This window comes from Conger conger, chromosome 2, assembly GCF_963514075.1.
Source record: "Conger conger chromosome 2, fConCon1.1, whole genome shotgun sequence".
Taxonomy (NCBI): Eukaryota; Metazoa; Chordata; class Actinopteri; order Anguilliformes; family Congridae; genus Conger; species Conger conger.
In genome coordinates this window covers 68,217,433-68,361,611 of record NC_083761.1, presented here as the reverse complement: position 1 = coordinate 68,361,611, position 144,179 = coordinate 68,217,433, and the positions used below count along the sequence as shown (strand labels likewise).

General features: G+C 46.4%; 3 protein-coding genes and 1 long non-coding RNA gene across 7 annotated transcripts in view; 3 read left to right on the top strand and 1 right to left on the bottom strand.

Moving 5' to 3' along the window:
- Positions 1-37,350: 37,350 nt before the first annotated feature.
- On the top strand, positions 37,351-39,910 carry LOC133122673 (uncharacterized). Of its 3 annotated transcripts, none has more exons than XR_009708127.1 (4): positions 37,351-37,569; positions 38,407-38,544; positions 39,133-39,269; positions 39,667-39,910. It is a non-coding gene; the product is annotated as an uncharacterized LOC133122673 (long non-coding RNA). The 3 variants fall into 3 exon arrangements; XR_009708128.1 differs by having other exon boundaries at positions 39,647-39,910; XR_009708126.1 differs by lacking the exon at positions 39,667-39,910 and having other exon boundaries at positions 39,133-39,490.
- Positions 39,911-40,919: 1,009 nt separating this feature from the next.
- On the top strand, positions 40,920-73,260 carry LOC133118119 (SEC14-like protein 1). 2 transcript variants are annotated; one of them, XM_061227881.1, is made up of 17 exons: positions 40,920-41,278; positions 43,182-43,274; positions 56,026-56,175; positions 56,842-56,973; positions 58,252-58,380; positions 58,695-58,941; positions 59,055-59,164; positions 59,452-59,641; positions 61,093-61,181; positions 61,272-61,342; positions 61,914-62,085; positions 63,478-63,612; positions 64,222-64,356; positions 65,665-65,916; positions 68,140-68,318; positions 69,452-69,478; positions 70,626-73,260. In XM_061227881.1, the coding sequence occupies exons 2-17, from the start codon at positions 43,212-43,214 to the stop codon at positions 70,729-70,731; spliced, it is 2,187 nt and encodes a 728-aa protein (XP_061083865.1). In that variant the 5' UTR covers positions 40,920-41,278; positions 43,182-43,211; the 3' UTR covers positions 70,732-73,260. The 2 variants fall into 2 exon arrangements, with proteins under 2 accessions (XP_061083865.1, XP_061083874.1); XM_061227890.1 differs by lacking the exon at positions 69,452-69,478 and having other exon boundaries at positions 40,921-41,278.
- A 2,173-nt stretch (positions 73,261-75,433) lies between these two features.
- Positions 75,434-127,344, top strand: LOC133122655 (endonuclease V-like). The gene is made up of 9 exons (XM_061232736.1): positions 75,434-75,595; positions 78,946-79,111; positions 81,125-81,259; positions 82,535-82,574; positions 83,131-83,243; positions 89,424-89,492; positions 89,591-89,719; positions 97,541-97,612; positions 127,187-127,344. Exons 1-8 carry the CDS (start codon positions 75,552-75,554, stop codon positions 97,601-97,603), a joined length of 759 nt encoding a protein of 252 aa, XP_061088720.1. The 5' UTR covers positions 75,434-75,551; the 3' UTR covers positions 97,604-97,612; positions 127,187-127,344.
- Positions 127,345-141,578: 14,234 nt separating this feature from the next.
- The window catches only part of nptx1l (neuronal pentraxin 1 like), a 4,961-nt gene continuing 2,360 nt past the window's right edge, over positions 141,579-144,179 (bottom strand). Inside the window, exons 3-5 of the mRNA XM_061232001.1 lie at positions 144,025-144,179; positions 143,428-143,607; positions 141,579-142,856 (exon numbers count right to left, since the gene is read on the bottom strand). The exon at positions 144,025-144,179 is cut by the window's right edge and continues 90 nt beyond it. Coding sequence (XP_061087985.1) covers positions 142,635-142,856; positions 143,428-143,607; positions 144,025-144,179 — 557 coding nt within the window. The 3' untranslated portion in view covers positions 141,579-142,634. The remainder of the gene's footprint in view (positions 142,857-143,427; positions 143,608-144,024) is intronic.

Sequence of the window (144,179 nt, the reverse complement as noted above, 5' to 3'; positions counted from 1 at the left end):
TTTAACATACAGTATCTCTTGTAATCATGCCTCACTTCTAGTTATGACATGCCGTAACTTTACTGACCTAGCATATGCTTACCATATGAGCTAGAATAGATGTTTATGGCTATGGATAACTGATACTTTATGGGAATTGTACGTTATTATTATAAAAAAGTATTGTAATGTATTTGATCTGTAGTAAAATGGCCTTCAGTATACACTTCTTGGACATTGCTTTGGATAAAGGCGTCCGCCACATAAATCTAATGCAATGTGTTTTAATGTGGTGGGACTAAGCTGCTGTTTTTGCTCCTGAACTTTGGGATATAATAGATGGCTGAGGAAAGAAGGGCAAGTTTCCTTGGTGCCGCTCTGTGTCTGTTCCGGGTCTCCGTGTCACCCGGCAGACCAGGTGCTGCACTAATGAGTGTGTGTGTGTGTGTGTGTGTGTGTGTGTGTGCGCGGGTGTGCCTGCCTTCCCCAGCTGAAGGTTGAGCTGGGCTTACTGTTAGAGTATTACTACTGCTGTACACTATGTAGTAATACATGAATGATATAATTACCAGTTGCTACAGATTGTTTAGTACATGTCAAAGATGAACTGTTAAACATCATGTTGTAGAACAATATTATGTTATAATTATGGAGTCTATGTACAATGGGTGCAGATATACAGAGACCACTAGTGAAAATGCTTCTATTTTGCATTATTTTCTAATTTCATACAAAAGTTTTCATTGCTAATTATATTATCAGCGTAACAACTTCAGTAACAAGATGAATCTTTAATTAATTATATAAATTTCAGAATTCCTTAGTATTTCTCAGATGTTTGGACCCCACTGTACACTGTACAAGGGGCGACAAGGCAGTAAGAGCAGTCGTCTGGCAGTCGGAGGGTTGCTGGGTCGATCCCCCGCCCGGGCTGTGTCAAAGTGTCCCTGAGCAAGACACCTAACCCCTAAATGCTCCTGACGAGCTGGTCGGTGCCTTGCATGGCAGCCAATCGCCGTTGGTATGTGAGTGTGTGTATCAATGGGTGAATGAGAAGCATCAATTGTACAGCGCTTTGGATAAAGGCGCTATATAAATTCCAACCATTTACCATTTTACCATTTACAATATCAAGTGCTAGAGATGCAGAGTTTTCTCTCTTCAATCCGCAGACATAATGCTGACTGACAAGGTCTACAAGGACAGGCTGTGATGTGTGCTAATGTCTCATCTCTACTGTCACTAATCTTAAAAGCACTATCTGAAGGAGAGAACCAGAGGAATCAGTAAGCTAGCATCCATGTTCCTGGATTGATTTGGGTTCCTTTGAAACATGGTGCAACTTTACAAGTCATTCTAACCTCTTCCAAGATACCGGAGATGATAGATTTGAACTACAGCTGATGTGAAGCATGCCAACTGTAATGTTGTTGTGAATTAGTCCAGCCCATGTTATGGTATACCCTATCAGGGCCGGATCTAGGGGGTGTCATGGTGATTTTTGCTCTGGCCCCCCAAAGTCATGCGCAATACCCTGCCCCTTTTCCCCCAAATGACAGAAAGGGCAAACTGTAATCTCTTTTACTTCCCGAACACAAGCTAGTATACAGTACTGTGCAGAAGTCTTAGGCACCCTAGACTTTATTATATATATGTTTATTTTTGTGTGTGTGTTAGTATAAAAGAACCCATTTGAGATTCCCAAATATTTATTTTCCAAAAGATTTAAGTAACATTACTGTAAGCAATTGACTACTTTTTACATAAAAACTTGATCAAGGCTGTCTGAGATCAGAAGCAAGGAGCCAACCAAAGTCTGCAGAAGAACTGTGGCAAGTTCTCCAACATGCTTGGAACAACCTCCCTGCTGATTGTCTTATAGAACTGCTGGACAGCTTTGGCTATCTCAGAGAAGTGATACAGCTTTGACACCAAAGGGTGGTCACAAAAAATATTGATTTGATTCAGTTTTTAACTATTCTGCCAAATTATTAATATGTAATATAAAATGTATAGTACGTTTATTTAGGACCTTTCATTGTATTATTTTTGAAAGAATCTTATCTGTATAGAATGTTATGCCGCTGCTTAAGACTTTTGCACAGTACTGTATATCGTCGATATGACAAACCTTTCAGCTTCACCTTTCAGCTACTTTCTTTGAAATCAGTATTGCCAGTAATGTCAAGTGTCTATTTTTAGTAATGATGCAGAATGCTGTAATTAGCTTGTTTTGGATGTGAAATTTGAACATCAGCTAGTTAGGATAACTACATTACATTACATTACATTACATTACATTATTGGCATTTGGCAGCCGGTCTTATCCAGAGCGACGTACAACAAAGTGCATACCCATAACCAGGGATAAGTTTGCTGAAAGATCCTAGAGGGAAGTACAATTTCAACTGCTACCTGTACAACAAAGATAAGGACGAGGGCCAAACAGAGCAAAAGTGACCAAAGTTCACTATCCAAACACTGCTTACCTAGCTAACTAAAAATACCGATACACAAAGCAAGTCACAGAGACAACAATTAAGGTTCACAGGGAGGTAGGGAGGGAAGGGGAGAGGTGCTGCTTGAAGAGGTGTGTCTTCAGCTTGCGCTTGAAGGTGGGGAGAGATTCTTCAATTCTGACCTCAACGGGGAGTTCGTTCCACCACCGTGGAGCCAGAACAGACAGTAGTCGTGAGAGTGAGGTGGAGGTTCGGAGACGGGGAGGTGCCAAGCGGCCTGTGGAGGCTGAACGAAGAGGTCTGGCAGGGGTGTAGGGTCTGATGATTGTTCGTAGATAAGCTGGGGAAGACCCCTTAACTGCTTAACTACAGTAGAGGAATGAGCTACAGCAAAGCAAACCCAGAAGCGGAACTCTGAAAACGCTTCTGCAGAAAAGGTTGAGTTATCGAACCCAACTTGACCATGACAAAGCAGACTGTGACCACTCTCACACGTTACAGCAGGCCCAGCTGTAAGCTTTGGTGATGTCATCAATAACATTCCCTGCTCAACTGCAATTATTCCGGACATGTTTTAAATGCACCTCAGTCTGCAAACTTGCAGTGCTTATAATAGAACACAACCCAGTAACGTTAGCTAGCTAACGTGTACCTTCGCTAGTGAGGTACTACTTCACTGCTATAACTGGACCCTGCCTGTCTCATTCGTACATTGAGAGCATCAAAGCAGCATGAGTGAGTGTAAGGATGTGCTTTTCAGGGGGGTAGTTCGATGGGGCATCATGTTGGTGTCTTGGAATTGGGCATATTAACCATGCATTTTACCCTGTAACTTTTCAGTGTCTGAGGGAAGCATGAATTCGCTGGCCTGTCCATATTTTTATTTCTTGCTATTCTTTAAGTAAATCTAAGTCTACTTAATAATATTGGGTGCAACCACTATCCAACTTGTGTGTGTTGTATTGTTCTAGCTATAACCTATACCATTGGGCAGACCTATTAGCTACTGTAGTTTAGGCTACGGCAAAAATTGTTATTTCCATGAAGCAGAAATCACATAGAATTGCACTTGTATTGGCATAGGTAAAATCGTTAAAAACAATGTGTGTAATTCCTGCAGAGATCAAACAATATGGTTGTATATACCCAGAAATCGGAGCTAACAGTTTGTCTGTAACCTCATATTCATCCTTTGGTTTCCAACGTGCTGGAGTACAGAGTGTGCCCTGAATACAAAGTTCTCTCCTAAAATCTGTGACCTCCCGCCCAATCAGAGCGATCTCAAACTGTTATTAAGTAGTATCCAGTTCCCGGTAATGAGCAGAACAAAAGCACAACATAGCTACAGTAAGCTTGCAGAACTGTACTGTGTCCAGAAGCGTTTGTTGATTAAGGTGATAAAACAACATTATCTGATAAAACTGTCCCAGTTATCACACCAATACTGTACACAATTTGTCCCTTTAGAATTCTGGTTCAGTATCCAGAGCATATTCCACAGATTTTAAAACACATTTTTCTTCTAAGTTTTTTCTTCACACAGACTTAAAGTCTGATTGTTTTTTAACTGTTAATTAAAGTGAGCAGGCAATAAAACCTTTTCCCATTGTTTTATGGGGGAAAAAACGTGATTTCCAGCTTTCTGTTTTGTTTCCAAGCAACAAAGTAATCATTGATGTTAAATTATGTAAAACATTCCTAACATCATCGCATCCACTACTTTGCATAGTTAATTTTATCTAAATTATTTGGGCGCATGCATTTTCTCCTTTGTGTAAATACAAAATCAAATAAACACATTAGCTCACTGATCCATTAATAAATTAAACGGTAAAGAAGTGTAAGTGGTACATTTTTCTGAAACAACCTTCATTAAAAAGGAAAATGCCACCTTTGCCTTGAGACAGCTTGGAGCTGAGCATTACAACATTTGAAAAAAGACACAGCAGATTGCTGTCATCTACTAATCCGCCAATCAATTAGTGTTTATTGATTGGTGATGTATACTGGGAGTTTTTTTTAGTTGTTAAAGTTTGTTTAATCAAATTGTTAAACCATGGCAAAAGTAGCAAATTACGTTATTAAATGGAGGAATAGTAAAAAAAAATCTTTTGAGTTTTCATGTGCCTTTTTTGTGGTTTCAACATGGAAATGTGAGGCACGACAACTGGTAAAAAATATTCTCTGGGTTATTCTGGATTTCATGAAAGGAACAATTGGCATATTACTGCAACAGACATTAGGTTTAATCAATTTACTGAGCCTCATTACCAAAGACGTGACCACAGAAAATGCCACGAGTGTTGTTAGAGGTAGAGGGCATGCTGAGACCAAAAATGTCGGTGTCTAGGGTCACCAGACAATTTGGCATGCACTGCTCAACAGTATGGCATTTGCAGTCATGATTCAGACGGGTTCAAATCCCAATGCCCTGAGCAGGGATGTTTGACAAAGTTCTGCTAAGACCTCCAGCTGTCACAGTGGCCTGGTCTGCATTACGATTATACTGCCCACTGGTACACCATACATTGTTGATGCTTTGTATGAACCAATATGTGCTGACACAATAGAAGGCTACGTGGCCTGACGGAGTGGGAAGAAGCAGCATCTTCTTGGCATGGTGAAGGTAGACTGATTTGTAGGTAGGAGACTGGATTGCTATACATAATGGATGGAGATGGCTCGATGGATTGTGCAAAACAATAAATACTGTATACGCTGGACCTTTCTTCCTCCGTATTTTCAAAATGTTCCCATAGTATTCCAATGATATTTATCAGCTAATACTCTAATCTGCACCGATTTTGAAATGCATATGCACAGCAGATTTTTTTAATGTACATTTTTTATGATTAAGTGGGTTTGTCACGTACAGTAGTTTTCACCTACTAACTCGTGTAATTATTCACAAGTCTCTCCGCAGTGTGTTTAAATTAAAATCATGCGTGAGTGAGTTTATCATGGTTGAATTTATGGGAGTCTGCTTGTTATTGTTCCCATGCAGATGGATAACTAGTCAGCCAAGAACTGAAATATTTGCTTGTCTATTTCATTAACAACATGAATTTGAGCAGCAAGGGAACTAAGGGGTGCATCGTTTGTGCAAGTCTGCATTTTAAAGTGCTGCTACTGGCTTCTTTAGTTATACTTTGTTAATGACTCCTTGAAAATGAAAATTAAATGTGTGGAAAAGATCTAATTTGTGTATTTGGTAGGCACTCTTCACTTAAACTTGTGAAAAGACTTACTGCCGTGGGACCACAGCAATCCAGCACATATTGTCCTAAAAGCAGGAACCCAGTCAGCATATCTCCAGCCAGGGGTGCCTTCTGGAACATTCTGTGAACAATGCAAGAAATATTTCCGGGAATAGATAAGAGAAGATTATTATACTGCTCTCCAAAATACCGCAACTCTCTTAATCATCATCACTATATCTTCCAATGTTTTAATTCTAGTGTCATGCTCAAGTCCCAGTATTTTTTAACGAATCCCCACAATGCCCCCCCACGATATTATGACATGCAATATATACAGCTTTGCGGAACAGGCTTAAATGAATTGCTGTATCCTAAGTCTTCACAGTGTTCCTCTGTATGCATGAAAGTGTACAGTATGTACAAATGTGTCCCCCAATGTGTTTCTAGTCTTTATTAAGGACTTGGCACTGGGTCTCTTTGCATGATGAAGCAGTCACTCACTGAAAGGAAAAGGGAGGGAAGTGTGCCTGTTGCTGGAGAGCTGCAGGTTCATTACCGGACCCCGAGAGAAGAAGTTAGACCAAACACACTAATGCACACATTTGATTATGAGAGGCAGCGTCTTCCATGCCTCAGAACTTTGTAAAGTCCTATGCGAGTACCTGATTGAATATTTGATATTCCCGCAAGATATGGATTTTTCCAGTTCTATCCGCCGATTGGGCAGGAGTTTTTGTTAATTGCTTTGGACTTGCTCAGGCTGTATCAAAAACTTTTAGAGCCTGCTGCTCCCCCGGTTTGTTTAAATCCAATTAAATGTGCTTTCTGCGAGCGTACTTGTCAGGGTGGGGAGCGGCGAGGGCTCGGAGCTACGGAGAGCAGACAGGGATTCATCAAGCAGCAGATGAAAAGGATGTTAGTTCCCACCAATGATCTTTTTCCGCTAAATCCAGGAGCTAGCGCTGAAATATGCATGCGCCCAAGAAACCGTTACACTTGCCCCTAATCGCCTCCTGGGATTGCGTTTACATTCTGAAAGGGGCAGTCCACGTGAAATTCGCTGATTAGATCCATTTACGATCCTGGAGCCTCTCAGTAAAGGTGAGAAATTTGTTCCGGGGACAGCTCTGTGTGAGGTCTTTTTAATGCAGTTTTGTGCCTCTTTATTCAGGCTGCCTCCATGTCTGAGTCAAGTGAGACTGTTCCTCTAGCGGCACCAGTGGCAGTTCACCCTTCAAAATCACATTCTTTAACATTTCTCGAAGTTCTCTGGTACTAAATAAAGTATTGAATCTGAACGGGGAGCAGATCAAGAAATCATGAAGGATTTGGATTAAAATTGGCCAGTGTCACCGTAACCTAGTAGTTGTACAAGAATACGGCTTTTACGTTCACAGGAAATCATGTTTATACCCGAATTGGAAAACTCTGATATTGCTTTCATGTGTCCAATGTTTTCTTAATTTTAATTCATTACAGTCTATTAATGGCTCAGTTCACAATTCAATAATCAATTACATGTCAAATACAATTCTACAATCAGAATAAAAGGAAAGGGCACTATTTTTTTTTTTTTTTACGTTTACGCAGACGTGCCTTACTGTACATTGTTTACACAGCGCTTCATGAGTAGAGCAATCGCCCCCATATCTCCACTCTGTGTAAGTTTCTCTCCCGCGCCCACATTTCAAAGTCTAATTTACCCCCTCCCCAGCCATCTCCCCTGCGACTCGCACTTGAACCGAGAGAGAAAGATTAGGACAGATTTGCTACAGAGGGGAAAGGATGCGGAGTCTCTCGTTGTCAGCACGGATTTCAGGGCACATTACTTTCGCTGGCGGTCCCTCTGTGGCCCCAAATGAAACGCAGAGGCTGGAGGAATGACAGGAGCGATTCAGCGGAGGATACGTCATTTGCATGCAGGAGATGTGCAGCGTTAATGTGCTGCATATTCCTGCATTGCTCCACTGTGTGATTATTGACTGCAGCCTCCCTATTGTGCCATCCTCCCCTCCTGTTTCAATTATTCATAAAAGGGAAATTAATACCATCCACCCAGTCTCTCAGCCATCCCCCAGGGAGACCTTCTGATTAGGTATAGCCGTCCTCATGCTGTTTGAAAGAACCTGTTCCTGCATTTGTTTAATCAATCCTCCTTTTTCTTTTTTTTAACCACCCTTTTATCAGCCGCACAATAATATGTATAATTCACCATTCCCTACAAACGCTTCTAAATAAGAAGTGATGAAGATGTGAGAGATTTAAAAGCCGCTCCTTGCATTCAGTGAGATTCATTTAGCATTTTAGCTTGTCTGGATGTTCCCATTCTCATTTACGTTTGCATTAGTAGAATGCTTCAAAGGGGTTTCGCAAAGGCATTATCTCGCCACGGTCTAAGATAATATTGTCATGTTGTGTATGGTCATTACCATTTGATTTGTCATTTTTACGGGAAGCATAATAGCTCATAATAAAAATGCATAACAATAGCTTTGTACCAAATTACATTTTTTTATTTTTCCCCTCTGTGGGGCTGAAAGAGAAAATGAAATACTGGATTTATGAAGACATTTTGGTTTATTCCTGTCTCGGCTGGTACCACAAACCAATTCTTTGGGATTTAATTCAGGAAACATAATGTCTCTCCCTATTTCTCCAAGGAAATTAATAGATGGTGCAATAATATCAGTGTCTACGACATAAATATTATTTTATGAACACCTCGTTTATGCAAAAGTCAGTGGTCAACTGCATTGGGTCACACTTACAAAGTAATTTCTCCTTTTCTGGACGAAATTAAAATCGATAGGCGGTGCGACTGTACTTTTCCGTGCCAAGGTGTACCTCCCCCCATCAGCAGGCTGGTGTGGGCTCCTGGAAGCCATCTTGGAGGGGAACGGGAGCAGCCACCTTCATTACTTCCACAGTTTACGCATTAAGCTGTGCTCAGGCAGCCGTGCCGAGGAAGACAAATACAGCGCGCCGGGGCGGCGTGTCTGCGGTCAGCCCTCGGAGGACAGAAACAGACTAAACCGCTGTGTTTTCCTCCGTCCTGATGCCTCGAACGGAAAGGGGCCCGCGCCGTCGAAAAAGAAAGCGCTTAATTTAGGCCGTCCGCGGCAATAAATAGCCCCCGGCGTTGCCATTGGTTTGCTGTTTACTTTAATAACCACAAAGCAATCTGTATGATAACTCAGCCATGGAGCCGGCCCCGTCCGCCGTTTGCGACAGGCCAATTACTTATTGGAAATTAAATTCACTGCTGTAACGGCGCGGTGATTTTTCCTCACAGCGGGAACGAGCGGCGGAACCCAGAACGCATTTCTCCTGCGTGGCGTCAGCGCAGGCCGACGAGAGCTCACCTGACACCGTGGGTGCCGGGCGGTGACGGAACGAGGGCCCTCTCCCAGAGCCTGCTCCTCTCTGAAGTCGGCAGCACCTTCGGGAGGCGCGGGCTGTTTTATTAAATGCCGGGTGTTCGCCTCTCCTGCGCCCTGAGGCGTTGCCGTGCCTGATTCCCTCGCTCCGAATGAGCCTGACCGGATGGGCTGCGAGCGCGTGTGTTTGTTTAATTTAACCGCAGGGTGCGCTCACCTGTTCCCCCCTGAGCGCCCGGGCGATCACGCGTCACTCCGGCCGCTCAGCGGAGTGACCTGTGTAATGCCGGCAAGGTCGCCCGGCTGACATGATTGAAAGGCGGCAGAAAACATTTAACCGGCTTCATTACTTTCCCTCGCCCCAATTCCTTTGTGCAGGGGAGGCCCCCTTCATCATATGATTAACAGGATCTTTCTTCTCCGGCTATCAGACCAGGACAGCAGGGGAGGGGACAAAGCCCACGCGCTGCCAAGAAAATAATGACTTCGCCTGAGGGATCCAGCCCGGCTCCCGGGCCCTGCTTTCCAAACTTGTGGAGGTGTTTGATGTCTCGCCGGTGTGTCGGAGACAGGGCCTTCTGGCTACGAGTGACGCTGTCACTTTCCTCAGAACCAAAGAGGGAGACAAAACACCTCGGAAGCTCGAAGCTCACATCAGGTGTCTGCGCGGCATCAACCTTCCAAATGTTTTCGGCAGCAGAAGCTTTTGAGTTAGGGTGGTGGTAACGGACGCCGTTCCTTCCGTCCCTCAGCTGAAAACCGAAAAAGAAGCATGAGATGGTTTCTGCAATGTGGATGAAAATACCCGCAGATAACAGCCTTTTGGGAGGCCCGGCCCATTGAAACAGCTGCTCTTTGTGCAGCGATGTCTCCCGTGCCTCAGATGCAGGCAGTGTCAGTGATGACCGTGGTCAGATTCCCGTATAGCTACACACGTTTACAGGATGAAGGAATAGGAATGATTGTATCGGTCTCGGTTTCATCACTAGATCTTCAACTGCCAGCCAGTTTCACAGCGTCACCCAGGGAGGGAAGGCTACTCTCCGCCTCGTTTTCCGATAAGACCTCCCGGCTGTGTCGCGTGTTTGCTTCTCTGGCACAGAGGCGAAGGGAGCTCAGCTGGAAGACTGCGGTCCAAATTATGGAGAACAAACAGCTTAAACGGATTATGATCAGAAACATTAGAATGTCATTAACAGATGTTCACTGAGATTATGGAGAATGGCCTTGAGTCCCCTGCATTCGTCTCTTCTTCCCCTTATTCAGGCAACCGTTGTGTGGAGGGGTGAGCGGGGGTCAACTGAGCTATTTCTGTGCTATTCCTGTGTGTTGTAAAAGAAGAAAGTATGATCATCCTTAATTGCGCGCGTCTAAGTGCGATGAGTTTCCTGAATGGCCTTGGTATAATATCCTGTCATATAAGTGGACCTGGAAATAAGAGATGTAAGCCAGGTCTCATGTTCTTATGTCAATATCTTTGTCGGATCAGCAGCTCCTGAAAGTGGTAGTACACTGAAATGTGTTTACCTAAACCTATTCAGAGGTCTGAAGGTTCCAATAACACACATACTGTACAATTATACAGTATGTGGGTCTTCTGTATGCAGGATGGGAATGGATACAACATAGGTCAATGTAAATTTACGTATAAAATATGAAAGAAAATGGTAAGTAGTTCAATTGCTAATATTTTACTCTGGGAATATGCAGCACTTCATGTATGGAATAAGGGCTCATAACCCTGCATGAGTGGTACTGACACACATACTTTACGAGTGCACACATTAGGACATTCAATTGTTTTGAGCAAATCCAGGGGTCTGAATATCTATTGAAAATATTCATGAGTCAAATCTTTGATATTCATGAAAACTCTTCAACGCTGAACCGAATTATTATGTTAAATTGTTTTTGCAAAGCTGCAGAAGTTTGCGCTCACATAAGCCCTTTGTCTTAGATACTTGATTTTACAAAAACATTTTGACTAAAGGACCACTAATTAATTAGAAAATGAATACATGTGAAGATGAAAGAATGTATCTATTCATTAAAAAATGGCTTCAGCGCAGAATACAAAAGCCCGATAATAAAAGATAAAAGAGGGATGATGTCATCGATGCAGCTGATAAAGGAAGGACTTGAGATCTTGTATTTGTGTGTCTGTGTGCATACGTGTCCTACCACATATGAAAGGGAAACGCCAGTGTTCCAGCATTGAAGGGTCGTGACGGTTCTGTGATGGCGTGGGTCACGTTTTCCTGCCAGGGCTTTGGTCCACTCATACCAGTAGAAAGGAAGGTTGATTTCGGCCATTACTTAATGGCCCTTTAATGGCAGTGAATGTGCTCATGTTCACTCCCATGTTAAAAGCTCTCCCCTGCGGAGAGGAGGGCCTGTGAAGGTGAAGATGTGCCCATCCACAGAGCATGAGTAATGCTCTAATGACCAGAGGAGCTCCGTGCTGAAATGACTCATAGCTCAACCCCATGCCAGCTTTTGACTTCACCTAAAAAATATTAATACTCGTTCTGAAATGCTCGTAATGCTTTATTCTGAAATGGCTATGTGCATATTAGTTACGGAATTGAATGACCCTCGCAGTTGTATTAAACATGACAGGAAAACAAGTGCTGTTATTTATTATTCATAGAAGGCTAAACAAATCAATCATTAGCGACTCATAAAACCTGAAAAAGTGGGAAGCCTCACTTTAATTAGCGTGTCTTCATCATCCTTGTAAAGGAATTCACTAAATGTCCACAATTCTTTAAATATGTATACATGTTATCCTTTATTTAACCAGGGAAGTCACATTGAGATTAACATGTCTTTTTTAAGTGAGCCCTGGCCAAGAAGGCAGCATACATATAGTTTCGCACAATAATACATAAAACAGTACAACATCAGTGCACAAATTCACAGATAAAAGCAGCACAAAGTGATTGGACCAGTTTTTTCAGTGCTCCCTTTTAGTCCATTCCTGAAAAGGTGAAAACCATCAAGTACCTGTCAAAAAAGTGACCTTCAAAATGTATTTTTTTCAGTTAGTTACCATGGATCTCACAGTTGGTAATACATCTTGATGCATAATCCCTAGGGGACGAAGTCTGATATCAGACATATGCATATCATTTATTTTCCTTTCCCAAGTAAGGTGTTCATTAATGAAGCCAATTTATCAAAGCTGCTTTCTGGATGGCGTTACCCCAGGATATTGAGTCAGAGAAACTTGGTTCAGTGGTTAGTACGTGTTAAGTGTTGAGTGGCTACTGCACACGGTTGCATTAATGAAGTGGTATTCAGTCTCGCTGGAATAGGCATAGCATATCGCATTAATCCAACCAATTTACATGTGCACTATGTGGATGCATTTATATCCACTGAGCATACTGAACGTGTTGAGTGACTGCTTTAAGCCTGACTGTTTTTTTATTACTTTATGCCATGCACTGCCATGGAATCTTAATGCTGAACATTAATGACTTGCACACAGTGCCAATGGAGATCTGCACAGTGAAAGTCAGCTAGAGAGAGACAGTGAGAGAAAGAGTGAGAGAGAGAGAGAGAGAAAGAAAGAGCGGGAAAGAGAGAGTGAGAAAAAGAGCGGGAGAGAGAGAGAAAGAGTGGGAGAAAGAGCAAGCGAGAGGGAGAGAGAGAAAGAGCGGGAGAGAGAGAGAGAGATCCTGAAGGCACATCAGTGACTCAGGGAGGCCCCCCCCTCCCCCTCTATATGCAACATGAATCATAATGCCAAAATAAGGACACACAGCCAGAAATGCATTCATTTTCAGTTCAAATTCATTGCATTGTCACAAAGCGGCTTCACAGATCCGGGCCTGAATCCCTCAAGAGAACGCCGAGGGTGACAGTGGCAGGGAAGGTGATGGGAAGAAACCTTGAGCAGAACCTCACTCAGGTGGTGGAGCCCAACTGCCACTGGCTGGCACCAGTTCATTTTGTAAAAGGCTGATTACATAATACATGAATAGTAAACAGAAAACTGACTGGACATAAAGGTCAATGACACTATATTATGTAACTGAAGCCAGGAAAAGATGGCCCTCTTCACGATGAGAGACGGGGTGGAAGGCCAGCGGAGAGGCAGGGTACAGGCATGGAGCTGGGGCAGAACCTGCTGCTTCTGGAGGAGGCTCACCAGTGGGTCTAATGGCTTCCACTCTGGGCAGTTGCCCGAAGAGCAGAATAGAGACGAAAAAAGATATAATTATTAGGCAGCTCAGATATGTCGGTGAGGCAAGCAGGAGAGATGGAGGTGCCTGTATGCAATAAGGGAAAAACCAGGGCAAAATAAGTCTATGGCAGCATAGCTCGGGGAACAAAGGTAAAGGGCCAACACATCTATGAGGCCAGCTCTGAGACCATGGCTCATCTTAACACACACCATGCATGATCTTGTGACATCCCTGACAGATCTGTCTACCAGACAGACTCCACTGCTTATTAAAAGCCATAGGGACTCTGGAGCCCTGTCTCCCAAATCTCAACCTTATTTAATTAGACCTCAGGATTCAAATGAGCTGCAACTAATTTTGTGAATGTCATCTTAGAGAAATGAATACTGTAGGCCTTCTCCATTTCCCCATGCCATCCATTTCTCTTTAGGAGTCATTGATTGGAGGTATCAATATCAGTTCTCGAACATTATCCTACTGTACATGATGTACGTGGAGATACATGGATCTGATTTCAACTCTGGACCAGGAGACTCAACTTCATCTCCACATATTAGACTGAAGTATCTCCTTCAGGAACGTTATTATTAACCTTTACCGTTAACATTATTATTAACCTTTATACCGGGTAGGGTGACTGAGCACGCATGCGCTTTTGCAGCTGCGCCCTGGTAATGCCCCCCCAAGTAGCCTAATCTGCATACCCTCTACTTTCGTTTGCTCTCGCTCTCTTGCTCTCCCCCCTCCCTCCCTCCCTCCCTCCCTCACCTCTGCGCCCCAAGTTTACCCAGCAGAGAGCACAGTGCAAACACAGGATCATTTTGTCACATCAAACGGCAGTAATCACAGGCTTTGATCAGGTGTAATTATCCCTATTTCAGGCTGTTGCAGAAGCCCTGGAACTGAGCCCGCTGCTGCTTCCACGACATTTGTCAGCTCTTCTTAATTAGGCGACGAGGCTCGCTGGTGCCTTCTGTATCATTAACCAAGATCTGGGGTTTGCATCCGTTTGATCAATGCCCCCTTCCAGGATTCCTGCGAGCCGGCCCCCCGTGCTGACCCCGTCAATGGGCTGAATCGGTGTCTTACTCTGCCGAGAATTACCAACTTTAAGAGCAAATGTGCGGGGGGAAGAGAAATTTAGCTCGATAGAGTAAGACAAATGGATGCACATATACACAAAGGCCCACGTGCAAACCTTCTGAGAACATGCAGGTTGCTGTCTGTACAGTGTGTAATTGCAGTTAAAGTAAGAAAATCAGGCATCGCATTAAGGGAAGGAAACCGTGTATGCGCAAATTAAACGTTTTGATTTTTTCAACACATAATCGATTCCTAATCAATACCATAATTTGTCATATTTACATAAAATCTTTGACATTAATCCATCCATCCATCCATTATCTGAACCCGCTTATCCTAATCAGGGTCGCAGGGGGGCTGGAGCTTATCCCAGCATACATTGGGCGAAAGGCAGGAATACACCCTGGACAGGTCGCCAGTCCATCGCAGGGCACACACACCATTCACTCACACACTCATACCTACGGGCAATTTAGACTCTCCAATCAGCCTAACCTGCATGTCTTTGGACTGTGGGAGGAAACCGGAGTACCCGGAGGAAACCCACGCAGACACGGGGAGAATAGGCAAACTCCACACAGAGAGGCGCCGGCCGACGGGGATTCGAACCCAGGACCTCCTTGCTGTGAAGCGGCAGTGCTACCCACTGCACCATGACATTAATTGACTGTACATTTACTAGATGTAGAATAAATGACCTCTAATTTGTAATTCATTTGCCTTCGCAGTAGCACCAATATATGATGATGAGGGTAAAACAGGGTGAAATTTGATGCAGCCAGTGAAATCGCTTGGGGGAAATATGGCAAATCGCTTTCTTTAAATTCTGTCAAAACATTTTTCCCAAAAGTTGTCTGAGACTGTGAGACGCTAATTAACATTCGTCTCCATTAGCTGGCCCTCCGATTGTGTGACGTGTCCCGGAATCAAGGCTCCGGCCCCAGGGTCGCTTTACTCTTCTTGGCGGCTTTTGTTCTTGAAGGTTAAGTAATATCGCTCGGTCCCACAGTGGCCTGCTCCTTATCTCCAGGCCCTAAATTATTCAGGAGGCCCGGAGCTCAGGCCTGCGTGTGCTCCTGCACGACACGGCGTGCCGTCACCGGCTCATTCCCCCACTGCTGATCAGCCCTGTTCTCGTGCACATCAGGCCACGGGGAAGCCAAGCAGCAAAAATAAATACAGCTTTATGTCGTCCGTTAATTGTGTACCGTAGAATAAGCGTTATTAATCCGCAGGGAAACATGGCAGTTATGTGATTCCAGCTAGATCAGCATTATTGTCCCATGCAGAAAAGTAATACATTTAACTAGATTTTGAATTTCCCACCATATATTTAAATATATTGTGTAATATATGAATGAAATAGGCAACATAAATAAACTACACGTATTTTCAATAAATCTTTTTCAATACTCTCTGTGTACACATCAAAAGATATACAGTGTCATGAAATCCCACTTCCTGATTTCCTCTATTACTGCATATTTGTCACACTGAATGGAATCTTTAGACAAAATGTTATATTAAACAAGTAAACACAATACACATTTAATTAGCATTTCATTTATTCAATGAAAAAAGTTATCAAACATCAAACACCCGTAGCTCTCCTTCGCAGAACTTTAGACAAATTTGTATATTTCCGAGCATTAACTGCCACAGAATCTCTACCACCACATACGGGCAAGACCTAGAAATCCACTCTCCACCCCCTCTCCTTAACAACTGGACTCCACTAGTCAGAATGTTCAGACAGAATCCCTCTTTAAGCCAGCAACTGAGAGGTATCCCAATTTGATTTATAGTGAAGCACGGAAACCTGAGTGAACGGGCCTCGGAAAGAAACAGATCTCATCCCCATGCTTCCTGACGGATTGAGTGAGAGCGCAGGTTAACCAGAGCTACGTGGGCAAAATCTCATTCATTTCATGTAAAGCAATCCTCTGGTTAACAAGGCAGGAGCAGAGACGCAGCCTGGAAATGAGAACATCCTGGTGCCTCTCCCAAGTCCAGCTCGGCACGGTGACTGGCAAAGGGCGCGTTTGGAGGGAGGGGGGGCGTTGTTCATTTGATAATGAAGGCAATGCATTCTCTGCCCCAGTGCTCCAGGCAACGTTGTGACAAAATCACTTCTGCAATGAGCCATCTCCTAGCTCCAAAGCACACTAATACAGCCAGAATAGGGACATGCTGCCCATTTAATATACACAAATTGCTGTCTTTGTTTTCTTTTCTTCCGGCAAACATACATTTCGCCTGCCTGTCCAACAAATATTGAAGGGCTCAATCACCTTTTTCATTTGCAAGTGTAATGAAATTGGAAACACATTTTTTACTGTGGTTTGACAGGATTTTAAAAGGTCTGGTTTTAGCATTTGTGCGCCAAAACACATGTTCATTAATCTTGAGTCATGACATCCGCATCAGTAGATCAATTTCATAATTTAGTAATTCTGGGAAAAGCATGCCTATCAATACATTAAATCATGCTATTTATATCTCATCTTCTTATCAAATCTTCTTGATCTATCATCTTATCAACTGACACTGGAGTGGTTTTGATGTGGAATCTATATTTCATCTCACATAAATGCATACCTTACAGGCCCCACTTGTCTGCCTGTCGCCGGAGGTGTGAGAGCTGGATCACTCTATCTGCCTGGGACAGAGTACCCTAGAGACAAAGGGGGAGTTTGCCAAGAATTTACAGAATAATGGTCACATAAGCATTCCCCAGTGCATCAGCCCAACACCTGCCATCAATCAGACATGTCACTGCATCCCAGAGTTAAGAGAGACACAGGATGAGCGGAACTGCTTTTTCGCTGAGGTTTTAACGAGGGATGGGCATGGTTAATCAATTAAAGGTCAGCTTCTTAACCAGTTGTTTTAGGGGGTTTGTTAACATTTATAAAAAAAGTTTTTAAGACTGTTCTGTATTTTGTTTGGAGTAGCTGTTATGTACGACCCTGAGAACCCAGACACAGACCAAGGAATATTCCAAAAAAGTAGTTTATTACAGTCCAAGTCCAAAGGCAAGAGATCACAAGACAACCAAGCCAAAATGAGACGCAAAAGGAAAGTCGAAGAAACAAGTCAAAAATCCAGAAAATCAGTAGGCAAAGGTACATTCGAGGTAGGCAAACATCAAAGTTGAAAAGGCAGAATCAAAAGTCAAAACCAAATAAACAGAGGTGCAAACAAATCAAAATGGGCAAGGCAAACTCGGAATCAGGCAAAGGGTTGTCGAAGAGAATCTCAATAAACAGGCATACTGGTAACTCAGCTCTGAATAATGATCAACGTTCTGACAATGAACACTGTGGAGACAGGTTTAAATACATGAGGGAAGGTGACAATCTAGGCAGGGCTAGGGAGAAAGGTGGGCTAAACAAATATACAACAGGTGGAAAAGATAATAGGGCAATGATACAATAACGGGGACACGGAAACGCGGACTGGATGCACATAGACCAACGTGTAAGACATACGGATCCGGATTAGGGAGTATACATTTGCACAGAGTGATAGTAAGTAACAGGTGCAAACACTTCACTGAAACTAGGCAAGAAATCAGGGATAGCATAGGAAGGCGGAGTTATAGAACAGCATGGAAACGTTTGTGAGTTAACTACCCAATTTAAGTGACTGTTAGTTTGTTAGTTAGACAGACAGTAAGTGTATTAATACGATTAGTACTGTACAATATCTAAATTAGTAGTAGTTAGTAAGAATTGTGCTTTACAACATTAACTAGCGAGAGAAGCTGGAAGTAAGGAATGCTAGGCTGGAAGAAATGTTGAAATCCTGGAAACTGCCGAAACCACCCGAATAGTGAAGCACACAGACAGGGGAGTGACTCGGGCTCAGAACATTCAGACACAGACATCACAGGGGATAGCGAATGCAATAAATGTAATTGAAACAATAACCAGATATGAATGCTAATAATGAACAACAAGAGTAACACAAACAGACAGTGGGGTCATAGAATTTTAGAGTGGCCAAATTAATATTAATGTGGCAGCGTGAGCTAGCTAGCTAAATGATATAAGCAGAAGTGGCACTATAATTTAAGTGAACCTAACGTTAGTCAAATATTTACATTGTCTTGCCTGGAAGCCAGCGGCACAAACTATGGGTCACAAGTTATAGGGGAGGGATAAGGGGAGTGGTTAACCTTGTGTCAAACACTTACTTCTCCAAACCTAAAGTATGGACATATTTAATACTTTCATTGTGTTTTAATACTTTCATCTTCAATGGCCTTATAAATTGCTTATAAAAACCTAGAAAGTGTGACCAACCACCATGTTACTCCTTTAACCCTTTTTGCTGAATGCACAAATATACAATATTCAAACCCATCTACGCATTATTGTCTATCTCCATGTACGACGTGTGTTTTCTTCTTAAATAATTTGTACTAGTAGCCAAGTACTCTCAATTGACATGCTGTCTAAATTAGCATTTGTTAATCTATTTCCTATTTCCTCGCCAAAGCTATACCCACCATTACATGTCATTTGGTTGACGCTTTTATATAAAGCAGCGTACAGTTGATTAGACTAAGCGGGCGACAATGCAGGGCCGTGCTCATGGGCCCAACAGGTATATAGATCTTGTTGCGGCGACACCGGGGATCGAACCACCGACCTTGAGGGTCCCGGTCATATACCTTAACCACTACACTGCAGGCCGCACTACCATACTCTATACTACTTGTGATGTACAATATGAGACTGTTCTGTGGAGTGACGAACAGGGGTTATTTGAGTATTTTTTCAAGATAAACCTCATAATAATGTTTTTCTTTTACATATGAATGTCTGTGTGGCACTGGTATAGTTTTAAACCATGAGCAGGGCTGTGAAGAGTGTTTGTGCATTCCCAAAATGTTTGCAAGAAGGTCACGCATGTACCTAATGGTCAATTTTGTGCTTTCTGAAATATGAAACATTTGAAACATTTATTAATCATGTCTTCTTTCTGGTGAAAACAGTGGGATTCATATTTGAACATAATAGAACATAATAGAACATTTTATGAATAGCCGGAATGAAGAATGACACATTTTAACCTTTTTTGAAGGGCCGTTGCCAAGCAGTGGTGAGTAAGACTTCAGAGGGAGGGTTCCACATTTAGGCAGAATAGCTGGAAAGTAATTGGAGAAAGAGGATTTAGTCCGAGAAATGACTCTCCGAAAAGGCTGCTGGGCTCTATTTTGCCTCTAGGCTGAGGGTTTCCATAAGCGGAGCTATTCATGTATCCTTTGGAAGATGGCATTCAATCAGTTTTCAAATGTATTCCCATATTATCTTGAGAAATTACTTCATATGATTATTGTTTTAATTTAATTACCTGCAAACCTAAAAGGAAATTTTATATTTGTAAACCATACTTAAAATAACCATGTCTAATGCTCCTGGACTGTACACTGTTTGATGTCATATAAAACAGCCATGATATTACAGTGGTTTCCTGTTTCATTTGGCACTGCTGCCTGGACAGATCACCAGGGGGATCTTATTTTTCTTTTTTTCACAGTAACGACTTCTTGTTGGCACAACTACCACCAGGTGGCAAAGGTGAGCACTCTAATGCATATCTGAATGTTAAGAATTGGACTGTACATTGTACTATACTACTTTATATACTGTGTATTGAAGGTTATTACACATATGGTAAATGGTTGGCATTTATATAGCGCCTTTATCCAACGTGCTGTACAATTGATGCTTCTCATTCACCCATTCATACACACACTCACACTCACACTCACACTCCCACTCCCACTCCCACTCCCACTCACACTCACACTCACACTCACACTCACACACCAACAGCGATTGGCTGCCTTGCAAGGCGCCGACCAGCTCTTCAGGAGCATTTGGGGGTTAGGTGTCTTGCTCAGGGACACTTTGATACAGCCCAGGCGGGGGATCGAACCCGCAACCCTCCGACTGCCAGACGACTGCTCTTACTGCCTGAGCCATGTCGGACATGAACAGTCATACTTAGCACAACATACAAAACATAATTACAAAATTGGCACATTTTTCCATATGTTAAAAGTTCCCAACTGAACCATTTCCACTAAAAACAATTTGGAAAGGAAAAAAAGGAATCTCTTTAGACTGTTTATACTGGTATTCTACCTTTTTAAAGATCAGTGATGCCCATACATGCTCTCTTTGCTCAAAAATATTCAAAAAAACATGTGGCAGGGTGTCTCGGTGGCGCAGCCTGTAGAGCACTGACCGCAAGCTCATTGCGAGCCGCGACGTCGGCGGTTCGATTCCGACCGTCTGACATTTGTCGCATGTCTTCCCCTCTCTCTCGCCCCCATTCTTCCTGTCTCTCTATACTATATACTGTCCAATAAAGCTGAAAAAGGCCAAAAAAATATCTTCAAAAAAACAAAAAAACATGTGGCATGGAGGCTAGAGAGCTGAGATAGCCAAAGGTATGCACGTCCAAAGGTCTAGGTGTATTTTTTTTTTTATGAGATAAAGAGTGGCATGTCTTGATTAATGTGTTTTCAGTGTGATGACACACCATATATAGTCAAATCCTGACTGCACCAGGGATATAATATTTGGCCCTAGATAGAAAGGAGGAGTATAGTGTAGTATAGTGAAGTTTAGTTTAGCAGGTGCTGACAACTTGTACTTCACAGGTGAATGTGCACTTGTCTATGCCCTCTGAAGCACATTGCAGTGATGGGGTAGGCCAGCCAATAGGATATATATTTAGCATAACATTTGTCTAAAATTTTGTACATAAATGTTTAAACTGTTTTGGTCTCTGTGACTTTCAATCATGTTTTGTGTAAATACAAGTGCTTGTTTTAACATTTAACATATCTGTTGAGATTGCAGCCTATTTCTGTTGAGCATTTCAAGAATAAAAGAATCTCAGCTATGTTTTGTTTAATTTAGTATACATGCTGACAGAAATGAACCAAAAATGAAAAATGTATGAATTATTAACTGAATTCTAGATTAGAAACATATCTAGATGGCTTTGGGACATCAAGCCAGAATCATTTACATGCAAGCTACTCTGGCAAAGCTACAGTTAACTGTATCCTCTCTACCTTCAGAACATTAAGAAAATTATTATTATTTGCAAATTATGAGATTAAAAGGGGAATGAAACAAACCGCGAAATATTAGCAGGTCCAGTGCTAGTCAAGGCATCAAAGAACATTTTCCAGAAACTTCACTGGCAGGAAAGCCCATGGGAACATAATCAGACCTCTGATGTCTGTTTCTGTTTATGCTATGTATAGCATTCTGACTAACTGCCAATATCCAGTATGTCTGGAGCTGTGGATACTCAAACCTCTGTAAAAGTGAGGAGCCTAGTTAAACATACCTTGCTTTTTATTATTAGTCTTGATCCTCACAACCGTGTTGAATCTTAATCTAATGAAATAAGATAACTGTGTTATATACATTCACTCAAAGTATTTGCTTTCAGTCCTTTTTGGTTTGGTCTTGTCTGTCCTCCTTGTGACCAGTGGCCACCGACCATCACAATGTATTTCTGATTTGACTTTTTGGCACCAAACATTATCCCACGTGTACAGTAAGGGGGCAGTGAAAGCCGGTGTGTTGGGTAATGGGGGTGCCAAATGTTTGAATTCACACCCGTCCCGTTACATGACTGCCCATCTGAAGGCAGTACAGGAGGGTTGCAAAATGCATTTTCAGAAATGTCATTCTGTATGTTTTTCATTTCTGCTATAGGTTTAGCTAGCCTCTGGGAAAAGGTGAACTGTTACAGTGAACTGGGCGGGGGAGGGGGGTGGGTCTGTCCCTGAGAGGGTGAATAGTCACCCTCCCTGGGATGTGGTGTTGGAGGCTGTTGAAAGGCCACTTGATCCACTGATGCCGTTTCCTGCTCACACGCCTGGGTCCCGTTTTAAATCCTGGTTATGTTCGTGGTTTAGCCACGGATCCAGGACTGAAGCCAGATTCACAGAGAGCAAGACAAAGGAAGGATTAGCTGTGTTTTTCAAGAAGTTAAAGTCTTGTGGCTGCTGTACTTGAAACGACAATTTCAGGACAAAGCAACTGTCAAGGAGAAAGACAAAACACTCCATTCTGAACACACACTTGTACAGATTATATTATATGACAATATTTAATTATCTGTGATTCATTAAAAACATGACTTTAAAAGAAGTCTGTTCAGAACAGACAGGTTGACCTTCATTGGCACTTGCACTCCTGTTCTGATGAAGGCCAAAGTATCCTGCTGTACACATAGAGTGTATTATTTGAGTAGTTTTGTCCTGACCATACTGAAGGGATTTCATATTCACAGGGAAAAGCCTGAAATGCTGCTATTAACCCTCCTCACACAGGGAATTAAGATGGAATTAAGATGGCAGATTGAAATGGAATAGATCATGATAGAATCTGTGTTTCCTGCTTTATGTTTCCTGCAGTGAAGAAATGTGGGAGTGAGAGAGAGTGAGAAAGAGGTGGGGAGAGAGAGAGAGAGGAGGAGAGAGAATGAGAGAAAGGGGAAGAGAGATGGGAAGAGAGAGAGAGGAGGAGAGAGTAAGAGAGAGAGGGAGAGAGAGTGGTAAGAGAGTGAAAGAGAAAGGGGAAGAGAGAGATGGGGAGAGAGAGGGGGGAAAGAGAGTGAGAGAGAGAGGGAGAGTAAGCAAGAGAGAGAGATGGGGAGAGAGAGGGGGGATAGTGTGAGAGAAAGTGTGAGAGAGAGGGGGAGAGTGAGAGAAAGTGTGAGAGAGAGGGGGAAGAGAGAAAGAGAGAGAGAGAGGGAGAACATGCGGTTTGGAGGCAATCATCTCCCTCGCCGTGCAGATGCCAGCTCTGTGTGTGAGCAAGCGCCTGACAGCTGATTACACTCGCTAAGTGAATCCATCAGCTCCCATCACACTTGATTGCAAGTGTCAAAGCTACCTCTGAAATATGATTATGTGCATTCAGAGAGCGTTTTGTCCAATGAATTTTAATGGTCTGCAGAAATCTTCATCACGATCTGGGAAGCTCTTTCTTGAGGATTGGGATGGAGCGTGTACAATAAAGGAGGCGATGACTGGAAGGATGTCCATTACGATGGCCATATTAGCGCGTTCACGGAGCCTAATGAAAAGCTGATTCATATCCAATCCCAGGAAAACATTTATCAATGAATACTATCTTTCATGTTATAATTATCTGATTACCCTGTCTGTGTGTTCTACTGTCCTTGTCTTCTCTTGGCTGCTTACGGAAATAACAGGGGCAATGGCTTGTGTAGGATCCGACACAGATGACTGTACCACACAGATTGCCTTTGCTTCCAGTGACTTATGAATTCTCCATGGGCTGAAACCTACAGGATTCAGTATTGTGTTGGACAATGCTTTTGCAAGGGTGGCTTCTGGAATGTGAGGATGGCATTTACCTGACGGGAGAATGGAGGCTCATGGGAAAGCGGCCATGTTCTGTGACCGGAGATCATTTATTTATATGTTGGAAGGACCCTGTGGGCATGAATCCAAATCAATGAGAGAAGAGGGGAGGCTATGTGCCTTCATTACGGAGAGAGGTGGAGAGGGGTTTTTTTTTAACGGCTTCCCCTCGCTTGGTGTAGATGCATGCTTCGACAGCTGTTCCACAGATGTTTTGTAAGTGCTTTCTGAAAGTACACGGATAAGTGGAATCGCAGCAAAGCTGGTTTATGCAGGGAGCTCCCCGGGTCTCTTTGGCACCAGTAAGCATCATCAGTGTCAATTAATTGCTCCTTCAAATTATATGAAGCCAAACTTTTTATATTTTCCCAAAGGTGCATATGGCAATTTATTGAAATATACCTAGCATGGAAGCTAAATTTGTCCTTTCTGCGCTTGTAATTCACACCAGCCTCCATATGTTTGGCTTAACCTGACAGTTGCTGTTCCTGCTCGATATCATGGCAGGCATTGGTGCATTTCCTCGCTTGGTTGGGGAGCACCCAAAACAGTTCTGTCAAAGGCCAAGACTAAATGTTTAACCGCTTTTTCCAAAGGCATTGACTCTCCTGTCTAGACAAGCAATTCATTTAATGTGACCAGTGTGATAATTTCAGCAAGTATTTCCGAGGATAACGAGAAAGCCTGGAATAGGATAGGTTGCTAATAGGAATGTTTTTTTTCTCCTCGTGTTGAGAATAAACATGTTCACGTGCTTGTCTAATGTAAAAGCACCAAGCATCATTTCATAGCTAATCAAGCAAAGGGCCACGCCCCTGTAACCCACTCTCTAGTAATTACACGAGGAGAGAGTGTTAGAGAGGTGCCGCTGCGTAAAAGCTATTAACGCTGAAGCAGCAGTCGACGGAGTAATTGAGTCTTCTGGGGGGTGGCTCATGATGGAACTGCAGTATTAGTTCTTAATAATATTAGTGAGGTAACAAGCCATTAACTGCACGAGGCACCATATTGTGCTGGAGATTAAGAGACATCTCTCCTCCATAGTTTTATCTGAATAGCTTTCTGAAAAAAGTCAGACCACATACCGTCTAATAGCCATAGCTAAGCGCCTCTCATGCAAAAGGATTTTTCTATTTCAACGCAGACATTACGTAATGTAATTAGTTGTTGCCATGGAGATATGATAGGTGTAGGGTTTTGGTGGTGTGGCCTGTTAATGAATCAATCCTCGGCAATCAGGGTAATTACGGCACATACACCTGCTTTCCACTTTGTACTGACATGATGAGACCACCCCAATACAGTGCCTGTGAGTATAGGTACCCTGCACTGGCTTAAGCCTTGTATTTCTCACTTGTTACATTGAAATGGAAATAAAATAATAGCATTCCTTCAGATGTACCCTTCTCAAAAGTGAGTGACACTTCTATTATTTCATGCATACCCATGTATGCATATGGACAGTATTTACTTTGATGATTGATATATTATTTGCCCATTGAGTTTTTTTGCATGACATCAGGAAATCAGCAATTTTAGCATGCAGATTAGCATAGCGCACAGTTTAGCATGTCGCAAGGAGACCAGAATTATTGCTGTTTTTGGGCTTTCTCATCTTTGCCCCGCGCCCACCTGATAGAGCTTGGTGACAGGGAGGAACAAACATGTCACACATCAACGTGACGACGGCAATGAATCGAGGCATTTGTTTGTTTTTTAAATGACATGTCTGATCGGGGCTGAAGGCCAGGCTCCCGCTGCTCCTGAGAGGGGAAAGGCATTTGTCAGAAGGGGTTAAAGGCCTGATAAATCTTCATGTCTGTGTTTGCACACTCCCCGAGCCCCTCTTACTCTTCAAAGCTCCTTGGCGACAACCAATTTCACAAGCTCCATAAATGATTGAGTGGGAGGGGGTCATATGTCACTTTTCTATTTTTGCTCATAAACGAGGCTAGCTATAGAGGTTCCTATTGACTCATTCCACAGAGAGAGGGCTGTCATTAAGGCTCTCAGAAGAGATTTCTCATAGCAGATTATATTACAAGCACATGGAAAAGCAACTTATTAAATCTGCTCCTCAAAAGTAACAAAATGATACAATAACATCTGTTGAAAGTAATACCAAGAGGTAAGTGTCTGTGTTTGTTTGTGTGTGTGTGTGTGTGTGTGTGTGTGTGTGTGCGTGCGTGCATGTGTGTGTGTCAGTCAGCAATTTTTCATAACACTAGACTCTTGTTCCAGTGCCACTTATCCCTGTGGTCATTGGAATATTTATATTTATATTTAACAAGTCTTTTTTGCAAGTGTGTGAATGACCTTATGGGCATGATTGGCTTGTTATTTACTGCGGAAAACAGTCAGCATACTAAAGCATGAAATTCACAAAGAGTGAGCAAAACCATGAAGAGAATCTGCACTGAAACATACCATTTGCTGATTACATACACACAGAGCCATCCACAATTTTACACACATTCATATGGCTAAACACAGCTATACACACACTCAGCTTTCATGCAAATAACCGGTCCCTGGCTTTAATCAACTGCAAGCATTATCATTACCATGGACATATTCGGACTGCCATTTATTTCTCATCATGGTCACATGAAATACTGCTCACCCGTGGTGTTTGGTGAGGCAGTGAAAGGGCAGGGGTGATTGTTCCATTTTGTTCTTTTCTCCTCAAAGCCTGTTCTCAGTGCACTGTGGAAGGAATTATCCCAGTTAAGAAGCAAGAGATGGCAGTGGCTCTTGGCTGTAATAAAACTCCCTGGTGACTTTGTCCAGCAAACTTGCCTACCTCATCCACTCTTTTAGCTTTCTGTCTCCTGGAAGCTGCTGACTCATACAAGGGCTGTGGTGTGGTCTGTGCCTGCCCTGAACCTCAAAGAAAGCACTAAGGATGGTATCAGCTGCCTACTCTGTGTCTTCCACAACAAGGGACTTTCATATAAATTCAACTTAGTTTCACTTTCCACAAAACTAATAATTACCATAACAACAACAACAACAACAACAACAATAATAATAATGGTTAGTGGAGGATTTAGGAATGCAGACTCATGAGACCCAGAACTTTTACATACAGGTGGCCAGGCCTCTCCTAACAATATTCTATATTTATGTTGCTCTGTTCATTTCTTAGGTGAGAGTTGCTGGGCTGAAAAATGATTCAGACCATCCAGTGGAATACAGGCCAGCAGGGAGCTGAAAAAGAGCAGTGTATGCAGAGGGCTTTAATGAAGAAGTAGCCTGTGTTTGTTATCCCTCAGCTGGGACCTCAAACCTCAGTAGACCGAGCCCTAATTATCTCTCAAAACAAAATTATCCCTGTATCCCCCCTAACACACATACACGCCATTTTCTTCTGTCTTTACTTTTTACCTTTACCTTTTACCTTTAGTTCAGTTTACTTTTAAAACTAGCAGCAGGGTGAATTATGATGTGTGCAGAAGCATCTTATCTGCTCTGATCCAACCAAATACCTCAATGGATGGTGCTTCACCCTACAACAGGGCAGTAATTCTGTCACAGATCACAAAGTGTGGATATAAATGCCTTTAAATTAAAGCTGCCCTTTACTCTTCATTGTTTTATTTCAGATCCAATGAGCTGGAGTACAGAGACAGAAAGACAAAAATCTTGTCGGTCTCAATGCTTTTTGATTGAACTGCGTTTGTGTCGTCAAACATGGTGGTGGTAGTCTGAAGGTGTGGGGATGTTTTGCTCCCTGGGACCTGAATAACTTGCCATTATTTAAGGAACCGTGAATTCTGCTCTGTCCCAGAAAATTTCTTCCGATAACGTACGGTCATCTGTCCGTGAGCTGAAGCGTAATTGCGTTATTTAGCAAGACAAAGATCCAAAACACAAAAGCAAGTCCACATCAGAATGGCTGTAAAGAAACTAAATTGAAGTTTCGGCATGACCTAACCCAAACAAGATGCTGTGGCAGTTCCTGCAGCAAACAGTTTACAAAAAAGCATTTCTGCAAAGGACTGGCTAAAACTCCTCCACAGCGATGTGAAAAACTGGTATCAAAGTATAGGCTACCTGTAGGAAGCTAAAGCTGGCACAAACAGTTTTTATGTTTAATGGGGCATATAGTATGTGCACATATAGGAGTAAACCCCTTTGTTTACCATTTCACTGTGCCAACATGTCATAGATTACATTTAACAAGTAGTATAATGTATTAAAGAAGTGTGATTTTTGTACTCTATGCGATGTGTAATCCAGTATTTTCAGAAAGAGCAGCCTGGTAGAAAGAGGCCAGGTAGTTTGTGATATACAGTCGAAATGATATGTCCTTGATCCTGTATCTTTATTTTCTTTTTAGCAGGAAAAGCAGAAACTCGTGCACTTTTATACACTTTCTTAAAGGAAATGACTCAATTCGGAATCCCCAATGGTGAGCAATAAAAGCCTACAATGGAGGAAGTATTGACTATGCTGCAAACAATGCTTTTGGTGTTATTGAGCTATGGTGCTGAGTTTTTGCCAATTTAGTCATCTTTGGGGTTCCCAAAGGAACTGCATATGCCTCAGCAACCACCACCATGAAGTGTTTCTCCCTTTGTTAATAACTGCTAGCATTTATTTATTTATTTATTTCAATTGAATGAACCACAAAATCACACAGGCCAGCCTTCAACTGGTTTTTGAAAAAATATTCCAACCATGAGTCTGAAATTATCGGCCTTGGGTTCAGGTTTCAGACACTGAGCTTTGTTTGCAGGTAGACATTCCAGATTCAGCCAAGGCTGTTGGTAACAAGGATTGTTTTTAATCACCTCGGCCGTTTTAAGAAATGGGGTAACTTGTACGGCAAGTTGTAAGTTAAAAATTGAGCTTAAAATAACAAGACTAAGAAAGTAGGATAAAAACAATGCAGATGGTACCCGATGAAGAAAAAGGCAAGTCGCTGATCCGTAAATTGAATTGCAAAATGACAAGGGGCCAAAAGGCTAAATGTAATATATGAACAAATACTGGTGGTAACCAAGGTAACCCAACATAGAAGCTGAATAAGTCGCTGTCATAAATAACCCTTACCAGGCAAACACTGGATCACTACCAACTTTACTGAAAAGCAAAAACAAAAGCCTGTGCAATTGCTGCAAGATGACCTGTCAGTGTGGAAGAGTGCATAACACCACCCGCATCCTCAAAAATGTGTACAGCCAGCTTCCTCCACTTTTCACTCTGTAGACCACCAGCTGCGCTGTGCAGTCACTGCACCACGGGGCTATACTGCTAGCACAGCAGGTAGGGGCAGGCCGCAGACACCTAACTGATCAGGGGAGGCAGTATGAAACGGTGAGGGGGGATACCCTACTGACTGTAACTCCAGCCAGGGGTGACGCTATGGCCAATTATACATTGCCCTACAAGACTCTGTGATTCAGTTTGTGATTGCACCGTGGTGGGTCACTGTACTGAGGACTAGTGCTTCAACAGCATACTCTCCCATATTACTTAAGTAATATGGACCTGTAATAAATTTCATATCACATTTATTAGAGGCCTGTTTTACTTATCATATTTATTATTAGCCCCCTAAGCAAAAAACAAATATTTAAATGCTGAAATCCATACTCTGTTTTGCAATCTGCGCATTTGGTTTGCCAATGGGTACCTTCAGTTTTGTAAAATGTGTGCTCGGTTAACCAATCTGTACCCTCAGTTTTGCAAACCGATGATTGGCAAACTGAACCATGGATTGCAAAAGCGAGAGTATGGATTTCCACATTTAAATATCTTTATTTTTCACCGTGAGTGTCTCGGGGGGCTCCGTAGCATTCTATTTACTGAGGGAATAAAATAGCAGAGCTAGGTCATCAATGTCACTGTGTTATAGTATCAGCCAATTAAAAACAATCAGCAGGGCTGGAATGAATGACATCTGAAATAAGAACTGACAGTGTCAGCATGTTCAGTCTGCACTGTTCATTATATTTACTCTTGCCAATACTACCACACAGCTAACGGTGGTAACCAAGGTAACCTGATCAACATAACAGGGAAAAGAGAACTATACAGAGCAAAAACACAAAATTATGACAATCCACGTTTGTTCAGAAAAGTGTAAAGCTGAAGGTAATTTAAACTATAGAAAAAATCTAATTCTGGAAGAATTATCAAGGCAATTAACGAATCGGGTAATGATAAAAAATCTGCAAAATCTGAAGATGAGGTCGGATTAAAAGTGTTAATTACTGAGGCGTTTCTACAGTAAATCTGTGGCATGCAGGGCTATTCTTCCTTTCATGCTGCTGGTCTGGCTGTGCCATCATCACCTTTGGGAAAGCTACCGAAAAACATGAACGCAACCAGATATGATATGAGAAATGAATTTGAACGTGTCATCATGACATATTTTTTAATGCTTTAAATTAAAAAAGATGCATCACTTGTATTATATGTGGTGTTCCTACAGCACTGGGCAAGGATGAAACCTGTCGGTAAAACCTTTGCAGGGGACTAATTACCAATGTGTGGTTGTCTGGAGAGTTCTGGTGACCAGAAGAGGGCTTAAAAAAATAAACAAACACAGGTACAGGACAGACCTGGCGCCCAGTCACATTCAGAAGGCCCTTTTGTTATATTTCAATACTGTCGAGAAAACCATGTTTTTGGGAAAAGAGTGAAAGAATGAATGGGTTAAACAGTGGAGGACTCAAAGGTTACATTCCATGGCTTTTCAGAGTGGCATGCCTGAATGTTTTAGTCCTTCAGTAAGCAGCCAGAGACACAGGGTAGGAGTCTTTCATCCAGACAGCGGCTCTGAACAAAACCACAGCCTGACCAAAGACCATGATGATGACGATGATGATGATCTGAAGATGTGGACATGTGTTTTAATTGCACCATTCCAATTGTTATCAAAAAACTATCTGAATGTTGAAGCAGGAACAGAAGCTGAGCCCCAGCCGCATCCAAATATACCTGGCAGGAGCTGCACTGGCATTTTGGTGATTTGGCTGTTAAGAGCAGACACATTGATTACTTTTAAACAAAGCTGTCCTTTGTCCACTGCGCTTGGTGCTGTGATGGTCATGTGGTTGTCTGTTTACAAAAGCATCTGTTTTTGTTTTCTTTTTTGGTTGCGTTTCAAGGGAAGGGCCGAGGGAATAACACTACGTGTGGCCTGGGATTTTTTATCTATTTTATTTTCTCAGATAACTGCTTGTTGCAAAAAGGTGAACAATATGTTTCTATTACTATGTTACTGAGGGGTCTGTCAAGCTGGGTTGCCGCGAATAGGATCCAATGAGCTAAAGTGACCAGAGGAGAAAACAGAACTGTGGCATGCCACTCCAGTCACCTGAGCCCAGCACCTCAAATCTGTTTCCATAATGCATCATTATCTCTGCAGCATTGGCTTTGATATGACTGCTCTGATGCTGTTTTCCAAATGATTGCTGGGGGCCATTTTGGCTCATTCCAGAGAGCCCTGCTGGTAGTTTAGTGTTGCTCGCCTGGCTCTATAGCTTCTATGCACCCTCCTGCCTTAACATCAAGCTGTTATTTCCTTTAAAGCAGGGTATAACAAGAGCCAAACCCGACGCATCTTGCTCTGCTTAACTACCCTGCCGGGGATCATATAAGCGCATTCCCAACACGTAATTATGCATAATCGTGTGGCAAAGAACTCCCGTCTGGAACACAATGAAGAGGAGTCGGCGGAGAGAAAGAAGAGTTCTTCTTCATTCAAAGGGAGGAAGCAGGAGCTCAGCAGAATGCCCATAGATGTGTTCCTCGGGGTTTGCTCCTTCAGCTGAAAAAGGCTTCGACATGCCTTCACAACCCAGCCCCCAGGCTTCAATGATTGAAGGGGAGAGCCGGATCACAGCAAACCTCCATTTGTCTCTCACTTCCTGGGGGGGGATGAGAGAAGGTTATCTATATGGTCTCTCTCCTTTCTGCTGACCTTCAGAAAGTTAGGTCTCCCAGTAACAATGCTCTTACCTCCAGCACTGTGACCCCACGTGAGAGACAATTTATCTTCCTGAAGCTTCCGGACCCTACCTCCTCCAAGTCGGATTCCGTGGTCCCACACATTTGTAATAAACCAGTATAGAGCAGGCAGTGACTGAAATATATTGTCTAATTACCAGACCCAGTCAGCTCAATATCAAGCTTGCTTTCTCTGCAAGTGAAATGTACTGCTTTCCTCTGAGAGCCCTTTGTCTTCATTTGAAGATGTAATAAAAACATAGGCCTGCATTCTGAACGTACTTCACGCCTTCAAAGGCTCTGTACATTATTCAGGCATAATTCTTCTAATCGCCGACGTGCCTTCCCATAAGACTGTTTTGAGGCAGAAATCCATGTTGGAACAGGTTTCCGTAGGGGAGCATTTGTAAATATTCCTCACTCTATACCTTGATCCTGTAGAATCAGAGGCTTTGCATTCCTTTGGACAGTATACTTTGCACTCGGTAAGCTAATGAGATGAAAATGTAGTTATTGATTTTTAATGCATGAAGATTTTTTTTCTTCTTCGATTTTTCAAAAAAAAGACAAAGAATGAGAGCCAATAATGGTTGTGTTTTCCCCCTTGCGCTTATATCAGGGCAGAATCTGTGCAGTTACATAAATATGTGCTTAAAATAGTTTCCGGGGAATGTGTGTCGCGGTGAGCAGCAGATTGGCGCGGCAGTGAAACAACAGCAAGGATAAAAGGAAGAGAACATTTGTCTTCATGAGTTTCCAATGCCATGGGAGCAGGGTGGAGTAAAGGGGGAAATGCAGGTTATCTGTAAATTAGTTTGACTGAGATTGCGGTTGGGGTCTGGTGCACTTAAAGCCGAGCCTGGAGTCATGTCGCTTGTGAAGATTACTGTATTAAATTTTTCAAACAGCGAGGGAGATAGAGGTGCAGGGAGGGGGTTGTATTATCACTCACCCGGCTCTCTCCTCAGCATCCTCTCCAAACCAGAGCACAGAAAGCCATTTATCACAATGTCATCACCCTGGACCAGACACCAGCACCCTCCCTCTACCTCCTATGGCCCTTGCACAACAAGGGGGCAAATGGGGACATGCAGCCAGTAATTAAACACCCTCTGTCGCCCCCCCCGGTCCGCAGCGGGCCAGGGGCTCCACTGTTCAAGTCATTTTGGAGCGGACATTGGGGAGGGGGCGGGGGTGAGTAATTGGAGCCCCAACATGCTTGGCAACAGGAGGAGAGGAAGAAGTGCACTGTCACACACACAAAACAAAATGTGTCTCTCTTCAGACAATGCAGCCCAGACTTGGGAACCCGTTCAAAAAACCTGAGGATTACATCCTTATTTAGGTTTTAGAGCAGGAGAGGAATTTGGCTCTGGACCTAATGGTATAGGTCCCTTTTGGCAGGTGGGGCATGTAGGTGTTGCACAGTAACTCTGGTCCTCTGTTCTGTCTCCGCTCCATGCAGGCATGTGTCACAGAGAAAGGGTCTCTTTTAAAACGCCCCCGTAGGAAAGGTTGATTTCCCGTACAGTATGATTTGGAAGTGTGTGTGTCCTCAAAGGGTGAAAGGAGGAATGTCATGCTCATTATCGGGACTTGATGCTGGCGACTTCATTGTCCTGCCGGTCAATCGTTATTAAACTGTTCCATCTATTTATTAACAATTTGACAAAAAATATTTGTGGCAATGTTGCCGTTTTTAGAATATTCAAAAACACAAACGCATTGACATCATTACCATAAATACCTATGACAGCAAATGCTATTTTATAAGCGTAACATTTGCAGTTTTCTCAGGGTGATATTATGGCATGTTTATTTTGAAGGCGGGCAAACATGCCCATTTTAGAAGAGGCAAAATCCATGAGCAGTTGAAAAGCTAATTGATGACTGAAGGGTACGTCTGCCTTTACCCTGTCATTAAAATCTAAATTAATTTGGCTTGGATTACCCTGGGCTGTTTCAGTCAACTGTGAGGATGGCTTCTCTGTGTGCAGTCTGCAGACAGTCCCTGGCCATGTCACTACAGACGGTACCTGGCCATGTCACTACAGACGGTACCTGGCCATGTCACTACAGACGGTACCTGGCCATGTCACTACAGACGGTACCTGGCCATGTCACTACAGACGGTACCTGGCCATGTCACTACAGACGGTACCTGGCCATGTCACTACAGACGGTACCTGGCCATGTCACTACAGACGGTACCTGGCCATGTCACTGGAGATGATCCCTGGCCATGTCCAACAAGCCTGCAGGGTGGCACATGACTAGCCATAGAGTCAGGAAGGGAGGGAGCCATTTCTTTCAGATTCCCCCATCCCTCAGGAGGAGCCAGACTCCCCCAGATAAGCATGTGCTTATGGCCATCTTGCTCCAGCAGGGTAAGTAGTGCTGTCCTCTGGCAGTCTGGGCTTGTGGGCCACAGTGAAAACCAACGGCGGCTAGCTAGCTGCATGCATTTTTCCACAGAGTGCTCCTGCTCATCACTGTTTTGTCTTTCAATCCATATACATTTATCAATATACCACAATAGGCCAGGGTAGGTAGAGTGACAGCTCATTCAGTAAAGCACACTGAATATAAACTGCTTTAACGTTTTATGCCCTGAAGGTTTCATGCTGGATTTTCTGAGATATTTCAATATTTTCTGTGTTTTCTGCGCACTTGCTCTGGTCCTTATTTTCCTTTTCTCCTTGCTGCGTGTCTCCGCCCCCCCACACCATATATGTGTTTATTCTCTTTTAATCATCTCACCTGCTCCTCGTTGTCTCTTCGTTTGTGTGGCTTATAAGCCTGCCTGTTTCAGTCCTCTGTGCTAGTTTGTTTTGTTTGTTATCTGCTTGTATGCATCTTCCCCATAGGTCTACCCTCTGCTTCCCAAACACCTGCCCAGTTTCTTTTGCCCAGCTTGTTTGTTTGTTTCCCGTCCGGCCAGCTGCCTGTTCCTCTGCTGTACCCCAGATCCAACCCTTGCTCACCCTGGACCTCCTTCTCTGCCCCGCACCATCCTCTGCACACTTCCTCACCCTTCTCCAGCCTTGTCTTCTGACTCCCCGGCTTCGACCTCCGCCTGCCCTTCTACGCCCGCCCGCCTGATCCTCAGTACCCTGTTCGGTTGTCCCATGACTCGCTGCATGGACTGGATTACTCACTGCATATTCCTATATCACCCTGTTTTGCTGTGACCTGACCCTTGTTCTGTCGACCTGCATTAAAGCCTGCTCTTTTCATTTCACCCTTGAGTCTGCTTCTGGTTCCTCTGTCCGCCGCCCTGACTCCGACTCCCTATTTTGTCTTCTAAAATGTTATTTGTTTTTATAAGTTTATTGATTTTATGCTTATTTGATCTTAAGTATTGTTATCTTTTGTGGCATTGTCTATTTTTATGGTATTCGTTTTCACTGCTATATAGCATACCGCACGATATGCTAAACAAAGCTCTCATTATATTCTCTTCAACAGTTTTGACATAAAGAAGCATGGCCATCAATTATGTGCTCTAAACCTTAACCTATTTCTCTTATTGCCCTTCCGGTTTTTTGTCTTGTTTTATTCTCATAAAGAGTAGGATAGAGAAGGATACAGACAGTGTGCTTTGTACAAAAGTCATTTTTCCGAAAATATAGCTGGCGACCTAATGTGTCAGCCATTTTGCAGGATGTTTTGAGACTCTGGACGTACTCATCATTTCTGAAAACTGTGATGTCTGATATGTATGATCTTTCATTGAACTATTCATTAACAAGCATATTTGATATAAAACAACATTATTGAGCAATTTAATTCCTGCAAGTGTAAGTACTGCTTAATAAACATATATATACATTTTTCCGGTGTAAATTATTTGAATCATTTCCCATTCAAGCTTAAATTCTTCATTTTCATTTGAAGCCTTCGCTAATGTTAGCATCCACTACTCCTACTCTTGCTGGATTTGTCGCTGATGTCATCTGCATGTTTTGATAAATATTTGTGCTCATTTTGCCAATGGTGGAAATATCACTTTTCATTTCATCATCACTATTCTTAGCAGTATACAGAACAGCTTACACCTCTTGAGAAATTGTGCCTCAAAAATACATATTCTTTGTAAAGATAAAGATGACTGGCAAGCTTAACGTTTTTGTTTAAGACTGTGCTTTTATAGTTGTAGAGGAAATTATGTTTATCCCCCAGGACACAGTCATTGGCTGTCCAGCGGCAGTACCGGGGATGAATTAATCCTCAAAAATAAAGCCTCTACCGCCATCTACTGGCTCATGTATAAAATATCATCTTTATCTGCGCAGTTGGTTTGTTCCGTTTGAAATTGATTTTCTATGCCAAATACATTTTTATATAAGATAGCCTCATCTTTGTGCTTTAAAAGGGCATGCCTTTGCTTGTTATTCAAAGTTCAGGTTTCCACATCATTCAATGTTTATTCATCTTTCAATGTGTAAAACAAATTGGTTATGTATACCTATTATGGATACAAAATAAATCCAGTAAATAGCATCACATTAATACCTATTTAATTCTATTGAATAATTAACTTGACACTGAGGAAATGAAGGAAAGCTCATGACGATAGTCTGCTCCTCCTACATCTTATTAAAAATAATACCAGCTGCAGTGGGCTCCAGAATTATTGGCACCCTTAATAAAAATGGAGAAAAAGGTTGCACGTAATAAACTACATGGATAATCTATATGTTATGTTAATAAATGACACACTTTTATTTCAGTCCATATACTCTCATGTTTCAGTGTTTTTTATTTAGTAATCTATTTTTTTTCTGAAAACAAATGTATTGGCACCCCTAACAATTACTGTAAATAAAATGAAACAGTGAAATTGGCAATGCAATTTTACTTAATTTAGTTATTTTCAGTCTAAAGGAACTATATTGTGTCATTACATCACTTCCTGTTTCACCAGAGTATAGAAATTAGGTAAAAACCATGCACAATCCCTTTGTCCACCATCACCATGATAAAAGCCTAGAAACTATCCTTCACAAGTCTGGTAATGGGTCAAAAAACAAAAAACGAAAGCTTAAACATACCGTCGATTGTAAGGGCAATAATAAAAAGGCGTAAAACACAGAATGGTTGCAAAATATTGAAAAAGAGCATCTCTGAACATGCAACGCGTCAAACCCATAAGTGGATAGGCTATAGCAGCAGAACACCAATAAGCCAAAATAATAAGTCTAAGAAATACGTAATGAAGTGCTCAGTGAGTGTATATTCTTCATTAAATAATTTAATTGTGAACTTAATTTTTTTTTTTTTATTCATTAATTAATTAATCACCTGTCACCTTTCTATCATCAGCTTGAAGGCTATTACACCTGAACGTTAGAACGTTATAGACATAAGATATAGCGAGTTTACTCTTTAATTAGTTGTTCGTAAATAAGCACAAAGGATGCTAGCAAACAGACCGCTAGTTGGGCTACATTAGACTAGAAATCTTCTGAACGCTAAGTGAGAAAACATCTGGATTCACTTGACTATTATGGTAAACCCTGCGTTCATCATCGGATATTTTCTTGAAATGTTTTTGATGAGTGCTCGTCAGTTACACCCACTGAACTGTTAAATTACAGAATGGTTACATCTGTGATCCCCTTCACTCATAGGTCGGAACATCAGTTAAATTGCATCTCAGACTACCCGGAAGAAGAGGACCGAACACGTTCGGATGAGCAAGCATGCTAGCGTCTACGGTTCGATTTTCGGAGGTGTTATTTGTGATTACCACGAAGCCAATTTGATAAGATAGGGTAATATTAATGGCACTATGTGCAGTTGGTCATTAAACAACGTTTGAAAAAAAAAAAAAAAAACATCGGGTATTGTAGGGGATGGACGACTCGGAAGTAACGGCAGGTACGTGGAAGAAGTCTGTTAACCACGAAGCCATCTTTTGTGTTCTGCCGGCTAGTTTTCTTGGCCTGGCACGCAATCTGGCAACGTCAAGCCATCGAACTGATTTTGCAAGTTGAATTATACCCATCTAGTCGCTGCTTTACGGACAATTTAATTGTGTCTTGATGACTGTGCGGCTGACCTTTATACACGGCAAAAACTACGCCAAGAGGCTCCCGCCTGCTAGCTACTTGTACTTTACAATAACCTTTAATCTTCGCTAAGCAATTCCTGTCCATTAGATCGCTAAGTACGTAGCATGTTCTCAACACGTTAACGAATATTAGGGAAACCTATCAAGTTGTGCAATATTTAATTATTTTTAAATATGCGGAAGTTGGTATGTCTTTTCTGGTTACCTCACCAAATGTTCTGAACTAATTTGCTATGACTTTTTTTTATTTTTTTTTTTTTATTTTTTTATGCCAAGTTAAATTAATGCAAGATTTAGTTTCCCCTAAATTTCCTGAAGTACTGCAATTTGATGTTAAATCGTATAATCGGCAACCCACCAAGAAGGTTGCATGCTTTATGGACCTCCAGAAACGTCTCCGGAAGGGGGCGCTTACCTCAAATGGGAGCATCCATTTAAATCTGAAATTGCGCTGGTTTCTTAAATTTAGTTTCAAACTTCCCATTGAACTTTCAGGTTGTGCTCATGCCACGCTTCTGTCGGTATCAATTTTAGACCACTGACGTGACTTCTACTGCCAAAATATCATTCCTCTGCCTGTAACTACTGTAAGTGTTCTACAAGGCATTGAACAGGAACACTAACCCCCGCCCCCCTTTTTTCAGTGGTCCTATCTCGGCGCTTTGGCTATCCGGACGGAATTGGCTGAATTGGATGTGTCGATTTGAGGTCTTGTGACTTATGCCTAAAGTGTAGGTGAGGTGGTATTGGACACCAGTTGCGTCTTGTAACGGGCATGTCTGGTAAGTAGCTTGTGTTTAAAATTGATTTTGTGTGTGGGGGGGCTCTGTGGGAGGATTATTGCATGCAAGTGTCCCTCATCGCCTTGGAACGAGAGACCCGGAAAGAGACCACAGTTTGAGCAAGGCTCCTGCTGAGGAGCAGGGTTGTGAGTTTCCTCAATAGCACATGGGAATTGATGATAAACTGGGTGCTACTGGAAACCAAATTGTGGGGGAGCTTTTTAAAAAATAAAATAAATAAATAAAAATAAATAAATTTTAATGTGCATGTTATGTTTTTCTGGTCCTGGGCAAGAGCTACTGTGTAGCCAGTCTGGCAGTTTGCTGGCGCTCTACCCATCTGACCGAGATTATATCAGAGTGGGTACTGGAGTCCCCCTCGGCAGTAGCAGGTGTGAGCATTGATTCAGCTGTGTTATGTTCATGTATAATACTGCACACAAATCCCATAATGCTTTGTAATTATATTTTGACTGTCTTTAGGGTGTATGCTGAAGATGCTCTACTTCAGTTTAACTGAAATTACTGTACTGACCTTTTTCACATTCTCAATTTGACTAAAGTTTGTACTTTCCCTTTCTGCCTTAGGGTAACGGTCATCTTGCTCCCTTGAGGTCTGCCCCAGCCAGATGGAGGGTCTCTGGCGTGGCTTCTCTGCCATTCAGTCAACTGGCTTTACAAGTTAATCTGTTGCCATAGGGTTTTTGTGTTCTGTATTAACCCAGGTTTGTAACTTGTCCTCCCTTTAAAATCAATTCTTTGTTTTAGCAGTACATGATACTGTTCATTAGTATAGTGGGAGGGCTGTGCTGCTTAACCCATTATCTCAGGCAATGCATTTCTCATTTAGACTTTCTGGACCTAAAGAATTTAGTTTTACCTTATGTACTAAATCTTTAATGTAATTCAATAAACTGTTATTCTTTCCTGCATTGTTTTGCTATAAGTATGCATACACATTTGTCTTCAGTTTCTGGTGACACTGTTGCTCTTGTGGTTGACTAAGTGACTGCTGTGTGGGATTGCACTTGGTGGGTTTTATTTATTTATTTTTTTTTCTCCCTCCCCTCCCTTTCTGTGCACCTTTCTCTCTGGACTCCAGAGACTGCATGAACATCCCAGGAGTTTCTGAAATGTTCAATCACCCTCGCTGGTACCAACAAACATTCCATCAAAGTCATTTGATCACATTTCTTCCTTGTTATGACGTTTGGTCTGAACAATTTAACCTCTTGGCCATGTGTGCATGCTTTGGCTGATTTGATATTTGCCTTAATGAGCTGGTGTACTGGGTCATGTTTAGCCCTCACCAATAGTTGGGAGGTAATGTATCATTAAAACTGAAAATTAAAAAAATTCAAACATGCTCCTGGTCTTCATAACACTGGTTGAATTTTGTTTCCTGCTTTATATGAACTGCATGATGGGGGCACATGAGAGCCATATTTTTCTGTCCTGTAAAGACCTAATGCAATGTCCCAAATTCAATTGTCTGTAACAGACTTGAATTTCTCATGCATGTGAGTTCCACAAGCACTAAAGCTCTTGCCAAACTGAGTTCAGGAAAAGTGGAACTTGGCTGCCTATATGTCGGTAAAGAAAGAGTTTGTATATCTGAGTAATGCAATTAAAGGATGTTACCGGTTGTGTATGTATTCTAGCCTACAAGGGCGGCCTGTAGTGTAGTGGTTAAGGTAAATGACTGGGACGCGCAAGGTCGGTGGTTTTAATCCCGGTGTAGCCGCAATAGGCCCGCAAGGCCCTTAACCCTGCATTGCTCCAGGGGAGGATTGTCTCCTGCTTAGTCCAATCAACTGTACGTGGCTCTGGATAAGAGAGTCTGCCAAATGGCATTAATGTAATGTAAAGGGTAAGAGGTTTAAAAAAAAAAAAAGTTAAGGTAAAGGTTTACACCTTTTAGAGCTGATGCTCATGAAAGGACATTTCTTTCAGTGTTTGGATGCAACATCAAATTGTTTCGAGGAATAACCTAATTGTCTCATGTACAAAAATATTATCTTCACCCCATCAGGAACTGTGGCTTTCTCTATTAAACACAGGTGCGCAGTAGCATAGAATTGAGCATATAACTCGTAGCTCGTCTTCGATTTTAGAGCATTCTTCGAAATTATTAGCGTTGTATTTTCTAGGCTGTAAGATATAGGATAAATGGCCTATAGCTCTGCATTATCCACCAAGCAAATTTGTGTAGAAAATTCCGGAAAAATGACACGCGATGTGCGCGATCATGTGCACTAGCACTGGGACCGAGCGACGTCATGTGACCACTTTTTACACAAAGCATTTTTACATGGGAGACTCTGCACGTCAGTAGGGGCGTTCCATATTGGAAAGAACGGAAGAGGAGGAGAATAATCCGTCAACTAGAGGGGGTGGGAGACTGTTTTTAAACCATTCTTGTACATCACTTCGATAAGCTACAGTTACTGTAAACCTATGTGTATATTAAAATCCCACTCACTTGACATTCCAACTACGTTCGAACTGTCATTCAAAACGAAAATATATGAGTAGGTTCTTTATTCATCGCAGGCTATTTTGGGCAAGAGGCTTCCGTTGTCGACTGGGAGCCGGAGATATGTGTGTGTGACAGCCGGCGATGAAGAAACCAGAATGTACGCGGAATGACTAAAAGAGTTGAAGGAAAATAATCGAACCGGTTCAAAGGCAACAATCTGAACTTCTTTAAAGAAATTCAGCTTGAACATTTAAGGTGAGTTCAACAAATCTATTCAACAATTAATAGGTAACCGTAGCTAGATCACGGCTCTAGCTTGTGGCCAGTTAGCTAGCTAGCGTTTAAATTTAACATCATTTAAATTGGAATGGATGTTTCTGCTAGCTTGTTAGCCAGGTTGAAACGCATGCTAACGTTAGTGGATACTGTAGCTGAATGGCTAAAATTGTTTCAGCGTCTCACAACAAAGCTCCATAATGTAGCATTTTTAAATTGGTAGACTAAGTATCGTACAACATTGTAGCGCTAGCTAGCTATTTTCTCAGCGAAGTTGGCAACAAGTACCAAACAGCTGTTCTCTCTCTCTCTCTCTCTCTCTCTCTCTCTCTCTCTCTCTATATATATATATATATATATATATATATATATATATATATATATATATATATATATATAGGCTACGTTACAGTATCCTAGGTGTATTTTCAAATAAATCGATACCAAGCGATAAGCTGTTGCTTATATCGAATACGTCGAGCTCAGTGGGTTAACGATGTGTTTTAGGCTATTGCATTATAATTGCCTTGCTTTTTCAGTCGATATAAGAAGTGTGTTATCCGAACCAAGTTGCGTTAGTTTCGTGAAGCGTGCCGATGTGATGATGGGAACGCTTCCCCGTGTTTTGAGTTTCATTTTATGAGTTCATAACAATAGCGAAGTCAAACTGGCCCCAGTCACTTCCACGACACGCTTTCCATTTTCTGTTCATTTTAATTTGAGGCGAATGATACCAGGTTGTTTATTATTTTGTACTTGGTTTGTTTAAAAACGTATATTTCTCGACTGATAATAACAGTTTCTCGTTTAATGTTTTGCTATTTTGGTCGAGTCACAGTATTTGTCCAGTTGTTTTAGCTGCTGGCAAAATATCGCATTTGAGTTGTGTACTGAACGACAGTTTTATTAAGATCAACATAATTACTTGATTATTAATTATAATTAATTTTGGAATGTTAAATAATAGCCTATTTGTACAGGAAAAAATAGTCCTGCTTGCTGCCAAATTAGAATCAACAGGATTCTTATTTTCTGTCACAGTTATGCAACGAGGGCGGATTGCGGGCAGTTACTTGGCGAGCCTTAGCATGTTAAAAAGCAGTTAAGGATATACTGTACGGAACATAGATGTTGTAAACAAACCATGCATTTGTCCTTAAGACTGTCAAAACAAACTGAATCGCAATTGAACAGGGGTAGCAGCGGTGGATAAATCCCGTAGTGGGTTTAACCTGGACATTATGTAACATAATGGCTACATTTTTGGGCAAATTGCATAACTGAGGATTCGTCGTCATCTTCTTATTTTCTCTAATCAGCAGCTCTGTTTTCATCATCACCTCTGTTCGTTCTGTCAGGAAACCAGAGAACAAAACACTGTGCAGAGCCACTAACAGCTCTGCCTAGAAATTTCTGTAGTGATGTGGAATTCCTCACGCGGGCTCAAGCTTACACTCTGCTATATGTGCACCAGGGACCACACTTCATTAGACACTAATCTACTCTAACAGAGGTCATAAACATGATTCTCATTTTATTTCAAATGGCGTCCTTCGTCTAGCTCTAATTTTGCCTATAGGTTTTCAGTGTTGTATATGTGGAATATGTGCAGGTTCTGTGGTGAGGATCTTTGGCTTTGATATTTTGTGTTGGAGGCGTTAATCACGCATTTGACTACACTGGTGGTTATCAGTGAAGATCCTGCAATCATTTGATTACAGTATGGCACTTTCCTGCATCTCCACTTCCCTGCTTGACCACTGAAAACTGAACCCTGATCACAGACTCCTGACGTGGACATGCCTGAGGCAGTTCAGATCACATTATTGTCTTACTTTAATAAAAAGTCAGATTTAATTGAAGGCTCTTCTCTCCTTTACAGCCTGTGGGCACCGTTGGAAAGACTGCCACCATGGTGCAGAAATATCAGTCCCCTGTTCGGGTCTACAAGCACCCCTTCGAGCTGGTGATGGCGGTGAGTGTTCTGTTGCTCATCCCTGCTTTAACTGTTTATTGTGTGTGTAGTGTGTGTGTGTGTGTGTGTGTGTGTGTGTGTGTGCGTGTGTGCATGCATGCATGTGCGTGCGTGTGTGCACGCATGCATGTGTGTTTAGTTGATGTCGAGGAATAATTCAGTTCATAATAATTCAGGCCACAATAATTCAGACTTCAATCTTGCTCTAGCTTTATTTCATGATTATGGAGAGAAATACAAGCATTTGTTTTCACCCTTCTTTATACCTGGGCAGTCACAGATGATTAGAGGATATAGGAACCTCCAGTTCACCTCATTTTGCAAATTCCACTACACTTGATTACGGTTGCTTGTCTGATGAAATCAAAGCATAGTACACATTTTTATTTTATTGTTTATTATTTTTTTGGGAGGGGGCAGGTTTGTTAATTTGTGAATTTGACGTTTCGGCCTGCTGGACACACTTTCTCTGGCGGTAATCCAGGGAAAGGCATTCTGTGAAAGATTACGCTCGACTGTCGGCATTCAGTTTTCTCCTGTCCGTACGCTTGTTATATCAGAACACGGTGTCCGTACGCTGGTTATATCAGAACTTGGTGTTCTGGCCATAATATCTGTAACCAGAGCACATTCTTTAGCATGTATGTATTCCGCCCATTACGCTGTGCTGCCTGTCCGTTCTGCACATTGCATTATGTAAAAGGCAGGCTCTTACAGCGGGACAGCTGGGAGGCCTTCGTTCTCTACCGCGCGCTCCCTCCCTGAACTCTGCATGTGTTAATACGGAATGAGAAGCCGCGCCATGTTTTACACGGCTCTCAGCGCTGCAGTGCTGATGGGCCATTTGCACTGTAAAAAATTCAGCACTCCAGGCTTTTAGTGACCGTGAGCTGGGGTGCCTCTGCCGCGGAGAGGCCGGGTTTATATCGCGATAAGGGCCCCCTTCTCGGCCCTCCTGCGCTCTCGGCCTGCGGATGGGGGAGGAGGGTCTGTGTGCACTTATCTGCAGCCCCTGTTCCAGCTGCTGTGCGGATGGTGAAAAGTGGGGCATTCCTCAGGAGCTGGGGGCCATTGTGTAAAAGGCATTTCCATACCCCTTTCAGCCTAATGAAGCCCTCCGCTGGGCTCGGCTAGGGTTTTTCACCACGTCCTTGTTGCAGAAAAACATTAGCAGCGCTGTTTTTCCTTGGTTTGGTTCAGTAAAAACCACGGGCTGTACTCATCCCAGATATTAGCGGGGAAGGCAGACTGCCTAAGAACCTTGTATCGATGTGCTAATATCTCAGCCACACTCTCCCCTGGGAAAGCAGACCTGTGATACTGCCATTGTGTTATTTCTCCTGCCGTTATGTGGTTCTTAGGTTCTTTTACCTTCGGTTTGGGTCAGTTCCGGGGGGACATGAACTATAAGTACACTGTTAGTTAAGATGCTTTGCTTTGTGTTGGTGCTCCTTTGACTGGGATCTAGAATAGCCTACATCGCAGGAGGTCTGGGGTGTAGAATAGCCCACATCGCAGGAGGACTGGGGTGTAGAATAGCCCACATCGCAGGAGGACTGGGGTGTAGAATAGCCCACATTGCAGCAGGACTGGGGTGTAGAATAGCCCACATTGCAGGAGGACTGGGGTGTAGAATAGCCCACATTGCAGGAGGCCTGAATGGTAGAGGTGTTGCTTGGTCTGGCTGGAATGAGGCCATGTTACGGCAGCCACAGGGAGGAGGGGCGTGAGGCTCAGTGAGGCATTGGTTTGCATCCTCTGCCTGGTGTGTGGATCTTATTTGTGTCCGCTCCCTGTTGCACAACATGCTGACCAGTCCGCATACAGGCATGGCGACCTGAGGATTGCCTCAGAGCTGAGGTTAATGACTGAATGACAATACAGTCCCCCATACACTCTGTCAGCACTTCGTTAGGTAGACTTGTACACCAACTTGTTAATGCAAATATTTAATCAGTCAATCATGTGGCAGCTACAGAATACATACAAGCATGCATATATGGTCAAGAGGTTCAGCTGTTTTTCAGACTAAATATAAAAACAGAAAAACATCCAGTGAGGAACAGTTCTGCGGGCAAATAATACGTTTAATAAAGTGCGCATTGAGTGTATGTCTGAAGTGTGTTTGTGTGTGTGCATACTTAGGGCTTAGCTGGTGAGTGCATGGGTTGGTACAATTTATTTTTGTTTTCATTGTGTTTTCATTGTTCATTTTCTTCTCCTCGTTGTTTGACTTTTATTGCATACGAATTACCAGAGAGTTGTTCCCTGGAAAAGGCATTCATAGTTCCTGAATTGCAACGTCAGCAGTTTGCACAATGAGCAGAATGCGTCTCCATTTTCTCTCTTTAGAAAGCAACTGTCTTCCTCTGCTTGCCATTACATTCTTGTGGAGAATGTCAAATATTTTTCAAACCCCGGTTTGTCCTGTGTTTGTGTATACCTTGAGGGGAGTTTGGTCTTTTGTCCTGTACTCATGGTAGTTCTACAGTTTCTTTAGTTCAAAAGTAAAAGTCTGTGTGTATCTTATCATAGGGTTTTCCTGTGATAGAAGGAGTAGATTAAAAGTGTGGCAGATAGAAACTGGCAGTGCTGTGGGTGTAAAGCAGAGTTGTTTGATTCCTTATGAAATGTCCTGACATGCATTACATTAAATGACATTACATTACATTACAAAGCATTCAGCAGACGCTCTTATCCAGAGCGACATACAACAAAGTCATAGGAAGGTTGCATATGGCACTCGCCCAAGTGGTGAAATACACAGGCCTTTTGTATGTTTGGAAATGCAAAAACATTAAGTGCTGTACAGCAATAGGAAATGGCCACTTCCTCTTTAGCACGCTCAGCCGAGCTGACATGGCATGTCTGTCAGACCGGGCTCCCATGTTTGGATACGCACCGGACTTTGGGTGGCGAGGGTGCATTATCGTTTCCTCCCGGCTGTAAACAACACCGCTACATGTTTCCAAACCTCAGCGCACCGCTGGAACAGTGAGCGTGCGCTGGAAACCTGTGTTGTTTCTGTGTTGGCCGGGGGGAAAAAAACAAGACGACAATAGCTGCTACTGCCGGCGTTGCCATAACCGCCTGGAGTGTCCCAGTTGTGCTCCAATAACAGGAAATCGAGTTGATAGTGCTGTTACAATGCTACCGGCCGTGCAGCTCGTAGAGGCTGTGTCTCTGGGGATATCGGGAATGTTGTGCTCGCCCCTGTCTTTGTTGTTTCAGGTTGAAGGTTGTCCCTTCTCCAGTGTGAGAGAAAGGAGTTAAAACCGTAACTTTAGATTGACCTTTAAGTAGGACGTCAGGGAGTCTGCCGGGACAAAAGACGTCTCGCTGCAGACGGCAAAGTGGCGTGGGATCCTGGTCAAAGTCCACCGGATCCGCAGGGCTCGTGCCGCTCTCCAGACCCAGGAAACACGGCGCTCCTATCCTGCACCGTGTCAGTCTCTCACACTCTTAAGCTCTGCTGCCAGAAATGGGTCTTTTTCCAGGAACGCTCTGATCAGATATTTCCCAGCTTAACGCGGTTTCAGCCGCGATGACTTGCGTTTGGCCGGATGCGTCAGATTAAAATATATTGCGTCTGATGCTGCGGGCAGCAAGTAAGCGGAGCGAAGCTGGATTAAGAAAAAACAGCCCTCACCCTCACCCTAACGACAGATCCTGACTGGAATCCCTCACGCTCACCTAACGACAGATCCTGACTGGAATTCTGGGCAGGCAGACGGGGCCCCTACAGTAAACGGTGCTGGACCCCCTCCCTTTAGAGAGTAGAGGGGCTGGGATTGAGCTGGGGCCTTCAGTTAATCTGCTCATATCCCAGAGGAGGGCGGGTACTGGCGCAGAAATGGACTTGACTCGAGGCATGACACCGTAACTCCATTATACAGCTAATTGCCCTTCACCGGCTCCTGGCTTTTGGGGAATGATGATCTCCAGCTTTCCTGTATGGTAGAACTCTGTTTGTGACCTACATGCAGTAATACTCCACAACTGCAAGATCATTGTGGGTTTCAGTCATGTTTTGACTGCAGTTCTCCGTGTAGGCCTGTTTGTAAGCCTCATAGTTATCAGGCCAAGTGCTCTTTAGGGAGGGTGCCATTTTCTGGAGCTGAAGGTAAGTAGGTAAAGATGCACTGTCCCGGATGTGCTGAGAGCAGGGAGTTCCCCTCGTCTGAAATATCATCTGGGCCCCGAGAATGTGGGCGAGCTTTCGATTCTTTGCTTTCAAAGTCCCTCCATTGGTTTCTGTAGCTGTACTAAACTGTGTCTACAAACCTTAATCAAGTTCCCTCTTAATATTATCTCTCTTTGTCCTGGACAATGAGAAGGCATCAGAATGTGGTGCTGTCAAATTATTGTGCAGAAAGGTCTGGGAGAATTGAACTCCCCATTCCAGAATTTTCAATTGCGACAATACCAGATTAGCACATCAAATGATGGTGCCTCTCTTCTGAAAACCAGTTGCAAACCAGAAAAGGAAGACCAGCAGCATCAGTGGGGTCTTTTGCAGACACAAGGGCAGCCCACACTTAACATCAACCAGTTTTCACAGGAAGAGCAGCATAGCTGAAGAATAGCCCTTCTGTGGAAGAGAGCTGTTACGTAAGGAGTGCTCAGGGCCGCCGTCGTGCTGATGTTCCTCAGAAGTCGGTTGTTTAGTCCGTTGAAATTGGGAATGTAAATCCGTTGAACCAGCACAGCCAATTGGCACTGCCCCCCCCCCCACAGGGCTACACACCCGACATTCCTTCCTCCTTGCACATTCTTGGGATGGCTGCCGGTTAGAAACGGTTGTGCCTGTCAGTTGCTTGTCAATGCACGCCCCTGCTGGAGGTGTTTGCGTGAGCAGCAGTTGATGGGGCTTGCATATCCCTGCCCCCCCCCCTTTTTTCTCACAGATCTTTGCTGTTCCAGTCGTGAATTGTTCTCAACAGGTTCTCCCTTTATTGCTTTGAGCAGAGTTTGTGTCCAATTTCAGGCCTTGTATAACCCATCACATGCTCATCACTCCGGTCACGATGGCCAGAGGTTAGTTGTTTGGGATTTATCTCTGAAACAACGCTGTAAATCTTGGCCCTCAAACCAGCCTTGTGTCTCATGCAAATGTCAGCATTAGTCAGGAACCTTTATCAGGCTGAATAGAGATTTTTTTAAGATGCATTTTGCAAGTGAAATGATAAGATGGTGGAAATCTGAGCTCAGTGTTCCTGGCTCATGGCCACTGACACTGGGTTGGCTATGGAAATCTCACCCGCCCTGTTGAACATGTACATCAAGCCACTGAATCTATCCAATCACATTTCAGTTTAGCAGGGAAAAATATCCACCATGGCTGTGCTTACAGTATGTTACATAATCCGCCCCCATACACACATACGCGAAACAAGACGCAACCTGTCATTACCCGTGCCTCTCCTCTTCCCTCCCCCTTCGGTTCATTTGTGGTGTTGCCTCTGCGGCAAAAGGGCTGTGCAGAATCACAGAACACACTTACCTTTTCTGAGAACATGATGCTTTACAGTGATGGGGGGCAAACTTGCCTCAACCACCACCTGCTCCCACCTGGCTGATGCACGGTGGCCATTTTGTGGATGAATGTTCACCACACACCAGCTGAGGAGGGAGAGATTTTTGATGGAGATAAGGGAGTTGAGAGAGCCAGGTAGAGGTGCAGGTTGAGGAACCTCCTACACTTTGCAATAAGCGTCATGGGACCTTTAACAACCACAGTCAGGACCCCAGTCAGGTTTATCATCTCCTCTAAAAGGCGGCGTTTCCCCACAGCAGTCACCATTGCTGTTGGTTTATTTGACCAGAGGGAACTACTGGCTCAGCAAAACACCTTCCAGCAGTTATCAGAGGAGGTCTCCCAACCAAGCCCACACCTGGTCAGCTTCAGCCATTCAGCAGAAACCGGGTACACGGTGTTGTACATGGTTGCTGACTGTTATCTCTTCTCTCTTGCGACAGCGTTTCTGGGATAATTATCGGTGCGGAAGAGCGGTGGCATGTTTTCGGCGGCAGAGATTTTTCGCAGCGTCAGGGTTGTCAGTTGGCGCTTTTGCACAGTAAGCACATCAGCTCCTCCGCAGCTGAAAAGCCCAGGCATGGAGAGGCACGCAGCAGCTGAAACGCAGAGTGCTGGGCTCTGTGGTGGCAGGGATGGGTCAGGGAGAGAGAGAGAGGAACAGCAGAGTGCTGGGCTCCGTGGTGGCAGGGATGGGTCAGGGGGAGAGAGAGAGGAACAGCAGAGTGCTGGGCTCTGTGGTGGCAGGGATGGGTCAGGGAGAGAGAGAGAGGAACAGCAGAGTGCTGGGCTCCGTGGTGGCAGGGATGGGTCAGGGGGAGAGAGAGAGGAACAGCAGAGTGCTGGGCTCTGTGGTGGCAGGGACGGGTCAGGGGGAGAGAGAGAGAGGAACAGCAGAGTGCTGGGCTCCGTGGTGGCAGGGACGGGTCAGGAGAAGAGAGAGAGAGGGGGGCTGTGCGGGGGGGGGGGGGGGGGGGGGGGAGAGAGGAACAGCTCCTCAGCAGACTGAGGAAGCGGAACGTCTGCTCGCGGCGTGGCACTTCCTGTTTTGATCGGCCTGAGCGTGCGACGGCTGACAGATGGGCTCTCCGCTCTCCCTGGCCCCGGCCCCAACCCCCCCCCCTCTCCCTCTCCCTCTCCCTCTCCCTCTCCTCTGTCCCCTGTGAGTTCTCCTGCAGACGCAGCTGCCCCCACAGTGCCCCTAGTGAGAGCCCGGGGGGGGGTGGGCAGCCGTCGAGAGCTGTAACTTTCCAGCGCTTTTCAGGAAGCCATTCAGCCGAAACCTCCCGCTCCCGCTCCCTCAAGCTGGCTCGCTCACGTGCCCAGCAGCGCCGCGCGCCGTCGGTATTTTATTTTCGGCCACAACATCTCTCCCCTGCTTCTCTCCACATCGCCCCGAATCACGAGCGTGGCGTTCTCGTTACGCAGGGCAGAGGAGCAGGCTCCAGCACACAGCCCCGAGGACACAGATGTACCCTGTACTGCTGTCCTGTTGTTGGATACATATCCTGGAACCGCCGGCGCTGGGAGGTGTTTGTGTTGGAGACACACGCCCGCACGGATAAACACAGTTTGAATAGAGCCTGGGTCCCGCCCTCCCTCCCTGCACTGTGCCTGCACCTCCACACCCTCCACTAATGTCACGGCTTTGCATTTTCCGTCTGTAACTCCATCCTTCCCCGAGCGCGGTGGAGCGGGGGCGATGGAGGGATGAGGGGAAATGTGAGGAGAGGTAGAGAGGCTTTGTTAATGCGCCGGGCCCTGTACGGCTCAGGGCGCCGATTAAAAATGCAGAGCCGCGCTTTTTAACGAGGCGGTATCGCTGTGGAGCCGGGGTCCTGCGAAAGCGCTCTGCTGGTTCACCTCCCGAAATCTCCCCCGCGCCCCCGTCGCTGCGGAAACACTTCTGATTTCACCCTTATCTGCCCGTAAGAGTCATGGCACTTTCTCTCCCATTTATAGCACCCGCTAAGGCTAGCTCCGGCCTTACGTAAGGCGGTCTGTTTCTAATCAGGTTGTGCAGGCAGACCGTGACAGTGGCCTGGGTGATCGAGTGCACCCTACGTCAGTGAGCATGTATGCACGCACGCTCGTATGCTCGCACACACACACACACACACACACACACACACACACACACGCTGCTGTTTCTTCACTGAACCGGTAACCACGGCGTCCCGGTTCTGACCTCGGCTCCGTCCAGTACAGCGGCACCCTGCGGTCACGTGACCCGCAGCGCTGTGAACGGGATCGTCCCCGCGATGTCGATCGACGGGCGGCGGGCGGCGTGTGACAGTGACCGCTGAGCGCCCCGCGCGGCTGTTCGGCTGAGTTTACACACATCGACTCGGCCGGCAGCCTCAGGGCCTCTCTCACACGACCGGACTCGGCCGCTTCTCTGCGTCAAACACGGCCCCGGGCTCTGACGTCAGAGGCAGCCGAACGTGTGGCTTCAGAGCCGGGGCGGGAGCGTCAACATGTCAGTCACAGGCCACCCGCATTCACAAACCTGCAGCTCTGTCTTTGTGTTCTCGGTAAACATTTGACCAGGCCTTTGAGTTCCACCTCGAATAGGCTGCTTTGAGCGAAATGTCACTTCTGATAGAAGAGCATTAGTGCTGAGATGGGGGAGAGAGGACTCGCAGGGCTGATGAGACGGTTATTCTAAAGGGCACCTGAGGTTTGTTTTCCACAGTTGGTGAGAGGCTTGGCATAGCTTCCTGTTCCACCGGCGAACATTGTGGTGTTTGGAGTCGGAACAAGAAATTACACGTTACAGTATGTTATCTTGGATTCAAAAAATGTTCTGTTCCTGCGAGCTGTGCGTCTGTTACACAACCTCCAGATAAGGCTGGGAGACTGCAGCACGGCCAGCTCCCCACACACACACACACACACACACACACACACACACCACACCGAGGTCCCCATCCTGGCTCTGCTGGAGTCGTGGGTGCAGGCTGCTCGTCAGCTTTGACTTAATAACACCCGCCATCAGCGGTACACTCCAGAGCACGGTCAGGTACTCATTTCCCATAATCCCCTTCAGTCCAGACCGGACCCAGAATGCACCTCTGCGTCAGCGCTGCGGGTGAAGAGCCTTGAAGAGCAGCTTACGTAACGATGGCAGGTGTGGGGGCGGCATCGCTCCTGAAAAGTGCGGTCGTGCACCTTCAGACCTGTCTTCTGTTCCTCCGTCTCCCGGTCTAGTTTCTCGCCGTGTCACGGGCAAACATCTGGCTGATGAGCAGCTAGTAAATATCAGGGGCCCCGTTTTGTCGAAGCCGCTCGTCACAGCCGGTGTTGTCAGGCAGTGCGTTACTAAACGCGGTCCGTTACGGCACGTCTTCACTTCTCGGTCATTGGACGCTAGGGAGACAGGCTGGGACATTGAACAATGCCGTTTGGCTGGGAACCGCATGAGTGTGTTCGCAGTGGTCCCCAGGGCTGCTCCCCTCGGTCGAATAAGCACCGCCGCTTGGCCTCCGATAACACGACTCCTGCCAAAATAAATGACTACGCTGCCGTTCTCCACCGCGCCTCGCGTGTGGCTCCGGCGTACACGGCCGTTTGGGTGGAGGTGTTGCGGTTCTGCGGCTAAATACTATTACGGCTCGCCGATTGTTTGTTGTTTGTTGCGCCAGGCCCTGATCCCGGCCCGTCTGACTGGTTGTTTGTGTTTTTGTGCGCTTTCTCAGGCCTACGAGAGGAGGTTCCCCACATGCCCGCTCATGTGTGTGGAAGCTTCAGGTCAGTTCTGTTGATCCTGTGACATTAGCTCAGGAGGTCAGAGCGGTCGTCGGGCAGTGGTCTGCCCTGGGTGTGTCGAAGTATTCCTGAGCGAGACTCCTAACCCCCAGTTGCTCCTGACGAGCTGGTTGGTGCCATGCATTGCAGGCTTTCATCGTTGGTTTGTGTGTCTGTGTGTCTGTGTCTGTGTGTGTGTGTGTGGGGGTGAATGAGGGGCATTAGTTGTAAAGTGCTTTGAATACTGAATACATGCAGTGCATTTGTCATGTAATGCTGTGTTGTCGTCACCCTGTATTGATGATAATTTGTGGATTACATTGTACCGACGACTGCGTTGCATTGTGGGTGTGTGGACAGCTGTGTGTGGTGGTAACTGAGTCTGGTGTGGGCCTGCTTTACCTCAGGCTGCAGAGGCCCAGCCAGGGAGCCCTGATTCATGGGAGCTGACTTAATTAGCGTGAGGATGATGTGTGCAGGCATGACAAGCAGCGTGACTTCAGTACACACAGCTGCCCTGTGTGTGTGTGTGTGTGTGTGTGTGTGTGTGTGTGTGTGTGTGTGTGTGTGTTTGTGTGTGTGTTTGTGTGTGTGTGTGTGGGTGTGTGTGTGTGCTGGTGTGTGTGTTTTGTGAGTGCACTGTAGTGCATGTCATGTTTGGTTGTGATGAGGTGATTGTGTGTGTGTGTGTGTGTGTGTGTGTGTGCACTCTGTGCTAGTGTGTGTGTGTGTGTATGTGTGTGTGTGTGTGTGTGTGTTTTGTGAGTTTAGTACATGTCATGTTTGGGAGTGTTGAGTTGTTGTGCATAAGATAAGTGTGCTGCACTGTGCTGCTGATCACACCAGCCCAGTTGCAGGCTGTGGCAATGCTGTGCTGTGACACTGGTCTGGGATCAGTGCTCTGCTTCTCTGAGCCTCACAGTGGAGTAGCCAGAAGCAGCTGAAGCCCTGTGCCAGTCGGCAGTGTGACATCACGACAGGCTAAACGCCTTACGCAACATAACCAGCGCGGTAATGGGGTTATTTATCCCCGGCTCTGGTGCGCTGTCATTTATCTGCACTGGTCTTCTGCCAGCATTGGCCTAAGCATAAAACTGAACAAAAGTCTATTAGAGCGTAATAAAGGATGGATTGATAGAAATACGATATGTGGCATAACGGCAGGGTAAAACCTTTGATCATGGAAAGCGCAATAAAGACCTGCACAGTACATGTTTATGGCTGTTTAGAGCGGTTAATGGATGACGCAGACAGGACCGCGGTGTGCAACAACAGCTGGGATCTCCCAAATATAACCCCGTAACAGTCCGTACTCGTGCTGTTTCACGGTTTATTGGGAACGCTTGTTTTCTCTAATTCTGCTTGACGACTAAAGGACTGTGAGTCATGTTTGTTCTTTTCTGTTTCTGTGGTACTGGGGAAAACACAAAAATAATGTGAAATGATTGCACATTCCGGTTTATTTCTGGAAGTCTGGGTCCTATTACCATGGTGACCATGGAACCGGGTGCCGAAGGAAGTTCAGGTTCTTCTCTTCCAGTCAAATAATGTTATTCCAGTAAAGAGGCATTCCAGTTCCTGGTCAGGATATATTCCTGGAGGGACTGGCTTTGCAAATAGAAACTTGTTTGTGTGCAGCAGGTTTCGGCCGGATGCAGAGGCCTGGTTTGTGCAGGAAACGGATCTGTGCTTTACTGTAAAGCCGTATTGATTCGGGACGGGGTGACTCCTTGCTGGTGCCCCAAGCCATGCCGTGTGGTGGTAAACATTGAGCGTCCTGACCTTGAGAAGCAGGTCTGCTGACAGGCCAGTGCTTACTCTGCAGAGTCAGGTGAGCCATAAAAACGGTTCCTCTCATCAACGCTGAAGTGCGTGACCGCCCGCGGGGTGTGAAATTAACTCCAGCCCCCAGCCAAATGCTGCTACGGTTTATGAGTGGCTGGTAGGTTCGTCTGCTGACTGGTCACCACCCATCGTTCTGAAGCCCTGTTCGGTTCTAAATCTATAGTTGTCTGGTAGAGAAGTGAAATTAGCTGGTGTACTTTGGGATGTCCCAGCTATGAAAAGAGAAAGAGCCCTGATGTGGAACACTGCTTCGACTAAGAGGCCGAAACCCACTTCATTTTGAAGCTCGCTTCCTGGTCTTGTTGTGAGATGTTGCTCACTACCGCCAGTACGCTTAGCTCTAGCGCAGGCGTTTTAACCGCCAGATTCAATCCAAGTCACTGGTAAAAATACGAAGTTAGTCATTTCTTCCCACAAAATAGGTTGTCTCAATTGGTGTTTTTTCTTGGTCTAATGTCTCCCCATCTGCTGATTTGTGAAAGTATTGTATTGTTTGGACGATACAGTCATATTTTGTGGATGAATCGGGAACAGTTTGCATCGCTGAGTCACTGTATTTCTCACGCTTGGTGGACATCCCATATAAGGGCTTTTTGTTTCCCTATTACACAGTCTCTGGCTCCAGTTGGTACAACATGGTGGCACCAGAAAACGGCACTTCCGCAGTGTCAACTCACAAGCCCATGGAGAGCGGATGGGAGATTTCACAGACACTTAGTCCGTATCCCACGGTGTGTGGTTTCAGTGCTTGGATGGACGCAGGCTCTGCCTGTGTTCCGGGGCTGCCGGTACGAGCACACAGTGCGTTCTTCACAGCAGCTGTTACTTGCCCCCGCCCTGCTGTTCTCCCGCGTTGGGTTCCTGAACGGGCGTGTTGCGTGTTCCGCAGAGACGAGTCCGTTCTGTGCTCCCTGATTACGGCCCATTAGTGCTGAGTCCGACCCACGCACGGCAGCGTTAGCCTGCTTTAGCGCAGCTGTGCTCAGCAGACCCCACCGTGTTCAGGGTTTTTCTCTGACTTGGCTGGCTTTTGAGTGTGTGGACCCTGGTCTTCACCTTCAGCCACTTGTGAATTGGACCAATAATTATAGAGAAAAGGGCAAGTAGCTGCACAAAATCCCTGTTTTTGGAAGACCGTGTTAGCTGAGGGTGCGACTGTACCCTTATTCGCTCCTCTGTCTGCCACGTCCTCACTGTTGTGTGACCCAATTCGAAAAGACTGGCTCGCCATTGTGCTAATGGGAGATAAGATCTCCAAATACTGCCCTTCAGTCTATTGTGACTGTTTTGTTCTGTTTCAAAGCTGGGGTAATTCCAAGCTGTACACTCACAATGGGTACTTCCCTAATGCTCATTAATTAATGTGTGATGACGTCAGTCTCAGCTGAACGAGCGTTTTCGCTTCACTGTAACGTCGTGGCTGTGTTCACCCTTAGGTATGTTGCTGACTGTGTTTATAATCTGACCGTCTTTCCTTACGCACAACCGCAGCTGAAACATGCTTAGCGTGGAGTTGGTGAGGCTGCCAGGTCCTGGGGCGTGATGCAGCAGGTGAGCAGGGCGCGTCAGGCCCTGATCCCGGCCCGTCTGACTGGTTGTTTGTGTTTTTGTGCGCTTTCTCAGGCCTACGAGAGGAGGTTCCCCACATGCCCGCTCATCCCCATGTTCGTGGGCAGCGACGTGATGGACGAGCAGGCCAGCGAAGACGGGGCCACTCACAGGATAGAGCGCCGCTGCAAACTGGACGTGGACGCCCCCCGTCTGCTCAAAAGGGTACTGCAGGCTCGCCAACGGTTACATAAGCGTAGGAAGCAAAATACATTCAAATCCTCGCTCGCCTTGCAAACGGAAGCCTCCGTGTTTCCAACAAACTGAAATGTTCTGGAAGGAAAGAGAAGCTATTTTGGTTGTATTCATCACAGTATTCCATGCACCTTCTTATGGAAACCAATGTCAAGACCGGTCAAGATTTCCTTTAAGACCAGTAAAAAAAATAAAAAAATAAAAATACGGGTAGTTTACTTAGCATTTGCTTAGTAAACAAGCCGTCAAAGTCCCATCCAATTGAAACATTTCGGTAAATATACTTACCGTTAGTAAACAAAGTGTGTGGCATGTGACTGGCTCTTTTAACAGTCTTTCTCTGTCCTGCTCTAGTGAGGACCCATTTGGCTAGATAGCCCAGCCAGTGAGCTGGTTAAGTATTCTAGTAAGCTGACAAAACTGGAGCGTATGCAGCACAACAACCAGAAGCATAAGTTCAGTGTACGCGTGAAACGCATGTTTAATAAGGGTGTGTTTCTATGAGCTCTGAATGTTCATAACCGAACGACATTGTGATTACTAATGAAGTGTAGATGAGAGGATGTGCGCTGCAGGTCAGGCGGCCTCGGTGAGTGAGTACGGCCTGGTATCAGTGCCTCCCGTGTGCGCCCGCAGATCGCCGGGGTGGACTACGTGTACTTCATCCAGAAGAACAGTCTGGACCGCCGGGAGAGGACGCTGCACATCGAGTCTCACAACGAGACCTTCTCCAACCGGGTGATCATCCACGAGCTGTGCTGCTACTCGGTGAGACGGTCTCTCTCTCTCTCTCTCTCTCTCTCTCTCAGGCTGTTTTAACGGGGTGCCCGCACTCCCCTCTGTCTCTGTGTGAGTAACGGCAGAATGCCAGGCTGATGAAGTCAGCGCCGCCCCCGCCCATAGCTCCCCGTTTCCACGGATACGCCACACACACACGCGTCCGTACGCAGGGCTAACGCAGGCCAGCGGGCTGTGAAATGACAACCTGACGAGGGTGTGCAGGCCTGTCGCGGGAGGCTACCAGCCGCGGCGCACTAGCGCGCTGCCCATCGGGGGAGAGCGCGATACAGCGGTTGATGATCCAGTCCGGCGTGTGTCTGACCCGTCACCCTGGCATTCCTAGCTTGTTTTTATGGCCGTTTTCACGGTCGCGGTCATGAACTTGCCATTACGTTCATGTTTTTGTTCGCAAACACCGTGAAATCAGCGTGGCCGTTGCGGTTAATTTTGAGTCATCTCTGTGACCTGGTAAACATCACAAGCTTTGACTATGTGTAGTATAATACTATACTACGTATAATATTTCCATTACTAGGTGTAATAGAAATACTATGTACTAATCATTTTCATTTAATCATTCTATATTAATCAGTTAATCGCTATGTATTAATGAATTAAATACTCATTTGCTATTTTATATTCATTTGTATTAATTTACATCGTCGATATTCATTTGCTCGTGTTTAACAGTATATCTCAAATACATGCTGAAAGGTTGTGTACTTCCAAAAGCCTGGTGCAAGGAAAACTACTCCGTGTCAAATGGTCATGGTTGCTCCTGATTAAAGCCATTTTTAGTTGGGTGTGTGCGTGACGTGCACAAACGCCTGCGGGCTGACTCATTAGAACACCAAAGTTAAACGAGAACCTCACCTGTCAGTCCCAGGGCTGCCTAGCATTCCAGCTGATGAGAGGCCACCTCGGGCATCTTCACTCAGCAAAAACACTTCCCTCACATCTTTTTGGCTCAATAATGGGGAATTTTCCCGGAAGGTCATACTGAGTTATAAGAGCGGTTTCTCTGAAATATGATTTTGAGACTTACAGCACATCTGAGTAGGTGTGCGTGGCGAATAACACTTTTTAATCTTAACGCATTTTTTAAAATCTTTCTCACTCTCTCCGGCTACTGTCTCTTCGGGTGACATTCTAAGACGGGCGATACAACAGGTTTCTGTTCTCCTTCTGTTAAAAGGGCTCTGTGATTGCGGTTTGGTCTGGCAGTGCGGAGCTCACGTGGTGACGTTAGTGCCTTGTGCGCTGCAGGTTCACCCCGACAATGAGGAGTGGACGTGTTTCGAGCAGTCGGCCAGCCTGGACATCAAGTCCTTCTTCGGCTTCGAGAGCACCGTGGAGAAGATCGCCATGAAGCAGTACGCCAGCAGCATCAAAAAGGTGGGCCGCAATCCGGGCGTTCACGAATACACGATCCCCTCATCCCATTCTCCTGCCCCCGGAGTCTGTCTCACGGAGAGAAAGAGCGTGGAACCTGACACTCCAGGCCTGTGTGGAGAGCTAATGGTGTGTTTTGGGAGAGTCTCTGCTCTGGAGGGTGCGGTGGTTTATTTGTGAGGAACTACTGGCGTCAGCAGCTCGTGTCTGGTTCCCGTTGTGCAGCCCTCTGTAAACACACAAAGGCAGTGGTGTCGTGTTTTGCGGTCAGGCTGGGCATGTTTGTTAGAGTTTCTCTGTGTGTGCTTCCCCCCCAGGGTAAGGAGATCATCGAGTATTATCTGAAGGAACTGGACGAGGAGGGGGTGACCCACTTGCCCCGCTGGTCCCCTGCTCCGGACTGCCCCGCCCAGCCCTGCGTCACTGCCCGACCCGAACTGCCCGTCACCCCTGCCATTGCCATCCCGGCAGCCAGTGCCAAAGACACGCAGTCCACGCAGTCCAACAAGGACAACACCAGCCTGGCAGAGAGCCTGAACGAGCCTCTCGCCGGAACCCCCGATGGTCAGTGCCTTACCACTCTGCTCTGTGACATCACCAACCAGCAGCCAATAGCATTACAGTGTGTCTGTCTCTGAGCACTGAAAGAGGTATTTATGTGTGCGTGTTTGTTTCAGACAAACTGGACGCTGACTATATTCATCGCTACCTGGGAGACCTGACGCCGCTACAGGAGAGCTGCCTGATCCGCCTGCGTCAGTGGCTGCAGGAAACGCACAAGGGCAAGGTGAGGGCCTTGTCGCTGCCCCTCTCCTGCATCTACCCCCTCTCCCCGGACCACGCTAACCCCCCTGGCTCTGCCCCCTTCCTCCCAGACCCCGCTAACCCCCCTGGCTCTGCCCACCTGTTCCCCAGACCCCGCTAACCCCCCCTGGCTCTGCCCCCTTCCTCCCAGACCCCGCTAACCCCCCTGGCTCTGCACCCCTGTTCCCCAGACCCCTCTAACCCCCCTGGCTCTGCCCCCCTGTTCCCCAGACCCCTCTAACCCCCCTGGCTCTACCCCCCTCTCCCCAGATCCCCAAAGACGAGCACATCCTGCGCTTCCTGCGCGCGCGGGACTTCAACATGGACAAGGCGCGCGAGATCCTGTGCCAGTCGCTCACCTGGAGGAAGCAGCACCAGGTGGACTACCTGCTGGAGACCTGGAACTCCCCGCAGGTGCTCAACGACTACTACACCGGCGGCTGGCACCACCACGACAAAGGTAGCGCACCACGGCGGCCCTCTGCGCTAAGTCGCGATACTCTCGCGTGCGTCTGCCCGGGGCAGGGTTTCACTTCCTGTAAAACTGTAAAACGGAGCTATACTGCAAACTTTACGTTTAAGTATTTCAGTCTTATATTTAGAACTTTTATTTATTTATTTATTTATTTTCCCGCGTCATTTATCATTGCTAAGTAAGATGAAAAGGTTTGTCATTTCAAGATTTGCAAATAGGGTAAGACAATTTCAATAGAACATTTTCTACTTAAAATTATTTGAAGTCACATTATGAGTCTAAGACGGACATTTTCTGCAGTGGCCTGGAATCTCACACTACTCCCCCCGGACCCTCCCAGTCCACAGAGAGAGGTTGCTGCGCCTTTGATCACAAAGCCAGTAATCAAGGCGGCCATTTTGTCAGCTCCTCCCCTGTGGTTGAATACATGATAATTAGAACGCAGCCACGTGACCTGGCAGAGACCATCTGTGTTTGTGGTCTCTGTACTGGAACCAGCCCAGGCTTCTGTGGCAGCCCTCTGTCAGACCGTACCCGATGCCGTCCTTCCTGTTGACCGTCTGGAGGCAAATGTTATGGTGATCACCGGAAGCCCGGGCCCAGCCCGGCCTCTCCTGAGCACCTGGGATAACCTTTTAGCCCAATACGCAGCTCCTCCACCTCCTGTCACCTACGTGTCGGACGGCCAGAGGCAGGGCACATGCTTGTGAAGACGTGCCCTGAATGTAAACGTTTGCTTTCCTTGTTTTGTCTGAGAAGCAGGTGCGATGGCTGGTTCAGGGCATTGCGGTGTTTGTTTTTCAGCAGGGCAGACTTGTGTAGATTGCATCTCTGCGTAGATGTGGCAGGAGGTTTTGGGGTTTTGTGTTCTAGCAGGCTTTTCTGGGATTAGTGTGTGTGTGTGTGTGTGTATGTGTTTGTGTCTGCAACTGTGTCTCTGTGTGTGTGTGTGTGTGTGTGAGAGGATGAGAAACTCTCCTGCTCGGTTTCGCCCAGCCTGGGAACAAACAAACACATTTTTTCACACAATGCCTCCAAGTCTTGCCACAGGGAAATTACCAGAGAAAATATCAGTGAAACTAAGTGGTCAGTATTTCCTTTGAAACTAGTTTTTCATGTACATACTCAAGTATTTGCTTAGTAAAAAAAAAAAAAAATCCACCACGGTTCCGTGCAACTAAATAACTAAATGTTTCTGTCTATATACTTCCCTTTACTAAATGGTAAATGGCGAGGTTGTGTTCTGTTGTTTTCTCTCCTGACGGACACAAATGCACACGTGCACTCATGCACACCCACCCACACTCACACACACAGAGACGCACAGGCGAGTTAAGTAACTGAAGAGCGACTGTATTAAAGTGATTGGCCTTAGTCTGGGTGTGCAGGCAGCAGTAGAGGGACACTGCAGAGCGTGACCTGTGCTCTGTTTGCAGACGGACGTCCTCTCTACATCCTGCGTCTGGGACAGATGGACACGAAGGGGCTGGTGCGAGCCCTGGGGGAGGAGTCTCTGCTCCGACACGTACGTGCGTTTCCTCTTCCTCCTCTAACGTAACGCCTTCGTCCTGCCGCAGTCCGCCAAACGCCCCCCCTGTCGCTCTCTTTCACACAGGTGCTGTCCATCAACGAGGAGGGCCTGAGGCGCTGCGAGGAGAACACCAAAGTCTTCGGCCGGCCAATCAGGTACCTTGTCTGATGTCATAGCCTGTCTGTGGAATGGGAAGCGCAGCGTGTTCTGCATTCCACACACGTTCCCCCCCCCTGCTCGGAGAGAGGGACTTGTCACGCCGGTGCGTGTTCGTGCCTGAGTGTGTTTGCTCCAGCACCCCCATGCTCGTAGAGGGGCCAGACTGCTTAATCTGCTGGAATCTGAGCTATTCGCACGGGCTGTCTGAAGCGTGCAGGCCGGCATGCCGTGGCTGAGGGGGGAGACCTGATCGGTAGTTTATCGGACCCTAGAGCACAGTCACGTTGCCGCAGGGGCCCCACATTCGCCCGTATGTGGGTCATACTTCAGTGACGTGTCGGCCTGTAGGCATGAGAGGCGGTCGGTGCCAGTTAATGCTCTTGGTTTGAGGAAGCTGTGGTTTGCACAGGACAAGATGGTGCGCTGGTCTGGCTGCATGTTCCCTTTTCTGAGTGCTGGTGCGGTTGTGAATGAAGGTAAAATAAGTGCACGCAGTGTGGCTGTGTGCTCCCTCTACATAGTCTCCTCACCTCCCTCTCCTCCTCCCTCCCTCCCTCTCCCGCGCAGCTGCTGGACGTGTCTGGTGGACCTGGAGGGGCTGAACATGAGGCACCTGTGGAGGCCCGGAGTGAAGGCCCTGCTGCGCATCATCGAGGTGGTGGAGGCCAACTACCCCGAGACCCTGGGGCGACTGCTCATCCTGCGAGCGCCCCGAGTCTTCCCCGTGCTCTGGACCCTGGTGAGGAGCTGAGCCCCCAAATATCACACTGTCTGCCCCCGAATATCGTACTGTCTGCCCCCGAATATCGTACTGTCGCCCCCGAATATCGTACTGTCTGCCCCCAAATATCACACTGTCTGCCGCCAAATATCGTACTGTCTGCCCCCGAATATCGTACTGTCTGCCCCCGAATATCGTACTGTCTGCCCCCGAATATCGTACTGTCTGCCCCCGAATATCGTACTGTCTGCCCCCAAATATCACACTGTCTGCCCCCGAATATCGTACTGTCTGCCCCCGAATATCGTACTGTCTGCCCCCGAATATCACACTGTCTGCCCCCGAATATCACACTGTCTGCCCCCAAATATCACACTGTCTGCCCCCAAATATCACACTGTCTGCCCCCAAATATCCCACTGTCTGCCCCCAAATGTCACTGTGTCTGCCCCCAAATGTCACTGTGTCTGCCCCCAAATATCACACTGTCTGCCCCCAAATATCACTGTGTCTGTGTCTGCCCCCAATATCACTGTCTGCCTCCAAATATCACACTGTCTGCCCCCAAATATCACACTGTCTGCCCCCAAATATCACACTGTCTGCCGCCAAATATCACACTGTCTGCCGCCAAATATCACACTGTCTGCCCCCAAATATCACTGTGTCTGTGTCTGCCCCCAAATATCACTGTGTCTGTGTCTGCCCCCAAATATCACTGTGTCTGTCTGCCCCCAAATATCACTGTGTCTGTGTCTGCCCCCAATATCACTGTCTGCCCCCAAACATCACTGTCTGCCCCCAAACATCACTGTCTGCCCCCAAACAACTCTGTGTCTGCCCCCAAACAACACTGTGTCTGCCCCCAAATAACAGCGTTTTAATCGCACCAAACTGTCCCGTCCACACCTAGAACTATATACCATGACCGTAACGACAATGATGTGCCCACACTGATGAATGATGACCTTCTCTACATCCCCATTTTGAACATGAACCCTTGTAAATTCAGATGGATATTGATTGGCTGACGGTGTTTCTATTGTTCATACAGCTGGAAACCGATCCCAACTATATTGTTTGTCGTTGTAGTTGTAGTTGCAATGTGGACTGCACCATCCACTTGAGAACGATATTATTAATATATTCCTAATTATAGTCGTTCTAGGTGTGGACAGGCCTTAATGCTCCGTCACTGCGTTTCCCTGGTAAAGAGCTGCAGCAGCCTGAGGAAGTCACACTTTCCAGGCGCTAATGCTTGCTAATGAATCACTGTACCAACGTTCAGCTCCTCACAGGAAAAACCGTACTGCTGCCGTTGTTGCGGTTACAGTGTTAGCGCAAATGAGTCGGTTTCCTGTGTGAACACACTTCCCCCCCCTCCTGAACACGCTCGCTCACTTACTGCAGGTCAGTCCCTTCATCGACGAGAACACCCGAAAAAAGTTCCTCATCTACGCCGGCAACGACTACCAAGGGCCCGGAGGGCTGGTGGACTACATCGATAAAGAGGTCATCCCCGACTTCCTGGGAGGAGACTGCATGGTGAGAATTTGGGCCTGGCTACAGCGATGTGTGGTCTGTTTGCCTTACCCATGGGGGAGGCCAGAATGCGGGCGCATACAGCAGGGCACAGGGCTGCAATGCGCTCTGCTCTGGAAGTGTTAATGACACGGCTGCAAGACTCGAGTCTTTGTCTTCGGAGAGACAATTACAGCTCTAATTCAGGAAGCACTAATTATTCATTAATCCTTTTATTATATTCATTTCACTCTGTTTTAATTATGCAATTACTTTTCAATTCAGTTGGTAATGAGCGTTGTGTGAAGTGGTTGCACAAGTAATACGTTATCTCAATGGCTCTGCCAACTCTGTTTTGATACTTTTACGGCAGTTTCACAGATTAAACCGAGTCCTGAACTCAATTCAATTATGAATGGAGATTCCCTGTTCAAAACTCAATTTAGTCCTGGACTAATCTTAATTTGTGTCCGTAAAACCGCCCCTCAATATGCTCAGTACTTGAACTTGGAGTTTATTGGACATGGAAGTCCCTTAGACAAATGAGTCTATTAAATGAATAAATGTCATGTAAATGTATGGAGAGAGGAGCACTGTGGTGTGATTTCTGTGGTTTTGCTGCCCCCCCTGCAGTGTGAGGTTCCAGAGGGAGGACTCGTGCCCAAGTCTCTGTATAGGACTGCTGAGGAGCTGGAGAACGAGGACATCCGTCTGTGGACTGAGACCATCTACCAGAGCGCCAGCGTCTTCAAGGGAGCGCCGCACGAGGTACTCCCCCTGCTGGGCACAATCGGCACTGCACCGCCTCCTCTTTACGCAGGGTCTGGTTTAATGTGCTGGGGAACGGCGCCATCTGCTGGATGCACGTGTGTATAGGCCAATTAACAATTTATGAGCCCGGTGGCTCTGGTTCCTGGTCCCTGCACATGCTGGTTATCCAGCTAACGCACATGTTCTCAATGTTGCTGCCTTGTAGTGGCAATGTTATATCGTTGATGGAAACATTTCAGTGACATCGAAAGAATATTTTGTGTCTGCTGGGTTATCATTTAGACTGAATTTTAGATGCTTTAAAATAGAGATTTCAATGTCAAAGGTTTCATCCACATTGTAGCTGATGTTGAACTGTTCATACTTTGAACAAACCCTAATCCTCGGGGGTTATTATCACGTTCACACCAGCTTTAGATGCAGTGCTACGGGGCTGATGTATTATCTACTCTAGCGTTACTCACCTCCATGTCTTCAGCCCTCAGGACTTGGAGTTGAGCAGCGCTGATCTACTCCAACGCTCGCTCCCAAACAAACAAACATACTTCTTTATCAGTTGAGGAAGGCTCTTTTAACTGTATCGCAGGTATTTTGAGGGCACGCTTGCTGTCCATAATGTAATGAATCTATTTCATTCTACTCCATTCATTTGTATTACTGGAGCGGTCCAGTTTCCATGGTAACTTGGCACAATTGAACATTGTTTTTCGGTGGTTCTGAAAATGCAGACAAAGATCATTCTCTGGAATCTAAAGAAACTGAAAGGGTTTAATTTTCCATGAATCTGTACTATACTTTGTACCTAAATTAAAATGTCCTAGAAACTGAGAAGAGCCAGAAAGAGATCAGAGGGTCTGTGGTGTCTCAGTGTCTGTGGCGTCCAATAATATACGAAACATGTTTTATATATTGTGTAAAGTGTCATTTCATAATCTCCTGGGTGAGAAAAATATGCATTGAAAAGGTAATATAAGTCTGACTGAGCACCTGTGATTGTGAGTGTCTGCTTGCTCAAATATACCTTTAGATAACACAGCAGATATCTATGTGGAAATGGCAAATGGCTCATTCCAGCCTAGCTAATTATGAGCAGTCGGAGCAAAATGAGTCACTGGTTTGCCTCCAGATCCAGGGTAGGGAAACATAGAACTATATATTTCACAAAAAGGTTACCGGGGAATGTTACATTCAATTACGTGTGTGTGTGTGTGTGTGTGTGTGTGTGTGTGTTTGTGTGCATATGTGTGTGCATGCTCAGTATACCTCCGCATGCTCCTAATCCCGCTCCTCCCTCTCTGTGCTCAGCTGCTGATCGAGATCATCGACGCCTCCTCGGTCATCACCTGGGACTTTGACGTGTGTAAGGGCGACATCATCTTCAACATCTTCCACTCCAAGAGGGCGCCCCAGCCCCCCAAGAAGGACACGCTGGGGGCCCACGGCATCACCTCGCCAGGGGGCAACAACGTGCAGCTCATCGATAAGTCCTGGATGCTGGGACAGGACTACAGCATGGTGGAGTCTCCCCTCATCTGCAAGGAGGGAGAGAGTGTGCAGGTGAGAGACTAAAACATTACACACACCTCTTTCACTGCCATTACTCACGCCTGTTTCACTGCCATTACACAAACCTGTTACACTGCCATTACACAAGCCTGTTACACTGCCATTACACGAGCCTGTTATACTGCCATTACACAAGCCTGTTACACTACCATTACACAAGCCTGTTACACTGCCATTACACAAGCCTGTAACACTGCCATTACACAAGCCTGTAACACTGCCATTACACAAGCCTGTTACACTACCATTACACAAGCCTGTAACTGCCATTACACGAGCCTGTAACACTGCCATTACACGAGCCTGTAACACTACCATTACACAAGCCTGTTACACTGCCATTACACGAGCCTGTTACACTGCCATTACACAAGCCTGTTACACTGCCATCACACAAGCCTGTTACACTACCATTACACGAGCCTGTTACACTGCCATTACACAAGCCTGTAACACTGCCATTATACAAGCCTGTAACACTGCCATTACACGGGCCTGTTACACTACCATTACACAAGCCTGTTACACTGCCATTACACAAGCCTGTTACACTGCCATTACACAAGCCTGTAACACTGCCATTACACGGGCCTGTTACACTATAATTACACAAGCCTGTAACACTGTTATTACACGAGCCTGTAACACTGCCATTACACGAGCCTGTAACACTGCCATTACTCGAGCCTGTAACACTGCCATTACACGAGCCTGTAACACTGCCATTACACAAGCCTGTAACACTGCCATTACACGAGCCTGTAACACTGCCATTACACGAGCCTGTAACACTGCCATTACACGGGCCTGTAACACTGCCATTACTCGAGCCTGTAACACTGCCATTACACGAGCCTGTAACACTGCCATTACTCGAGCCTGTAACACTGCCATTACACGAGCCTGTAACACTGCCATTACACGAGCCTGTAACACTGCCATTACATGAGCCTGTAACACTGCCATGACACGAGCCTGTAACACTGCCATTACACGGGCCTGTTACACTGCCATTACACGGGCCTGTTACACTACCATTACACGAGCCTGTAACACTGCCATTACACGGGCCTGTTACACTACCATTACTCGAGCCTGTAACACTGCCATTACACGAGCCTGTAACACTGCCATGACACGAGCCTGTAACACTGCCATGACACAAGCCTGTAACACTGCCATTACACGGGCCTGTTACACTACCATTACACGGGCCTGTTACACTGCCATTTCACAAGCCTGTAACACTGCCATTATACAAGCCTGTAACACTGCCATTACACGGGCCTGTTACACTACCATTACACAAGCCTGTTACACTGCCATTACACAAGCCTGTTACACTGCCATTACACAAGCCTGTAACACTGCCATTACACGGGCGTGTTACACTACCATTACACAAGCCTGTAACACTGTTATTACACGAGCCTGTAACACTGCCATTACACGAGCCTGTAACACTGCCATTACTCGAGCCTGTAACACTGCCATTACACAAGCCTGTAACACTGCCATTACACGAGCCTGTAACACTGCCATTACACGAGCCTGTAACACTGCCATTACACGGGCCTGTAACACTGCCATTACACGAGCCTGTAACACTGCCATTACACGAGCCTGTAACACTGCCATTACACGAGCCTGTAACACTGCCATGACACGAGCCTGTAACACTGCCATTACACGGGCCTGTTACACTGCCATTACACGGGCCTGTTACACTACCATTACTCGAGCCTGTAACACTGCCATTACACGAGCCTGTAACACTGCCATGACACAAGCCTGTAACACTGCCATTACACGGGCCTGTTACACTACCATTACACAAGCCTGTTACACTGCCATTACACAAGCCTGTAACACTGCCATTACACAAGCCTGTAACACTGCCATTACACAAGCCTGTAACACTGCCATTACACAAGCCTGTAACACTGCCATGACACGAGCCTGTAACACTGCCATTACACGGGCCTGTTACACTGCCATTTCACAAGCCCTTTCTCACTGGGGTGATATTGTTCTATTTATTGCTGAATGGGGAGAGATTGTATTAAAATCTGAGTAGATATTTCCCCCTTTGGGACTGTATTCTGTAAATTGAACTTTTTCTCTGTGTGCGTGCGCGTACATATGCGTATGTGTGTGTGTGTGCCCGCCCCGCTTTGGGACCTGACATCTGTCTGTGTTTGCCATTGGCTGCAGGGCTCCCATGTGACCCGGTGGCCGGGGTTCTACATCCTGCAGTGGCGGTTCCACAGCATGCCGGCGTGCGCCACCACGAACCTGCCCCGCGTGGACGATGTGCTGGCCACCCTGCAGGTCTCCTCGCACAAGTGCAAAGTCATGTACTACACCGAGGTGCTGGGCTCAGAGGACTTCAGGTGAGTGTCTGCTGCTGTGTGTGTGTGTGTGTGTGTGTACAGTATGTCTGTCTCTGTGTGCGTGCGTGTACGTGCGTGCGTGTGTGTGTGTGTGTGTACAGTATGTCTGTCTGTCTGTCTGTGTGTGTGTGTGTGTGTACAGTATGTCTGTGTGTGTGTGTGTGTGTGTGTACAGTATGTCTGTGTGTGTGTATGTGTGTGTGTGTGTACAGTATGTGTGTGTGTGTGTGTACAGTATGTTTGTGTGTGCGTGCGTGTGTGTGCGCGTGTGTGCATGCGTGCGTGCGTGTGTGTGTACAGTATGTCTGTGTGTGTGTGTGTGTGTGTGTGTGTGTGTACATACGTGTGTGTGTGTGTGTGTGTGTGTGTGTGTGTCGTCACTGTGTGTGTGGTGTGGTACGGCCCTATAAAATATAAGCCATTGATTTCACAAGCTGTCACCCATCTTACGCATCCAGTTATAACAGAGCCTGAGGGGGGAGCAGTTTGTGTAATCGAAATGCCCAATTATGAGCGTGCACGCGTGCGCATGCGGGAGATTTCACGTGTGTTCGACATTTAGCGTAATGAGCTAATTACACGGACGTTCTCACTGCTGCGTATGCGCTGCGCTCGCCCGGGTGTAAATGTTAGCGACGTTCGCTTAAAACGTTTGCCCCGGAGTATCAGTTACGTTGCTCGTCTCCTCCGCTTGTCTTTCTCCAATCATACGCACTGGGTAATTGAAACTCTCGAGTGCGGCGGTAAACGCTTTTGTAAGCCGGCGTGACGTTGCTGTCGCGCTCGTCTTTGTCCCGATTGGTGCTCGGCTGCTGAAGGATTGGGCGCGGCTGCAGACGGAGCCTCCCCAAGGGCACTCGTCTGTGCCGGAGTGACGCACGGCTTGAGTGACAGGCCCAGATAACGGAGCAGAGATTTGTTCTCCGTCGCTGAAAGGCTGTGGAAAAAGCCTTTCAGTTCCAGTCTCGGTTTATTTCGGTTGACGCTTTATCGCCACGAGGCCCCTACTCGCCGTCTGCCGAATCCAAGGACGGATTTTTGCTCTCGAAGCGCGATGGCTTGTGTATGTGCTGCTGATGTATCATGCCCACTTGTGCGCTGTCACCAATTACCTTCTTTTTTGTCTTTTCAAGAAACGCTTGCTGCAATGTGCAGGGATTGTAAGTGCATTCGTGTTCTCGTTAGCGTGACGTGTTCGGTGGTGCTGGGGTTAGCGGGCTCTCCTCTGTCTGTTGGTGGAACGGCTCCTCTCTCTCTCCCCGCTCCCAGGGCCAGGTTCACCGCATTCACCCCCGCCACGCTGCGACAGCAGCGGCTCACCGCGCCCGAGTGGCCGCGTAGCGTAGCGCTGACGGGGGGGGAATTGACGGCTGGTCAGTGCCTCCATGCCCTGTGTGCTGAGAGTGTGATTTAGATACTTCAGGTGAAACGCATCTACCTGTTCGGATCGATACTGTCTGCACCAGCTCCAGCAGCTCCTCCTGTAAAAGCAGACCTCCGCTCGGCTGCCCGGCCAGGTCCTGCATTGTTTAATGCGGAGTGCAGGTTTTAATACGGAGGTGTAGGTCTATAATAAATGAGTGTAGGTCTCTTATACTGGGTGTAAGTCTATACTACTGGGTTGTAGGTCAATACTAATGATTGTAGGTCTATAATATTATGTCTATAGTACTGATGTAGGTCTATAATACTGATTCTAGGTCTCTAATACTGAGTGTAGGTTGTCGGTCAATAATACTGGGTGTAGGTTTATATCATTGAGTGTAGGTCTATAATACTGAGTGTAGATCTATAATATTGAGAGTTCCACTTTCACTGCTTCTTCTGCATGGCAACAACCTACCTGTCCTTTGTCCTTTGCATTGATCCACTCTTGCAATGTCTGAGCTTTTAGGCTGTGTGTGTGTGTGTGTGTGTGTGTGTGTGTGTGTGTGTGTACTGAAGTGGAAGGCCTTTGGGTAAGCCTTTTGGGGGGATCCGTTATGGATATGTGAATAGTTGTAGTTGCGCTTAGTTCTCTGAAGGTGCATGGCAGATGGAGTGTGTTGGCATATGGGAGGCCATCTTCTTACCCTAACAAATGCTTGTGTTGAGCAGTAACAGTGCATGGGGACAGTGCAGAGGGGACTGGGCCTGTGGAAAGCCCTGAGTGTTCAGTGTAAACCTCCTCATTCCAGGTGGCAGCTTAGGGCGCTTCTGTTCTTGGCGGTCCTGCTGCTCATTGGGGTTCACAGCAGATGTCATCATGGTCCTGTGCTGGGACTCTGAGTGCGTGTTAACGTGCTGTGGTTTTCTCCCTTGCTCCAGGGGCTCGATGACCAGTCTGGAGTCCAGCCACAGCGGCTTCTCCCAGCTCAGCGCCGCCACCACATCGTCCAGCCAATCGCAGTCCAGCTCCATGATCTCCAGGTAGTGTCCCGGGACCCGCCAGGAGGAAAAGCGGCGGACCCTGGGAAGGAATCCGTGCGGGAATACCTCACACTCCTCACACAGCGACCTCCTCCACAGTCCTGATACTGTACTCCCCCGTCTCCAGCTCCAGCACCCTGCACAGCACAAGAGAAAGGCATATTTGCTGAGGAAAAAAAAAAACAAGAAAAAAGAAAAGAAAAAAAACTGAATTCTTATTCAAAGGGCTCTGTTTCACATCAGGTCTTCAGCACCAGCAGGCAACGGGGAAAGAGTCTGCACATTAACAAAACACTTCTGACTTAACCGAGTTTGCTGAAAGTGGTGTACTTTTCCCTGGACAAAGCAATTTGGTAACTCGTATGGAGGGTTTTGGAACACGATGTTAAAACTATTTTATCCCCACAGTACATAGACAAGGACAAGTTCACACCCATATGCACATGCGTGCACACACACACACACACACACACACACAGAGACACACACATGCGCGCACGCACCCGGACACATCTGCACACGGTTATTTTTTTGGTGAAATGTTTATAGGTCAAGTTTGGGGGAACACCAAGCGTCTGCCAGAAGCAATAAATTAAATTGTATTTCTACTGTTTATATTTATAGAGGATGTGTATGGAGGCACGTCCTCAGCGTGTGGTCTACTTCACAGAGCTACTTGAGAGGTTTGCAGACAACCACAGCAGCAACCTGCCATTTGCTCTGGGGTTTGTCACCAGAGGCTTGCTCTTGCACAAAATGGCGGTTAGATATCAATAAGACAGCAGTCTGTACTGGAGTGAGCTTGAAGTATTATATCTGTGAATCTTACGCTCATGGAAATGCCTTTTGAACTGATGTTGAATGTGCTACCGATCTCAGTCCAGCTGACTGGTCGATCGTTGCCAGAACTGGAAGCATGATAATAATAATTAGCCGATTTGATTTAATAGGTCAGACTTTTGGAGTGTTATGAATTGTTAAAAAGGTGTGATTGCATTGTGTGTGGTGATTTGCATTGTTGCTAAGATGCCATATGTAAATGGGTGTTGTTGGTGGGGTTTGTGTGTTATTTAGCATTCTAATGAGGGAGGCACTCCGGGTGAGCGGGGCTACTGTGGTGCCTCACAGTAGGCTCTCATAGGGAGAGTTTGGGTAGGATGAAGAGTTGCCATTTGTAATAATTTAGCCCAGGTAAGTAGGCTAACTGAGGGGGCCACTCAGTGCTTATATGGTCCACCTCACTGTTGGTCTGGTGGTTTAGTGATCTGGGGCAGGTACAGTGTGCTCCGCCCCTTCCCTGGCCTATGTGTGATACATGCCATCTCAATTGCCTTCATCCCCAGCTTTCACACAGTTTCTCAACACATTTCAAGAAAAATGCAGCGGCGACAAGAGGCCATGGCACTTCAAGTTCGGGACATTTGCCCTGCACTTTTTCGAAAGCACAAAATATCAGTAACGTTCAAATTGCTAACTGGAGAAGCGGCCATTTCGGCCCCCTGTCCTCTTTTAAACTGCCATTTTCCGAGAGGAGTGGTGTTTTCAGCCTCAGGTGGTCAGTGGAGACGCGGGAGGTTTGGCAGGGCGGTCTCGGGTCCGGTCGTTTCGACCGCGCCGCCGCTCCAGCCCCCAAAACCAGCGTGGTCGTGGTGCCACCCTGCAGCCAATCAGAGAAGAGCCCAAAAAGCTCAGCGCTCACACTCCGCCAACCAGGCGAAGGCCACGAGTTTTTTTTTGAAAGTGCTTTTTCACAAGATGTTTTTTAAACGGTGAACTCCACTTTAAAGTGAACATTTGTACAGATTATTGCAATAACTAATGATGCGTTACAAACAAAACTAACAGTGTAGATAGACTCCCCTCTCCAGGGATTGATCCTGTTGCAGGCTGTCCGCGGGCAAGAGTTTCTCATCTACATTTCAGTCGTTCGTGTACGAGGAGCAGCATATTAACTCGTCTCCGGTGTCCTTTTGAACCCCGCCTCTCGATGCGGCATGCTAATCGCTAGATGCACCCCTTTGCTTCTCCCTCAGAGGTGACCCTGGACCCTGGTGGAAGGGCACACAACCTGCTCAGCATGAGTATGTACCCCACTTGTTGTCTTTGGAATGGAGTCTGTTCCCCCCCCCCCCCCCCCCCCTTACTCATCTCATGATCTTTTAGACTGGTTGTGTCAGGAAAGGATTTTAATATTTCTGAAGGGGAGGGCGCACGTCTCTTTACTAACCGGCCCCACAGCTGTGCGTCGAGTGGCGGTGTTGCCGATGAAGTGATAATTCGGCGCATTAACAGATGACATGTTTGTATATATATTAAAACCAGCTTCTGTAAATGTCCTCGTCTTTCATGTGAGGGCTCCCTGTGTCCTCTCTTCAGTTTCTGTGCTAACTCTCAGCCTGTCCGCCTCCCTCTATGAGGTCGCATATCTTATTCTGAGAATTTACCTGTAAAAAAAATGTTTGAATTAATATACACAAAAAAAATAGCACCTTTAAAGTTTTCAAAACTATTAAACTTGAACTCAAAGGAAAAACCAGGATGTGGCTTTTTTTTTGTGCGAGTGCGAGTGTGAGTGCGAGTGTGAGTGTGAGTGTGAGTGTGAGTGTGAGTGCGAGGCGTTTATTTTGTAAAAACCTGCACCATTGCAGTGGCTTGGGGAGGGGTGTAGGTTTGCACAGTAGGGAAACACAAGTGCCAATCTTGATATCTGCCCAGCCATGTCTCAGTAACCGCCTACTGCTCTTTTGCTCTCTCCAACCCCATGTGAAAAAATATTGTCAAATCAGCCAGAACAGAATTGCCTTTCTTCTGTTATTGATGGAAGTAAGGCAATGGTTTGTGGACGGCTGGTTTTTCTTTCTTTGACAAACTTGTTTATTGTGTAGTACAGATGGCACTATGTGTATAAATAAATATACCAGCAGTGACACCGCTGTAGTGGAAGAGAAGATTGTTGCGCCGATCAATAGTATTGCACTTCTCAGGAGCCTGCAGTTGGAACAGATGGGGCAAAAAAGATCACGATGACAGAATAATGATGCCTCCATATTGCTCATTCTGTGACACCTGTACTTTGGCCTATTGTTGAAGAACTGTTTGGCTGTAATGTATTTTCTGTTTAGAAATTTCTGGATGTAAAAATATATCAGTTCCAGACTTTAAGTGTCCAGCCTCACAGCAAAATAGAACCACAATAGATGGTGCTATTTTCTTTGTTGAATTTAACCAAGCCACATTTTCTATGCTTGCCATGAAGAATAAAACTGCTTTTATTGTGCTATATTGCATTCAATTACATAAAAAGAAGTCACATTTTTTATTAAATGTTACACTGAGATTAATCAATGGGCTCCTACTTAGGTTGATTAACACGTGTTTATTTTTTTCTTAAATGTATCAACACTGCAGGTTTGGCTTGTTATCATTTGCTTTGTTTGTTTTTTAAAAACAATCTTCCATGTGGTTAGGTTTTTTCGTATTATTATTATTATTATTATTTATTTTAGTGAACTACTTTACTTCAGTTTGATCAATTAAAATAAGTTGCCTTTTCATTTAAAATATCGCATTATAGCACCATAAGCATCATATGAACATGGGAACTTTATTATTTGTGGCCATGTCTGACATCACGTGGTTTAAGAGGGTAAATAATCAGCTTGTTAAATTAACACCTTGTTAAATTGTATGATTGCAATTGTGGTTGGAACGAAAACCGGCATACACAGGGGTCCCCCAGGACCGAGCTTAGACACTGAACGAGAACACCCTGCTATAAGGAGGGAGGTCAAGGCCAGGAGCAATACTTGGACTGGAAAGAAATAAGCGCAAGTCCAATAACTAGTGTGAGTGCCCACGATGAGAAGGGAATAAAATATGGACAACCATATGATGGGGTTGGAGGTTGCAATCGAGAAGCTTATGAGAAGTCGCGGAACTCTAGACAAGGCGCCGGTACTCAAGTAAGACACGCGTAGAAGTCTGGCACCAGTCCCTTCCGACCCACTTGGAGCACTGGCCAACACAGGAATAAAAATGTTTTTACACGGAGTGAGGCTGTTCCATCAGCAAGTTAATTGACTGAAAGCTAATTGACACAGATTGAAGGTTTGCGACATGAACGACTTGATCCATGCAATACTTCATAAAGCAAAATTTCTATAAGGATCAGAATGAGGTTTGTTCTCAGTATAGTAAAGAGATGAAGTCGTACGATGCAAGTTTATCCAGGGCTGCCCAAACCTGTTCCTGGAGATCTACCGTCCTGTAGGTTTTCACTTCAACCCTAATTTGGCACACCTGATTCTACTAATACCTACTAAGTAGCTCGATGAGATCTGAAGCTGTTGAATGAGGTGTGGCTTTGTTAGGGTTGAAGTGAAAACCTGCAGGACAGTAGATCTCCAGGAACAGGGTTGGGCAGCCCTGAGTTTATCGTTTTATTAGCTTACAATACTTCCCTAGTCATTTGAGACTGTATCAACACATTATCCACAAGATGGCGTTGGACCATCACAACTGGATTCCGTGCAATGGGAATGATGAAATAATACCCATACACTGAAGAAGAAAAAAACATGAATTGTTCTACGGTATGATAATATTACGCCGCTATTGCTAAACGTTACATATTTCGGAACGGAATTAGCATTAGATTACTTGATCCTGGAGAACGTTTAGGACCGCCTTCCACCCGGACCGTTTACAGGGGGAAACCGGAAGAAAACACATCGACAAATGTTCCTGCACGTGATTTAGCCAGTGATTTTCTACATGATTTTATTTAGCCATAAAGTGTATATTTAGCCTTTTTTACTGACCGAAATGTCAGCTGTCCCTCAACAAGACTTGATTGAGCAATGGACAAGGTTAGGATGTACAGTATTTATACGAAAATATGTTACGAAGTTATACAATTGCAATTAGCTGTGTCAAGTTAACGCCGTGTTAGTGAGTTTTGTAACTTGCTACTTGTCAGATTATGTTTTAGATAGCGCTGACAGAACTCCACTTATATTAAAGTAAGGAGGTAATTTCACTGGGAAGGCAGGCAGATTTCCTCGAATATTGACAACTAGATGAATACAAAATATCATCGTCCCCTTTTACAAAGTTATACCAGCACTGGTGCTATTACTAATTACACGCATTACAACAATATCAAAAGACAGTTAAAAGGCTGGCTGATGTTTCTCCATCTTGAAATTGCGTACCGGGGGTTGGAGACAGGAACGATTGCAGACCGGGGGTAATATAAATGATACAGCACGTGGATTTTATTTATTTTCCGCCTATGCATTCTCTGGGCATGAAGAAGATTCTAGGTCCTTGTCACACTGCTTGGTTCATTTTATGTACAAGCGCAGTCTCTAGAATCAATAGTGGATGTTGTGGTAATGGGAGTTGATACATTTGTGCATTCCAAATTAGACAGAAAGGGAGTGGAGAATGGTAAATAAAATTGTATCCTACCTAAATAATAGAAACACTAAAAATGAATAATTACCAAAATTGAGAGTCTTTGTACAACCTTTGTTTCCAAATGACAAAATAAGTAATCTGGTGGACTCCGCTCATTGTAATTGTATAGTAGATGGCCTAAATGCATAATCCCATGGTCTCTTATTGTATCATTTTACATGCATGCTATGATTCATTGTACAGCTTCATAACAATCCCAAATAGATAGTCATTAGGAGTTGACTGTGTTAAGTTATTTTGCCCCAGCCCTTCTCTTGTTTTCATGATAAGTTCTACTTCACAGTAGAAGAGAGTTTATCTCAGTGGAGGCATTAGGGTAATCTTTGAAACAGCAATTTAAAAACAGAGCTAGCAATAAACACACACTTGGGCAGTGTAAGGAGTGTGTGCGTGTTGTTTAGAAACCACAATAATGATCTTTGAATAGTTTCTGTTTGGTATGCATTGCAATTATAAGCACAGAAATTGCTTTATTTTTGGTTGTGCTTAACAACCAGTTGTGTGTCAACCAGCCCCTATTGGCCTGTGATAAGAACTGAATACATTAAGAAAATGTACTGGAGCATTAAAACATTTTTTAATGATACTGCTATATGATAAATTTATCTTACTTTCATTTGAATTTGTAAAAAATTTCTGTTGTTGACTCAATAGCAGTTGGCTCATTCTACCACGGATACAGGAGGTGAGCATGAACCAGAAGGTTCCCACCTGTTGGAGCGTGATTGTGTGATAACTCTTTACATGTTGCACTCCGCGTGTGTACATAGCACTGTCTCCGGGTGGCAGATGTGTTTCTCTGCCAGATCTTTATTTGCAGGCTTATTCTGTGCTGTCAGGTGAAAATCTCCCCCAGTAATGTATTTCCCACCTCAAGTTCTCACCACCTCCTTTTTACACTGTGCTTTTTCAGCGCCTCCTTGTGACACTGAATCTGTGTGTCAGTCTTTCTAATGAGTCTATAAAGGGCTTTTCGTCAAATACTTCAGGCCTGCTTAATAGCATCTCAGGTCCCGCACTGTTGCCATCAAACCAGAACGTAACTGATGTGTTCTCTTGTTTTTATTGTATTCATTGAATAGCCGAGCTGGACAACCTGCCGGCCTATTCTGCAGTCTGTCCGTGAGCCAACTCCACACAGGAGCATTTTATTTTTAAAATTGGCTCCCACTTTCGTAAAAGGTAGCGTGTTAAAAATGCAGGTGTAACTGTAGCAGAATGGTGTCCTCAGGTGCCCTTGGGCTCTTGGCAGGGGACAGGTGCTGAGCCGTGAGGAGCGGTGACATCATCAGTGGGTCCTGGGGAGCAGGGAGGATGCTGGGAGACCTTTCTGCTCCCACCTAGGGGGGATCTACCTGGCAGGAGAGCATGGGACGCCCGCCAAAACCGCCATTGATTTGTGAATCTATCGTGAGCGCAGCACTGATAATGGTGTAATTCAGGATAGGGCCCTTATTCCCAGTGCCATGTCCTGGGCAGGTTTTCATCTGAGACTGGAGGCAGGGGCTGTGGTGAGCGTGAGGGGGAAATGCCGCCTGTGGTTTGTACTCACCCGCCCTCTCTCAAGGCTCCCCTATGAGTGCACACTGGGCCCAACCGGAGCAGGTTTAAACCGAGCAGCAAAAAAAGAAAAAAAGAAAGTCACATTTGGTGTTTTTTCTTCATCTAATGTCTCCCTGTGTCCTGATTTGTTAAATTATAGTGGATTAGGCACACTCAGCGGACTTCATGCCCATATAAGGGCTTCCTGTTTTCCTACTGCACTGTCTCTGGCTCCACATTGTTCAACGTGCCAGCGCCCAAAAATACATTTCAGTTCAGCAGTGTCAAAAAGCATATCATAAGCCCATGGAAAGTCAACGGGTGATGTCACAGACACTTGGTCCATGTTTCTCCTCGTCTGTTTAAGCCTGAGCTGTGCCTTCAGCGCAGTCTGCAGTAGCACAGCTGAAGCCGTCTCCCCCATCAGTGTAGACCTGCCTCATTGGATCTCTCTACACCGTTCTCATTTCTGCCCCCCATCCACCAGACTACAAGTTAGTCGGTAGCAGGAAAGCCTCTCATCTGGTTGGGTTGTACATCCATTGCATTTACATTATTGGCGTTTGGCAGACGCTCTTATCCAGAGCGACGTACAGTTGATTAGACTAAGCAGGAGACAATCCTCCCCTGGAGCAATGCAGGGTTACGGGCCTTGCTCAAGGGCCCAACGGCTGTGCGGATCTTATTGTGGCTACACCGGGATTAGAACCACCGACCTTGTGTGTCCCAGTCATTTACCTTAACCACTACGCTACAGGCCACATCCCAGACAGATGAAAATGATCTGATAGTGACTCGTTTTCTGATTGCGCTCTGTAGTACTACCGTGGAACAGCATCAGCTCTGAATCCTGTTTTTCCAGCTTCTGCTTCTCTCGCCGGTTTTCCCCAACCTCACACCCTTCTGAAAGGGGCACACGTTTCTGAACATCACTTTGGCATTAGCCTTATCCCTGACATGTGAGGGCATCTGAGGAGAGTGCAGTACTCTCTGCATGTCTTGAGTTGGGTGGCACTGTAGTAACTTGAGGAGTAATTGTGCATTGTAAGTCATTGAATAAGTGCAAAGTGAATAAGGGCATCTGCTATATAAATGTAATTTACCCAGAGATTAGGAGGTAAAGGTGCTTAAAAATCAGTCCCACTACTCTGCACTCTAGCAGCTGGATGAGTTATCCTGTTCCCTGTGTGTGCAGTGAGCAGGCCAGGCTGAAGGAGCAGCTGGTGGAAGGGGATACAGAGGAGTGGCAGAGGGACTTCAAGGGCCTGGAGAGGGTGGGTGGAGTGGACCTGTCCTTCATCAAGGGAGATGACATCAACGCCTGCGCCCAGCTGGTTGTGCTTAGCTTCCCAGAGCTAGAGGTAACATAACACAATCTGTGCTGTCTGACACTCCTAAGTTACATTCCTGAATTAAATTAAATACCACTTGACTGCTTTTGGGAGTGAAGCCAGCTTTTTGTCTGATCGATTATTAGGACCTTGTTCTGGTCCACCTTGTTTATCTGTGAAAGAATGAAAGTCAGTGATTGTTTCTGATACTGAGAAGAATAAAAGCAAGGCTTGTTCCAAGATGGCAAGACTGCAGAGGATGAACGCTATTATTAATACTGATACTGTTGGTCCAAGCCTGCCGTAGGAATTTTCTATCAAAAAACTGTGGAATGCTTATTATGCAGTAAATATTTTGACAGGCAAACCAAGGTAAATGATCTATATTAATTGCTGTAAATTCTTGGAAAGTTCATTGCTAAACAGAGGTAGTTGAAGGAAACGCAGATAATTAGCGTATGACATAAATGGTCCACTGTATTTACGACAGGAAAGCAAATTTAGCAGGCAGCATTGTTTCCTATTGATTTTGTAATATAATAATACAAGTAGTCAACAGAAAAAGACAACTTGGCAGTCTTCCAAAAGGAAAGGGTTCTGCACAACGATTGCACAGTGGTTGGGGTGTCCTGTACTGATACTCTCAGACCATAAGAACAGTGTCAGTTGTTTCTGAACGGCAGTGAGTAATCAGTGTCACCCTGTGTTAAAGACCTGCACACAGAGGTCTCATTCAAGGCAACCTTGCCCTCACCCACAGAACTGAAGTAGTCCACTAGTGGTTTGAGGAGCATGTCACTGATATTATCCATTGGTCTTAGCTTTCTCAATCGCCAAGTTTGTACCAATTCAAGAATTTGTGGCATATTCTAGAGAATTGCCTGTGTACTTTACATTACATTAATGGCGTTTGGCAGACGCTCTCATCCAGATACTTGAATGTCCTTGTCACAGGTAGACTCTATATATGCTCCATACCTGCTGGCTCTATAAGTGTAGTCTGCCTCAGTCATGCCCCATACCTGCTGTATACCATAATCAGCCTCAGTCATGCCCCATACCTGCTGTATACCTGTAATCAGCCTCAGTCATGCCCCATACCTGCTGGCTTTGTGCCCATGAATGAAACACACTGGGTGCAGGGCTGCACCAGTGAGGCGACAGCACCCACACATTCACATTTTATTTATTATGTTTCTCCAGTTCATTGATACACTGACTAATTTGCGGTTTTAATGTAATATGCAGGCCTAATTAAATGTTCTTCTCTGAGGCAGTCACATCTGTTTAATTGTGATTGCCCCCCCCACCCACCCCACCCCCCTTGGCTCCTGCTTCTCGTTTGTTGCCAGCTTCTCACTCAAACCGCTATTTACTTTCCGTTTTCGCATACCTTATCTGCCTTACTTGATTAAAGCAAGACATTTATAAAACCCTGGGCTATCAACTATCAAATGACCTTCAAGAGCAGCACTTTCATCATAGGATAATGGCCAGTTATCTACAAGGTTCTATAAGTACAATAATTAGCGAGTACATACGATATTTATGTTACGGTATACATGTTGTTTTTCTTTGCACTATATATCTTGAATGAATTGTCTGCTCTTTTCCACACCAAACACGCTCCCTACTTGACATTTTAAGTATGACATCTCTTAAACGGGTCAGATAGATTGCAGTCTTAAATGTGGGCTCTGGTGCCATCCAGCTTTTTTATGAGACAGAGGGCTAAACATAATGATATTTATGTCATGCTATAGATGTTGTTCTTTGCATTTCATTTCTTTGACCACCCACACTCCCATTCAGCTGCTCTTTTCTATATCAAACAAGCTCGCTGCTTGGCATTTTAAGTGTGACATCTCTTATACAGGTCAGATAGATTGCGATCTTAAATGTGAGCTCTGGTGTGCTCCAGCTTTTTTAATAGACGGAGGGCTGAACTCCTTCTGGTAAAATGTCACGCACAACAAATAAATAGTTTGTTTTCTAATATGTGAGCTGCAGCCTGCTTGAATTTCTGAACGTTTCCTCCACCAGCTCCTGTATGAGGACTGTCAGATGGTGACCCTCAGTGCCCCCTACGTCGCTGGGTTCCTGGCGTTCCGCGAGACGCCGTGTCTGCTGGAGGCCTTGCAGCACCTGGAGAGGACGCAGCCCAGCCTGATGCCCCAGGTGAGTGTCCACACACACTCCTGGCCCACACACTCTGCCCAGTAGGTCTACACCAGTTCCTCAGTGAGCATGTTTTCTAAAGCAGGTGCAGTTCACGAAATTGAAGCCGCTGTCGGAAGAACTATGCATATATTTCATATATTTCTTGGACAGAAGTCTGGATTAGCCCATACACTAGCAGCAGGTCAATGCAGTAGAAAGGTAGGCCAATATGAGTGAGCCATTTTCAACTGTAGCCAATAGTACAGCAGTTTCCGCTGTCAATTTGGGAGAGCTTAGACATCTCCCATAGTGTGTAAAGTCAGTACCAGTAGTATTTAATCAGGTAGCTAGGCAACTGTGCCAGTGGTTTGTCTTGCTAATGCAGCTGGCATAGTTGCGAAAGAGCAATGAGGCAAGGCTAGGCTAACCCTGCTAACTCAAATCCTCCCTCCAGGCTGTAATTGGCCACTTGGGAACCCATTATAGTTTTGCAGTTGTATTACATTACATTACAATACATTACATTATTGGCATTTGGCAGACACTCTCATCCAGAGCGACGTACAGTTGATTAGACTAAGCAGGAGGCAATCCTCCCCTGGAGCAATGCAGGGTTAAGGGCCTTGCTCAAGGGCCCGACGGCTGTGGGGATCTTATATTGGCTACACCGGGATTAGAACCACCGACCTTCCGTGTCCTAGTCATTTACCTTAACCACTACGCTACAGGCCGCCCCATATTAGTTATAACCAGCAAGTTAGCCATTCTGTTTATCATTTTGCGATAGCCCTAATACTCTTCACTTCAGTAAAAGTGTAATTCCTGTAATCTAATAGACTATATTTGGGTGGAAAAGAAAAACGAGGTGGCATTTGAGTGTAATTGATGAAACAGCCAGGTTTACTGAAGGGAACGGCCTACATTATCTGGCATTTTGATGAATTATCAGACCAATATGTCTCTCAGGTGTTTATTCAACACCGAAGCTCTCTGGTGCATTCGTACTTTCCAAAGGGTTAACGGCACTCAGATTCCATAACTTGCTATGTTCTGTTATTTTGCTGAAACAAAATGGAACGCATCCAAAGCTCTGCTGGCCCTGAGCTGTTTTAGTGGGTTGGAAGCAAGTGGGCAGTTGAAAAAGTTTCCCAAACTTATCTGTTACTGAAACATCTCTGTTGAGTGGGACCCCGGGGTGCGAGATCGGGTAGAAGGTTCTGGCTGAAGCATCATTGAGACGGGAGGTACGCACTAAAGCCTCCACAGGGACTAAACTCCCTCTCCCTCCCTCAGGTGGTCTTTGTGGATGGAAACGGACTGTTCCACTACAGAGGTGAGTGTGTGCTGAGTCCCGAGGGCGCGGTTCAGCTCTGGATCCCGCAGTATTTTTTAATGGTGTTTTTATTTTAGCGTGTATCACGGATTCCTGTCCTAGTCTGTCAGGGTTTTTTGTCTAATCATCTTTTCTCCGCTCAGTCCTTTCTGTCTCCTGCTGGGAGCGGGCTTTCTTTTATCACTGAGCCGCATCGCAGTGGAAAGCACAACAGCCGTATAAATTAACAGCCCCAAAAAGTGACTCTCTTAAATCCTTGTTTTCCTTGCGGAGGAAATGAGCTGTGAAGGACTGATGATGTCACGCAGTCAGAAAGTGTCTGCAGGTTTAAATTCAATTCTCGATGTGTTAGACTTAAACGATTATACGGCCAGTTATTTACTCTGCAGGCCCACGGTGTAAATACCTGTCGGGTTTGCTGAAGCTTGTTGTGCTGTGGATAAGTGATGACAAATAAAACGCATCAGTGGTTTCAGAAACCCAGATTAATATTGGTTATTAGCTGTTTAGTGCGGAGCGGAGGGTTGGGACTGTAATTTCATCATGACTGTTGCAGAGTTCGGTGTTGCCTGCCATCTGGGAGTGCTCTGTGGTTTGCCCTGCGTGGGTGTAGCCAAGAACCTGCTGCAGGTCCAGGGTGTCATCAGGAGCGAGGAGCACCTCTCCCAGGTGAGTCACACCAACACGTCTGTGCAGGGGAGCTGCCTGCCACCTGCTGTTATGGCTCTTACCAGATGGCTAGTATCACAGAGGCAAGCGCACATCCCAAATATTTAGCAGAGGTTCTTGGTTTATAAAAAGAAAAAAAAAAGAAGTAATGCAAAGTAAGGAAATAATACTTGCACACTGCTATTAAATGCGCCCTGGTGGTATATTTATTATAGGTGCAGTTAATATACTGTGTCTATAGTACATTAATAACAGTGTGGGGGTATTATGTAATCTTTCCAGATGGCACACTGTGGAAGTGCCCTTCTCTCTCTCTTCATTTTTAACATTCTGCATCTCCACGTGAGGTCTATACCTTGTGTGGTGTCCTTAGTCCTAAATTTTCAAATCCCTTTGGTAGCTAGTTGAGCTAATCCCAAAGAATTTTTTGTTTTGATCAAAGTAAGAGGCTGCAGCTTGGGTTTTTCTGAAGAAACTACTCTGTCATCATTAGTCGGAAATGGTTTCTTTCTATACCAAACTATTTGACCTGTGGTCCTGTGACTCCTGTCCTTGACATATTATTTTTAGTCTTTAATCGAATATGGGTTAACATGGGACTTTCTGTGCATTGCACTTAACAGAGAGGTCCCTGCCAGCCTTGAAGCTGCAGATGTACCTTTTACTAAGCCTTTCTTGTCTCAGCTAGGTATGCAGTCTGTTAGAGAATCACAAGGGCAGACCCACAATCTTTTCTCCCGATATGCGACGTGCCCTTCGTGACCCTTCCATTCAGTTGGCAAAAGTCATATCGACCTTCAAAGCTGTGTTTTTCTATCTTTGCTGGCAGCTTGATTTACTGTGGACCAGAGCCAGAAGGCCAAATACAAGTGTGTTCTGTAAAAATATGATTCAAAGATATACATTTCTTGTATTTTTCTTGCCGTTCTAGACTGCCGGCTTAAAAAAGTACAAATTTATCGTCTGCAATTCGCAGTGGCATGTAATGACCATAAGGTGCCTCTAAGATTTCTTCAATGGATCTTTTCTGCAGTGTTTAAATGGTCATATGTATGGTGCTTTATTGTATTTGTATGCGCTTTGCTTTGGATTGATATACGCCGTTTCACTGCAGTTTTGTAATGCACTCCTTTCAAAAGTTAACGGGTTGCCCAAAAGAACAACAAGATTCAGCCAAGGATCGATTGACAGTGCACAGAAACGCATTATAGCAGCACTATAATGTGCTGTGAAGGTGATGGAGAAGTCTATTCTAAACGCCAGGGAAAAGCCTCCTAGACTCTTAAATTGTTGGAGAAAGACTGTGGCTGGCTAATGTCAAAGCAGTAGGTTAAGCACTTGATTCTTAAGCACACTGATGCAATCCTAATGCGTTGGGATTAATATGCAGCGTAATTGTCCTTGTCAGAGCGTGTGGGGGGAGGGGGATGCCTGATCTCTTTGACTAGATTAGCCTTGTGCACGCTCTTGCTAATTTGGGTGTTGGATATTGGTCATTTGAAAGACGTAAAATGGAGGGAGGCTTTTAAAATTCCATCGTTGTTGTCCTGGTGGGGATTGGGCCCAGGCCATCAGGAGCAGCTCCTCTTCTGTCATGGATGTCAGTCCTTCTCAAAGCTGTTCAGATAGGTCATAGGTCAGGTTCACCCTTTGTATGTATGCATTGGGACACTCCTAATCATTTTACTCACAATAAATCAGACATATCCATTGGAAAAGCTTCAGTCTGCTGCAGCAACAAAACCCACCATCTTATTATGCAGCTTGTTGTGTCAGGTCCTGGATATATTGTTATTATTAGGACTTTTATTGTGGAACGATCATTGTCATATTTTTGCACGCCTGTGGGAAATGGCATTTGGCGCACTGCAGCACGCCCTGCATTACCCACGATGCACAGGGAGGGGGGGGGTGGGGGGGGCGTATGCTGCTCGTACCTGCAGTGTGGAGGAGACAGAGGCGAGAAGGAGTCAGCACTGTGTGAGGTCACCCAGAGTCCAGCCTGTGTGTGGGCGACTCCAAGGTCCAGACGAGAGCCACGGCTCAACAGAACAACGCGGGGAGAGCGAGAGGGAGAGAGGGAGCGCGGGGGCTGTCTTAGGCCTCGCCTCTTACCGGCCGCGGTTCGGCAGGTGTACGGTCGCTGGGTGAGGTCACCGCATGAGTCCTGCGTGTAATCGGCGGTGTGGGCGGGTGTCGGACGTGAGTCGTGCCTCCGGGAGCCGACCCCAGGAGGCGGGGGGGGGGGGGGGGGGGCTTTCATCAGCGGCAGCTACACGGACACAGCCGAGCCTCGTAACCAGGTGAGAGAGCGGAGCGCGAGCCTGCTCCACGATACGTGAGGTTTCCGTTAACGTGACCGCCACGCCCCGGCCCGTCGGAAAAAGACACCTTCTTTACGGCGGTTTGCGTCAGAATTATCGGTTAAACCCATCTCCTCGTGCAGTGGCTCGTCTCGTTGTTTATGAGGACAGGAATAAACACACGGCGCGGGGTTAATCGAGCCTCATTTAGACCGTACTCTTTATGGGGATGAGCGCGCTGATAGAGTCCATTACCGGCCCTGAGGATTCACACAGCCTGAACGACTCCTCCACTGAAGTGGGGACTGGAGGCCTTCATTGGGTTACTCTGACAGGGTGTCAGGTTGCTGGAAACGCAGAGGAAATTAGGGCTTTTAGCAGATCTCTCTTATCAGATAAAGCGTTGGAACATGGCCCTGAAACCTCTGGAATAGGAGGCAGCAGTACCCCAGCCCTGCTATTTCGGCGGTTGATGACTGACTTCCGTAATGAGGTCAGCAGTCTGAATATAACGGCGCGTGATTCAGAGAGTTTATTTCAGAAATAGTCGATACTCCAGCCACTTGTGTATCTCCCCTCCCATCTTTCACTGCTCTCAGTGGACCGTATCTGCGGCCCTGAACGTATCCAATGCACTTACCCCACTTACAGATACAGATCTGTACAAAAAAGTGATCTCGTATTTTGTAATAGGACTGTTTATGATGCGTAAAGGTCATTTTACAGTGTCCAGGTCCTCTGTATTGGGTCCTGAAAGGGATATTGAGGAAGCTCTTTAATAGCCACAGACTCTTCCTGTCTTCCCTGTGGAAGGATGGAGTGGGTGTAAATATGTTGAGTACACTTCAAATACAACAAGTATTTTAGTCTTATATTCAGAATGAAAATCTTACTTCCTTTACTTTTTTGCTAGTAAATGCAAAATTGCTGCCAGTGAGATGAGACAGATTTGCCATTGGGATAAGATGCCCCATGTCAAGCAAACAGCACCTTTCTGCTAGAGAAAAAAAGATCTTACTACACTTACTACTTACTACTAAGAAGTCTTACTACAAGTCTAAAACACTTGTTAAAACAGTAACACTTATATTTCATAGTGAAGGCGGCGGTTGTCGTGATGATAAAATCTGTGCATCTCCGTTGGGCATTCCCAGCTCTCTGGGGCCGTGGGTGACTTTAAAAACCAGGAGTGCCTCTTCGGCAAGGGGGCGAGGCCCTCGGAGCTCTGTCAGCGCTCATTACTGGCCTTACCAGCAGGGGGCGGTGCCCGGGGGCTGTTGTCATTCACGCAAGGTTAAAATGTGATCACCATGCAGCAGGGCTGCCCCCGTTCCCCCGGCTCAGACTGACTCATTAGGATGAAAGCTTTCGGCGCGCTACTGAGCGCGCTCCGTAGAGCACGGTAATGCCTTCAGAGATGGGGAAGGCCCCGAGACTGGCTCCAGCGCCTTTCAGCGGTCGTGACCTCTTAAGCCTATTCCGCAGTTATTGTGTGAAAGACAATCCTGCCTGATTGACTAACAGTGCAGAGAGTTTTGAGAGGAATGCTGGGTGCTTCTGAAGGGCCTGAAAGTCGACCTCGTTTTACCGGCAGGTGTATTGGATAATTTCTGCAGTATTAAAGGCTTAAGTTCAGAGCTCGTGTTTGGCATTTTTAGAAGGCCAATGGAGAGCAGTAGGTAAAAGGTGATGTTATTGAGGGACATATTAGTCAGGTAAGCCGTACCCTGTCATGAACCGTGTCAGTCAGATGTACAACGCTGTGTACCAATCACAGCCTGGCCATTTTCTGCGTTGTTGTGCACTGCCTCCTCTAGGTGTTTCCCCATCTTCAGCAGGCTGGGCTGTAGAGGTGAGGAGGTGAGTGTTATGGAGGTGTTATGGAGGTTATGGAGGTGAGAGATTGCACAGTGCAGAGAAAGGAGAGAGAAAGCAGGAGCCGTGGGGAGGAGAAACTGCACAACGCTAAGAACCAAGGCCCTTCTGCAGTGCGGGTCAACGTACACATTACCAAAGGGTCGGCTTCCCATAATCACCGCGCCAGAAAATAGATACAGCAATTAATCAAACGGAAAACATCTCACATTCATAACCTGGCCTCCGCTAAAATGAATGATCGCACAAGCAATAGTGTGAAGTGTTATTTTTAATCTGCCAATATAGATTATTCCCCTTGTATACTGTGTCGGAGGGGCAGGGGGTGATGCTGAGAGGGCCTTTTTACATGCTGCTCTGGTGTTGTCTGCGCTCCCCTGGCCTAACCTGCCAGTCACTGGCTGTCAGCGCTGGCACTGGGTCAACAGGGTGCACTGCAAAAACCCCAAAAAAGTACTTGCATTGAAACTTTTTCTTTAACTTTTTTGCTAAATATGGCAAAAATATTGCCATTGAGGCAAGAGAGTTTTGTTTCATTTCAAGAATCGCCAATGGAATACATTGCATGACATCACATTTTATTTCGCAGACGCTTTTATCCAAAGCCAATTGAACGTTTCACTTATCAAGCGAACAGTAACTTAAAACGTAAAGCTAACATCTTCGACTTGAGAGGAAAAAAAACGAGATAAGAAATGCTTCTTTAGACTACCATACTACTTTCAGGCTGATTTTAATTGAAATGCAGTAGGAGCAGTGTGCTACATATGCGGTCTTGAACACAGCCTCAGTCTGATGGCGTCTGCCGCGCGGCGTTATCGCCTCCCGTCACGTAGCCGGTGGTACGTGACCCCGATGCGGCCGTCCCCGGCCGATGCGGATGACAGTCGCGGCTGTGGAGCGGATGACGCGCGCGGCGTTGATTGATACTGGAGGGCTCGGCACACGCCGGGAGCAGCTGGCGGAGGGCCTCTGAGCAGCTCCTAAACGATGGCCGCGCAGGGTGGTCCCCGGGCCCCCTCCGTCATGTCTCCGGGCCCCCTCCGTCATCACGGCCTGGCGCTCACGAGGAACGGGCCCGTTATCGATGGCCGCTCGTCACTCCGCTCCGCTGCGCTCGGACGTCCCCTCCATCACGGCCGAGGGTGCCGGGGTCCTGCAGGGCCGCCCGTCCGCCCGAAATACCTCACCTATCACCGGCCCCGGCGCCCCTATCCGTCACGCGCTTCACAGAGCGCTCCTCTCCAAACACCTGCCACACTTTATTATCTGGCCATGAGGCATTTACCGCTCTCGTCTCCCGCACGCGGTCGCCTTGACCGTGATGGAAGGGTAACGCACAGACCCACAGTTTCTGCGGGAGTGTTAAAACACTCCTTCTCGGTGAAGGCTGGCTTCTCCGCAAGAGTGATGAACGCGGGCGGTTAATTATCCCGTCGGCCGGTTTATCCGGCCATATTGAAAGTGTAGCCTTTTAATTCGTTCCAGGTTTTCTACAGAGATGCGGGCCATCATCTTTATAGAGACTTAATTGCGATTTAATTGAGAGAAAATGCACGACGTGTCACCAGATTATATTTGATTTAATTAAGAGGGGATTGATGGTGTTGTTTGCACAGCTAAAGGCCGGAACAATTACAATGTACGAACCTTACGCGCATCACCGAGCAACCTTGTGATAAAATCGGCACAGTTGTTGCAAGAGTTGCTTTGTTTGCTAAGTGTGAAGGAGGGTGAGGAAATCCCATATGTCAGGGTCTACAGTGAAGCTGAATGCTCTCACAATGGGAGAGAGAGTACTCTCAAAAAATATATATATATATTTTTTGGATTTACTTAAAAAATGATGGACAGTCATTTTACAAAATATTATTGAATGCATGTGACTTCAAGTTCATGTCTCATATACGTAATAACACTGTGTGCAACAAACTGACCATAATTTTATGAAGTAATTAGTTTACAGCGCTCTCATGGTCAAACTCTTCCTCTCTCTTCACAGATCAGTGAGCTGAAGAAGGGCGGTGACTCGTTCCCCCTGAGAGCATCGTCAGGGAGGGTCCTGGGGGAGGTGAGGTCCTCCCCAGAGGGGTTTCAGGGGGATTTGGAGGGGGGTGGGTTCGGTTGCTGAATGGTTGCAGAAAGATTGTCTGTCTCTCTTTTCCCCAGGCCCTGCGCAGTTCAGACGCGAGCACCAAACCCGTCTACGTGTCGGTGGGCCACCGCATCAGCCTGGACACCGCCATGCGCCTGACACGCCGCTGCTGCAGATACAGAGTCCCAGAGCCCATCAGACAGGTAGGAGTGCACATCTATCACATAATACCTCTTTACCCACATCGCTCACCCGCCGCTGCTGCAGATACAGAGTCCCAGAGCCCGTCAGACAGGTAGGAGTGCACATCTATCACAGAATACCTCTTTACCCACATCACTCACAAACAGCTGCTGCAGATACAGAGTCCCAGAGCCCATCAGACAGGTAGGAGTGCACATCTATCACAGAATACCTCTTTACCCACATCACTCACCCGCCGCTGCTGCAGATACAGAGTCCCAGAGCCCATCAGACAGGTAGGAGTGCACATCTATCACAGAATACCTCTTTACCCACATCACTCACAAACAGCTGCTGCAGATACAGAGTCCCAGAGCCCATCAGACAGGTAGGAGTGCACATCTATCACAGAGTACCTCTTTACCCACATCACTCACAAACAGCTGCTGCAGATACAGAGTCCCAGAGCCCATCAGACAGGTAGGAGTGCACATCTATCACAGAGTACCTCTTTACCCACATCACTCACCCGCCGCTGCTGCAGATACAGAGTCTCAGAGCCCATCAGACAGGTAGGAGTGCACATCTATCACAGAGTACCTCTTTACCCACATCACTCACCCGCCGCTGCTGCACATACAGAGTCCCAGAGCCCATCAGACAGGTAGGAGTGCACATCTATCACAGAATATCTCTTTACCCACATCACTCACCTGCCTCTGCTGCAGTACAGAGCCCATCACACAGGTTGGAGTGTAATGATCTTGCACAGAATACACCTCTTTACCCACATCACTCACTAACAGCTGCTGCAGAATGCCAGAGAGTGTGTACACACACATTAATGTTGGCTGACCCCAGATAATCCACTTGGGGGATTATTTCTGAATCTGTACTATCCCATTGAACAAAAAATACCTTTACCCGTGTCTGATGACACACTGCAAAAAACAAGAAATAAGTCAATCTCTTTCTCTAAAATTATTTTAGTCTTATGTTGAGACTTACAATTTTATTTATATTACGTTTTTGCTAAAAAAACCCACAATTATTGCAAATGAGATGACAATTTTGACTAATTTCAAGATTTGCCAATGGGGTAAAAAACAAATTCACTTGTCAAGGAGACAGTACCTTAAACCAAGCTAATATTTTCTAGTTGAGAGGCAAAAGGGGATTTTAAGTTCCCTTACAAGACTAAAACACTTTCAGTGCAGGGAGGTGAGTTGGGACAAATAGAGCAGGTAGGGCTTCGACCTCCGTCTTCGTGACCAGCCTTTTTTTCCATTTGCATTCCTGTCATCGGGTGGCGCTGTTCCGTTGCAGATCAGCCGTACAGTGAGAACCTGTCTGCCTCAGTCACGGCTCTGTCCATCTCTGCAGTGCACCTCGCTGAGTGTGTATCTGCCACAGGAAGTGCTGCAGCAGCACAACACGTCTCTCCCCTCCGCTGCCATCGCCGGCGCCTCACGAAACAGCCGCCTTCAGTCGGTGGCAGGGAATTCACCGCGTAGCCGTTTGAAGTACGGACGGCCGTTTTTGTGTTGCCGCTTCACGCTCTGTTATTTCAAGCGGGGGACAGGTGTCACCCGTGAGCGGAAGGCGAGTAATGCGATTTAATCTGGAGGTGGCGCGCGGCGGACTGTCGCCGTGGTGACGGCCGGCTGCTCTCCAGACGATCGGCAAGGTCGCCCCTGAACTATTCGCTGGGGTCCGGCGACCACTGAAAAAACACGCCTCAACACGCTTGTGGCACAGTACTGATGCACGTCACCTGAGCTACACGCAGTAGCCTTTCGCTGGCAGCGAGCGTCGGTTCCCTGTAAATCTGCTGATTTGTTCAGGGACGGTGGGAACGACCATAGAAGTTTTTTTTAATGGGATTTGTGTCCCAGGTAGAGAAATCTCCAGGAGTAATTGGAGCAGTGGCGAGAGAGCAAAGGAACAGCAGCACATTTATTCAGTGGTCCCAGAGGGGGGGCAGAGGGGGGGGTGTGTGGAATAGTAAAGAGCGTTTCACTCTGTGACAGTGCGTCTCTGCCAGCTACTGCACGGCTTCCCATTTCAGCTCACTACACTGCTTCTCACACCAGCTCACTGCACTGCTTCTCTCTTCAGCTCAGTGCACTGCTTCCCACTCCAGCTCACTGCGCACTGCTTCTCACACCACCTCACTGCACTGCTTCTTACACCACCTCACTGCACTGCTTCCCACACCAGCTCACTGCTCTGCTTCCCACACCAGCTCACTGCACGGCTTCCCACTTCAGCTCACTGCACTGCTTCTCTCTTCAGCTCAGTGCACTGCTTCTCTCTTCAGCTCACTACACTGCTTCTCACACCACCTCAGTGCACTGCTTCCCACACCAGCTCACTGCACTGCTTCACACACCACCTCACTGCACTGCTTCCCACACCACCTCACTGCACTGCTTCCCACACCAGCTCACTGCACTGCTTCTCACACCACCTCACTGCACTGCGTCCCACACCAGCTCACTGCACTGCTTCTCACACCACCTCACTGCACTGCTTCTCACACCAGCTCACTGCACTGCTTCCCACACCAGCTCACTGCACTGCTTCTCTCTTCAGCTCAGTGCACTGCTTCTCTCTTCAGCTTACTGCACTGCTTCTCACACCAGCTCACTGCACTGCTTCTCACACCAGCTCACTGCACTGCTTCTCACACCAGCTCACTACACTGGCTTCCACACGTCTGCGGTCACAGGTCTGTCTCTGCCCAGTGTTGTGGGCCTAACCTGCCTGTGGGGTAGAGAGGGTGGTGATAAAAAGATGACATCATTGTGAGTCGCAGTTGTCAGTTGGTCATCCAGTGTGACTGCAGCACTCAGCAGGCCCCTGTAGACTCTGGGAGTCCTGGAGGAGCGGGTCTCCTGAGGGTCGGCGCATTTGGCGGCCGGTGCGCTGCGCTGACCGGCGCAGAGGGAGGCCGTTAGCGAAGGGACCGCACTAAACGCGACCGTTCCTCCAGGCCTGATTCCACTCTCACCACCGCCCCCGCTCGCACACTCCAGCACTTAGACCGCGCTAATGGCACGATTGAGCTATCGACGGCGTTTTCCCACCCAACGCCGCGCCTAACCGCCCGCACTTAACGCCCTCCCACAGGACGACCCGCCTGGATGAGGGTCGCCAGGTCTGCCGCTCGTTATCACCCGCCGAATGGACACGCTGGAGATCCATAATCAGCCAATAAGCGTGCGGTAATGAGCGGGGTGCTGACTGCGTGATGGAGGGAGGGAGCCGGCCAGTCACAACACACGGACCCCATTTAAGTTATTGTTTGCTTGACATTTTCTTCCCCCATTGGCAAATCTGGAAGTGAGTAAAACTGTCTCTCTTCACTGCATCAAAGAAAGGAATAGAAATAAGATATCAATTAATTTTTTTAATTTTACTAAACGCTTATTTTTTTGTTTTTGCAGTGCACTCTTTGACTCAGGCCTGGACATCAATGAACATTCACCAACATTTTTATTGAGCTCCCAGTTGGCCAAATTGAGCCAATTATTGATCCCGTTAGGTCATTTTAATTTGCAAAATGAGGGCTCAAAGACACAAGCAGAGGAAAGGGCCAAGTTGTTTAAAGAGGGGCTTATGAGGGTGAGAGATCACTCTGCTCATACTGTATAATGTCTGGGGGCTGGGGTTGTGCTGGGGGTAGAGTAGTGTTTGGGGGGGTAGTGCTGGGGGTTGGGGAAGTACTGGGGGGGTGTTAACTGAATTATTCTTAGTTTTACGGCAGGGGGAGTCCTTAGTCCTGGAAGGATTTAGGCCTCAGTGGATTCAAGGGAAGACAGATTATTGGGAGCAGAAAGGACTAGAAGGCCAGGGGGAGGAGGGTGGGGGGGGTGTGTACTATGCTCGGTTCAGTTCAGTTCAACCCCACAGGTGGAAATTACCTGTTTACACACTGCCTATTCACACTCGGTTTTCAATCTGTTCAGTGCTTTGTATTGTATACTCGGCAAAACAAACATTCATTATTCCCTGTGCTCCGGTTGAATCGATAGGAAACGCAGGTAATTTTTTTTGCTGCGGTGTACCAGGGCTTGTTCTACCGAGATGCAATTCCAATATGGAACATTCCAGAGACCAGCAGGGCATCGAAGTGTGCTGGCATACCTCCATAGAATTAGGATTTTTTTTTGCTGGGCTGATTTGCAATAGAGGGGGATTCTGTGTGCTGGAGAGGTGTGTGAATATCATCAGAGCCTTTGGTAGTCCCTGCTCAGGACTCTCTCTGGGAGCGAGCTGATCAGCACCACACTTGTGTTTGTTCCTCTCTGAATTATTCAAGCTAAAGAGCTCTCTTTTTTCCTGTTGTCATCGGCGGAGTTTTAAAGACGCTAAAACGAATGCCTTTCAGCCAGTGTAATGGAAACAAACGAGGAGGCGCGCGATGGAATCTGCATTCCAGGAGAGAGTTCCTAATTAAGTATGAGAAATTACACCTGCGTGTAATTGGATAGTCTTCTCCCAAGCCTTCCCCACACCGTTATGAGTGGAGAAATGAGGATTGAATGTGCAAAAATGTATTACGCTTGAGGCCAGTTTCACAGACGCAAATTAAGCCAAGTCCTAGATTTTTATTTTATATTAAGCCCTCTCCTAAATTTGTAGACTGCATTTTTTTAATGGTGATTCTCTGTACAAAACTCTAATTAGACCAAGACTAAGGTTAATCTCTGCCTGTGAAACCAGCCCTAAGTGTCATAAGCCTTATGCATTGCAGTCTGTAGGTATTTGGACAGTGGTACAGTTTCTGTTCCTTTGGCTCTGTTCTCCAGCACATTGTATTTGAAATGAAGCAAGGAATATGATGTTAAAGTGCAGACTGTCTCCTTTAATTTGACGGTCTTTACGTCCATTTCGGGTGATGCATGTAGGAATTATTTGCCTTTTTATAAATAGTTCCCGCATTTTAGGGGACCAAAAGTATTTGGACAGTTGGATTCTCAGCTATTTCTGATTAGTCAGGTGCATTCAGTCGCTTCCTGAGCGCAAGTATAAGAAAGCTTTCAGTTTCTAGTCTTAATTCTATGTATTTCAGTCTGTCATTGGCATCTGTCAACATGAGGGCCAGAGTTGTTCCAATGAAAGTCAAGGATGCCATTATGAGGCTGACAAATAAGAAAAGAAACATAGGAAACAATAGGCCAAACAGTAGGCTTACCGAAACTGTTTAGAACATAGTCATATGCACTTCAATCTCAGCTGCACAATTGAAATAAAGCACAATGTTTGTCCAATATGACCGGTAGTGTTGTTAGGATTGCTGTCGATGGTGTTGGAAATGACTTGCACTGTCTGAAGCTTTGAAATCCATCCTTTGAAGATGATTCCTCAGTAGAGCAGGTCACATGGCGAGCCCCACAGGAAGCAGGTGTAGTGATGTGGGATGAGTGCTACCTGTAATGGCCCTCTCTCTGCCCTCTCCTCTCTCTCTGTGCTGTAATGTCCCCTCTCTCCCCCTCTCCTCTCTCTCTATCTCTCTCTGCTGTAACTGCCCCTCTCTCCCCCCTCTCCTCTCTCTCTGTGCTGTAACTGCCCCTCTCTCCCCCTTCTCCTCTCTCTCTGTGCTGTAATGGCCCCTCTCTCCCCCTCTCCTCTCTCTCTGTGCTGTAAATGCCCCTCTCTCCCCCCTCTCCTCTCTTTCTGTGCTGTAACTGCCCCTCTCTCCCCCCTCCCCTCTCTCTCTGTGCTGTAATGACCCCTCTCCTCTCTCTCTGTGCTGTAATGGCCCCTCTCTCCCCCTCTCCTCTCTCTCTCTCTCTCTCTCTCTCTCTGTGCTGTAACTGCCCCTCTCTCCCCCCTCTCCTCTCTCTCTGTGCTGTAATGGCCCCTCTCCTCTCTCTCTGTGCTGTAATGGCCCCTCTCTCCCCCTCTCCTCTTTCTCTCTCTCTGGGCTGTAATGGCCCTCTCCCTACCCTCTCTCTGTGCTGTAATGGCCCCTCTCTCCCCCTCTCTCTCTCTCTCTCTCTTGGTGGAGAAACCTGCTGCGCTAAGCGGACAAAGCCTCACTGTCTTCTGCCTTTGATTTTAATTGTTCCGGCTTCTTTTTTTTCTGGAATATTCTCTTCTTCTCTTTCCCATGTGTCGGGCGCGGAGCACTGCTGGGCAGAGTGTAAGACTGGCACCCGGAGGAACAGAAGTAATTTATTGCGTTTGCTGTGAGCTAAATTAATCACACCAGGCCTGAATTAGACAGGGGCTGTGGATCAGGCCTGAGCCCAGCTCCACAGCCTGCTGGTGCTGCACCTCCCTGCCAAACTGGCCCTGTGGCTGGGGCCCTGCCTGGAGACTCCTGCTTCTGCTAAAAACAGCCATCCGGTTACTGGAGATTAGCCTCAGAGTAATTCATTAAAGCCATTCCATGGATTGCTGGAAATACTTGGTTTTTTTTTTTAGTTGTGAGTTTTCTGGCTCGAAGTGCAACTGTCCAAATGTCAAGATGTCGTGTTTGTCGAGGTCACGTGAAATATCCTTTATTCAGATGTTTGTAATTGTGTGGTGCATCAGCTTAAAAAAAAAACATGCGCGCTTTAAACTCTGAGCTTTGAGCCACTGACCCAAAGCAAGAATACTATACACTCAATGAGCACTTTATTAGGTGTTTATTCGAGTTATTTTTTAGACTTATTACATTTACTCTTCTGCTGCTGTAGCCTATCCACTTAAGAGGTTTAATGCATTGTGTTCAGAGATGCTCTTCTGCATACCACTGTTGTAATGCGTGGTTATATACATTACTGTCTCTTTCCTGTCAGCTTTGACCAGTCTGGCCCTTCTCCTCTGGCCTCTCCCATTAACAATGCTTTTTTGCCCACAGAACTGCTGCTCACTGGATGTTTTTGTTTTTTTGCACCATTCTCTGCAAACTCTAGACTGTTGTGTGTGAAAATCACAGGAGATCAGCAATTTCTGAGATACTCAAACCACTCTCTCTGGCACCAACAGTGATTCCACAATCAGTCACATTTCTTCCCCATTCTGACATTTGGTCTGAGCAACAGCTGTCTTGACCATGTCTGCCTGTTTTTAATGCATTCTACCTAATAAATTGCTCACTGAGTACAGTATATAAGATAAGGTTAAATGTACAATTTGTCATTAATATTATGTGTTGTTAATATTATTATTATTGTTATTATTAATAATAGTAATAATAATAATAATAGTAATAATAACAATGTATTCCATATTAAAGTACAGTGTTCTCACCAGTTAAAACCCAAGGCATAAAGTTTGCTATAAGTGGGGGAGAAACTAAGACTTAAATAATGATGGCTCACAACTTACCAAAGTAAAACTTTATTATTCCATAAAATGTAGTGCATTATATTTTAATGAAACATCAAAACACTGTAGTGCTGTCATTTTTCTCCTTTTTTTCTTGCTGCTAGAATGAACAGCCTGTTGGAGTAAAACCTTCTCACCAATTCTAGAGCAAATTACTAAATATACAGGCCTATTATTTTTTTAATTGTGTTGGTAACTGGAAAAGGTCTCGGGTATTGTTAGATACACCGTTGTTGTTGTTCTTACTTAGCCAGTGTTAGGTGTGTTTATGCAGGCCTCTATTCTCACTTTTCCCCCCAAGTGCTGGTCAGAGAGGTGCAGAGGTGGACATCCGTGAGTTACACCGCGCTGTGGACTTCCTGGCAGCGTAGGGGGCGGGGATGTTATTTATGTGTCATCTGCATATCGATGTCTCACACGGCTTGTAAATAAAAGTAGCCGTGCCCTGATGCCAGCAGGCCGGGCTGTCTGTAGTGCCACTGACCCCCCTCCCCCCCTCCACTCTGTGTCCACAGGCGGACATTCGCTCCCGAGAGTACCTGCGCACACACTTCCCATCTGCGGACACCTGTGGATAGAGGTGGCAGGTGAGTGAGGGAGGGAGAGTGGAGGAGGAGGGAGGGAGAACGGCACTGCTGGGGGGCTGGAGGCACGCTCTGCTTCATCTCCGACCCCCTGTGGGGGCCAGGAGAAGAAGAGTCTCAGTCTAGAACACATTTGCCTCCTGTCCGAGACTTAATGTTCATGGCTGCACAACTGATCCTACTCTGCGAATTGTACCTTATCCAACCTGTACTCTTGTTTGTTCTAATGACCGTGCTATGCTCTTTTTGTACATAGCTTTGGATAAAAGTGACTGCTAAATAGAATTAAATGTCGTGTAAAAGTGGTGGGGGATGGATACGGAGGATGACGTAGCTCCGAGTGGGGCTCTCTGCCGTAGCCAATCAGCCGGCTCCTTCGTTGGTGATTGACTTGGCTGGTAGGGTGTTATGGCCAATGGCGTGTGGGAGCAGGCTCTTACTGGCATTTGGGAGTGTTCCCCAGGCTGGGGGGTGTGGTGTGAGGAAGTCTCCTGGGGTTCCTGTGAGGTCAGCGGAGCGTAGCTGGAGCTGGGCATCTTTAATCACACGCGGATCTTCATACAACAGGATCCGCAGCGATTGCACCCCACTGTCTGCCGTTAATATTCCTCATAAACAAACCTCCTTTTCATCATCGATTGTTTTTAATAAAGAGGAAAAATAGACTCGTATTTCTTAAAGAGCCTACCCACTTATGCAGCCTACTATGGGATACTTTTGCTAAATAAAGCATTACACAAAGGTAATTGGTTCATCTTTCTACCCTGTGCGATAAAAAGGAAAGAATTCTGCTTTATCTCCTTCCTCTTTAAAGAAGTGGGTAATCGTAGTAGAATTCCTGTCCCAGCCTGCTCTCAGTATGACATGTCATTTGTATAAAAGCAAAAATAGATTTCCCCCAGAGCACCTGCTTGTAACAGTTTTGGATAATTGCCTTAATGCGACACAATTCACAGGGTGCTGAGAGAGGACCAAAATGAATGTTTTCACATAAACGCGCGTTCACAAAATCATTATTCCAATAATGTGTGTGAGAGCATGATCTGGAAATATAGATACAGCTTCTTCAGCAAAAGATTTATTTTGCATTCCAAAGAAACAATAAAACTCTAGTAACAATAGATAAACTCTCTAGTTTTAAAGATTGTGTCACTGTGTCTATTGTCCTCAATATAAAACCAATTTAAGCCTTATAAATATAATATTGAAGAATTAAAAATACTTTTATGCATAAGAATAAGGCCTGTCCCATGCCATGATCTTTTGATTTTATTTGTTAAATTTTAATGCATATGTCCGTAACAGGGTTGACACAATATCTTCTGAAGAAAATCTTATAAAAGAGAACATTTATACTGACTGAGATGGCATGACACAATTTTCTATCACTTCTAGTTGTCATGTCTGAGAAAGACATGCAAAAACTGACCAAAAAAAAACATTTAAAAAAACCAAACTTTTCTCAAGTGAATAGGTTCCATTTTCGTGGAACGACCCATAGTTGCCGCCATTTCATCATAAAATCTATTAAACGTCCTGCTGTCAAATCAACATTTCGGTATTACACTGACACCTGTATGGAGCCGACAGGGCACGCCCCTCATTACGCAGGCTGAAATAGAGCTTCACTCTCAGCAGATGGAAAACAGCACGTTTAAAATGGATGCCGCCCTGTGCCGTGTGGTCATGCCAGCCTCCCCCAGGTTACGGTGCCCTCATATCTGCTCCTTGGAAACACTTTTTAACCTGTCGAGTTTCTGGAGTGTGTGTCACTGTTTGTGGAGATTACAGTTTTGTACAGTCGTGATCTGAGGTCCTGCTGATATATGTATATCTATTTCACATTTAGTCCTGTTTCCTGTGTGGTCTCCCGTCAGAGGGAAGCACACTGCCCTCACCCCTCTGTACTACCATCTGTACCACTGCTAAACCCAGCACCTCATCGCATTTTATCCCGAGTAACCTTACTTACAGACCTCGCTGTTCATTTTAAACATCATTCACAGTACAGACCCCCCACACTCCCCAATCAATGTTCCTTCAGTCATAAAAGCAGACAACGATTACCGTGCGTTAATCATTGTGTTTTTCCGATTTAACCCCTGTGATTTTGCACTTAGCTTTGAAAATTCCATTTGCCGGAAATGATGGTAAATACTGTGCACCTGGGAGTCTCTCCACTCTCCAGTCCCAGACAGGGGAAATGGGTAATCTGGATGGCATTGTCTGATGCTTTTTGTCTCATTCTGGTTTTGGACCAGCTGGTCTGCTGTACAGCCTCTGAGACGTGTCCTGTCTGTGCTGTTTTCACATCTTCTTGCCAGTTCCTTGCTTCAACATTACTGTTTTTAAAGGTACAATAGGTAAGATTTTTATGTTAAAACATTGTTACAAAAGGCTCACTGACATGTTGACTCGCTCTCTGCCTGTTCGGGTTTCAAAATATACAGTTAACAGCCCGACACTCTGTACCAAAAAACTACATTAATTGAAGCTCATTGGTTGAAAATTGGTTCTAATTGCCCTAGCCAATTGTGTTTCAACGTCAGCGCGTTTACAGAGAAGGGGTAGAGAAGGGATGTATTACGGTTTGAAGGTGTTTGTTGTTGCTATATCTATTGTACCTTTATGTCTTTACCAGTGGAGGAATGTTTAATGGAATTATCTTGGAAAACCATTCAATTTAAGTATTCCAGTTGAATAATTATGCTTGGGTTAGCTTACCTGCCATTTTAGCACTTGCATTCGGAACATTCTTTTGTTATTGACGTGTATCTTCTGTCATGTATTTACAAGACGGAAACATAATTGTACGGAGATCTTGCCAGTAAGGTCACATGCATGATTCTGACAGAGCCTCATTAAAGCAGTAGATAAGCATTAATGTTTTAAGACATTCTCACCTCAGAATTCTCACCCAGCCGAATGGAAACCCAGCCGGAGCTACGTTACCCAGCATTCTGGAAAGGCTCTGCATTAACTAGGTCAGTGTGAGAGCCAGAGGGAAAAAAGCAGCAGGTCCCACAACTGGGCCTGCATCAATGACACTCAGCCTGCAGTGTTCCTGTGAGGCTGCTCTCAGCCTGTAATGTTCCTGTGAGGCTGCTCTCAGCCTGCAATGTTCCTGTGAGGCTGCTCTCGGCCTGCAGTGCTCCTGTGAGGCTGCTCTGCAGTGTTCCTGTGAGGCTGCTCTGCAGTGTTCCTGTGAGGCTGCTCTCAGCCTGCAGTGCTCCTGTGAGGCTGCTCTGCAGTGTTCCTGTGAGGCTGCTCTCAGCCTGCAGTGTTCCTGTGAGGCTGCTCTGCAATGTTCCTGTGAGGCTGCTCTCAGCCTGAAGTGTTCCTGTGAGGCTGCTCTGCAATGTTCCTGTGAGGCTGCTCTGCAGTGTTCCTGTGAGGCTGCTCTGCAATGTTCCTGTGAGGCTGCTCTCAGCCTGCAGTGTTCCTGTGAGGCTGCTCTGCAATGTTCCTGTGAGGCTGCTCTCAGCCTGAAGTGTTCCTGTGAGGCTGCTCTGCAATGTTCCTGTGAGGCTGCTCTGCAGTGTTCCTGTGAGGCTGCTCTGCAATGTTCCTGTGAGGCTGCTCTGCAATGTTCCTGTGAGGCTGCTCTCAGCCTGCAGTGTTCCTGTGAGGCTGCTCTGCAGTGCTCCTGTGAGGCTGCTCTGCAGTGTTCCTGTGAGGCTGCTCTGCAGTGTGTTCCTGTGAGTTTGCTCTGCAGTGTTTCTGTGAGGCTGCTCTGCAGTGTTCCTGTGAGGCTGCTCTGCAATGTTCCTGTGAGGCTGCTCTGCAATGTTCCTGTGAGGCTGCTCTCAGCCTGCAGTGTTCCTGTGAGGCTGCTCTGCAGTGCTCCTGTGAGGCTGCTCTGCAGTGTTCCTGTGAGGCTGCTCTGCAGTGTGTTCCTGTGAGTTTGCTCTGCAGTGTTTCTGTGAGGCTGCTCTGCAGCGGGTCTCTCAGCCTCCAGGCAGTCGCCCACTGTGGGCAGGTAATGAGAGTGCTGCCATGGACAGTAGACCTGAATAAAGAGCCTGACCTTCCTGTGAGAGGCTGCTGATGGAAGAGTGGAGCAGCGGGAGGGGAAGAGATGGATGGATGATAAGAGGAGAGGAGTGAGGAGGGGAAGAGATGGATGGATGATAAGAGGAGAGGATTGAGGAGGGGAAGAGATGGATGGATGATAAGAGGAGAGGAGTGAGGAGAGGAAGAGATGGATGGATGATAAGAGGAGAGGAGTGAGGAGAGGAAGAGATGGATGGATGGATGTTAAGAGGAGAAGAGTGAGGAGAGGAATAGACGGATGGATGTTAAGAGGAAAAGACTGAGGAGAGGAAGAGATGGATGGATGTTTAGAGGAGAGGAGAATGATGTTAAGAGGAGAGGAGTGAGGAGAGGAAAAGATGAATGGATGATAAGAGGAGAGGAGTGAGGAGAGGAAGAGATGGATGGATGTTAAGAGGAGAAGAGTGAGGAGAGGAAGATGGAGTGGAATAATGAGGACCGAGGGAAAAAGGAGATGAGGGGATTGATATTAGTTTGAGGAAACGCCGTAGCTGCGGGGGGAATGGGGAGGGTTGTAGAGGGGGTTTCTGAAACAGCAGTAACCATTAGCGGCGTGTTTATCCTCCTTCATCAGCGCAGAGACGCGGCGGCGCTAATAGACCCCGCTCGCCGCGCGGTGATGGATGCCGCCGCTAACCCGGCGGACAGCGAGGCCCTCATTTCTCCTCCAGCCATGCGCGGCTCGCGGGGGAACGGAAAAACACAACGGGCTGTTAGGTTAATGAAAAATGGACGCTAAAAAGGCAGAGGTGTTTTTTAATTAAGTTCATGCTGATATACACATTCTACTGCCCTTTACAAACAACCAAATGTCACCAAAATGTTAAGGACTGTGTTTATTAAGGCTCTTCCTCGGAGTCCTTCCGCAGATTGGCTCAGCGGGGAGTTGCTTGACATTATCTGCCCATCCCTGGAGGAGGGCCAGGAAGGGTATCACAAAATGGCAGCGGGTTCCCCCTCACCTGCGCAGCCTGCTCTCATTATCGGCCGCTGGTCCATCCCCCTGTCCCTGAGCTGGAGCTACAGCGGGCGTCCGACCCTCACTGAGACAGAGCCACGGCTCTCTCTCTCTCACTCTCTTCTGACCTGAACTGGAGCTACAGTGGGCGTCCCAGCCTCACTGAGACAGAGCCACGGCTCTCTCTCTCTCTCACTCTCTTCTGACCTGAACTGGAGCTACAGTGGACGTCCCAGCCTCACTGAGACAGAGCCACGGCTCTCTCTCTCTCGCTGGAGCCACAGTGGACATCCGACCTTCACTGAGACAGAGCTACGGTACTCTCTCTCTCTCTCTCCCCTCTGACCTGAACTGGAGCTACAGTGAGCGTCCCAGCCTCATTAAGAGCCACGGCTCTCTCTCCCGCCCTGACCTGAGCTGAGCTGGAATCAGGGCCAGAGGGAGAGAGAGAGGCGGAGAGAGACAGAGAGAGGGCGATGAGGAGAGATAGGTTGAGAGAGTGATAAGGAGAGAGAGAGAGGGATGGGGAGAGAGACAGAGATAGGGAGTGAGGCAGAGAGAGAGAGAGAGAGAGAGAGAGAGAGGGAGGGAGAGGGAGACTGTTGTCCCATAGACATGGGATTATTTTCAGTAAAGCGCTGTCCTATAATTAGAGCTCTCTGGGTGGGTTGGTTTGGGCGGGCCTGTTCCTTTGATATGTAAATGTAATAACAGCCGATGGTGACATCACTAATTTGTATAAAGGGGGTGCGAAACTCAAGACTCCAAAAATAAATATTAAGATTGGCAGTTCCCTGACCCCTCCCTCCCCTTAAAATCCCTATATCCTTTTTTTTTCCTTCACCCACTCATGATGTCTTTCTCTTTTTCGCTGGCTCCCTCTCTCTCTCTTCCACCCCTGAGCCCCATGATAATAATTCTGAGTGCCTGTGCAGTAGCAGCTGCCGTCACACCGGATTTCCTGCACTTGTCTTTACCACCGCACAGAGGAACTTCATGAATATCACTCTGTCTCTCCCTGGAGAGCCCCCACTGAGACAGGCAGAGAGAGAGGGGCGGGAAGAGAGAGAGATAGGGGAATAGTGCACAGGAGAGGGGAAGAGAGAGAGAGAGAGGGGAATAGTGCACATGAGAGGGAGAGAGAGAGAGAGGGGAATAGTGCACATGAGAGGGACAGAGAGAGAGATAGGGGAATAGTGCACATGAGAGGGAGAGAGAGAGGGGAATAGTGCACATGAGAGGGGGGAGGGGGGTATATAGTGTGCATGAGATTGAGAGAGCAGGTGACAGAGAGAGGGGGAGATATATAGTGTACAGAAGATTGAGAGAGAGAAAGAGTGTGAGATTGAGAGAGAGAGAGAGAGAGAGAAAGAGAAATAGTGCATGTGAGATTGAGAGAGGGGGGGGGGGGGAATAGATAGTGCGGGTGAGATTGAATTGCTTGGATTCATGGCCCCCAAGTCTGCGTCTCTCCAGTGCTGATAATCAGACCCCAGTGTGTCTCGCTGCCTCCACTCGACGCACGGGGACAAGAGCAAGTGCTGAGAAAAAAGGGTGACCGGAGAAACTGGAGAGAGATGGGGAAAACAGATAGAACCTGAGCATGGAGGAGAGATAGAGGGGTGCTGGAGGGAGAGAGATGTGCTCTACTGACGCGTTATGGAAGGAGCTAGAAGCTACCTTTGGTTCCTCTTCTTTTAACTGAATTACAGTACAGCACCTGTGGACACTGTTATTCTGTGTTTGTAGCACATGCTTTTAATATACTGTGTTATTGTGAATAGTTTCTTTTAATCGCATTATCACATTTTTACTTATTTTATTATTTTTGCTATTAGTCTGCCCCTTTGTCTATTATCACTTTCTTCTTATTGTGTCTTGTTGCTTTTATTCGGAGAGCGCTTTGAGCATAATTAAGCAAGGCACTTCATGAATAAAATGTATTATGCTGTTATTATAAGGCAAACAGAAAGGGAGAGCAGCTACAAGAGAAAACTATTCCAAGCTGAAGTCTTAGCTAATAGGGCACATTGGTGGTCAGGTAAAAGTAGAAAAGAAAATAGAAAAAAGCAGATGAGAAGAACAGGAGTAAGAAAAATATAGCAGGGTTCTTCCCGGACAGACGGTGAGCATTAAGGCTGGTTTATACCCCGACGGGCGACTATTGCTGCAACCAGCACCATCGCTGGTCACAGTGACATTTAGTTTATACTTCATAAATTCAATATATTTTACATTTTAACAAAGACCACAGTCAATGTCGGGCAACGCTTGAACGTTCACGAACATTCTGCGATTTCAGTTGAGTATAAAACAGGCTTTAGGCTGATTTGTTTTAGGATTAGTCTCTATTCCACAGTATCTGGCTGTGCGTTTAATTGATCCCGAAATAAGCCTGGCTTATCTTATGTATAGCTCTGGAGTTTCAATATCCACTGTTCGTTTCCAAGTTTGAAACGTTGGACTTTTGAGTGTATCAAATCTTCATGATATTTAATTTAGCATGTATATGTGCACATGTAACGCTTCTATAGAAACATACAGCACAGTGTGAACCAGTGGGCCTGGATCTGGTGGAGTGGCCCCCGTGACCACTCCCAGACAGGGGGTTTGTGTTTCTGCTGGGCGGCCTCAGGAACCTAGAGTGACTTAGGTGGAACTAGCCGGGTTGACTGAGGTCGGATTACCGAACTGACCTCCAAAAAACGGGTTTGCTTCATACTTCTGTACACTGTAATCCCTGGCCCTCCCTGTCCGATTCCCCTGGTCTTCGCTGAAGTGAATTTGTGTGATGTCACTCATCCTGCCTGCTGCAGTAAGTGAATCAATCAGACAGTCAGTCGGTTCATCAGGTCATCATCACAGAGAGAATCAAAATGGCTCCCGGCTGGCCTCCCTGGTTAAATAAAGGTAAATGGGCATGCCATAATACAGGGTGCAGAGTGCACTGGAGAGCTGGTCCCCAGGACATCGTATTTGGGTCTCTCTGGGAAGGCAGAAGGTTGGTTTTTTTGTGGGCTTTTTGGTTGTGACCCCTCTCCCTGCCGTGCCCCTGGCTCGGTCTTCTCTACCTCTGATAGCTGGTACCTGTTGCATTGCTCTGAACACAGCACTCACAGGGAGAGGAGTCTGTGAGAGAAGACCCGTTTGGACAGCGTGCCGTTCGGGGGGGGTGATATTACCGCTGTGCACTTAGCCGCTGATCCGGCTGCCAAGACCGATGTTCCTCTCGCTGCTACTACAAATAAAAGTTCTCACTTTAAATGAGAAAATCGATGCTGTTTTTGTATCTCTAGTCCCGAATCAATGTCATCTAATTTCCTGCAATCACGGCTACGCACCTTTGGGCGGAAAGGGGAAAAAATGATAGCGAGAGTACAGTCGGATTGGGGTCATTTGTATCTTCTGTCTTGTTGGACGTGTTCTGCAGGCACAGTGGGGTTCACTGACGGGTGTGACGGCTTGCCTTTCCCACCTGTTTCAGAGGCACTGTCTGTGTTTGTGAACAGGTGACAGGGGGCTTTTGTGATCTTGGCTTCAAACAGTCTTAGCGAGCCGCAGTGCTCCCAGTTCGTTTCTTAATTCAGAGACCTCCAAAACGAGTTCCGATAGCTTGAGGCGTTCCCGTCAGCTGCGGATTTACCCCGGCGTCGGGCAGACCTCCCGGAAAAAGCCCCAGCCCGGCGACACGTTTCCCCTAACTTCCGTTAAAGCCGCTGAAATCCTCCGCTCAACATTGAACAAATCGGCATGCATCACCATTTGTTGACGTGCGTATTACCTCGAGAAATTCAAAACACATTTGCTGTTTACATTATTTGCTGTCGGACGATTCATTGCGGTTATTACAGCTATTCCTGGTTTTAGAAAAAATAAGTCTGCGTTGCACACTTAACGTACTATTCACACTACGTTTCAATGAAAATCAGCCTGAAATTTAGTACAAGTAGTACGCTAGTGCTGTCCATTGGCTGACGGGTGTGCAGGCGGGACTGTGGGTAATCTGTTTGAGTGTCACGCGAGGCCCACAAAGGCGGAATTCAGCTCAAGTGTCTGTAGGGTCTATTATTTGCAGTATTTATAGCGTTTATTGATATGACGCGCGTGACACCGGGGTGACTTGTGGTGGCGCTTGCCGTCCGTTGAGATGGATTGGGCAAAGCCGGCCAGCGCTGGCGTGTGAGTGAGAGATCAGTGACACAGATGAATACGGGCGCTCCAGGAGCAGCCATAACACACTCATCTGGCCCCGGCTGCTTTTATCGCCCTCCTGTCAGAGCGCTGGAGTCCAGGCATCGCGCGCAGACCTCTTCCCACTCGGAGCGCCGCTCGTATGATGTACTGTCGGCCCGCCCCCCCGCCTCTCTCCACCCCCCCCCGCTCCGGATGTCACGTTCTGGGAGAAAAACGGCTCCATCCATCCGCCTTCCTGAGCACGAACGGATGCCCCCTCCTGCAGCACTGACTCACCCTGTGTATTTCATGCTGCAGTCATGCAGCCCCCACTCCCAAAGGACACCGCAGCGCGCCTGTGCGTGTGTGTGTGTGCGTATGAGGGGGTAGCGTGATTTATTTCGTAAGAAATAGTACCACACTCAGTAGGCTATCACTCTCAGTCTGGTGACGAGGACATGTAGATATTGTCATATTTCTGTGTTGTAGTGAAATATCATTGGCTTCTGTACTGAAGCAAACGGCACAGTGTGGTTCCACCATTTCTACAGTGCAGGCCCAGGCTTTTCATGTATCACAGTCTTTCTGTATCAGCATTTCAAACAAATAGTGATTCTTTGTCAAGGTGACATATGAGCCATATGGAATTACTATTATTATTATTAGTAGTAGTAGTAGTAGTAGTAGTAGTAGTAGTAGTAGTATAGTAGTATGAATACTTGTTATAGAATAGCTGTAGTAGTAGTGTAGTAGTATTATAGTAGTAGTAGTAGTAATAGTAGTAGTTATAGCAGCAGTAGTCGTAGTAGTAGTAGTAGTAGTAGTAGTTATAGCAGCAGTAGTAGTAGTGTAGTTATTGTAGTAGTACTAGTAGTAGTAGTAGTAGTTATAGTAACATTAGTAATAGTAATAGTAGTAGCAGCAGCATCAGTGGTATAGTAGTAGTAGTAGTAGTATAGTAGTAGTGTAGTTATTGTAGTAGTAGTATAGTAGTAGTTATAGTAACAGTAGTGTAGTAGTGTAGTTATTGTAGTAGTAGTATAGTAGTAGTTATAGTAACAGTAGTGTAGTAGTGTAGTTATTGTAGTAGTAGTATAGCAGTAGTTATAGTAACAGTAGTAGTAGTAGCAGCAGCATCAGTGGTATAGTAGTAGTAGTAGGAGTAGTGGTAGCAGCAGCAGTGATGGTGGTTCTCCTCTTTTTCTCCTTTTTTTAAGACACACCTGCCAAACCGAAGTAATAAACAGCAAATACAGCCAGCAGTGCAATTCATAAATACAAAATCCTATTATACCTAAATAGATAGATATCCTAAAGTGGCATAGGAGCATGAATTGTTCCCCTCGCTCTAGTATTGATCGCTGAAGTAGGACTTGGTGACGGTGAGATTTGAAGCCTGTGACGCATTCAATTGATTCAAAGTCGGTGTAGTTACATAGCCACCAGCCTGCTAAAATAACATTGTTCAGTCAAGGGGAAGGGGGGCTGTTCTGTTTGTCCCCCACGACATGTTCCGGAAAAGCTCTCATTTCTCTTTTCTAGGACCCTCTCAAGGGCATGGTGGGTAATTAGGTTGGCAGCTGTAGAACACCCCTTTCTGCGGCTGGCAGTGCTGTTCTCGGTGACGCTGGCCCCCGGGGGAGCTCTCAATGAGGTGAGGCTCTGTCGCGCTTCGTGCTCCGGACTGGAGTCAGGCCGTTTAGTCTCCATCAATCAGCCGCATTTAACATGCAGGGAAAAACGCAGCCCCCGCGTTCACCGCCAGCCCTCGCCAGCCCTTACCGTCTCCTTCCAAAAGCTTTTCAAAACAATGAATAAGAAGCAGGCTGACTGGGGCTTGCGTGACTTTCCCGGACGACCCGGCGCTCCGAAAACTCCCCCACCGCGCCGCGTTTCCCTGAGCTCGCCCGCCTCGCTGTCACGACTCCGTCTCGCCCGCCCGTCCCCGGCCCCGTGGCTGTCACATCCGCGCGCACGGAGGGACCGGTGATCATTTCTGGGAAACCTTTGAGGTCCAGCTGTGCATAATCTGCCTCATCCACCTGCCCTGGCATCGGCCGAGTGAAGGAAGTGAAGCCTCTGGATGTGCGTCTCTGGATATGTAAGCCCACGTCTCGTACCGTCTGAACGTATGGATGAGCCCTCCGCCTGTTGATCCATTGGCAGTACTGTGACTCAGCACGGACTATGTATTATTTGGTGTTGCAGGAGATAGCTTCTTTTTTTTTTTCGTTTGCCATAATTCTGTTTTCTGGAGCCGTTAGGCACTTGTTCCTGGAACTGTCTGTTTGCGAGGGGAGACAATTGATCCGACGTAATAAAGGAGAATAATTCCTGACAGGAAGAGCAGGGCCTGCATTCAGAAAATGTTTATAATTCCCTTCCAAGGGCATTTACTGTAATAAACCAAACCAAACCCATTTTTGGAGGAACGTGAAAACCGAAGTGAAGAGATTAAGCTTGCCCTGCTTATTGGCAAGCTTTGCAGCAGTGGCTCTTGACCAGACATTTGTGTCTGTTTGTGCAGGATTTCACATCGCGTAATTAAATGAACCTCAATTTGCTTTTATAACCTGTTGAATAGAGACCAGAAGCTGAAAGTTCTGTGAACAGAGCGCTGGGCAGAAATTTATGAATTCTTCATCACTGAAAAGAACTTCATGCCTTGTACAATAATGGGCACCAAACTTTAGCACAATGAGGGTGTTGCAGACAGGACTAGCTGCAACACAAAGGCTTCATTGAATCTGAATTCCTCTACAAGTTGCTCAGGAACAGACATAGCCTAGAGCATTTCTCCCAGTTCTGCTCAACTGAGACCTTGAGCCAGATATGCCTTGGGGACCATTTCCACCTCTCAAGTAAATATTGCAGTAGAAATGTTCAACATTCAACATTCAGAAAGAACCAAAGACGGAAGGGCTGGAAGAGGGATGGAAGAGATGCCTTCTAAAAAACCAACCAGCGCAACCATACATTTGACACATAGTCATCCAAATTAAATCACAATCCTCTCACTACTGATGCAGTGAAATGTATATTTACTCAAACCCCGTTTCAAATGCTTCTTGCGCCCCGCTTTGCTCTTTTCCTAATTCCCTCTCCACATGGGTTGCTCGAAGAGCGTTGAGCACGGATGCAGTATTTACAGTATTTCCCGCGATTCACCGTCCCTGCTGCTGCGGGGTGTTTATTTTGCTCCGTGGATTCTCTGGAGAACACCTCTCTCCCGGCGCCCTGGCCGGCCCTGCGCTCTGACAGGACGGTAATCAGAGGCGAGGAGCTGCCGGTCTCGGCCTGTCGAGGGCTGGCCGGGTGAGCCGTGCACAATCGGCCGTGTCGGCTACAGTAGTTCCTGTTGTCTTTTTTTCTCCCCCTGTCACGGGAGGCGGTGGGCTGGTGGCGTTCAGAGTGGGCTCTTTCAGCCGCGTGGCGTAGGAGCCGCGAGCGGGGATGACGGAGGACACCCCCCGTTCTGTCCACCGGCTCGGTGGCGTTCAGAGTGGGCTCTTTCAGCCGCGTGGCGTAGGAGCCGCGAGCGGGGATGACGGAGGACACCCCCCGTTCTGTCCACCGGCTCAGCGGCGCACTTCGGGAAACCTCCTCTGACCCGCACGCTTTGACCCCACAGCACCTCGCTGTAGAAGTGACATTTTTATGGAGGCAGGGATATACTGAGCAGGGCAGTATTGGCATAATACTGGACACCAGGCATAAGAGTAGCCTGGACGTCGCAACCCGTGATAAAGTCGTCTTCAGTTTACCTCAGCTCTCCGGTGAAGATTATCAATATTAAAGTGCAAAGCCCTCAAAGACTGTTGCACCAAACTCCAGCTTCGGAGAAAATTTACAAAAATTGCCAATGTTTATGGAGCCTTTTCAGTGGAATATCTAACATGGCTTCTGAGCTGGTAATATCCTGACCTGCATTGCAAAACAGCTGTGTGCTCATTTGTGAGGTACAATCTGTTGACTCCAGCACATAAAAGTGATGTGTGTGTGAATGAATGTGTGTGAATGTGTGTTTGTGCGTGGGTATGGGTATATGTGTGTCTGTATATGTGCACTTGCGTGTGTGCGCACAGGTCTGTTAGCCTGTAGGAACCTATAAAATCAGATTTTATTGCTGTTACTTTGAAAAACGACTTCATCACGCACACGTGAGGTTTCTCTTGTGAAACTGTAATATGGGTCGCTGTCACTCTGAGAATGAAGTGCCTGGGTGAGCTACGGCACCTGACCTGCGCGCGGTTCCTCGGCCGCCGATCGATACCCTCGTCCTCATTCCGCGCGGCTTGTCATTGAGCCGCGCGGTGCGTTTGCCGCGAGCTTAAAAGTTAAGTTCTGAAAAGTGGTTTGTCGCGCCGGTGTTATAATGTGAAAGTAACGTGGCTGCCCAGCAGGCCGGGTTAGATGTGGCTCTGCCTGCGGCTTCCCTTCTGGTTTGTCCACCGGAGACGGCGATGTCGCCACTACACCCTTCCGTAGAAGAGCCCTGTCTAATTCATCGGCTTTTTGTCAGTTAGAATTGTTCTTTGTCTGGGAGCTTTCACACTTCACACCTATGATGGAGGGTTCCATAAAGAACTAAAACGGGTTCCTTGGGGGCGCAGCCTGTAGAGCACTGACCGCGTGCTCATTGCGAGCCGCGACGTCGGCGGTTCGAATCCGACCGTCCGACATTTGTCGCCTGTCTTCCCCTCTCTCTCGCTCCCATTCTTCCTGTCTCTCTATACTATACTGTCCAATAAAGCTGAAAAAGGCCTAAAAATATCTTCCTCGGTGGAGACGAGCCAAAGAACGTGAGCCAAAGTGTGTACTGTCGAGGTAAGGACTTGATCTCTTTTACGATAAACTGTCTTCGAGCCGTATTGTCGGGAGATGTGCCCTTTGCTTCCTAAGGCAGCTTTGATCCCTGCTCAAACCACACCTGTGTCCATACGTTACATACGTATTGAAACAGCTCTCACGCCTATGCGTAATTATCGGGTCTTAAGCGGTAAACGGCGGTCTCGGTGCTGGAGTCCTGTGTGCACGGTGCAGGCCTGACCTCAGGACCTGTGGAGCAGCCGAGCCATAGGGCCAGCACACAGGACAATAAGAGCTGTAATGAAGGCAGAACAGTTCAGGCTCATTAGCTGCTTCTCATAAGCCTTTGTGCTGATGGTAAAATCGCAGGAAAATGAACAGTGAGTCCATCACTGGGGAGTAAGCAGGCTGTGAGCTGTAATAGCGCTCACTTAATATTCCCCTGAAAAGGTGGTAGGAGGAAGTCTGTGGGGCTTTTCTTCTCCTGATTAGTGCTCGTGCTGCCTTGCAGATGGACAGAGGGCTCCCCGCTCAGCCAGGAACCTGACAGAATCAAACAGCCAGTACATCACCTAAAAGCACCTCAGTACACAGACCCAGTGTACCCTTTGATAGAAGCATATTGTCAGTCTCCGTGCAGTTCTTTCATGATCTGTATTTGTCCTGTTTCAGTATTTTTCTATGTCCTCTGACTCTCCAGTGCTTTCTTGATTGCTTGATCCGTGTTTTGACTTTACCCCGACTTTTGTTTTCTGATTACTGATTTTGTCTCTGTTTGGATTTGCTGTTTTTGACTTTGAATTGAACTCTGTGATTACGTTTTCTTTTACCATCTGTACCGTTGCCTGGTCGGACTGCCTGCTGGTAAACAAACATTTGCTTTTACATTTGCTTTTGTGACATCAACCTTGCCTGGATTACCCTTTGCCTCATTGCCTCTGTTTGCTGGCAATTGACCCGTTTCTGTTTAAACTGTCTGGACTGAATAAAAACCTCGATTCAGCACACTTCCCGGGTGCTACTGGTTCTTCTGCTTTGCTGCCTGACACATATAAAACACACCAACATAAAGCCCCCACTGTAAACTAAACCAGTTCACCAGGTAACACTGTCTCAGCCTGTAACAATGAAGAGTTTCTGTCTCTGTTAACCCAAAAAGGGATGCCCTTGGACAGGAGATGTGCCGTCTTACTCACCAGACATGTCGTCAGTGTCTTTTTCTTCTATAACAGCTGTCATGGTCATTGACAGGTTTATCCATTGCAGGGTTTATGAATAGACTACTGCCAGGTTTCAGGTCACCTTAAAAAAATCAATAATAATGATGAATTTGATTTATTACGTGCCTTTCTTGTTTGTAACATGCTATAAAAATAAGTGTTTATAGTATTATTATTTATAACACGCTAATAAGCTATGCTTATAGCGAGTGGTAAATTGCGCTCATATATCTGAATCGTTGCGCCCTGGGTTGAGCCCCATAAAATGGCTGCCGTCTCGTTCAGCCTCGTGTAGTGCTGTGGGCGGGCCCTGCGTACCCCTGTACGCCTCTGTGTGCGATTTGATGGTGGCTGAATCACTGGGAGAGGCGGCGCGTTGGGACGGGGCCGCGGTGCCTGGCAGGCCGGGGGAGGCAGGCCCCGGGGGGGTCAGTGACCGCTTCAGCGCAAGTCTCTGACTCGCCTGTGTCAGCTCCGCGGTGACTCACGGTGACTCCCGTAAACTCACAAGGTCACCGTATCTCCCAGGCCCTCGTCCCCCGCTGCTTCATCAGTTTAATTGGGCGTTTTTGGATCGGTGGCCAGCAAGAAACAGTCATTTTACATTTTCCCTTCCATCCCCCCGACACGCTTCTGTGAAATGCTATTGAAACATGGAAGAAGGCTAGACCGAAATGCGGCCGTTCATTTTAAGGCACCGATTTGCAACCAGATGTGCTTTAGTCCAGGGAGATAATTCATAAAAATTGTTATTGATAAATTAGGAATGTATTCATTGGCATGACATGAAATATTAACACCTTAGAATCTTCTGTACTGAGAAGACTTTATGGACTAATGCAGACAGGCGCTAACATGCAATTAATTTACTTCAGTCTCACTATACACTGCAAAAAAAACTCAGTCTGAACAAGTATTTTAGTCTTATACTTAGATTTAAAATCTTAGTTCTATTACTTTTTTGCTAAAAAAGAAAAAATATTGAGGTGAAACCGTTTACCTCATTTCATGATTTGCTAATGGTGTTAGAAAATGTCACTTGTCAAACAAGCAGTAATTTAAAATCAGCTAATATTTTCTACTTGCAAGAATTTTTTATTTTAAGTCACATTGCACAACGAAAACACAAAGGTTATTTTGCAGTGTATATATAAAATATACTGTATATATACTGCAAAATAGTGTATGGTATACAATCTAAAAGCGAGGTGTAGAATATGCAGCAGGAAACATTACACCATTAACCAGTACATTACATTCTGGTCAAGCTTTAAGTAGCAAAATGTCAATCAATAAAGCTTGGTCAAATGATTATCTTATGGTGAATTGATGTTGTATTGAATAAAGGTTATTTTGAGTATATGAAAACAGCCATTATTCCCCACATGACTTCACTTCACCGTAAGATAATAATTCTGTACATATACCGCATGTCTGGAGGAAAGTGCACAGAAAACACTCAGCACAAAAGCGGAATTCAGCTGGCATGTGTCCCAGTGTGAGAGACAATAGCACGGTTTTAAAAAAACAATACTCTGGCAGTACAATCTTGCAAAAAACCACACCTCTGTCACCAATAGACTGCTTCCCTGCCCCACTCACACACACCGCTCTGCCAGAAAGTGCCTGTTGTCTCTGCGTATTATGATTTAGCTGAAGGAAGCTATTAAAGTGTCCTTTTTAATTAACCGAGCTGTCTCGGTGCAAATAAATGGGTTTGCCGAAAAGGTGTGTGTTACATCTGCGGAGCGGACTCGTTCCCCTCCGAGGTGAAGCATGTGTTAATTGCTTGTATTAATGGTGATGTAAGTGAAGAGAACTCCGTACCGGTGCTGGATGTGTGAGTCTGGAGCAGCGTGTTTATACCGAGGCGTTCATGGGCTCGTTCCAATCCAATTTTTCCAATTCCACTTTCTCCTATTTTTCTTTTTCTTTTCTCCTTTTCTTTCCCCATTGCTCCACCCGTCGGGAGAGGCCAGAAATAGATGAAAGAAAAATAAGTGAAGACGGGAAATCTAGGAAATGTGAATTAGGCAAACGGAATGCCCTTGCTCCTTCAAACGTCAGTTTGAAACCACGCCAGTATGGCTTTCTGAAAAAATACTTCCACAAATGATGTGTTTTCTTGCTCAAAGGAAAGATTGGGAGTTCTTAACGTCTACTTCTAACATCTAGAAGGAAAATTTAAGGGGTTGGAATGTCCTTAAAGATAGCGGACCTTGATGGATTTCTGGGTCAGGAATCAGGAAAGGAAAACAGTGGAGAAAAATAAGTGAGTGGAATGAGTGTCTGACCGTCTGTGGGGGTGGAGTGGGGTGGGAACAGGGTGCACTAGGTGAGCATGGCTTCACTGCATGAGAAAGATAGCAAAGCAGGAGCTGCCCTGGAGACAGGAGGCCGTCATATTCAGTTTCTGTATCAAAATACAAGGTTCTGATTAGATTGTGCCCTTTTTTCATTTTCACCTTACATTTTTGCTTTTTCATTTGACACGTTGCCGAGTTGTCCAGTTATACCCACTAGCCAGATCTTCCTGGCCAATCACTAACCAAAATGGCACCTTGGGAGGGTAGAACAAAGCCGCCGGCGGATGTGAGAGTTTTGATCGATGTGGTCAGCTCAGCGCCTCGTGGCTGATTGTCGTCAGTGGCGAGGTCATCACTGATACAGCCGTGGCCTGACAGTTGGGCTGTCATCGTTTCCGCTGCAGTCAGCCACCCTTTGATTAAATTTCACACCGTTCGGCCTCTTAATGAAACTTAGCTCACACACTATGCCGCGCACAACCGCGGTTATGTCACTCCTGCTCGGAGTATGGGACTGACTTTCTCATGCTACTTGCCTTTTTAACCCGAGTGTGTGCAGTGCTGACACGGGAGCTTCTGAGCTGTAGAACGCTCCAGCGATGTGATATTATCAGTGAGTTCACTTTACAGAAGATGGATACGGAAGAATGCTATTCTGATGCTATTCGGGTGTATGAGCCACACAAAAAAGCAAGCAAAATACAGAGTACTACTTAGGCAGGTAATATATAGCCCCCACTCTCGTGTACACACATGCCTATAAAACAGACTAGCTTAGAGCGTGGCAGGTTAAAATGTTTTCAACCCTGAAGATTGAACTATGTGCAGCCTTAGAGCTGCTAACAACGGTTTCTCTGACATTTCTTAGCATTTTTTAATGAAGGAAAGTGTCCTAAAGCGAAAGTGTTGTTTTCTGGCAACACTGAGCTAACCCATCCGATATGCTATTTTCACATTCCAGCTAGCGGGCAAAAACGGAAAGCCACGCTACACTTCTCGGTCCTGTTATCCATTCCAGCTGGCGGGTAGAAACGAAAGCGACGCTAAACTTTGTGGTCCTGTTACCCATTCCAGCTGGCGGGCAGAAACGAAAGCCATGCTAAACTTTGTGGTCCTGTTACCCATTCCGGCTAGCGGGCAGAAACGAAAGCCACGCTAAACTTCGCGGTCCTGTTACCCATTCCAGCTGGCGGGTAGAAACGAAAGCGACGCTAAACTTCGCGGTCCTGTTACCCATTCCAGCCGGCGGGCAGAAACGAAAGCCACGCTAAACTTTGCGGTCCCGCTTCACATCTGTCTTCAGCGGAGGCTCCGGGGCTGCTGGGCTCTCGTGCTCCGCATCGAAGTCATCGCTCAGAATGATCGCTCATGCCCCGCTGCCTCCAGGACATTGATTTCTCTGCGTCTCCGTGGTAGTCCTCACGGCTCAGCGCAGAGTCCTTCATCATCTCATCCCTTTCGCTTCGTGTGAGATTATATCACAAATAAAATGTCAATCTCCATACGTTCCATTTAAAGATAAGGCTGAGATCGGGCTGAGGCCCCGGTTATGCAACGCGTTAGAGCCTTACGGGTGCGTGTGTAAATCCGCTATCTGCCTGAGATTTCTTTCAGCTGCCTGAATCAAACCTGTCAAGAGCTGCCGTGCGCTGATTGCTCTCCTGTTTACATCAATTTGAAAACGCTCATGTAATGTTTATAGCAATAAGTAAAGCCTTTAGAATGAGAGCAGATTGACAATCGCTTGCAACTTCCTACAGTATGGTTAAACATCTGTACCACCGCTATCCGTTTCCACACATAATTCACTTATGGATTGCTCACTATGGCAACATAACTGTTTTTTGCTGGTGGACGGGGAAAATGTGTTACACATTAACACACATTGAATAATATGACATGTTTTTGATTATTATCATCAAGTACCTAAATGTTGACTTAAGTCTCTTTGTTTGCCGCCCAAATTTGGGCTGGGTATATTCTGATTCCGCATACGTGTGAATCCCACTGCTGATTCGGGTGTAGACATACACCCATGATGTCGCCAGCTGTTCCTCTACACACCGCGGACTTCAGCTAACCTCACACAGAGCGATGTTGTTGGAAGCCCTCTCTGTACGTGTGTCAGATAGACCAGCATCAGTTAGCGTTGTAAACGTAACCACCTCCGATTCTGAACACTCCCATTCTGTGGGGCCACGCCAATTGGGCGTCAGCCTATGGAGCTACTGGCCACAGTCAGCACTGGCACGGTCTGGGTTCAATCCGAGGCCTATTACATTACATTACATTACATTACTTTTAGCAGACACTTTTATCCAAAGCAACATACAAAACAGTACATATCAAGGTCATAGAACAAACAACCGAACATATAAGGTAGATAAGGTACAATCCATATGCAATTGGTTGTAAGGCCATGTACCTACACTCACTGAGCACTTTATTACACCTATGTACACCTACTTAGTCATGCGATTATCTAATCAGCCAATCGTGTGGCAGCATTGCAATGCATAAAATCATTCATATACGGGTCTGGAGCTTCAGATACGTCAACCATCAACCATCAGAATAGAGAAAAAATGCGTAGTCAGTGATTTTGACTGTGACATGATTGTATGTGCCAGGGCTGGTTTGAGTATTTGTGTAACTGCTGATCTCCTGGGATTTTCACGCACAACAGTCTCTAGATTTTACTCAGAATGGTGCGAAAAACAAAAAACTTCCAGTGAGTGGCAGTTCTGCGGATAGAAATGCCTTGTTGATGAGAGAGGTCAACGGAGATAACGGCTATGGTAACTCAGACAACAGCTCTGTACAATTGTGGTGAGCAGAAATGCACAACACGCCGAACCTTGAGTCGGATGGGCTACAACAGCAGAAGACCACGTCGGGTTCCACTTCTGTCAGCCAAGAACAGAAAACTGAGGCTGCAGTGGGCACAGGCTCACCAAAACTGGATATTTGAATACTGGAAAACGTAGCATGCTCTGATGAATCTCGATTTCTGCTGAGGCATACAGATGGCAAGGTCAGAATTTGGCACCAACAGCATGAATCCATGGACCCGACCTGCCTTGTGTCAACAGTCCAGGCTGTTAGCAGTGGTGTAATGGTGTGGGGAATGTTTTCTTGGCACACTTTGGGCCTGTTAATACCAATCAATCATCACTTGAATGCCACAGCCTATTTGAATATTGCTGCTGGCCATGTGAATGTACCCATCTTCTAATGGCTACTACCAGCATGTTAATGCACCATTTCATGAACATGACAATGAGTTCAATGTTCTTCTGTGGCCTGCCCAGTCACCGGATCTGAATCCAAAAGAATGGATGTTGTAGAATGGGAGATTCACACCATGAATGTGCAGCTGCTGCTTGATGCAGTCATGTTAACATGGAATAGAATCTCAAAGGAATGTTTTCAACATCTTGTGGAATCCATGCCATGAAGAAATAAGACTGTTTTAAGAGCAAAGGGGAGGACCTACCCAGTATTAGTATAGTGTTCCTATTAAAATCAGTGGAAATCCAGTCCGCAAAATAGATAGGCCAAGTCTGTATGCAACTTCGGGAACTATATTGATTTAATTCAGGCCCTTTTTTTGCAGCCTGGACAAAAACACACAGGCAGTTTCAAGGCTTTCAGACATTCCGACCTACATTTTCTAAATTTGAAAACAAATATCTTACAAAACACATTACATAACAGATATGCTTACTCCGAGGTATAGATTCTGTTGTCTGTTCTTAGGTGCTTAGGGATAGAGAAAGGCTGAGAAGTGTAAGGTTCTCAGAATCAACAGAAAGTGGGATATTCATTCCCTTGTAGGCCTGGTGGACCATAAGAATAAACAAACTCGTATGAGAAAAGGCCAGTCTGCAGGCTATAGGCTCCACTCAGTCGCTCTTAATAAATTACGTGTTCAAACAAAAGACAGAAGTAAAGGGCACCACTATATCCTCTCTATAACAAGACGTTATACAAATGGGCCTGCACTACACTCAGAAATTGTGCAATAAACAGAGCCAGAGGGCATTCATGCCAACAAATCTCCACCACTACAATCACAAACTCCGATAGTCAGTGAAATCCCACCAGCACACCTGATCGCCACATCATAATCTCTGCATATTTGCTCATAACTGAAGTCACCTTTTTTTTTTTTCATTTCACAAGGATTTAAGGATTTACCTGCATTAAAGTCGATACATTCAATGTATTGTGCATAGTTAGAATTTTATTCACACACACAAAAAAGCAATTGACTTATCAACTTGGAGGACCAGGGAGCTGTAATGTGATAATTGTCTAAGACTTGCACTTAAAGGAGGCTCTCATGCAGGGATGGGAAATTCCAGTCCTGGAGGGCCAGTGAGTGTGGTCAGGGTTTTGTTTCCACAAATTACCCTTGCTGCACATCACAATGAAATATTTCACATTGGTTCATATGTGCAAACAGGTACTTTGTACTGAAATGTTAGGGCTAATAAGTAAGGTCAGAAGTTGGCATGAAACGGATACGGCCTTTGTTGCCCACCTCTGCTCTCGTGTTCTTATGCTGAGGGATGACAGAAATCCAGGTGTGAAAACTCTTTTTCATGTTTGGAGTAGTTCGAATCCCCGTCGGCCGGGGCCTCTCTGTGTGGAGTTTGCATGTTCTCCCCGTGTCTGCGTGGGTTTCCTCCGGGTACTCCGGTTTCCTCCCACAGTCCAAAGACATGCAGGTTAGGCTGATTGGAGAGTCTAAATTGCCCATAGGTATGAGTGTGTGAATGAATGGTGTGTGTGCCCTGCGATGGACTGGCGACCTGTCCAGGGTGTATTCCTGCCTTTCGCCCAATGTATGCTGGGATAGGCTCCAGCCCCCCTGCGACCCTGTTCAGGATAAGCGGGTTAAGATGATGGATGGATGGATGTTTGGAGTAGCTGTGAGTACATGGACCATGATCTGCCAACCATGCTCTCACATCCTTGTGTCTCAAATCACTACTGAGGTATGGATTCGTAGTATGCAGCTATAGGCAGGAACTGCAATAAGACAGTGCTGAAGGATGCTTTGATAGTGCTCAGGGTAACTGAATGTCAAAAACAGTATTTAATGAGAACAGACTGGTTGTTTGATTTGAGGTTTTGACGGAAGCTTTGTACTGAATTGTAAAAGAGGTGGTGGTTGTAGAGTGGTTGTAGTGACGTGCGATGGCGTTGATTCAGAGTGCTGAGCTGAGTGTTAGCTCGCTCTTTAAGTATAACGCAGATGAGTATTTATGACAGGCTGTGTGTGAGATGAAGGAACATCTGCTAGGTGGTGGCAGCTTCGTTCGAGATGAATGTGCCATATTAGCAAGCTTTTGTGTTTTCTATGGGCGAGGGGGGGAGGGGTTCTCAATCTGTATAACCTGGAGAAGGAGCCAGTCTGGTGCTGGGGTTGGGGTCCAGCCCCACCCTCCTCCATCACACGCGTGCACAGCTGCTACGCTCCACATCATTTGTCTTTATTGGTTTGCAGCACAAGGAGCAGAGCTTCAGCTTCTCCCGTTCAAAATGGAGGCGTGCGGGCGGGGCCACTGAGCCGGGGCGGAGGAGCCGTTTTATCTCGCGGCGTGTGAAGATGTTTGTTTTAACGCCTCTCCTGGCTCTCCTAGCCAGCCGCTGCTCCCTCCCCTCTTGAACCTCGGAGCCGGCCCTGCCCGTGTTATTTCCGTTGCAGACGTGGGCACGGCTGCGTATGCTCCCACCACGTTCTGATTTTAGACTGCTCCTGACATTGCTCGCTTGTTTTTGCACCTTCCGTCCTCTTCCCCATGTCCGCGCCGATGGTTTCCGCTGTGCCCGGTGTCCGTGCGTAACTACGCTCCTTTAGAAGCTTCCCTGAGATCTGCTTTACGGAGGCAGTCACCCTCTCTCACCGCTGCGCTCAGCGCTCTGCCCTGCCAGCGATGGATGGCATTTGAGCCGTGTGAGACTTCCTGCGGGTGGAGGAGCTGAGGCGGGCCGCTGCCGAAGCGCGGAGAGGTCTGTCGAGCGAAGCGGCCGAGGCGGACTGAGCCGTAATGGCGGTCGCCGGGGCGTTTGCGGGGACCTGATGAGCTCAGGCCGAGAGTGACATCACCATGGCCTGCATAATGGCTGTAAGAGTGTGTGTTTATCATCTTACCGCTCTCCTTACGGATGCTATTCATCATTATTGCCACACATACTGTACGTACTGTGGCGTATGGTGCTTTTGCTTAATTCAGCTTATTGCCCAGACTGCTCAGCTCTGTGTGTGTGTGTGTGTGTGTGTATTTGTGTTATGAGGGGGAGAGGAGCCTTTTGAATCTGATTATGAAAGCATTTCCCTCACCCACCCTCTCAGCACTTTCTGTTAAATTTATTTTATGAAGGACTTCCCACCCAGGGGCATCATTCTACCTTCACTTTGTTTGTTAGACTGTTTTTATTCTCAAAAAATGCAGAATTCAGAAATGAGATGCATTCTCCTAATGAAGTTAAAGCCATGCGTTGTGTGGGGGGTACTGGAGTGCAGTGTTGCTCTACTGGCGTTATGTTTGCAGCAGTGTTAGGTTAGCTGAGGTTAAGTCTATATGCTTACGAGGTTTATTATGTTTATTAGTTACCGTAGTGAAGCGCAAGGCCTCGAGCAGTGATAGATGATCACTCCTGTGGTGTGCAAAGGTCTGACGGAACTTTTCTGGGGTCAGTCTGAGATCATAGAGGTGACAGCGCAACCCATCACCGGTAGCAACCTAGTCTGGTTGTGAAAACCTCACCAGAGGACACCGTGAGCTCAGAAAGAGTGACCTGTCTCTTCATCATTACTCCGGAAGGATGTGGAATATTCCGTGACTCTGGAGTGATGTTACGCTCCGGTGGTCTGACCTCTCCGCAGCTGCGGTGTGATGGCTGCTCCGTGAGTCCTGTCTGGGCCACCGGTGTGCTCGGCTTCAGAGAACTTCGTGGAGGGAAGCGGAACTGTAAAGGTGCTATGTGTGTGTGGATCATTAGTGTGGCTCACCCATTCTCCCTGCCCCTGTCAGAGCGCCAGGCCTAATTACGCACCTCAGGCCACTCCATGGGGCTCCTCTCGCCATGTGGAGCAACGCTTAGGGTTGATAAGCGTTTCCAGACAGCTGCAATTATTCCAAAGAGGAGGCGCTGATTAGCATACACCAGAACACCGTGAGCGCACTTGAGTGTATGAGTGTATGAGTGTGTGTATGTGTGTATGTGTGTGTGTGTGTGTGTGTATGTTTGAGTGTGTTTGTGTGTGTGTGTATGTGTCTGTGTCTGTGTCTGCGTGTGTATGTTTGTGTGTGTGTGCGTGTGAGTGTGTGTATGTGTGTGTATGTTTGAATGTGTTTGTGTGTGTGTGTGTGTGTATGTGTGTGTATGTTTGAGTGTGTTTTTGTGTGTGTGTGTGTGTGTGTGTGTGTGTGTGTGTGTGTGTATGTGTATGTATGTTTGTGTGTGTGTGTATGTGTGTGTGTGTGTGTGTCTGTGTCTGTGTCTGCGTGTGTATGTTCGTGTGTGCGTGTGAGTGTGTGAGAGTGAGTATATATGTGAGTGTTTCTTTTGGTCATTGTTAGTGAGTAGGACGAATACGTGCCACAGGTTGCTTCAATCCCATAATCCGGTGCTTACTGTCAGTCACCGTGCCTGAGCGCAGCGAGACTGCAGGCTTTGGGGGTCCTAACGATCCGCAGGCACCGCTGGGTGGGAGAGGCTCATTATCGCGCTGTCCTGCTCATCTCCTCGTGTCCTTGTTAAAAATTCTGCTCCAACGCGGTTAGCCGCGGCCGGACAGCAGTGCTCCTTTATCGCTCCAGTAAGTGGCGGTGACATGAGTCGTATCGCGCCCCGTGTTCACTGGCTTTTCAGCCACACGAGCTCGGCCAAGTAATTAATCATCTCCCCGAGAAGCGGCGTTAATCTGCGCTGCTCTGGAGAGCGGATGGGGGGACCGCCTCGTGCTGTTCAGGGGGTGTGAGTGCTTCATTTGTGGCAGCTTGCTGTGAGTCACAGCCTCCATGTTGCACTTTTTGTCATTAGTGGAAAGTAGCCATTTTTAAAAAATGAGGCTAATTGTCGCGATTCGCCGTCCGTGTACTTTCGCGGTTCGCGATTTGATAGGTTTGGTTTTAAATGCTAAGCTTTCAAATAAGAATGGAGATTTTACAGAGAAAAGAAGTACAGGTTTGTGGTGGGAAGTGCCATACTGTATGTTCACGAGTGAGTGTTATGTGGGTTTATCAGTCCTCTGTACGCACAGTGCCATGAGCTTTTCACACGATTTGGAAATGTAAAAAGACTTTATCAAGTCTGAATAATTTTATAGATGTATTTAAATGTTGTATATTGTGTAAAAGTGTTAAAAAGGAAAAGTGAAAGTATAATACAAATAAACTGGCAAAAAAGAACTCATCTAAGTCACCTGCTCTGAAATATGAGCAGGCTGGCTCTGTTGATGGCGTGTTGGCTCGTTGAAACATGGAGAGAGACCAGCCACTGCTTCCTGACCTGGGGTCAGCTGCTCTGTCATTCCTGGTTTATAGTGCTCATCCAGTGTGGTTCCATTACATTAGTGCCACACTGATAGGGGTCTTTCAATCACTTATTTTTCATTTCATCTTAAAGGAAATTCCAACCTGACTAGAAGCAAGGAAACATGAGTGCATCCTTTGTGGAAGTATTTTTTTGGAATGTGCAAGTATGACGTATAAATGATCAACCTGTGCATCCACCTTTTTCCCCATCTGCCACACATACGCCACGCCTGTAACTGTCGTGGCTTCGAATTGGCGATTGAAGGACAGTCTGTTTTCTCAAATTCCTCGTCTTCGCTTCCTTTTCCAGCCTCTTTTTCTTGCCTCTCCCGGGGGGTGGAGCTAGGAACAGGAACAGGAAAAGGAGCAAGGACAGGAGTCAGGAGGTGAAAAATTAGAGACTGGAGAGAGCCCGGTCCAGCAGTCCAGTCGGGTCTCTGGTTCCCCGAGGCTCCACTGTTCAGACACACTGTGGCAGTTACAGTCTCCACATTGACTTCTCCCAGAGACTGCCTTCTAATGGAAGTCTAATCACTTCCACTTAGCGCTAATTGGATTGCACATTGAGCCTTGTGTAAATGAGTGTTGTGGGTCTTAAATGCGGACTGCCGTTGACATTTACAGCGGTTCCGCTCCGTAAGCCTGGTTTTTGTCCACGCAGAGGATAACGTGGCCTCCTGTCAATCGGTACTGTTACACCTGAATGGGTTCTTCCAGCAGAGAGAGCGGTCAGGTGAGGGAGGCGGGGGGAGTGTGTTTGGGGAGAATTATTGATGGATTGCACATTCTGTACTGCACTTAGAGTTGGGGTTAATTCTCTCAATTTGAATGAGAATTACTGTTAAATTCAGTCCTTGCATTTGAATTTTGCTAATACATACATCAAGTTTGAATGTAGTTTATGATCAGTATTTTGTCCATTTGAATGTATTTATAAGAAACAACAGTGGTACTATTTTAATTTGTATTAGTGCTATTTATTAGCTATTAGCTATCACATACACACATCTCTACATGTTCTCATACTCAACCAATCACATACACACATCTCTACATGTTCTCATACTCAACCAATCACATACACACATCTCTATATGTTCTCATACTCAACCAATCACATACACACATCTCTATATGTTCTCATACTCAACCAATCACATACACACATCTCTATATGTTCTCATACTCAACCAATCACATACACACATCTCTATATGTTCTCATACTCAACCGATCACATACACACATCTCTACATGTTCTCATACTCAACCAATCACATACACACATCTCTACATGTTCTCATACTCAACCAATCACATACACACATCTCTACATGTTCTCATACTCAACCAATCACACACATTTTTAAACCGTCATTCAGACGTCTCCAGTGCTGCTCATTGCCTGTGCTGCTCTTTGCTGTCCGCTTGCTGCTCACAGAACTGCTGCTCACTCTCCCACACCTGGCCTCTTCCTGCTGTTTGGATCTGCTTCTCGGCACTGGGCTGGTTTTGGTATTTCTCCTGTTTAGCAGGGGAGATGTGTCGTGCTCCCTGTTGGATAGGTTAGTGCACACCAGTGCGGGCAAGGATGTACCTACCTAGCAGATCCATTTAGTGCCAAACCAAGATAATTACATTGCATATTCATTAATATATTTAATCTAAAAACGTGTGCTGTCCTGACTGAATTAAATTTTACTTTCTGTAATTCCAATGCAGATTCAAATTCTGTATCCCAGAGGTTTTTATTCAAATTCTATTTGAGTTCATGAATCAATTTGGAAAAGTGACCCCAACCCTGCGGTTGTGAGGGGTGAGCAGCCTTCGTGCGGTAATCATCTTTTCTGTTCAGCCCCTGCCGGGTTTCCATGGCCACTGGCAACGTGTGAACTTGTGTGAGCCTCAGCCACACACCATCCCTCTGCCGGCTTCCTTTCCCCCCCACGCAGTGGGGCAGTCTCAGCCTGTTTCACCAGACCCCACACCACACCAACACACAGACCCCACACCACACCAACACACAGACCCCACACCACACCAACACACATACCCCACACCACACCCCACACCAACACACAGACCCCACACCACACACCACACCAACACACAGACCCCACACCACACCCCACACCAACACACAGACCCCACACCACACACCACACCGACACACATACCCCACACCACACCAACACATACACCACACCAAGACACATACCCCACACCACACCAACACACATACCCCACACCACACCAACACACATACCCCGACACCACACGAACACATACCCCACACCACACACCACACCAACACACATACCCCACACCACACCAACACAGACCCCACACCACACCAACACACATACCCCACACCACACCAACACACATACCCCCACACCACACCAACACACATACCCCACACCACACCAACACACATACCCCCACACCATCACACATACCCCACACTACACCAACACATACCCCACACCACACCAACACACATACCCCACACCACACCAATTCACAGACCCCCACACCACACCAACACACAGACCCCACACCACACCAACACACATACCCCACACCACACCAACTCACAGACCCTACACCACACCAACACACAGACCCCACACCACACCAACACACATACCCCACACCACACCAATACACAGACCCCCACACCACACCAACACACAGACCCCACACCACACCAACACACATACCCCACACCACACCAACTCACAGACCCTACACCACACCAACACACAGACCCCACACCACACCAACACACATACTCCACACCACACCAACTCACAGACCCTACACCACACCAACACACAGGCCCAACACCAAACAAACACACGGTGTGGTGGAGCGCTGGAAGACACCAGGCATGAGAGGAGGCGATAAGGCAGTGTGACTGTTGCCAGGCAGCGCAGCAGGAGAGGGCAGTGTGTCCGTGTGTCGGGGCGACTGGCTGCCGTGCGTTCGGCGGCGTGTTTCCGGAAGGCCGCTGGCGGCCCGTGTGTTCAGACGGCCGTCGGGGTGGCCGGTTCAGCGGGTTCTGGAGTGCCGGGCTGCGTGGCGTGTTCAGGGGATTGGTTTCTTGATTAACTCGGTTGTGTTAATTAGCTCTGTGGAGCCATTAGCCCCGGGTTGTGTGTGTTGAGGGAGCCGCGCTTTTGGAAGGAAGTAGAGATGATCTTACGGTTGTTTTCCATCGAAAGACAGAGAGCGCTCAGAGAGCAACGCCTCCCTCGCTGCATTACCAAACAATGCAACAGCCCTTTCCAAGTACCATTGGTCCATTAAAACTGAATGTTCAATGTCATGCTATAAAGCACCAGGCTATGGACCCCCCCCCTGCCACTGAGATGAAAGATACCTTTGGAGTTGGGGTTTTCAAAGCTCTGGCCCCTCTCTCTGTCTGTCTCTCCCCCTCCCATACCTGTGGCGAGGAGCTGTCTCACCACTCTTTCCTCCCTCTCTCTGTTTCTCTGTTTCAGGGCCCGGGAAGTGTTTCTACTCTGAGTCTGCTCCGCACGGATCTGCACCGCACAGCACGGAGGCCAGCCAGTGAAGTGTGTGCAACAATGCGTGTGTGTGCCTGTGTGTGCCTGTGTGTGTGTGTCAGTGTGCGTGCGTCAGTGTGTGTGCGTGTGTGTGTGTGTTTGTGTGCCTGTGTGTGTGTGTCAGTGTGTGTGCGTCAGTGTGTGTGCGTGTGTGTGTCTCTTTGTAAGATAATCATGCACAGTTTTAATAATTCTCAGTATTGATATTAAATCCACTGTAATCTGATGCATTGTGTGACGTGTGTGTCTTGTCTTTTGGTGTGTCTATATGGGCTGACTGCACTCATCTGCATTTAAAGCTGTTTGGAGGTTTATCTGGGGTGCTGCCAGCGTATTAACAGTAATGGCACGCTGTGTGCTAAGCGTGCGTGGGTGATGAGGCCGTGCCCCCGTGCCCTCTTCCTGTCCCTGGTGTGGGCTCTGAAAGGGCACAGAGGGCTGACACAGCAGGGCTGCTTCCTGCCGCGGAGCGCGAGGTCAGTATCGATCAGAGTCGGGTCAGCACCATCCTGCCTGACGACAGAGGAGCGACGTCAACAGGCCTGCAGCCAGGAGCCAGGCCTCCTGCAGTGTCCCCCGTACGCTTACCAAAGCCTCTGAGTGTTCACTCCACTGAGGGAACAGTGTGCCCTTACCAAAGCCTCTGAGTGTTCACTCCACTGAGGGAACAGTGTGCCCTTACCAAAGCCTCTGAGAGTGCTCACTCCACTGAGGGAACAGTGTGCCCTTACCAAAGCCTCTGAGAGTGTTCACTCCACTGAGGGAACAGTGTGCCCTTACCAAAGCCTCTGAGAGTGTTCACTCCACTGAGGGAACAGTGTGCCCTTACCAAACCCTCTGAGTGCTCACTCCACTGAGGGAACAGTGTGCCCTTACCAAAGCCTCTGAGAGTGCTCACTCCACTGAGGGAACAGTGTGCCCTTACCAAACCCTCTGAGTGCTCACTCCACTGAGGGAACAGTGTGCCCTTACCAAACCCTCTTGAGTGCTCACTCCACTGAGGGAACAGTGTGCCCTTACCAAACCCTCTTGAGTGCTCACTCCACTGAGGGAACAGTGTGCCCTTACCAAAGCCTCTGAGTGTTCACTCCACTGAGGGAACAGTGTGCCCTTACCAAAGCCTCTGAGTGCTCACTCCACTGAGGGAACAGTGTGCCCTTACCAAACCCTCTGAGTGCTCACTCCACTGAGGGAACAGTGTGCCCTTACCAAAGCCTCTGAGAGTGCTCACTCCACTGAGGGAACAGTGTGCCCTTACCAAACCCTCTTGAGTGCTCACTCCACTGAGGGAGCAGTGTGCCCTTACCAAAGCCTCTGAGAGTGCTCACTCCACTGAGGGAGCAGTGTGCCCTTACCAAACCCTCTTGAGTGCTCACTCCACTGAGGGAACAGTGTGCCCTTACCAAAGCCTCTGAGTGCTCACTCCACTGAGGGAACAGTGTGCCCTTACCAAACCCTCTGAGAGTGCTCACTCCACTGAGGGAACAGTGTGCCCTTACCAAACCCTCTGAGTGCTCACTCCACTGAGGGAACAGCCAGCGTGTGCCCTTACCAAACCCTAGCATGTGTGTGAGTGCGCATTCATGCGTGTATATCTATATGTGTGTGTGTGTGTGTGTGTGTGTGTATGTGTGTGTGTGTGCGTGTGCGCTTGACTGTGCCCGCGGTTTGTGTGTGTGCGCATATGTATGTGTCTTGTCTTTTCGTTTGCGTGCGCTTACGTGTATGTGTTTGGGAAGTGGGGGCTGAGCATGGCGAATATCTCTCCCTCCCACCCCTGTGATAAATTTAGCTGTGAACGCCTCCTTTGAACGGCTCCTCTCTCCGGGGCAGCTTCTCCAGGAGCTCCCACACCGAGCTGCTCCCCCACGCAGAGGAGACGCAGACTCAGGCGGTCCTCCTCCCCTCCCTCTGCCAGTTACATAAGCGCTGCGTCCTCTCACGTCGGCGCTAACGCGGCGCGCGCTTTACCATCCTGAGCGCGGTCAGAGGGGGCCTGTTCTCTCTTTACGCCTCTCATTCTCGCCCCGCGAAAAGTTTGCAGGGCTCTCGGAAGATCCCAGGCAAGAGCGGGAGGAAGCAGGCGAGGGGGGGGGACGGAGTGTTCATTAGGTGACTGGCGGTTGAAGGCTTCCTGCCTCCGTTTCAGATTCCAGCTCCGTTTTAATCCGGCTCGACTCGAGGAAGCTAATCAGCCCCGCGCCCAACGCATGTAATATTAATGGCGGTTTGACTGTAAGTGATGGAGTCGGGATCCTTCAGACTTATGGTAATGCGTGAAACTCGGAGAATCTCGTTACACACGTGCAGCCGCGGCGGAATTGAATAATCTCTTTGATGTTGCGCCGACCGAATTGGATACGGTGGAATCCGTTAGCGCTCTGTAAACACGCCGGCTCTGCGTATCTGCTGTTAACGCTGTTTATCTTCTGGATGTCTTCACATCTCCGTGTTTCTTTCAGATGTGCGTCCGCAGGGCCTCTGCAGCGGTCTGCAGTCCGCGCCCTGGGGACCCATCCGGCCTTGGGCAGGTCGATTTACTGCAGCCTGCCGGGCATACGCAATGAAACGGCTAATGGCAGATAAACTTCAATGCTGCACAATGCCAGATACAAACCCATCAAACCTAAAATAGCACAGGGTACACTGCATTAGCAGATGGATTAGCATTATTCTCTGATTCTCTGTGCTGGAGATGGTCTAATTAAGGTAATAAAATTCCTGGACTGTTCTAAAGGCGCAGTTCATAAGAGTACCGTTCATCCTTTAAAATTTTATGCGTAAATGGCAAATAAAGTGTTATACAATCTCCCATTAATTGATGGATGACGTGAACACTCTCGCCCACGATGAAAAATCTCACAAGAGTAGCCTCAGGGCTTCTCTTAATTCTAATATATAACATCTCTCAGTGACATGCACTAATTCTCTAACTTCTTTTTGTTTTTCTTTTTTGAGGATGTGGCAGTAATGATTTTCTGGTTTGAGCTGTGCTTTTTGTATTATTATTCAATTTAGGATATTCCAGTGGAGCACATAGCAGAATATGTTTTTTTGGTTTTTTTTTACTTGTCCTTGAGACATACTCTCAGTGAGCACTTTATTAGGTATTTATTAGACTTAATTTTTAGACTTATTGGTCTTCTTCTGGAGTAGCCTATCCACTTAGGGGTTTGACGTGTTGTGTGTTCAGAGATGCTCTTCTGCATACCCCTGTTGTAATGCGTGGTTAGTAGGCATTACTGTCACCTTCCTGTCAGTTTCGACCTGTCTGGCCATTCTCCTCTGACCTCTCTCATTGACCAGATGTTTTCACCCAAACTCTAGAGACTGTTGTGTGTGAACATCCCAGGAGTTTCTGAGATACTTAAACCACCCTGTCTGGCACCACAATCATTCCACGGTCAAAGTCACTTAGATCGCATTTCTTCCCCATTCTGACATTTGGTTTGAAAAACCAAATCTTGAACAAATTGAAATTGGCATGCTGAACACATTCTCTTATAACAAGAATAACTCATTTAGATAATGATTTTGTAATTAGTAAGACAGATAAACACAAATCACAACCTGTAAATAATAGTGGATCAAGTCAAGCCAAATCTGAATCGAAGTGATTTCTCCAATAATTAGAGGAATTAAAAAAGGTCTCTGGTTTGAACTGTTATTTACTTCATACTGTACCATGAACAAATTAGAACACTTTCCTCTGTAAGCCCAATAATATCTCTATCTCTCCCACTTCTCCCTCTCTCTATCCCTTACTCTCTTTCTCTCTATCCTTCTTTCTCTCTATCCCTTTCTCCAGCTCTCTATCCCTCTCCCTCTCTCTCCAATCTCTATCCCTCTCCGTCTCCCTTCCTCTCTATCCCTCTCTCTCTGTTCTGGCTGAATTGGGGGTTTCAGGACGCTGTTGCGGTGCTGAAACTCTTAACAGCCGGCGTTTAAGCTGGACAGCTGCGCCGTCCCGAATGAGAGCGTAAATTGAGGACGGCATTCTGGGGGGGGAGAAAGGTATGGCGGAAGCCCAAGTATGAGCCTTAATGCTGAACGTTCCCAGCATCCTCTCCTGTCCTCTTCCCTGCGCTGGGACGAGATAAACCTGAGACACACCGCCTCGCCTGCCAAACCGCCCTCGCCCACCCACCGCCCCTGGGAGCGCAGGAGCCCGGAACGTTCCAGAGGACACTCCGCAGAGAGGAGCGAGACGCGCCTGAGGCACGATCGCTCCCCGCCTCGGGAAAAGAACCTGCCGACACGTTGAGGAGGCTCATAATGCCTACCTCCACTGCACACCTGCGGCGCATTACCGTGCCCAGGTGTAAAATGGACCCTAAGAGTGCTGCTCGCTCATGTGTCAGGCAGGGCTGCAGTACAGCAGGTGTGACTGCATGAGTATGGATCCGTAACAGCACTACAGACATATAGGACTTAAAGTGCCTAAAGAGGTACAAATGCTTGTCACTGGGGTGGTACCCTATAGGTACATAACACTGTACCCCAGCCTGCAATATATAATTAGTTAGTACATTTTTTGTTGAGAAAATGTGCTCGTTTGTACCCAAAGAGAGCATTACTGTACTTTCAGGGTACATTTGGTGCTCGAGGAACAGAAAGGTACCTCCACTGTCCTTTATTAGAGTGGAGGCCAGGTCCCAGCAGTGCTAGTAGAGGCGAGGCGTGCCTCAGCGAGGTCTTAATTAACCTCCAGGGCTGGTGATGGTCCTGGGCTCAGCTGCTCCAGGGCTGGTGATGGTCCTGCGGTCAGCTGCTCCAGCCCTGGTGATGGTCCTGCGGTCAGCTGCTCTAGTGCTGGTGATGGTCCTGCGGTCAGCTGCTCTAGTGCTGGTGATGGTCCTGCGGTCAGCTGCTCTAGTGCTGGTGATGGCCCTGTGTTCAGCTGTTCCAGGGCTGGTGATGGTCCTGTGCTCAGCTGCTCCAGGGCTGCAGTGTGTGTGAGTGGGCAGCGCTGGGCACTGGGCCCCTCAGAGACACTGGGACCTCCGTACGGGCTGGGTTTGGGGAGAGGATGTCACTGCATTTAAGCCCTCTTTTCTTCTTCGAATATGATGAGGACAATGCTCAATTCAGCCCAACAATGCTCACTCATGTTTAATCTACCTAAAAACTATATAGTACCTATCTCTGTATCAAGCCTGGTCTTGAAAACGCCCCAGAGTTCCTACATCACCTTCTCATTCATGAGTGTTGGGATTAAAGGATTTGTTTATCGTTTTTTTTCCCCATTAGCAGTTTTTCCACACTGTTCAAAGCCCATTGCTTGTTTGCTTGCTGGAAGCTTACACTGTACAGGATCATTATTTTCATTATTTTCCAGTGCAGTAGCATTTTGTGATATTTCAGTGCACTTGGCTCAAGTGCTGCTTCTTTAATGCTCTTTTTCCTCGTGTTGCTTAAGCCCTCAGGATTTTTCAAATTTCTAAAAATAGTCTTTGGGAGTAAAGCGTTTGTTATTCTCTGTTGTGCCTCGGTGGTGTATCCTGGGCTGGGCTCTGTATCTGACAGTTTCTGCCGTTCTGCACTTTCCAAGATTTCGTGTCCAACTCCTGCGGCACGTGGTGCGTCGTGTTAAGTGTGGCCAGATTGGAGTGAGCTGCCTCCCTGCGTTAATTTCCCTCATTGCCTGTTGCGGTAATGAGTGTGATGTGTGTTGAGTTAGGCCTGCGGCTGTTAGATTCCGGTGTTTCAGCGAGAGCCTCCTGTTGAGGGGAAGGGAGAGGAGAGAACGTACAGGTGGCGCAGGCTGCTTTGTGTATGCGCGCTCACGTAGCCAGCGAGCGGCTCCATATGCCCTCCATTAGGAGAGAGCGGGGGAGTTTGGGGGGGGGAGCGGGAGCGTGGGCGGGGAGGGGCGGCCATGTTGGCACACAGTCTGATTGACCTAATTATGGAACACAGCCGCTGGCTCCGGGCCCAGATGGTGCGTGCGCGGGGAGACGTCTTGAAAAACACTATCGTTCCGCACCTCCTGTCATTGCCCCCACCTCTCCCCCCCCCCCCTCAGCCCTCCAATAGGGCTGCATGGGGCAGACTGCCCGCCGCGGGGAGATGGGGGACAGGCATCTCTGATTGGCACATTTGGGCCAATTACCGAGGTAGTGGGGTCCGCTCCCACATTCACTGATCCGCCCTGCAACCCCGTGACTCCTCCTCGGGAACGTCCTGCTTCCTGCCTCTCCACCCGGAACGTGATACTGCCTGTGGAGGGAGGGCTCTTTATGTTCCAGTGGGCTCAGGCAGCACGAGAGGGAAGGGGAGAGACTGTGGACTGCGGGAAAAATATGGACCAAGTGCCTGTTAGTTCACCCACTGACTATCCCACGGGCGAGGGCAAAGCCTTTTGAAACCACGGAAGTGAAGTTTATGGGCACCGCCATGTTGTACAGTTTGGAGCCAGAGGCTGCACAATAGGGAAGGGGCTCCTCCATTAAGAGTGTGTGAGAGAGAGTGGCTCACCAAAAAGTATTCCTATTATTATTATTGTCCTCATAACACAATATCAGATGACATTAGATGAAGAAAAATCACCGATTGCTACTGCATTGTCTTATGGGATTATTGACTTTGTAATTTGCCCGCAATTGTACTATTGACTTTACATTTGAAATGGGTCTGAATGACCTATCCTGGAGCCAACCGCAGTGGCGCTAGTGCACGCGAGCAGGAAATGAGCTTTAAAAAGAAGCTCCGTTTCGGCCACTTGGGAGAGACACAGCGTCTTACGACCGTGCAGGTTCAATGTCATGGTGAAGATGTTAAAAAGCGACTGTACAAAAACCTTGTGTGTGTGTGTGTTTGTGCGTGTCTGTGTGCCTGTCTGCACACACACACACACACACACACACATTCATTTGGCAGTCAGGACACACGACGATTCTCACTAAAACAATCCACCTTCTAAAAATGATGTGTAACATAACGGGCCAATGGGCTTCCTCAGGCTGGAGACGTCATCAGATTTCTGGGGGAAGGACGGATTACAAGGTCAGAGCAGGACTGCCAGTCCCAGGTGGTTAATGCGTCTCCCGCTGGCTTGTGTTTGTATTTCCCTGGGGAATCCGCCCTGCATTCCTGTTGAATATACAAGGGTAACTGACGTGGAGCCGCGATTATACCTGCTCTACATCTGACGACACGAAACTCCCCTATATGTTCAATTATTCATCTCGCTATTATCAGGTATTCAGCTCCGAGTCGACATCCAAGAAGCCAAGTGGAAGATGAAGGGGGAATATGTATGTGCCTACCGGCTGTCTCGTTTGTATTCTGTTTCCGCCGTCAAACCAAAGTCTTACCATCGCCCTCCTCTCCCCCTCAAATTCACCCCTCGCCCTCCTTACAATAAGCCCAGCCATTAGGATCTGATAGAACAGCGCGCACTGTTTAAAAAGCCCCGATCAAACATCCGGAGCAGGTTCCTGAGTTCTCGGCTCCGCGCGATGGCCTTCTTACTTACGGCCGGACCTGACGGAGCGGCGGGGAGCTTGATGTAAGAGATGGAGATTGGATTATTTATATCCATCCATCCATCCGTCCATTATCTTAACCCGCTTATCCTGAACAGGGTCACAGGGGGGCTGGAGCCTATCCCAGCATACATTGGGCGAAAGGCAGGAATACACCCTGGACAGGTCGCCAGTCCATCGCAGGGCACACACACCATTCACTCACACACTCATACACTCATACCTATGGGCAATTTAGACTCTCCAATCAGCCTAACCTGCATGTCTTTGGACTGTGGGAGGAAACCGGAGTACCCGGAGGAAACCCGCGCAGACACGGGGAGAACATGCAAACTCCGCACAGAGAGGCCCCGGCCGACGGGGATTCGAACCCAGGACCTCCTTGCTGTGAGGCGGCAGTGCTACCCACTGCACCATCCATTGCACCGACCATTTATATGGTCCTGAATACCTCCCCATAACCCTGAGTGTCATCAGTGAGCTCACAGGCCCTGCAGTCTCAGGTCATGGGAGACACCGCAGTCGTTCCCTGCAGTCAGTCCGCTCTGCGCTCCTCAGGAGTTCTGCTACTCGTCACGTCATGTCGGCAGTGTCAGGCCAGCGGTGAACGAGGAGACAAAGGGAGCCGCTGTTAGTGTCACCTTCCTCTTGTCTTCCACGGTCAGATCACTAATCTGCTCTGCTGCAAATACAAACAAGACGCCACAAATTGCCAGTAATTTCAGTAAATTACGTGTTACCATGGTAGTTCAAAGGCCAGCACAAATATTTAATGCCACTGTTGTTGTTTCCCTCAGCGGAGGATAGAGTTAGTCAGAAAAGGACATATACTGTGTTTTATAAGAAGACAATGCGAGTACTGAACTGTGCTTCATTCAGACACGTAAAACATGTGGAGGTTCAGCCCCCTGGCTGAGGTAACCAGACTGAATTTCAGCCCCCTGGCTGAGGTAACCAGACTGAATTTCAGCCCCCTGGCTGAGGTAACTAGACTGAATCTCAGCCCCCTGGCTGAGGTAACCAGGCTGAATTTCAGCCCCCTGGCTGAGGTAACCAGGCTGAATTTCAGCCCCCTGGCTGAGGTAACCAGGCTTTTGGCCAAAATGTCATGATTCCATTGACTTTAATGAGAGCAGCAGAACCAGCTGATGCAAAATCATACCATAACATTACAGATCCAGCACCATGTTTCACTGTAGGCATAACGTAGGTGTCCTTCTTCCAACACCAAACCCACTGCCGATGTGCGTGCTCAAGTCTTGTGACCATGCATCCTGTTCCAGTTGCCATTCCAACGCCATTTTGTTCACATTACACTTTCTTTCTTGTTTGCAGGCTGAGGCTTTTTGGTCACCTTGGCCAAATAGTGTCTGATGGTAGATTTTGCAACTTTTTGTTCTGACAATGTAATGTTTTATTTTTTTTGCCTTCTAAACCATACTGCCTTTTAACCTCTAAATCATTGACCTTTTAGTGGAAAGTTGTGTCTAAGGTTGTTTTTATTGTTTATAACCATCTCCTGACTTGTGAAAGTCATCACCTCCTCCGTGCCGTTCCCCATGGTGATGGATGGTGTGGATTTTTACGCGTTACCTCATTTTTATACACCCATAGAAACGGAGAACTCAGTAGCACGTTAACTATTCATTTATCTTTGGTGTACATAATTGTTACAATTCTTTATGGAAAAATAAATATAAATTGTTGACCAAAGTCATTGCATCTCTGAGCAATTGTATTAGCGGAAAAGAATCTGATTAAAATTTTGATTAAAGAGTAATCTGTATTCATAATATTTTTGTCTTGAAATTGAATCAAATGTAAGCAAATTTGCAAATGGCTTGTGCTGCCCAAGGAAAATGCCATCAGAGTGACTGCAGGACGACCTAAAGTACACAAACACAGTAACTGGGCCTCTTCACCTGACCTTGTGATAAGTACACCCGTGTTTACAGAATAAAGCCTGCGTCTGACCTCTGTGTGAAAAGCATTCCTCTTCTGGAGCTGTTGTACCTCCTGACCTCTGAACTCTCCAGCACGCTTTTTTTAAAGGCTGCATTTCTACGGCAGTCCCTGCGCTCTTCTTCCAATTACCTCCCTATCCCCGTGGTATTAAACATGAATGTGCTTCTCCCCCAGGCAAGGCAGTTTGATTCAGCTGTGACTGCTCCCTGTCTGCGGAGGACATGTTGTCTGTGCTGCAGAGATTCTCATTATCCCATGACTCCCTGCTCTCTCTCATCTCTCTCTATCTCTCTCTCATCTCTCTATCTCTCTCTCATCTCTCTCTATCTCTCTCATCTCTCTCTGTCTCTCTCTATCTCTCATCTCTCTATCTCTCATCTCTCTCTATCTCTCTCTCATCTCTCATCTCTCTCTATCTCTCTCTCATCTCTCTCTATCTCTCTCATCTCTCTCTATCTCTCTCATCTCTCTCTATCTCTCATCTCTCTATCTCTCTCATCTCTCTCTATCTCTATCTCTCATCTCTCTATCTCTCTCTCACCTCTCTCTATCTCTCTCATCTCTCTATCTCTCTCATCTCTCTCTCTCTCATCTCTCTATCTCTCTCTCATCTCTATCTCTCATCTCTCTCTATCTCTCTCATCTCTCTATCTCATCTATCGCTCTCTCATCTCTCATCTCTATCTCTCTCTCATCTCTATCTCTCATCTCTATCTCTATCTCTCTCATCTCTATCTCATCTCTCTCTATCTCTCTCATCTCTCATCTCTCTCATCTCTCTCATCTCTCTCATCTCTCTCATCTCTCTCATCTCTCTCATCTCTCTCTCTCTCTCATCTCTCTCTCTCATCTCTCTATCTCTCATCTCTCTCTCATCTCTATCTCTCATCTCTCTATTTCTCTATATCTCTCTCATCTCTATCTCTCTCTATCTCTCATCTCTCTCTATTTCTCTCACATTCACTGGTTTCCCTCACCGAGCCTCATCTCCGCCCACTGCTCCCGAACACCCCACTGTGTGCAGATCATGACCCGCATCAACAGGACCCGCTCCCGCCCCCTCCCAACCCCTTCCCTTCCCTCCCCGCGTCGACTTCCTGTTGATGCACTTTAGTCATGCATTTTTCATGGGCTACCAATGGGAAAGTACATGGGTGTGCTGGCCCTCATCAATGATTCAGAGCAGATGGAAGTGTTTGGAGGCTCGCAGCTTTCCGCTGCAATCTCAGCCCGACCTCGGAAGGGGCCTTGCGGGCACACCAGGCCCGGCCTACTTGTGATGATGACCAAGGTCGAGGAGGACCAGGACACCAATGCTGTACTCACACTCACCCATACGTGCACACGTACTTCAACAAGGTTCCTCTTGTGTCTTATCCACCGCTGTAGAGCTGAAGTCCATGAGCGCAGGGCTGGTAGCAATGAGCAGCTGGAGCATTGGGCCTGTTAAATAATCATCAGGGGAAAAAGCCAGGTTCTGTTGTCTGGGGGACAATCTGTCAGGGCGGCAGGTCTCCTCCGGTCTGTCCGGACTGCCGCACTCTGGACAGACGTCACTGACATCAGCACTGAGTCACCTGCGCTACGCCAGCTACAGCTGCGCTACGTGTCAGCGCCTCCGAGGGTCTGCGGGCTGATTATCGTCCCAGAATTCAGCCGGAAAGCCTCCTCTCCTCATTAAACGCCACAAGCGTCACTCCTGCCGCCGCTGGGACCGTGCGTCGCTGGAGAGGGGGGGGGGGGGGGCTGCGGGCGGTTCAGACAGGTTTTTCTCCCGATAATGAAAAGCTCAGTTCTGGCTTCCTGCTTCATATTCAGACTTGTGCTGTGTCACAGCTCACGCCGCTGCTGTGCGGCAGAGTGAGGAACCTGAGCTGCCAGGGAGACGCCGTCGGCAGCAGTATCCCACACCGCGCCGCCGCCTGCAGTTGGCGGGAGGTTCTGGCGGCCCGCGGTTTGGCGGGAGGAGTTGTCGGGTCCTGCCCCACGCGTACGCCCCAGGGCGCTGACTCGTTACAGCAGGGGTCGTCAGCTCTGGCCCTCGAATCCACATCTGGCCCTGCTTTTCCTTTCTCCCGGGAAATTAACTAAGCAATTAGTGCTGCTGGTTGGCCAGACTTGTGTGCACACCTGACTCCCAGGTAAAGGGAGGGTGGGAAACCAGCAGTTCTGCCTCCAAGGACCGTGAGTTGAGGAACAGGGCATTACAGTGCGCGGTAGAAATGTGGAACCTTCTAGAAGTTAATACTAATATACATATTTTTGTGCACTCGGTCTGTGTTTCTATGGCAATGCTTGAGGAAAGTGATGTCAGGATATTGTATTTTTTATAATATTATGTCATACTAGGAAGCCTGCCTTCCCTTCATGTGGTACTACTAAATGTGCATAACCCTTTGTAGTATTTATGCAATTTAATAAATTGACCTGTATAATATATTATGTCTTGCTTGGCTCTTACTCAAATCCACTGTTGGTATTGTGTATTGTACACATAAACTGATAGATGTACTTTTTTCTGACTCTTACACCCAGAACATCATCATCACCGTGATCATCATCATACTTGCAACAGGAAGACATCTATCAGCCTATTATATGAACTGAAGCCACCCATTCACCTCTCGTAGATTTTAAAGAGAATATGATCCACAGAACACATCATCAGGGTCCTGGACATGGTTATAAATGATTTCTATTTTTGCTTCACATACAGTGTCATCTTTCAAGATGTGCAGGAAGTGAGTGTTCCAGGTAACTCTATACCCTCTGTGTCCAATTCAGGATCCAGTAATGGCTTTAGTTTATAGTAAACCGGTTTGTCCAAAGAAAAGGTATTGATGTTTCGATAACACCTTGCCCCAGGGCTGGAGATTTCATGAATAACCCAGAATCCTCCACTTACTGAACGCTCTGGAGTAAATGATCTGTCTGACACAAATAGCGAGGTCGATCCTTCCCCTTGAGTCGGCCTTACCATTGGCATGTTATTTCTGGTCCGGTCACATGTCTGGTCACATGACTGGTTGTGTATGGGACAGTTTGCCTGTGTTTTCCGGTCATTATGTGGAATGGCTAAGACTCTCAACTTACCCTACGCTTTAGAGAGGTCATTTCAATAAGTGTGCTTGGGAACATTTTCAAGCGGATAACGTTTCAGCTGAAAGTGTCTGCCCACATGGAACTCATTCCAATCCCTTATTTTTCTCCACTTTTTCCTTTTCTTTTTCTTGCCCTCTAGCTCAACCCATCAGGAGAAGACTGGAAAAGATGAGAGAAAGAGAAGTCGAGACGGGGAAATGCCCTTGCTCCTGCGGACGTCGGCTCGAAGACACGGCTCGATCATTTAAACGTCAATCTTTCCGAAAAAATACTTCCGCAAAGGGTGCTCTCATGTTTTCTTTTGCTCAAAGGAAGGTTCCTAACTTAGAATTCTAGCTCCTCAAAGGAACGTTTAAAGGGGTTGGAACATCCTTAAAGATGGCGGACCTCGATCGATTTCCTTGTCGGGGGCAAGGAAAGGAAAAAAGTGGAGAAAAATAAGCGACTGGGATCGTCATCTTAATCACAGGAAGCATATGTGTCTGGAGCAGGATGTCTTGTCTGAGGCTGGTTGACAGGATATTCTGACAGGTGCTTTTGACCGTGAGCGGTTGACAGGTGATTTTGACCGTGAGCGGTGATGGGATGCTCCGTGTAATGGCAGCTGGGTCAGGCAGCTGTAAATGTATTCAGCGCTAATGAGGGTTTATACGTGCAGACGCAGGGTCACGTCTTCCTTCCCCGAAAGCCTGACTGCAGCGTTTAAGGATCGCGTTCCCGGCACTGACGCTAATGTTTCTCTCTCTTTGTTTCGCAGTTCTGCTCTGTCCAACCACACCTCTCGAAAGTTTGCGAGAGGCTTGCGTCGTTCCCGAATGACGATATTAGGATGTGCACAGGATGGGTGCTCGAGACATCTTCGAGACATCCTGGCCATCCATATTGGAAGCTATGATTAGCCAGGTAATTTGAGATAGGGCTCGCGGCTGCATTGTGAATCAGTGCCAACAGACTGGTGTAAAAAGACAGGGGATGTTTTAGTGCTGTGTTATTGAAATTCTTCTGGGCTTATTGAACGCTTCGATGACTAGGCGTGAAATGACCGTGCATTTTCTGCCTGAGCACCGTTCGCAATGCAGTGGCAGCCTTCCCAGCCCTGTTACTAGTATGGCAAAGTAAGGTCTGCTTACAACAACATTTTCTCAACCGTCTAATGCAAATAAACAGTCCCAGTACACACACTGTATACACTCTCGGAATAACAGATGCAAACATATTCCACCGGCTCTGGATCAGTGCCACTGTAAATGACTTTACTGTAAAAGCAAGTAAGCAAGTGTGCTGGAAGCCTGCTCAGTTATCTCGCCACTTCTCTGGGTCTTTTGTCTTAATCTACAATAGAAGTATATATATAATATAGTATATAATGTGTTTCATACCTTTTCCTAGTACACACTAGTAAATACAAGAAAAACAACCCAAATTGCATCTTGCATCTTTGTCTTGATGGTGAATGATTTTCGATGTTTAGATTAATTTAAAACTCACTCTGGTTTGAGCTGTTATTTACTTCAGACTATACCTTGTACAAATTACAACACTTTCCTCTGTAATCCCCTATAATATCTCTACCTCTCCTCTCACTCTCTGTCTCTTTCTCTCTCTCTCACCTCCTCTCTCCCTCTCTCCCTCCCTCTCTCTCTTTCTCTCACTTCTCTCCCTCTCTCTCTCATCTCTCTCTCTCTCTCTCTCTCTCTCTCTCTCTCTCTCTCTCATCTCTCTCACATTGCAACATGTTCATTCATCCCAGAACATCAGGAATGCAATCTGGGTATTATATATCACAATTTTATTACAAAAATTAGATCTTTTTCATCTTTCAGTGTTGCCATGCTTTGAGCATATAACAATACAGTAAAAAACCCCAACCCAGAGGGATAGTAAAAGCAGATTTCATCGATGCTGTTGCAGCATTTTTCTTTCATGCTGTTACTGTACAGATAACATTCCTAATACAGAATACAAACACCTGCCAAAACACGTCATGTCCTTTAACAAATTGCTATTAAATACATTTAATAGAAGAAGAATTTGGTTCCAAAATAAATAAATACAAACAATAAGCAAATTATAATGAATGTGCTAAATCTTTGCACCAGCCCAAGGCACCCAGGCTTGTAACATATTGGCAATTAACGACATTCTTACAGAAACACGAAGCAAATAATGATAACAATAAATTAATCTGTCTCTCTCTCTCTCTCTCTCTCTCTTTATATGTATATATATATATATATATATATTTATATATACACACACATTTTATTTTACATACCACATAATTTCTGATTCACTCGTCAATCACAGTGCAAGTTCCAGGAAAGGGAGGCTTTTTTGGGGGAAGGGGGCGGGGTCGATCATTAAACTCGACACAATGTCCTTGGATTGGTCAAATACAAGTGCCAGGACTGTTACCTGACCCTCAATTTCAGAGGGAAGTGACGTAAATCCAGGTTGTGTTGTGATAATTACTGTCCCATATAAGGCTTCGGTTGCCCAGTTGCAGCTCCGTATGCGCAGAGGAGTTGGACGGGCCAGTCAGACATCGCGCTTGCAAATTAAACTCCCGATTTAAAAAGAAATTAAAACCAGCACTGTCCCACTGAAGTTTCCAAGACAAATGAAAGGGGAAAAACCAAGCCCAAGTGTCGTGTTTTGCACATAAATATTTAAATATTTATAGAAATCCCGGTTCTGCGCTATATCTTAAATAAATATTTCAGTTTTTTAAATCAACATTAAAATGAAGACTAGACCGATAGAGGCTTGGAAATACGCATTTCTGCTTGGCTTTTTATTTTTATTTTTTTTCTTTGCGGTTCTGCAGTTCAGTTGATTTGACGGCAAGGCTCGAATGTCCACTTGGTAGCTCCACCGTAGATCTCGATGCTGGTCTCCGACCACGAGAAGACGTTGCCAACCTGTGCTTTGTTGCTGCACGTTGCCAAATTGTAAATATCTCCAGCAGAAAGCTTCTTATCCCACATATTGAAATTTGCCAGCTCACCAACAAAAGCTTGTGTTGCATCAAAACCTCCTCCCAATGTGTCCTGTAGAAAGACAAGTGGATGTACCAACATTTAGATTGATGGTGGTGGAATTCATTGTGTGCAATAATTCCAGTCATTTTCTTAGGAGATTTACACTTAAATAATGTAAGAGGTAGGCTCATACATTTTGCATCGCGTTAATATGGGAAAACTAAATGGTTCCTTTTCGTTTCAGTCTCAAAGGGTGACTGTTACAAAGCAGCCCACTTGCAGGGTTGTAATTTATAGCACCTATCGTGTGAACGTGGGCGTGCAACTGGGGCCAAATGTACAGTATGGTTTTCACTCTATATATGACTTGTTGGACCACTTGTCCTGCTTGTAAAATTATTAGCAGCATATTCCGCCCTTGAGGACCCAATGGATTGCACTTATGTTGTCTATCAATTGGAATACTTGCGTACAAATGGGCGTTTTCTTTTCTTTTTTTCAAATTGTGGCTACATGCTTCAACACGTTTCAAGTTCAATCGACACTGGCCGCTATATAGGTCTATTATAGAATATAAGGTGAATTTAAGTTGATGCAAAACTAGAACGTTGAAGCAGTATTGAAAACAAAAGCATCTCACCTGTTCTTGTCCCAGCACGAGAACTCCGTGGGGTTTGATGGGGTGGTACGGCGCGAGGTTTTCTCCACTTCCCCGCATTACTCCGTCCTGGAACGCTTCCCACACCCCGTCGCGTGTGGTCCAGGTGACGCAGATGTGATGCCATTTCCCATCATTAATGAGAAATGGCAACTTTGCCACCTGTGACAGGCAACACGTATACCTCTGTTATCTCAAACGTATAGGCCAACCGCAGCCTAGATTCTTTCATCCTTTCAGCTTTTTATATTACCAAGTGGGCGTAATTGCAGACTAATAGCATAGCATTAGTCAGTCGTATGGTTTAGTAAAAGCACCACACTTCAAAGATGAGATGTACTTGATCTCATCGTTTTGACAATAGACAAGTGCACTCAACTTATCAAAAACGAGGGTTCGATTTCGACCGGTTTCTGTGTACCATTATGTAGGCTAAATCATTAAGTAGCCTACATTATACGCTATATTTATATAGCGCTGTGTAACATGGATCTTCGCAATAAGCTGCATGTGTAAATGGAGACACTGTGCTATGGTCTTGTTCTGATGTTGTCTTTGGTGGTATCTCGGATTCTCTACCTTATCATTGATGAGTATCTCCATCGGGTTGTTTCCCCACTCGATGAGTACCAGCTCGTTAGCCTGTGCGGGAACAGCGTATGAGAAAGGAGTGCCCACTCCCGGAGACGCATTGGACTTGATCCACATGCACACTGTGAAAGCGTACATCTCAG

What these genes read in the sequence shown, in the direction of transcription:
- LOC133118119 (XM_061227881.1), top strand. Translation starts at nt 43,212, where the DNA reads ATGGTGCAGAAATATCAGTCCCCTGTTCGGGTCTACAAGCACCCCTTC. An exon ending in TCTCGCCGGAACCCCCGATG is followed by an intron (nt 58,942 to 59,054) that starts GTCAGTGCCTTA and finishes TGTTTGTTTCAG; the next exon opens with ACAAACTGGACGCTGACTAT. An exon ending in CTGGCACCACCACGACAAAG is followed by an intron (nt 59,642 to 61,092) that starts GTAGCGCACCAC and finishes CTCTGTTTGCAG; the next exon opens with ACGGACGTCCTCTCTACATC.
- LOC133122655 (XM_061232736.1), top strand. Translation starts at nt 75,552, where the DNA reads ATGTCAGCTGTCCCTCAACAAGACTTGATTGAGCAATGGACAAG. An exon ending in TTGATTGAGCAATGGACAAG is followed by an intron (nt 75,596 to 78,945) that starts GTTAGGATGTAC and finishes CTGTGTGTGCAG; the next exon opens with TGAGCAGGCCAGGCTGAAGG. An exon ending in TCCCAGAGCCCATCAGACAG is followed by an intron (nt 89,720 to 97,540) that starts GTAGGAGTGCAC and finishes CTGTGTCCACAG; the next exon opens with GCGGACATTCGCTCCCGAGA.